Genomic DNA, 144,179 nt, shown 5'->3' with positions numbered 1-144,179 from the left:
GGTTAAGGGGAAATAGAATAAATCAACAAGATACCAATTTGAAAGTTTCAAATGAGACATAGGAAAAGGTTATAGAAATAACAAAGGCTTACAGTGGTCCAGGCTCTGTTCTATTTTAAAACTCATAATAAAGACGTGAGGCAGGAACTTCTATATACCCCATTCTTTAGATGAAGAAACTGAGGTACAAAAGGGCCACGTAGCTTGTTCAGTATCTCACTGCCATGGGTCTCAGATTCCAGTTTAAACCCAGGCATTCTGGTTTAGCATGCAGGCTAGAAATATTGCGTAAAATACTGGGGTAGTTCAAGAGACTGATTGTATGCAGAGATTTGTAGGAAACAGCCAGATAAAAGCTGGTTTTACAACACTAAAAACAAACTCTTATTTACAAAAAGATGATAAGAAGAGTTCAAGAGCACATAGGTGAAAAAGAAGATTTTGTGAGGAGGTTTCTTTAGCAAAATGCACCTTTTGAGCCCCAGGCCCTCTTCCTTTAAGAGTGACAGGTGGCTCCAGGCCCCTCGAAACAAGTCCAGGCATCAAGAGATGGTTAGGAAGAGGGGTTCAACAAGACCACTCAGAGAGCCTTTGCTATTAGGAATGGAGTAGACTGATATCTGACCTTTGTCTCTGGAAATCTGGAAGGCAGGAGAAATAGGCTCGGGAGCAGCTTTGATGGTGGGGCTAAGGCAAGTTTCTGCAGCTTATTGAAAGTTACTATACTCCTCTCTTAAGGTGGGTCAAAGAATGTGTGATTTTCTTCTCCTGAAACAGAATGGAGAGAGAGTTAAACTGGAAAATCTGGGTTTTTGTTCATGCTATTTTCCTGGTACCTAGCTAGAGTACTGCTTGTCTTAGTGGCTAGAACAGACTGTTCAGTGAATATTTACTAATTTTATAAATTACTATTAATTTATTATAAAATATTATTTTATAAATGACATGCATATTTATTAATTTGTGAAAAGCTAATATAAAATATTAATAGTACAAAATTAAACAGAAACCTCAGTTAAGTAGTACTGGGAGACCAGAAGAGGGAGCTCTCACACCCTGTGATAATAGCGGAAGCAGGGCTTCCCTGACAGCTCGGTTGGTAAAGAATCCACCTGCAATGCAGGGAACCCCGGTTTGATTCCTGGGTCAGGAAAATACTCTGGAGAAGGGACAGGCTACCCACTCCAGTACTTTTGGGCTTCCTTTGTGGCTCAGCTGGTAAAGAATCTGCCTGCGATGTGGGAGACCTGGGTTCGATCCCTGGGTTGGGAAGATTCCCTGGAGAAGGGAAAGGGAACCCACTCCAGTATTCTGGCCTAGAGAATTCCATGGACTGTATAGTCCATGGGGTCACAAAGAGTCGGACATGACTGAGTGACTTTCATTCATGGAAGAAGGGCTTCCCTGGTGGCTCAGGCTAAAGAATCTGCCTGAAATGCAAGCCACCCAGGTTCAATCCCTGAATCAGTAAGCTCCCCTGGAGAAGGGAATGGCTACCCACTCCACTAGTCTTGCCTAGAGAATTCCACTGACAGAGGAGCCTGGCAGGCTACAGTCCATGAGGTCACAAAGATTCAGACATGACTGAACAACTAACACTTCCCTCGGAAGTAAAGGGGCTTGCCTGGTGGCTGAATAGGAAGAATGATGGGAGAATTTACACCATGGAAATTGTCAGACACTACAGAGCAGCCACCCGACCTCTTACCCCAACCAGAAGCTCTTTGTTAAACATTCAGCAGAATCCTCCCTTGCACCACTAGTTTCACCGAGTTTCACAGGCAAGTGCAATAAAATTTCTAAGGTTCCAATCAATGTAATCTTCCTGAAACTCTTTTAGAGAATAGAAAGATGAAATACTCCTAAATTCATTCTGTGAATACAGTGAGTGGGAGCCAAACAAGAAAGGGAAAGCAAGCTCATTTTTCTCATATAAGCATCCTAAGCAAAATGTTAATAACTGTAATGATACAGAATATAAAAGTCAATGGTTAACTTGGATACATTCCAGGAATGCAAAGATGATTAGTGTTATAAACTTTATAAATGTAATTTGCCAAATTAACAGATTAAAGGAGAAAAAGTCGTAGGACCTTTTTTAAAGGCCCCGTAATAAGATGATAAAATTGAACATAAATTCAGGATAAACCCTCAATATCATATGATAATAATGGGTATCTAAACAACAACATACTCCACAGTAAACATCACCTAAATTGAGAAAAATAGGTGAAGACGCCCATTGTTATAACTTCTACTAGCACTTTATTGGAGGACTTAGAGCCAGAAAAATAGAAACTAAGATGATAAGAATTGAAAATAAAAAATAGATATTATTGAAGACACTATCATTTACATAGGAAACCCAAGAGTCTACAGATAGTTTACTAGAAATAGTGAAGGAAGTTACAAAGTTAGATATTCATTTCTCTATACCAGGAAAAATTTAGACAATTTAAAAGAAGTTTAAAACTTCTCTTTAAAATAGCAATCAAAACATCAAAGATATAGAGTTAAACCTAACAAAAGATGTAAAAACATCATAGGAACTTTATAGACATCATTGAAAGACATTGAAGAAGAATGAAATAGACAAAGAGATACACATATTCATGAGAGGAAGGGAAAAGTAAAGGGTCCAAACTATCCAGCCTCATTTTGGAGCTGTGGTAACTATGTCTTAGTAGAGAAATAGAAAAGCTGATCAATATATAGATTGAGACACACCCACAATATGTGGAACTTCGATACATATATGAAAAAGATAGTATGCCAGATCATTTGGAAAGAAAGTCTTTTCAAAACGGAGCGATCATTAAGGGGACATATGAAATTGAATTCCTCCTTATACTATACCCAATATCAGCTGCAAATGCTTCAGTACTTTGGGAAATCAGTGCAGCTGATTTTGTAAAGCTGAACATAGTCCTAGACCCAGCAATTCTCCTCCTAGGTATGAGCCTAAAAGAAACTTCTGCACATGTGCACCAAGAACCCTGTACAGAAATGTTCATAGCAACCCTGTTGTATACGGGTAAAAATCTAGAAACAATAAAATTGAAAGGGGGATGGATAAATTGTGTTCTTGTGGTATGCTTATATAATAAAATTAAAAGATCCAAACAAATGAGCTCCACCTGGACACAAGTTTACTAATAAATATTGGCAATAAAATTTTAAGTGAAAAAATAAATCATGGAAGGTTATGTACATTTTCATATTTTTTTTCATAAATTTTAAAATGGTTAAAAAATTTTGATGAACAGATATGATAGAAATATGCCACAAGAGGGAGGGAGGTTCAAGAGACAAGGATATATGTATACTTGTGGTTGCGTCCCATTTTTGTATGGCAGAAACAAACACAACATGTAAAGCAGTTATCCTCCAAGTAAAAATAAATTAAAAAAAAGAAATATACTAAAAAAAAAAAAAATAAAAAAATAAAAAATATACTACAAGTAAAGGAGAATGATAAATTTGGGATAGTAGTTGTCTTAGATAAGAAAGAAGAGGTATGAGATGGGAAAGACACATATTAGCTATTTTCAATGCTGTAGTCTTATATTTCTTGTCATGACTACATGAGTGTTCCTCCTAGGGAAATGGTTCAAAACGACCTTGGAAAGTGACCTTGAGTGAAGTAGTAATGAGAGTGGGTCATAAATAAATGATCAAAATTAATCAAATTCTATGATTCTAAAATTAAAATAAGAACCTTTTAAAATAAGAATCCCATTAAATGTGTTATAGAAGGGGGCCACCAAGGCACAGAGAAGTCTAGTAACTTAATATAAGTGGTGGAACTGAGAGGGTAACAGGCAAGAAGGCCAGGGGCCTCCAAATGGAGGAAAGAGGCTGTAAGTGCCAGACGTTTTTATCTCTCTTAAGCGGCAGGAAGAAACAAACCAGCGATCTGTTTTTCCTTCTCTATACAAATTTAAAAGGAGGTTTCTCTTAACATTCTGTGTTGCCATGACACCTGGTCTCACCTAAAGCTAACTACTCTCAAACTTTGAGTTAACCAATACATTCCTTTTTCGTATGGAAATGTTGTCTTAAGCTATGTTAATGAACCCCAGACTCTATCTTCAAGTTGGTTCCGCCAAACGGCCTAACTTACTTACTCAGGTATTGTTCCCCTAATCTATGTAAACGGAACTATTTGTTGGTATTCTGCCCTTCTACAAGATTCAAGTCAATCGTTTTATGGCCTGGGATGAATTATCTGATGCCATTCTAAATTTTATGACATTCCTTTCATTTCATTAACAGACTGTGAGTGACTATGTAACATACAGCTAAACACTAGGAGGGGGGTACTCTTTTGCCCCCTTCTGATGCCTATGTCAGAAGCTTTCTCTATACTTTAATAAAACTTTATTACACAAAAGCTCTGAGTGATCCAGCCTCGTCTCTGGCCCCGAATTGAATTTGTCTCCTCCGGAGGCCAAGAATCCCGCGTCTTATCGTTCAGCAACAACCTTTCAGAACCAAGACTTTTAATCCAGATGATCTGACCCAAAAGCCCATGATCTTAGTCATTTTGCCCCTAAAAGGGCAGAATTACATCCTGTTCGCATCACTATTAGCACCATGTGGAATGTACAGATATGAAAGAGAAAATTAAAGTAAAAAGAATATGAATCGTAGCAGCAATAGATGAATCAGACAGTATCTTTTGATGAACTTAGAAAGCCCATGTACCATAACTACTAGACTGCAGGTAGACACAAGTGGCAGCAAAGAACCTATATAATCTGCAAGAACCAGGGAGCCTGAAGATATGAGGAGCACAGAATTTGGAATGAGCAGAGTGACAGGAGAAGATATTGGGAAGCGAGACTGAGACCGTGTCTGACAACCAAGATGTTAGCAATCCTTAGAAAGAATTGGTGGTTAAAATAGAAGCTACCACTGCATAATGTAAGTTATCCATTCTGGGTACATGGGATCCAAATATCAGCTGGAACTATGCTGTTTTCTAATATTTAGTTAAATCTTCATAAAATGTTACATTCCCTTTCCCCCATACATACCAAATTCAAAGGGATCCTTGAGAGCTCACCTTTCCTCTCGTGCCTACATTTGAATTTCTGCACCTATGAGTTCTCAGACTCACTCACATCTTACTTCCAATGACTGTTCTCTTCTCTCTTGTCCATAAAATCCCAGACACAGAACATACCTCTTTTTATACTATTTCTCCCAAAACTATTCTCAGAAGGCATTCCGTACACTACTTTAGTACAACAACCAATTTTAATTTTATTTATTTTTTATTTTTTCCAATTTTAATTTTAATATTACACATCCCTGTTCAGATGTCCTTTTATTGTCCTTTTAATGTCCACCAGGCATTCTTCAATGACCACCCTTGCCCGCGGATTTCAGCCAATGACTGTGATCATTCTCTTTTTTCTTCACCTGCCCTCTAATTTCTTCCTTGGCTCAAATTCAGTTTCATGCTGATTTCTCATACAGCATAGTTTAGCTATCTCTTCCTCCCTTACTTAACAAGAGCACCCAAACTCTGTCAAAACATTACACCAAGGTATTTTTCAAAACAGTAAGCAATAAACAGCTGCTACTAGAATCTCCTAATGCCTCCCTACCACTTTCTTGGATCTTTTGCTGAGACCTCAGACCTCCTTCCAACAATCCAGCCATTGATAAGATAGAGATCTTAGAAGGCTTTGCAAGCTAAGTTGCTTCAGGCGTGTCTGACTGTGACCCTATGGACTGTAGCCTGCCAGGCTCCTCTCCTTGGGATTCTCCAGGCAAGAATACTGGAGTGGGTTGCTATTCCCTTCTCCAGTGGATCTTCCCCACCCAGGGATCAAACCCAAGTCTCTTACATCTCCTGCATTGGCAGGCAGGTTCTTTACCCTTTAAACTGAATTTATTGCCACTAGGATCTAAGGTCGGAGAAGGCAATGGCACCCCACTCCAGTACTCTTGCCTGGAAAATCCCATGGATGGAGGAGCCTGGTAGGCTGCAGTCCATGGGGTCGCGAAGAGTCAGACACGACTGAGCGACTTCACTTTCATTTTTCACTTTCATGCATTGGAGAAGGAAATGGCAACCCACTCCAGTATTCTTGCCTGGAGAATCCCAGGGACGGGGGAGCCTGGTGGGCTGCCGTCTATGGGATCGCACAGAGCCGGACACGACTGAAGTGACTTAGCAGTAGCAGCAGCAGTAGGACCTAAGGTAGGAATGATTATATTAAAAAATGGAGACTTCTGGTTTCTCCAAAACCTCCAGTATGGCAATAATTGCTGTACTCCCACGTGGCAACAATCTGGATGGGAATAGTCATTCCCCTTAGACAGAACCCGTACTGGTTTATTTATATTATCTGTCAGGCCCGAGGCTATTTGAGTATGTGACCCACAGTATATAGAGTGCTTTCATGTTCCCTAAATTTTTTATTGCTTGCCTGATTCAATTCAGTTTAACTCAATAAATTTTTTAAAACCTAAATTAGTTGGCACTAAGAAGAATGAAATAAGTTATAGTTTAGACTATCAAAGAACCTCTTAATCTAGTGAGGGCTACAGACACTTCTAAGGAGAATTTCATAAGTAATAAGATGAAAGAAACAATAGAAGTAGGTACAGGATAGTACGGGAACTGATAAAGAGCATTTCATTCAACCCAGGTTACCAGGGAAGGCTTCCCTGGTGGCTCAGATGGTAAAGCATCTGCCTACAACTTGGGAGACCCAGGTTCAATCCCTGGGTCAGGAAGATCCCCTGGAGAAAGAAATGGCAACCCACTCCTGTATTCTTGCTTGGAAAATCCCATGGATGGAGGAACCTGGTAGACAGTCCATGGGGTTGCAAAGAGTCGGACGCAACTGAGCGACTTCACTCACTTCACTCACTACCAGGGAAGGTTCTGATATGAGATGAGTTTACAAGATGATGAGTTTAGAAGGATAGGGAGAAGACAATTACAGACAGAAGAGCAGGTTGAAAAAAGGGAAGAAGACATAAAACAGCAGACGGAGTAGGAATAAGTGCAAGGGTTTGGTTTGGTTTGGTTTTTTAACAGTCTGCAATTTCTGACACGACAGCCCTATTTTAACCTCTGGCAAATTTCTTGTTGACTAGACTTTAACCCCAAGTTTTATCTTTATTCCTTCTTATAGGTGTTTCCTCAACCTTGATCCACTCCAGGATGTACTGGTTTCTACCAGTGTTAATTTTCCATTCTGCCTTCACAGTCACCCTCTAGAGAAGTGTGAACCCCCCCCCCATACACACACACTTAAAGAAAAATGTCACGACACCACTTCCAGGCCTATGACTTTTCAAAAGGAATTCAAGCCAATATGAGTCAACTTCATCTTCTTGATCTCCCAGACTCTATCTTCAAAACTAGATGAGTGTTCTATGATTTCTCTCCTGGTAGGTAACAAATCTCTTTTAAAATACTATACATATTTAGTATTAAAGCTCATGGATCAAACTCAATAAGATAGTGTTACTATAAATTTGTTCCATTTGTTGCTTAGCTCATAGAGCCCCTACTATAATACAGTGTTCTTAAAAGCATCATGGGGGAAGAGTTTTGTCTTGTTCACTGCTGCATCCACAATTCTGCAAACAGTATTTGACATGTAGTGCTCAACACATTACCTATTTAATTAATGAATAAGATTTGTCAAGGATTTTAAAAATATATTTTTGCAGTTTCACTTGCATAACTTTTTAAAGTGCAACCAAGTCTCACCATCTTTATAAAGCAAATAAAATTAGTGTGAATGAATGGTTAAAGTATAGACCATAAATGTTTCTTCTTGTTGATATTTAAAAGAAAATTTGGTATTTAAATCACAGGCTTACTTTAGAAAAGACAGATGATCAGTTGCAGAATTATTTCAATCTCTTTGTATGTTGTAGGGATCCAAGCAACTAAGATAACTAAATCTTTCTCTTCAAATTATAGGATATATCAAGTGGCAAGCTGGGAGTTACTTTGTTGTGTTATTTATAAGGTATTTCAAGGAGAGAACCAAATGGACATATTAGCACTTTAGGGAAATAACCTGCCCACTTACTTCCTGATTACCTATCTATTTATACACAATCTTGTTCCAGAAAAGATGGACTGTGGCTTGCAAAGTTACATAAAATACTTAGATAGCATAGATTAAAGCAGAGCAAAAGGAAGAAACAAAGGACATAAAATGCTACTAGAAAGAGTGCTAAAATGCAAAATATACATCATAAAAGCTCATACGATTGCCATAGCTGAATCAAACTTGGCCCTGAGCAGTCTGTCAAGTCCATGGGAGAATGGAAACCTGGTAGTTCCTCAGTGCATAGGGTTCATAACTTAGAAATAGTAATTTATCAGGATGAGTGCAATGATTATTGTTGTAAGATCAGACAGGATGTGTTCATCCTGTGGAAAAACATGCAAGAAGATAAATTGTCAAGGTCAAAATTTATTCATTTTAATCTATGAGAACATATTTTAACTGTAAAATTTTTTTAATGGCTCAGCCTTAATTCATACTAGCCAGGACCTTAACTCTGCCAGGTCTGGGCTTGTGTGGGAATATTTCCTGATTAACTCTTAAGAAGCAAATAAAAATCAGAGGGTTTGGCTAGACTGGTAGTCATGCAAGTAGTACTAGAATCAAAGTCTATTTGAATGAAACCTATAATGCAAAACATTTTCTTTTGCAAATTAGAATCTGTCCAAGGATGGAACAGCGCATTCTAATTAATGGTCTGTGTAGCAGACAGATTTAAGTTCGGAGGCACAGGAAACTTTGACAGACTTCTCCCTACTAATAATACAAATCAGTTTTGCTCTATTTTGAGGCCATAAAAAAGTCTAAGGTTTTTAGGAAATTTCATGAGAGGCCTATGGAATGAATATATGCCTACTATCTATGAGATTTTTTTTAGTTTCATGATTTTAGTTTAACTCTCAAACTTCTTTGAGTTAGATAGGTTGGTTCCATCACCCTTATTTTGCTGATAAAGAAAATGAAGGCAAAAACTTAACCAATGACACAACCAGGAGCAACCAGAATTTGAATCCAAGTCTGTCCAACTTCAAAACTTCTGTTTTGTCTTACAAACCCACAGAGTTCAAGTCCTATATAAGCATTTAAAAGCATGAAGTTAGTGGCTTGAAATATGTAGCAACTTTAATCCTAGTTGGGTCTGCCCTGGTGGCTCAGATGATAAAAAATCTGCCTGCAATGAAGAAGACCTCGGTTTGATCCCTGGGTTGGGAAGACCCCTATAGAAGGAAATGGCAACCCACTCCAGTATTTTAGCCTGGAGAATTCCATGGACAGAGGAGCCTGGTGAGCTACAATCCTTGGGGTTGCAAAGAGTCAGACACAACTGAGTGACTAACATTTTCACTTTATTTCTAGTACTCATACGTAAGTATTATTCTTTCCTTCAGAATAAAGAGGATACTTCATTGTCATGGGGAAAAGTCTTGCATTATCCATTTATGTAGAAAAGTCTACATAAAGTACTCTGAACAGAAGAGATCAAAATGAATATACTTGCTCTGTTTATAATGGTTCATTTTTTTTCCATTTATTTTTATTTGTTGGAGGCTAATTACTTTATAATATTGTAGTGGTTTTTGCCATACACTGACATGAATCAGCCATGGATTTACTGTTCATTTTTAAATATCATTTTATAGAAAAAATGGCACCGATAGCTCTTAATATAATCACAAAGGCAGAGAACATTTTCTCACTTCATCTTGAATATCAAATATCATAAGGAACCTTTCTATAGGAATGTAGCTATTGCTATAATAAATTCACCTTTAGCCTCTCCCTTTTTCCAATTATTGAAAGACATCAATTCTTCAGCACTCAGCCTTCTTTATGGTCCAACTCTACATCCATACTCGACTCCTGGAAAAATCTTTGAAACTACTGAAAAACCGTATAGTCAAAAAGCTTTGACTATATGAAAAATCTACCTCAACAAAATTCCTTTCAAAAAAGAATAAGGTATGGAATAAATTATAGATTTTTTTTTTTTTTTCCAAGAAAACGGGTGAGGAGGTAGAACTGCCACATGGATTTGTCCTCTGAACAATATGTCAGATCTCACTGGTCACTAACTTCCCTCTACTCAAAGCTTTTCCATGCCCCTACATTTATGATTATGTGTTTTGAATGAGTTGAAAGAGGAGCATTCACACTTTGCCACATGTTTTTCTCCCAGCTTTTAATGTGGATAATATTCTCATTTATTTATTAATTCACTTTTAGTCACAGCCCACCTAATGGTATGCTAATCTTTCCATGGCTTTTTTTCCCCTAGAAATACACATGGCCATTAAAGCAGCAACCGTTCTTTCAGTTTCTTCTGAATTATATAAACCACTAGATTTACAGAAGGTAACCCAGTAGTTCCAGTTTTTCAGAGACTTTCTAGATTTAAGCACTGGAAGGCCCATGTCCACAGAACTCCTTGATCCCAGACAAATTGGGACAGTTGGTATTTCTGCATCATTCATATTGAACAAATGTATTGCAATTGTCTTTAAAATATTCCAAACCATTAGAAAATGAAGTGCCGTGAAAATGGTATTGGACTCAGAATCGCAGCTTTCCGATAACATCCTGTTTTGCCTTCCATTCTGTGATTTCAGCAAGTTAATCAAACATGCAAGGTTGTCATTTATGAAAACAAATTGAAATATTGGTCTTCATTATATTAGGGCTGTTATGAAGGTCAAATGTAGTAATGGTCATGCAGACAGAGTCTTGATGAAGAAAATTCTATGTATGTTATCGTTTCTGATCTTAAAATTTAGTTCTAAATGGTACTCCTATGAATTCATGATGGTTACTAAAATTCAGAAGTAAAAATGAAGTTATAAACATGAAATTTTTGTTCTTTCATAGACATATTTCATATCCAACCATATCTATAAGCAACTTTATGTTTAATCAATACAGTAGTAAGAATTCACATCTCTTCTGATATTAGAATACTCTGTCATAAGAGACCCCAAACCATCCTTTTAACATTTGGACTACAAATATCTTCTCAGCTCAAAAAGGATAAGTTAGAAGAGATTGTTTTAAGTACTGCTCTTGCCAGTGAGAATTTCACATATACTTATAAAAGACATTTTTCTAGGACGATCATTTTTCCATAAGCTGAATGATATGCTGGTAAGGCACCAAGCTTCTGAAAACTGATTTCTGACCGTCCCTTTATGAGTTATATGACCTTAAGCCAGTTATGTAGCCTCACCATGCCTATAACCCTGCATATGTAAAATGGGAATAGTAATCGCACCTCCCACATAGGACTGTTATGAGGACCACATGGTTGGCAACGGGAGAAGAGTGTAGAACAATACCTGGCACAATGCAAGTATTCTAAAAATTGTCAATATTTTACCATCCTTATGACTGTCAGTAAATCACAGCACTAGGCACTAAGAACGAGCTATTGAATACAGGTAGTTACTGCCCTCAAGGAGGGTATTGGGTATGATAAGTGCTTTTGGTAGGGACCCAGAGTCATAGTGTCAGGCAAGGCTATTCTAAAGAATACTATGCTTAGTCTCTCCATTTAACTCAAGGAAAGGTTCTAATCTAAGCTTAGTAGGTTTGCCTGTTGAAAACCTTAATCCCAAGTCATTTCCAGGTTTTTAATGTGTTTCGTCTTCAATAACTTCTCCTCCCAATTTGAACATCAGGACTTCTGACATTTCAACTACATACCAGGGTCAGTGAAAATAGCTTCTGCTCCATGTCAGTGCCTTCTATTCTGACTATTTGAGTTAATAATTTGATTCCTCAGTGCTTCAGACCCTTTCCACAGCTTGTCTTCTTCAAGGATGTTACCAGAACATCAATAGTTTCTCCATTAGAAAGCTGAAGAATTGGTTTCCACATAATTCAGTAAAAACGTGAGTATAACTGAGGATGTCTCACTCAGACCCCTGACAATATCACCTGTGGTCGTGGTGACAACTTGGGACAGCAGCCCCCAGCTCCACTCAGTCTCCGCCATCGCTGCTTTCCCACCCTCCCCTCATCCCCTCTCTAGTTCTGCAGTGAGAGTCAACTTTTACCACACAAGGGGAAATGATCAGTGACTTCTTGCTCTGTACAATTATTGAAAGTGCAATCATTATTATATCTCCTGCTGAAATGAAGCCCATCATATCTCATTTGGTTTTATTAATTGCTGAACATTTTCTTTAATTCTCTTAACAACACAGCACCTACCACTGAGTTTTCTTTATTGGAAAAATAAGTGTGTTAAAGACAGTAATTAGATCTTTTCCCTTTCTTCTACCTTATTTATTTATTTATTAAGGGCAAATAAGGACAACTACTTAGGAGGCTGCAGTTGCTTCAGGGAAGCCTACAAGGCAAATACGAAGCTTGGTGCCCATGTCCAGTCTCACACACTATTCCATTGCCCCAGGGCTGTGATTCAGCTGAGCCCCACCACACCCAGGCTGCCTCCCTGATTTCCTTCATGGCCCAATCTAGACACCAGTAGAAGCATCATCCAAGAATCAGAAGATCATGAAGTTATACAGGCTTAGAGTTGAGTCTCTCCAAACAAAAGTGATTCAATCAGTTTTCACCTTGTTTAAATTTCTTGTTAGGGCTATCGAGTGATCCATGTTTGGCAATGTACCCTGGGTTTACCTTATGGAGGTTCTCACATTCTCCCTTTGCTCATATACACTCTTCTTGCCACATTCCAGACAGCTTTATCATGTTTGGTTCTCTTAATTAATGAAGTTTTTCTTTTGCTATCTTACCAATAGGAGAACTGTTTCTTTATTTTGTTTAAATTCCTCATATTCTGGAGGCCAAAATTCAAATCCCTTCACTCTGTCCTCCTTTAAACAACAAGAGTAATCAGTTACTACTGAGTTCTAATGACTCCCCTTCCATGGATTTTTATCACATCTTCCCCCTTCTTTTTTAAAACATTTTTTTAATTAAAGTATAGGTGCTATACAATATTATTTGTTATAGGTGTATAATACAGTGTTTCACAGCTTTTAAAGGTTATACTCCATTTATAGTCATTATGAAATATTGACTATATTCCTGGTTGTACAGTACATCCTTGTAGCTTGTTTTATACCTAGTAGTTTGTACCTCTTACTTCCCTGGCCCGTCTGCCCCTCCGTCTTCCTTTCTCCCCACGGTCACCACTAGTTTGTTCTTTGTATCTGTAAGTCTGCTTCCTTTTTGTTATATTCACTCACTAGTTTGTTGTATTTTTTAGATTACATATATATATATATATATGTATGTATGTATGAAATGCCACAATTCTAATAAGGCCAACAACGATAACTATAGTTTATAAAAGCTCTACCATGGGTCAGGCACTTTGCCCATATTATCTCTAAATCCTTGCTACTTCCCACCATGCAATGAAGGGCTTATTATCTCTACTTGGTTTTTTTGTTTCACTTAATATGATACAACATATGCATATTTAGTTAATTTATTTATATGTTTATTGGTTGCCTCAACCAACTTGAATGTAAGCGTCATGAGGACAGGGATATTTGTCAGGCTCATTGCTGTATCACTAGTTCCCAGAACAGGTATCAGGTTGGCAAGGACCAAATATGTTGCCCATTGTTTTAATTTAGAACACTTATCTGTCACCTAATAAATATTTGTTGAATCAATTAATGAAATCAAGAATGGCATTCAGGACTCCTTTTCTACTTCTGTCTAGTTATATTCTATATTTCATATTTCATCCCTAATTGGTCCACCTTTCATTATTTATTCTTCTTAAATTTCAGGCTCTTTTGGAAATGTACTGATACCAATTATATTGATGTCACTGCATCAGTTGAAATTCAATCAGATAAACAGAACCACTGCTACTGCTAAGTCACTTCAGTCGTGTCCGACTCTGTGCGACCCCATCCCTGGGATTCTCCAGGCAAGAACACTGGAGTGGGTTGCCATTTCCTTCTCCAATGCATAAAAGTGAAAAGTGAAAGTGAAGTCATTCAGTCATGTCTGACTCTTCGAGACCCCATGGACTCCAGCCTACCAGGCTCCTCTGTCCATGGGATTTTCCAGGCAAGAATACTGGAGTGGGGTGCTATTGCCTTCTCCAAAACAGAACCACTAGAGGAACCCATAATATGAAGGCGTTTGTCAGAGGAAATTGACCTTCTACATTTGTGAGAGCAAATTAAGTGGTTCCTGTAAGGTTTTCTGTCTTTGCATCTGATATTAGAGCTCAAAGTCCACTCACTGGCCAACCAGGAAGATGGAGATAAAGTGGGAGAGCCAAAAAAGTTGGAATCTATAAATATAACCTGGAATCCACAAAGAAGAACTGAAACCTATATCATTTCCTATTGCCTGTGACCTTGATGGAATGGGTATCTGCAAAAATCTAGGCCTTTCATCATGGAGTTGAATACACAAGCCTGGTTCAGGATTCAGAGACACTGAAAAAGAATTCAGAGGTAGCAGGTGTAGCTGTAGGTCTGGCGGCTGCCTCACAATAATAAAGTGAACTAGCAGGTGTGTGACACATTGTATAAGTTACAGAATAGCTATGGCTTCAATTCTGTCCTCCACTTGAGGAACAATGTTTCCTTCTTTTATAAAGACAGTGACAGTACTACTGAATTCCTATTAACTTCTCGCTGTACCACACCACTTAAAATTTAATTAGATATTCACTTAACTTCTCTCTTGGTTAGAAATGCATTTGTCAGCAAATTTTAACCAAAACAAACAAACAAAATCATGCCTTAAATAAAATAAAAATTTATTTCTTTCTCACAAAAAAAGCAAAAAGTCTAGAGCTGGTCTGTCCATGGTCATCAGAAACCCAGGCTTTTTCTATCAATAAGTCTTGGCATCTTCCAAGTTACTTTATGACCCATGAAAGCTTCTAGATCTCCAACCATCACACTTACTTTTCAGGAAGAAATAAAACCCAAAGGGTTTATCTCCTAGATCCCTTACACCTTCCTTGAAACTTTCCTAGAAATTCTGAGAAGTCATTTCCACTTGTATCTCAGAGCTTCAACAGAAGTTGAGAATCATAGCCCAGAGCTAAGCATGTTGTTCAAGGGAAAATGAATATTGGGAAGCAAAGAGCATTGTCTGCCACAATTTCTAAGAAATTCTCCTTACACAAAGCATAGTGACCAAGACTAGATATAGCTTTCCTCCCTAGGGATGAGAATATTATCAAATATAATGGTGGGCTTTACAACAGCTAATTTTGTGGGTGACTTGATTCAAAGTTTTTGACAAAGACATTTGAAGCTCTACCCTTACAATATGGTTATTACAAAGAAACTTCTCAAACTCTTAAGCTGAAACAGTGGAGATAATGCACAAACCCAAATATTTCCATCAAACTCATGGAATGTTAATTACTTGAAAGTTGTGCAAAGTGTTAGACTCATTGGAAATATAGGTGCCTGGCACCATGGAAACTGGAGGCTGATTCAAACAGGACTGTGGATGGGCTGGCATATCGAGATCCAATGAAAACCATATGAACCAGACTGTGGAGAGTTTTGTTGCTGTTGTTTAGTCACTAAGTCATGTCTGATTCTTTGTGACCTCAAGGACTGTAGCTTGCCAGGCTCCTCTGTCCATGGGATTTCCCAGGCAAGAATGCTGGAGTGGATTGCCATTTCCTTCTCCAGGGGATCTTCCCAACCCAGGAATCAAATCCACGTCTCTGCATCTCCTGTGTTAACAGGTGGATTCTCTCCACAGCTTTCCCTCCATGGAAGTTGTAGGAGAGTAGAGGAGTTCATTAGTTTACCAGAGGGCATTTTTCTAGTTAATAGAAGGAAGGGGCTCTGAGAAGAAAAATTTGGTAAGAATTCTGAGGACCTGCAGAAATAGAGGAAGCTATGCAAGCTTGACTTTGGTCACAGAATTAGTGTCTATTTAATATCACAGCATGCGAGCTTGAACTACCCACCCACAAAAGATAATTATTCACCCACCTGATCAAAAACACTTCATCAAACATTTTTTGTCTTCATTATTAAAGTTTTACCAGACAAAGCATAGCCTTAATGAAACCAATATAATGTTCTATCTTTGCTTTTACTGCCATCCTCCTCAGGCATTTTAAAGAGAGAGAGAGAGAGAAAGTTGGCTTGTCAAAATTTACATGTCACTTAGCCCTGCTAACTACTATATATGAAGTGTGACTACAGTGTCGTAGACTAATGTCTCACAGATGTGGTGGCATTTATGCAACCCAGGGAATGCCATATCCCTTCAAAGTGCCTTGGGGTCAGAAGGCAGGCATGATGGCTGCTACAGTTCCAAACATTTTGGGAGTTCATGTTTTAGAATTTAACAGAGACCGTACCACTTTTTTTTCATTCCTTGATTTTTGTGGGTTTTTTTTTTTTTTTTTTTTTTTGCCACTTTCATGTGTGCTTCTTTTTTCCCATCCTGCTTTGTTAAAGAAGGACCCAAAGAATGAGTCTGTTTTCCACTTTAGGCCTTGGAAAGACCCAGAGAATATGGTTAAGAGCCCAGGCTCTGAGGACAGAGCCCTCAAGTTCAAATCCAAACCCTGCTCCACATGTGCTAGACAATCCTAGGTGAGTTTCTTACCATCCTCTTGTCTGAGTTTTCTCACCAGCAAAGGGAGGAACTAAATATAGCTCTACATCACAGGGCCTAAGTCAGGACTGAAGCTTCAGTTGGAGTTTAAGTAATTTTAACTGTGGGAGTAAGATCTGTGGGAGCAACCAGACCAGGACTATGGTAATGGTAAACAAATAAGCACAAACATTAAACTTCTGTTTTTACCTCACAAAATAATCTTAAGCAATTCACTTCAATCTGAACAACCAAGTACTTCCTGTTTTTATAAAAATAAAAATGTAGCACATTTGTAATTAATGTCTTACATCTTTTAAAAATAACAGAGTCTCAATAATGTAAAGAAAGAGCAGAACAAGGCATTTCTAAATTAGCATTCCTGTTTTAAAGACAAATCAAAAGTTTGTTGCTATTGTTGTTGTTTAGTTGCTAAATTGTGTCTGACTCTTTGTGACCCCACAGACTGTAGCAACCGTGATTACTGAGAAATTAAAGGCAGTCTCTAGTTTCTCATTAGCTTGCCTTATGCTTTGGAATGATTTTATTTCTTCCCTTCAATAATCCAATATACATAAAGTTGAGTCGGCTTGACAGGTTAAATTTAGTTTGAGGGAACAAATTGAAAAAGTAGAATCAGTTATTGGATAGTTTTAAAGATCTTCAAATTATTTAATTACAGCCTTTACTGAATTTATTAAATCTCTTTTTATTCTCCATTAAGAATAGAGTGGTTATCCCCAAACCGCCATTTAGATACAAGTCTGCCATCTGCTCTAGCCACAAAGCCCTGGTGTAGCTGGGTCCCTTGGGCTCCAGGACTCACGAGAGCCCAGGACAGCAGACCGATCAAGCATGCCGGCCAGGAAACTACCATGTGCTCTCGAAATGTTCATTTGCATTTGGGGTTTTGCACGAGTATGTGAATTCAGACTTGTGAATAGCTATGGAAAAACATAGGATTGACCAAAAATATTTTTCTTTATTTTCAAGTAGCCCAGGATTTGAAGAGTTCATGTGGGCTCTTGGTTGCCTGTTTAGGCACTTGGCAACACATGATCACAGGTAGGATGTGCTGGCGTGGCTGGCCTTGGCCACGGCTGTTCCCTTCATTCTTCTTCAAAAGGATATGTTTGCTTTCAGGCAGGACATTCCTGCATCTGCCTCATGTATAACACTTCTTTCTGATTATGAGCATTGTACAAGCAGTACCCGAAAGTCATTCATATCATGAGATTGAATCAGACTGAAGGGAAACCTTTATTGCACAAAACAGAATTCTTTCAAATCCGAGATGAAAAACTATTTTTGGGTGTATTTTTGCAATGGATTTCAACTGTCACTTTTCCTTGTTTCCTACTATTTGCTTTCTTTCTCCTGTTTCAAAGTGTTAATCTGATACATTGAGAAAATTTCCTTAAAAAAATTTTTGAGATGCTCAGTATGAACTCACTGTAGGGAGTTCAAGGGAAAATCTCTAGGAGTCCTGCAAGTTGCACAAGATGTGAAGAGCACTTTTGTGTCTGGCATAATATTATATTTTGACTTTCAGAACATGAATAGAAGCATAAAATTACAAATATGATAATACATAATATGGCTAAATTTCTATAGCTCAGTTGGTAAATAATCTACTTGCAATGCAGGAGACCCCAGTTTGATTCTTGGGTTGGGAAGATCCACTGGAAAAGGAATAGGCTACCCACTGCAGCCTTCTTGGGCTTCCCTTGTGGCTCAGCTGGTAAAGAATCTGCCTGCAATGCAGGGGACCTGGGTTTTATCCCTGGGTTTGGAAGGTCCCCTGGAGAAGGGAGTGGCTACCCACTCCAGTATTCTGGCCTGGAGAATTCCATGGAAAGAGTCGGACACAACTGAGCGACTTTTCACTTAAATTCAACACTGTTAAACAGTTCCTTTGTGTCAGATCTTGATTTAGATGCTTTAGATATATTAACTCATTTCCTCTTCACACCAACAGTGTGAGGTAATTACTTATATCTCTGTGTTACAGATGAGCTGTCTGAGACTCAGAGAAGTACAGCAAATTGCCCAAGGTCACACAGATAGGTAAGTAAAGGGGGCTATAAAAAACTAATAAACAGAAACCTCTGTAAAATAGAGTTAAGAGACCAGAAGAGGGAGCTCCCACACCCTGTGAGGATAGCAGAGCCCTAGAGGAAGAAGACTTCTTTCCTGGCAACAACTCAGTCAATGAACACCCATGGATTCTATGTTTACTATAGCCCTCCCAAACTCTTTTTCCCCTCTATAAAAACATGCTCTTTCCCTTGCCCTGTGGGTACTTGGCTTGTGTCTTGCCACGCTTGCAGACCCTGAATTGCAATTCTCTGCTGATCTTGAATAAGCTCATCTTTGCTGGAAAAATATGTGACACTCTATTTCTTTCAGGTCAACAGAGCCAAGGTCTGAGTGTAACAGGGACAAATGAACTCCCTAATGTCTAATTAAAGAGTAAAAAGAGCTAACACTTCTTGAACTCTTATTTTGTGCTAGGCAACATTCTAAGAACTTTTTATGAATTATGACTTTTATTCTTTACAATTCTGTGAGATAGGCATGACTATTACCATTTTTAATGACATTTTTTACAGAGAAGAAAGTTGAGCAAAGGGAGCATAAATAACTCATTTAGAGTCACAAAGTAGTAAATTATGGGGCCAGGATTAGAACTGACTCCAGAACCCAAGTTTTTATTATTTGAATGAATAATTTTTTTTGAAACAGAACAAATTACAACACAACTCAGTAGACTCCCCCAAAGAAAATTTTCATTTGAATCACACACATGAAAACATTAACTGTAGAAAACATCTGACACCATTTTTAAGAAACAATAAAATGTGTTGTCAGTGGTCTCCATTATGAAATTCTCCAAATTGACACCTGGATTTTCCTAAGTTAGAATATTAAGGTACATCATTTCTTCCATTGCTTGTGTCTTTAAAATAAAGTTAATTCAGAAAGACTGAAGGCAAAAGGAGAAGAGGGTGGCAGAGGATGAGATGGTTGGATAGCATCACCAATTCAATAGATATGAACTTGGGCAAACCTCCAGGAGATAGTGAAGGCCTGGTGTACTGCAGTCCATGAAGTTGCAAAGAGTCAGACACCATTCAGTGACTGAAAAATTAACAGTATGGTTTGGCCTCTGGGGAAAACTGACATTCACAATTTGAAAACCATCATCAAAAAAAGAAAAATCATCGAAAGGATAACTTCTAGATATTAAAAAAAAAATTCCTTCCTCTCAAAACAAAAATTCCTCAGCTCTAAGCTCGCCTAAAGGATCAGGAACCAGAAATAAATGGAAATAGTTAAATGAGGAGAGACACAGCAAACATCGTAAAAACGACTCTGTATTGTCATGGACACCTCTGGGAGGGCACTCTCTGCCACCCAACAGCTGTGTGATGTTCAGCAAAATCTGCCTCTCTGGATTTATGAGGTATAAAAAATGGCCATCATAATATTTGAAAATGATGAGACCAGTCCTGAAATGACCGTGTCAACACTTAGAAAGTGCTGTGGAAGGCAAATAAAAATGATTAAATTTTATGTGACAGAAGGTGCCAGGATGCAAAACACCAACAGCTGTTTCCACAGGGAAGTGTTTATCATAAATGGGTCATAGATGGTGGCCAGGCAGGTGAGTGAAAGGCAGCCTTCTCACTTTGGTGACTGCAGAAGAGAGGAGGGACGATTGTACTCTCACTGGAAGTCATGCTGGCTCTTTCCATGGATATCATATCTTACAACTGACTGTGTTCCTGTCCCACCAGGTTAGAGCATCTCCCCCAGTTCCCCGGGATCCTATGTGGATGCTAATTACTCCTATCAGTGAGCTCCTAGTGTGTTAAGAACCATTCTGATCATTCTCTATCTATCCCCTTATTTAAACCTCAAGAACTTCACCAGTAGGTACTATTACCAACTTCAGTGTACACATGAAGAAACCAAGACAGGGAGGAATTAAAAACTTAAGGTAAAACAGGTAAAATGGAAGAGTCTAGAATTCAAAGACAATCTCACCCCAGATTCCACCGTCTTAACATTCCATGCTAGGGGATGGCAAACAGTAGCCTGCTGGCTAGATCAGCCCACAGCCTCTTATTTTAGTGGCCATAAGCTAAGTATAGTTTTTACATTTTTAAATGTTTGGGAAAAAAATCAAAAGGAGTATAATGTTTTGTGACACGTGAAATTCAGGTTTGATTGTTCATAAACAAAAGTTTGATTGGAACACAGCCATGAATATTCACTTATATATTGCCTATGATTGCTTTCATGCTATGACAGCACAAGTGAGCAGTTACAAAAGAGCTTGTATGGCCCACAAAGCCAAAAACATCTATGTGAGACGGAGCAAGGGGCTGGGGAAGAATTTCCAAATTTGCCACACCCAAGTGACAACCTGCTGTCCAAGCAAACCTTCCAAGCCACCTACTGCCGTCTGTTTCATTCTCCAGTCTTTGCTCCTGTGTGTGAAGTTGACCCAGGACCACATTTCTGACCTACCACCAATAGGTTCACTTATTCTGTCCTGAAATATATGGCTAGAAACATTAGAATGGCACAATCAGCAAAGCTTGATGGGGGCATGGAACTAGAAACAAAACCAAGTTTCCAAAGTTTAGTTATAGTGACTTCAAATCTGTTTGAACCAGTGTTTAAGTGGGTTCCCCTATAGCTCAGCTGGTAAAGAATTTGCCTACAGTACAGGAGACTGGGGTTCGATCCCTGGTTTGGGAAGATCCCCTGGAGAAGGAAATGGCAAACCACTCCAGTGTTCTCGCCAGGGAAATCCTGTGGACAGAGGAGCCTCGTGAGCTGCAGTCCATGGAGTCACAAAGAGTCAGGCACAACAGAGAGACTAACTCAGTGGGAAGGGAAAGAAGCATTTTAAAATATTTAAAATTAATTATATGGCCCCCATCACTAGTGCAAAATGAAAAAGAAAAAAAGATAGTCCCTTCTGCTGATCCAGTCACTCAACTGCCTTCACTGTGGCTCAAGTGGTTCTCGCCTGAGAATAAGAAAATGCAAGGGAGTCACTCTCTGCAAGCACCCGTGTGCGTGAACTAGCAATCATGGAGGAAAAGGCAGAGGTAATTGGGAAAATAGTGCTTCAGCCTCTGTGTTCACTGAATTTTAAATATTTTAATAAATAAATTAAAATCCATGTTTAATTTAAACATTAGTTTGATAAAAATTGCACCTGAATACTTAATGCCTGGCTTTTATCTCTCATAATCACTATAGCAACAGGACAGGAGCAGGATTTGGCATTTCCTTAACCACAGTCAAGGAGGTAAACTATAAAAGAGGTGAACTTTCAACAAAAGATCCCTAAAATATACATTATTAGATCAGCAGAGCTCTGGTTTTCTCTTGTATTAATATGCATGCCACAAGAAGAGAAAGCAAAGAAAGTAAATATAATGATTATCGATTATCTCCAAAGAGGGGATAGTACACTGTACTCTCAAGGGGATTCATCTGCATGTGTATAGTGGGTTTACAGATCCCCAAGGGCTTGAATCTTTGACATCATGTGGGTTTTTCCTCTCTGTTCCCTTATGCAGCTCTTAGCCTCTGCAGTCTCCGCAGGCAAGTGGCCTTGTGTGTGATGCACAAGAACCTAGACATTTTCCACGCTGAGGTAAGCCAGATAGAGCAGCCTTGTAGGCTGCCAGTAAATGCAGTTTTACTGATGGGATAAAATATCAGGGGCACAAGCAGAGGGTCTCACTTCCCAGCCTTGGTCCAGAGGACAGCTTTGTCCAACTGCAGAGAGAAAAGCCACTTTTTCCGTATTGGTTCCCTTTGGATGTCAGGATAGGAGAGACGCTGTAATAAGACTCTGGGCTACCTGAACCTTAAACATCATTTGATTCTCAAGAAGAGTCTAAAGTACCCTCAAAATCAAACATTTAAAATCAGAATATGTCAATTATTCCCACACCTTCATTTTACAGATGAGGAAACTGAGCCTCAGAGAATTGAATTGTCCAGGATCATCCAGCTGATTTATGGGACACTCCAGGCTTTCCTTTCCATTACACACACAACTTGCCTCTCTGCTCCTCTGAGCATGAAACTAATTATTTTTAAAAATGACACTGGATCACTACATATTAAGCTGAACCTGGTTTGCCAGAAGCTAATGTTGCTTGTTGAAACAAGCTGTTAAAACCGTCTGTCTAGGATGAGGAGAAGATAACCCCAGGGCTTATTCTGCCCTGGAGAGGAGGCAAACACTTGCCCTAATCTAACTGAGACAAAACCAAGGAAAGTTGCTGCCTATAGCATCTCCCACAGAAGGCAAAAGATCAATCAATCCAAGGTTCGATCTTTGAGGTACATTAAGCCCTTAGGTAAGCCGATTCAGCCAGAATTTTTTAGGGATAAGCATAATATTGTAGAAATCTTCTTTTTCCAGCTGCATTGGTATTCAATTACATATACACAATACAGCCTAGGAGAATACAGCTATTTTGGCAAGGTTCAGCATGTCTTCAGTTGTTAGGATGTTGTAGGAAAAAAAAATAGAATGCTGATTCCCAAAGGCATTCTTATTACTAGGAAATGTGGTAGCAAGTAAGGTGGAACAACCCATAGTTCTGTATACATGCTCCACCCTCCCACCCCTTCACTTCATTAGACACAGTCTTGCCTCAGCTGAAATCCTGTCTCTTCCTGCTCTCAAGTTTCAGGTCCAGGATTGACTCCTCTGTGAACTGTCTTCATCTTCCAGGCCAAGCTGATGGCCACTCTTATGTACAACTGAGAAGCTCTCTGTGTTTCTCCACATTTCTGTTGTTGAACTTACAAGGTCATATTGTAACTCATAAATTGTGTTTGCTTATCTCACCCATTGGACTATAAACTTGAGAACATGGGACCCTGTTTTCTTTATCTTTGCTCCCCACAATGCTTAGAATAAGGAGGTGCACAGTAAAGATTTAGTTTCTGTGTTTTGTGCATATGATACTAACTGAACTTTTTGTAATCTGCACATCTCATCTCATTTTCTCTCCCTAAAAGCTTGCCCTTGAAGACTGACATCTTGCTCTTTTGCATACACTTACCTTCCTCTTTCATTCTTAAATTGACTAAATCATTTGGCTAAAACTCAGAAGTAACCTGAACATTAACACTGGCTGTGATTGCCAAGAGGCTGGAAGGTCTACAAAGCTAGTGCCTTTGCCCAGGGATGCTAGGATGGAGTTGCACAGCTTCTCTTCATCAGAGTGGCTTTCAAACTCACAGTAAGATATGAATTTTACATTATCTCCATGTACCTCATACCTTCTAGAGTCAAGCACAGCATGGGTGTGTAATAGAGTAGTATTCACCTTGGGACAACCTCAGAGAGAAACGTGGCACCTACTGCTATCCACTGACAACTTTTCATGCTTGGTACCTTCCCTGTATCCCAGCTTGTTGGTCAGGGGCTATTTATCCAACAGTTTATAGCTTTTTTTTTTTTCTCCTGGATCTGAATCCTGTTGAATTTCTCCTTGGTCTTATGAGTTTACTCCATACCATTTCACATAGAATTAGTCACACCTAACACTGTTCACCTTTTTAAATGCATGCATAGCTCAATTATAGCAGCTGACACAGTGATGCTGGAAAAGACTGAAGGCAAAAAGAGATGGGGGCAACAGAGGATGAGATGGTTAGATAGCATCATCAACTCAATGGGCATGAGTTTGAGCAAACTCCGGGAGATAGTGAAGGTCAGGGAAGCCTGGCATGCTGCAGTCCATGGGGTCGCAAAGAGTCAGACACGACTTAGTGACTGAGCAGCAACAACAAACACACTGCATTATAATTGGCAGTTTGCATGAGTCACCCCTACCAGGCTGGGAGCTCCTCTGTGCTTTTCATGTTCACATTTCTGTCCATAGTGTCTGGCAGAGAGCCTGTCAAATAACTGGCACTCAGTAAGGGAACATTTAACAAGTGTGAACGGATGAACAGGTGGATGGACAAATGCACCTCTTCAGTGAAGGTGAGAAATCGCTCTGTAATGTTGCCTTTTAATTCATTCACCACACTTCTTTCTTGCCATTCTTCTTTGAAAAGGATTTCCCAGAAGACTGGAAAGTTTAAAAAAAATTATAATAAAATACTTCAGAAATGTCTCACCTTAGAGGAAATTGCTATGATGACATCACAAACTGAAAATTTGTTCCACTTTAATGCCTCTCTTTAAAAAAAAAAAATCAGTTCCTGTATTGAGGTGGCCTTTGATTCTCTAAAATGCTATACTTTTGATTTTTGGCAAGTCTCATTTATCTCCTTCAAACAAACCCCTATTTCCTATCTCCATCACTCCCAACAAGCCCCAGCACGTCTCCGGAGGTTGGGGCCACCTGTGGAAGTGTCAGGAAACATCTCCACAGGGAGATGTGGCCCCTTCTGCACACCACTGCTCTCAGATAATGACATCAGTAACAACAAATAGCTAACTGCCACTGCAACCTAGTAATTAAGCGACTAGATTTTATTAACTACTTACTGTCTTCCTTTCTTTAGAAAAAATTATTATATATACAGTTTGAGTATCCCGTGCCCTCCTTTGCATCTTGGCATACTATGTAAAGCCAACAATTCCTGCAACTAAAACAAATCATTTTTTTTTCAAGGTTCTTTATCACTGTCATTATAATTTCAAAAGCATCGGTAAGAATTTTGATTCTATAAATTCTCTCATTTGTTATAGACATAATTATGGTAATTGAGCAAATGCTTGCATTTTGTTAATTCATTAATAAAAGTACAGAGGCATGAAAGCATTTACTATTGTATTTCACATTTACTCAGTTTTAGAAGAATAAAAGTGATATGGTACTAGGAGCCTCCATGGAAATATATCTTAACCACTAAAAAATCCCATTGGATACAGTAAGACATATTTTACAACTTAGAAATTTTAAAGGTGGTGTGTGGTGGTCTAGCAAATTTGATGATACCAGTTTTATTTTCCATGGCACATTGTGTTTATAGAATAATAAATATACTAAACTTCTAGTATGTGCCAAGTACTGGATTGAGTGCTTGATATATATTAGGTCATTTATTCATCATATCTGTTCTATGAATTATATTTTAAGTCAATCATTTGGGGAAATTAATTCACTCATTTATATGCCAAATTTGTATTGTACATGAACTGCCTTTTCTTCATAGTCTGTATATTTTCTCTGCTGCATACTGAGGAAACGCACAAATGCATGAAGCAGAGTTCACCCTAAATGTATACACTTACTTTCTTGAAGCTTTGAATTTTTTACAGGTGGCCATTATGTAGGTTTGTATGAAAATAAAATATGCAAATTCACATGCAAATGATACAATCATTTTGGAAGACATTTTGGTGATTTCTTAGAAATGTAAACATCTATTACATTTATGTCCCAACAGTTTCACTCTTGGAATTTGGTAATTCTTATCCAAGAAAAATGACAAAATGTTTTCACAGACCTTGTATTTGCATGCTATTTATAGAAGTTTTGCTCATAATTATCAAAATTTGAAAACAACTTAAATATCCACAGGTGATTGGATAAAATATGATATATTCATATAGCCATACAATGGAATACTGTAGCAATGAAAGGGAACAAACTACTGATTCATGCAACAAAATGGGTAAGTATAAAAAACATTATGCTGATTTATGTGTATATAAGAGTATATACTGTATAATTCCACCTATATAAAGCTCTTCGAAAGTTAAATATTGTCTAGAACTAGAAAGCCGAGCAACATTTACCTGAACTTAGGATTATTCAGAGGATACAGAATTGAATGGGAAGGAACATAGGAAACATTTTGTGGTGATGATGTTTTCTGTATCTCAATTATGATGGTTGCTACAAAGTTTTATGTATTTGTTATAATTCATAAAACTCTACAGCTGAAGTGAATTATTTTATGTAAACTGTATCTCAATGAAATTGATTTTTTAAACGGTATATACATAGCTAGGAAGCAGTGTTATATGTCTGTATCTGTTTGTCTGACATAATAAATAAGAGCAGAAGAGGAACTGAAAGTCAAATACAAAGTTGACAGCCTTAGTTAGCAAAAAAAAGCATTTTATTGGTAAAGTCTTACACAACTATTTATGTAAGGATACAGACTTGGACTTGAAATTCCTAGCAGCCAGAGTAAGCCATATTCAGCTTACAAAATGGAATTTTATAAAAACTTAATTGCAATAACTTTTTTATATTATATGAACTTTTAAATTTATTTCTATTGAAGTGTAGTTGATTTACAAGCTTAGAAGTTTAGATTAAAATTCTTACTCTTCGATCTTTTGTGTAGGCCATGATGCTTTGGGAAATTTTAGTAACCTACATTAACTCTCCCTGAACATGTTTCACTCAACCAGGTAACAGATGGTAGACTGCAGAAGGTAAGAAGCTCAGTGTATGTATGTGTTTCTACTTTTTAAAAAAGAATATTTTTAGGTTGACTTCTACTGTACTTCATTTTTAAATCTAAGGTCTTGTTTTCTCCACAAATGTGGACACTAGGGAACAGAAAAATAAGAGGATATATGGTTGAGAAATAGAAAGGCAGTGCACCTGTGCCTGAAATACACATTGTTGTTGTGATGGTGGTTTAGTCACTCAGTCGTGTCCAGTTCTTTTGTGACCCCATGGACTGTAGCTCACGAGGCTCCTCTGTCCATGGGATTTCCCAGGCAAGAATACTGGAGCGGGTTGCTGTTTCCTTCTCCAGAGAATTTCCCCGACCCAGGGATCAAGCCTACATCTCCTGCATTGCAGGAGGATTCTTCACTGCTGAGCCAACAAGGCTCAGCAAAAAAAAAAAAAAAAAAAAAACCACATTATTATTGTGTAACTTACTTTTACCTTTCAGATTCTGTGCCTTTTTCAATGAGCACAAACACAACTCATAATCCCATTTCATAAAGTATTTTTCTTTGTTGGTCAAAAGTTAACAGTCTTCTCTAGCTAATATATAAATTTCAGCCAAAATAAATTTTGACATCTTCTCTATCAAGTTTGCCAAATGCCCTCTTCTACTCCAGGCTCTGTGATAAAGCTTATTCCTGAATAGAGGCAATTTTGAAGGATGCTTAGCTCAGCATCTGGATGACTCCGCGTCAAATCCTGAGTTGACCTTTTTTGCTACTTCCTGAGCCCAGGTCTTCTACCCCAATCCCAGTGACCAGGTCTTTCTATGTCTGTCATCTCGATAGCCTGCACCTCGCTCTGTTCTTCTAAACCAAGAAACCTGCACGGTTATACAGTTTCTCTCAGGAACCAGAGTCTGTGCCAGTGTTGTGTTGCCAGCATTTTCTGATGTCGTCAACCTTTCCGCAGCTTGGCGGGTTATCTGCATCTAGCTGACTTCACCTCCCTGGCGCTCCCACAGCTTGGACCCCCATGGACCCCTACTCCCACCTCTCCAGAGACCAGCGGTTTTTTGGTGTAGCTCAGTGGTTCTTAATCATCACCATACCTACCAAATTTAGGCTTCACTTCCTGCCTAATTAAATAAGAATATCTGGGAAAGGGACCTGAGTATCTATACTTTTCAAAACTCTCCAGATGATTCTGAAATTCAACCAGGGATGAATAGACAGAAGCAAGGGAGGGTACAAAGTTTCAGGGGGCTCCAAAAAAACAATAATCAGGATATAAATTTAATGCAATATTTTTTAAAACTCAAAATAAATGCAAAAAATAATCCAGAGTAAACAAAAGATCAAAATTGAAGTAAAGAATCCATACTTGGAACCTGAGGTGAAAGGGACAGTTCATAATAATAATGATGATTCTGTCTCTGTTTAAAATGTTGATATTTTATTCATCATAGACTTTTTGTATAAACTTTAATTTTTAAAATATTACATTAAAATATTAATGGTATTAATTAGTGAGGTTGTTGGCAACCCCTTAAATTTTACCCTCCCCTCACCCTGGCCAGGGTCCTGCAAACCATGGACCTAGCTGGATGCTCGGTAGTATCTCTGACCCCAGGGCCACTTGCCACGTGACCACAGTGAACACAGATATTCTCTTTCCCAACAATCCCCCATCTGCTGAACCAAGCTCCAGGTATGACGATAGAGATGAGAGAGAATGATAGCTACAGAGGATTAGAACAAGTCAGTTGCTTTTGTCCAGAACCCCAGTCTCTTTCTCAGGCCCTCGTCCAATTTGAGGAAATATACCAAACCTCAAAATAATTAGGAGAGCTAAGCTGACATGTACATATTTAAAACTCTCTCCAGGTGATTCAGATTCATCATTGTTCCCACCTCCCGCACGAGAATCACTGACCTAGATTGTACTGTACAGTGTTTCTCAAACTGTGGTACATGGACAAGCAGCACCACCATCACTTGGAGTTTATAGTAAATGCATGTGCTCAGGTGCCACCCTCAAGTTACTGAAACAGCAACTTGGGGATGGTGTTACCCAGATTTTAACACACGGCCCTGGAGATCCAGATGCATGCTAACATTTAAGAAATGTTGATGGCATAACTAATCATCTTTCTACTAATGGGTTCATGACAACCAAAGATCAGCCACCTACTACCTAGACAGCTGAGATCACTATCAGAGGCCAGCACAGGATTTTCCTAAATTCCACTTGAGTAGAATTCTTGTAGAATTCCCTTTGTGTAGAACGAAGCATATATGGAACCGTGTCAGCCACTGTGTCCCAGGGACAGAGACTTGGCCAAGCCGATGGTTTCCTGGGGTAGCCAGGAGAGGGAACGCCAGACACTGAGAGCAAGCTGTCCGGTTGGGAATGCCAGGGGTGGGAGGCGGAAGTGCTAAATCTTTCCTCAAGCTCAAGGGTCAAGTCTGTGTCCAAGCAAAAAAAAAAAAGGCCCAGCTTAGAGTCCAAGGACATTCTTACAAAGAAGCCTGTGAGTGTGATGCTAATTTTTACTGATGCTAGCCAAGTGAGTGAGAAGGCCTCCCTGACTAAAGCTCAGAGAACACAGGCAAGACTGAAAGTGGGTGATGAGAAGTGTGTGCGCCAGTCTACTTGCTGTAGCCATGACTTACCCTTGTTTCAAAACAGATGCCACTGGACAATTTTCAAAGGATACATTTTTCTCTAGTCAGAATTACTCAAAAGATGTGAAAGGAAATAAAGAGAGAAGAACCAAATTAACAAAATTAGAAATGAAAATGGAGAGATCACAACAGACAACACTGAAATACAAAGGATCATAAGAGACTACTACCAGCAGCTCTATGCCAATAAAATGGAAAACTTGGAAGAAATGGACAAATTCTTAGAAAAGTATAACTTTCCAAAACTGAACCAGGAAGAAATAGAAGATCTTAACAGACCCATCACAAGCAAGGAAATCGAAACTGTCATCAAAAATCTTCCAGCAAACAAAAGCCCAGGACCAGATGGCTTCACAGCTGAATTCCACCAAAAATTTAGAGAAGAGCTAACACCTATCTTACTCAAACTCTTCCAGAAAATTGCACATGAAGGTAAGCTTCCAAACTCATTCTATGAGGCCACCATCACCCTAATTCCAAAACCAGACAAAGATGCCACAAAAAAAGAAAACTACAGGCCAATATCACTGATGAACATAGATGCAAAAATCCTTAACAAAATTCTAGCAAACAGAATCCAACAACATATTAAAAAAATCATACACCATGACCAAGTGGGCTTTATCCCAGGAATGCAAGGATTCTTTAATATCCGCAAATCAATCAATGTAATACACCACATTAACAAATTGAAAGATAAAAACCATATGATTATCTCAATAGATGCAGAGAAAGCCTTTGACAAAATTCAACACTCATTTATGATTAAAACTCTCCAAAAAGCAGGAATAGAAGGAACATACCTCAACATAATAAAAGCTATATATGACAAACCCACAGCAAGCATCACCCTCAATGGTGAAAAATTGAAAGCATTTCCCCTGAAATCAGGAACAAGACAAGGGTGCCCACTCTCACCACTACTATTCAACATAGTGTTGGAAGTTCTGGCCACAGCAATCAGAGCAGAAAAAGAAGTAAAAGGAATCCAGATAGGAAAAGAAGAAGTAAAACTCTCACTGTTTGCAGATGACATGATCCTCTATATAGAAAACCCTAAAGACTCTACCAGAAAATTACTAGAACTAATCAATGAATATAGTAAAGTTGCAGGATATAAAATTAACACACAGAAATCCCTTGCATTCCTATACACTAACAATGAAAAAACAGAAAGAGAAATTAAGGAAACAATACCATTCACCATTGCAACAAAAAGAATAAAATACTTAGGAGTATATCTACCTAAAGAAACAAAAGACCTATACATAGAAAACTATAAAACACTGATGAAAGAAATCAAAGAGGACACAAACAGATGGAGAAACATACCGTGTTCCTGGATTGGAAGAATCAATATTGTCAAAATGGCTATTCTACCCAAAGCAATCTATAGATTCAATGCAATCCCTATCAAGCTACCAACGGTATTTTTCACAGAACTAGACCAAAGAATTTCACAATTTGTATGGAAATACAAAAAACCTCGAATAGCCAAAATAATCTTGAGAAAGAAGAATGGAACTGGAGGAATCAACCTGCCTGACTTCAGACTCTACTACAAAGCCACAGTCATCAAGACAGTATGGTACTGGCACAAAGACAGAAATATAGACCAATGGAACAGAATAGAAAGCCCAGAGATAAATCCACGGACCTATGGACACCTTATCTTTGACAAAGGAGGCAAGGATATACAATGGAAAAAAGACAACCTCTTTAACAAGTGGTGCTGGGAAAACTGGTCAACCACTTGTAAAAGAATGAAACTAGAACACTTTCTAACACCATACACAAAAATAAACTCAAAATGGATTAAAGATCTAAATGTAAGACCAGAAACTATAAAACTCCTAGAGGAGAACATAGGCAAAACACTCTCCGACATAAATCACAGCAAGATCCTCTATGACCCACCTCCCAGAATATTGGAAATAAAAGCAAAACTAAACAAATGGGACCTAATGAAGCTTAAAAGCTTTTGCACTACAAAGGAAACTATAAGCAAGGTGAAAAGACAGCCCTCAGATTGGGAGAAAATAATAGCAAATGAAGAAACAGACAAAGGACTAATCTCAAAAATATACAAGCAACTCCTGCAGCTCAATTCCAGAAAAATAAATGACCCAATCAAAAAATGGGCCAAAGAACTAAACAGACATTTCTCCAAAGAAGACATACAGATGGCTAACAAACACATGAAAAGATGCTCAACATCACTCATTATTAGAGAAATGCAAATCAAAACCACAATGAGGTACCATTACACGCCAGTCAGGATGGCTGCTATCCAAAAGTCTACAAGCAATAAATGCTGGAGAGGGTGTGGAGAAAAGGGAACCCTCTTACACTGTTGGTGGGAATGCAAACTAGTACAGCCGCTATGGAAAACAGTGTGGAGATTTCTTAAAAAACTGGAAATAGAACTGCCATATGACCCAGCAATCCCACTTCTGGGCATACACACTGAGGAAACCAGATCTGAAAGAGACACATGCACCCCAATGTTCATCGCAGCACTGTTTATAATAGCCAGGACATGGAAGCAACCTAGATGCCCATCAGCAGATGAATGGATAAGGAAGCTGTGGTACATATACACCATGGAATATTACTCAGCCATTAAAAAGAATTCATTTGAACCAGTCCTAATGAGATGGATGAAGCTGGAGCCCATTATACAGAGTGAAGTAAGCCAGAAAGATAAAGAACATTACAGCATACTAACACATATATATGGAATTTAGAAAGGTGATAACGATAACCCTATATGCAAAACAGAAAAAGAGACACAGAAATACAGAACAGACTATTGAACTATGTGGGAGAATGTGAGGGTGGGATATTTCAAAAGAACAGCATGTATACTATCTATGGTGAAACAGATCCCCAGCCCAGGTGGGATGCATGAGACAAGTGCTCTGGCCTGGTGCACTGGGAAGACCCAGAGGAATCGGGTGGAGAGGGAGGTGGGAGGGGGGATCGGGATTGGGAATACATGTAAATCCATGGCTGATTCATATCAATGTATGACAAAACCCACTGGAAAAATAAATAAATAAAGAAAGAAAGAAAGAAAGAAAAAAGAAAAAACCTAAAAAAAAAAAGAAGAAAAAAAAAAAAAAAGATGTGAAAGGACAGAGCTGGTTAGAATTTAAGATAGCATAGGGAAAATCTCAACCCAACTGTGTAATCTAGTTGTACACTATTTTGTGCCATTCTTTACACATGGGAACATTTATTAGATATTATCTAACTGAGGTTCACAAATAAAAAACCTCCATTATAAAATCACGGATTCTTTGAAAATACAATTTTGCAAAGGGAATGAATTAGACTGAAAACAGACAGGACTGTAATGGATGGCAAGTGTGGTATGGGGAAGGCGGAAGTCTGGCCTCTGCAGAGGAGAAAGAGCTAGTTATGAGGGAGGGAAGGACGAGCTGAGGATGGTCCAAGTTAGAGGAGATGGGAGCCTCCTTAGTACAAAAGCTGCCTGTTGGTCATCAGTGGTTGTCTCACACCAGCTCATACTCCTCACAGCCAAAGCAGAATTATAAAGTTACTTTTCCACACCACCCTCCCCCCCCCACACACAATCCTTGCCATCTTACACAGCTGGGCCTTATATATTCTATCTCCTCCAGTCAGAATATCTTCACTCAGCCCACCTTTCGAAAAGAAGCTGTACTTCTCTTTTCAGACTGTGTTCAGATGTTACTTGGCCTCAGAAGCCCACTCTGGCCCCTCAACCCATTGCCCCCACCACCTATGAATGCTTTCCCTTCACAACCTAAACCCTCTCGACAGATCTGTGCCTGTCTGTAACTGTTCGTGAGTCAGCTTCTCCCAGTAGACCACAACATATCTGAAGGTAAAACAAGATGTTGTATACTAGGTGCCTGGTGCATCAGTCAGCCAGTCAGTTCAGTCACTCAGTCATGTCTGACTCTGCGACCCCATGGACTGCAGCATGCCAGGCCTCCCTGTCCATCACCAACTCCCGGAGTTTACTCAAACTCATGTCCAGTGAGCCGGTGATGCCATCTAACGCCTGGTGGTAGTAAGTGCTTAACAATTAAGCGCTAAAAAATGAACAGAGGCAAAATGGAGACTCAGAATGGCGTCCTTGCATAGAAATGCTGAAGAATGTGATCAGATTTACCAGGAGATGGAGTTGCCAAGGCAGATAACTTGTAGATGGACATCCTCTCCCTTTGTCTTTACTACCCACATGTAAGACTTGAAGTGAAGTTTCACAGTTTTAAGGAGGCCTGAAAGCTGACTAAAATCTTGGGGACAGGGAGAGGGGAAGAAATGCTTTACAAAGTGTGACTTTTCAAGAGGTCTTTCAGATTGGAGGTCGTGGGGTTGGGATGAGGTAGGGAGGCAGTGCTTTCACCTTAGAAGGCATTTTTTTATTCCAAAATGGAGAGGACTCCACCAGGAGCAAGGTGGTCAGAGTAATCTCTGTCCCCCAAGGCAGGGAGAGAAGTAAAGAGGGAGTCCTTTTTCCAGTCTGCTAAATCAGCTGGTCGAACAAACTAGAATGTGGACAGAAATCCTATCCCAGGTAAAGGAATGTGCATTTGGCTGGTACCCTCCAGTGTCTCAGGAACTGCAAGTGATACAAAGACTACAGAGGCCAGGTGTGTGTGATACCGAGTGAAGCTGGCATGTGACAGAAAAGAGGAAGGAAATTAGGAAAGGACACATCCTATACCTCACAAGCTGCTACCTACAACCACTACTCATGGTTATTATTTCTAGCAGGAATATGGACTCTTGGTTGCCAGATGTTTCCATGTTTATGAGAGGTAGAAATCTAGATTTAGTATGCAATATCTCCATTTCTTTATAATCCTACTCTCACATCCATACAGACGAATTGATGCTTTTGAACTGTGGTTTTGGAGAAGACTCTTGAGAGTCCCTTGGACCGCATGGAGATCCAACCAGTCCATCCTAAAGGAAATCAGTCCTGGGTGTTCATTGGAAGGACTGATGTTGAAGCTGAAACTCCAATACTTTGGCCACTTGATGCGAAGAGCTGACTCATTGGAAAAGCCCCTGATGCTGGGAAAGATTGAGGGCAGGAGGAGAAGGGGACAACAGAGGATGAGATGGTTGGATGGCATCACCAACTCAATGGACATGAGTTTGGGTGGACTCCGGGAGTTGGTGATGGACAGGGAGGCCTGGCGTGCTGCAGTTCTTGGGGTCACAAAGAGTAGAACACAACTGAGTGACTGAACTGAACTATCTCCATTTCAATATTGAGAAATTGTCTAAATAGTCTACCTTTGAGCCTACATTGTATAGGCCAAATCATACCTTTCTGAAACCTGAATCTGGGTCATGCATCACTAATTTGTAACTCTGGATGATTTGGAAGGAGAAGTTAGATACTCAAGGAGCCCTCAGTGGTTCAGAGGGTGGAATTCATTCAGCGCCATCCAAGCTTAACCTTCATCCCATTATTACCTAGCCTTGCACATGGTTCTGGTACCTCCATGATCCTGTCTACTCCAAATCTATTCTTCCATTGACATCTTCTAGGAAAAAGAGTATCTATACTTCTCAAAATAAAGAATCAACCTGTTCACTATATGGGAAATTAAGTTAAGGGCTGTTTTTCATTGTCAGTATGAAATAAAAGTGGACCAACATTAACATTTGATGCGTTCAGCTCGTTCTGAAAGAAGAAAGACATATTTTCTGAGATTCCATTAAGAAGTATAAAGATTTGCCCATGGGCTACTTTCAGTTCCCTTCGGTTCAGTTCAGTTGCTCATTCGTGTCCAAGTCTTTGTGACCCCATGGACTGCAGCACACCAGGCCTCCCTGTCCATCACCAACTCCCGGAGTTTGCTCAAACTCATGCCCATTGAGTCAATGATACCATCCAACCATCTCATGCTCTATCATCTCCTTCTCCTCCCATCTTCAGTCTTTCCCAGCATCAGGGTCTTTTCAAATGAGTCAGCTCTTCGCATCAGGTGGCCAAAGTATTGGAGTTTCAACTTCAGCATCAGTCCTTCCAATAAATATTCAGGGCTGATTTCCTTTAGGATCGACTGATTGGATCTCCTTGCAGTCCAAGGGATTCTCAAGAGTCTTCTCCAACACCACAGTTCAAAAGCATCAATTCTTCGGCACTAAGCTTTCTTTATAGTCCAACTTTCACATCCAAATATGACCACTGGAAAAACCATAGCTTTGACTAGACAGACTTTTGTTGGAGAAGTAATGTCTCTGCTTTTTAATAAGCTGTCTAGGTTGGTCATAACTTTTCTTCCAAGGAGCAAGCATCTTTTAATTTCATGGCTGCAGTCACCATCTGCAGTGGTTTTGGAACCCAAAAAAAATAGTCTGTCACTGTTTCCACTGTTTCCCAGGCTACTTTAGAGAAATAAAAATCAAGGTGAAGTACACTTTTCTAAAAAAGATGGCTTATATAGTTCTGTTTCAGAGGTGTGTTATCAGAGTGGCCCCGGTTCATATTTCCACTGGGTATGTTTTCCACCTAGAAATAAATTGACACAGAACCTTGCTGGGTAGTACATGTGGTTGGTAGTCCAGAGGGCGCATGAAGAGGGGAGAGGTTTCCAGGGCAGTTAGAAAGATTCTAGTAAGTGATGCAAAAACAGAGTTGAAAAACAAATTTCACAGATCATATGTAGGTTTAAATCAATGTTCTTATCTCAAATGGGTTAAAAAAAATTAATCTGTATAAGCCTCCGAAGATTGCAGCTGAAATGGCTTGAAATCAATTTTAACTCATTTTCCATTCATATGCCATGAGAGAAGGGAGCCGACTTCACTGGTTCACCAGAGAAATAGTCGTCAGGTTTCCATCGTAGAGAAAAAAGTGTGCTCTCAGCCCAGACAGATATTTCAAGCTTCAAGGACTGTGTCTGGACTGAGATGGATTCGCTCTCCCCAAGTCCTATCCCACCGGGGAGTGAGACTTTACCCAGGACTTTACCCAGGTGCCTGAGTTCCTCTAGAACTTAGACTATAAACAACTATAAGACCAGCTTCTTCAAACCCCCTGGCTGGCGCCGTCAGCCTTCCAGATTACAACTGTATCGTTAGCACATTTATAAGAAAATCCTCAGAGGGGAGATCATGAATCAGTGAGGACTGACTGGCATTTGTGAGTGTGAGTGTGGGGCGTGTGCGTGAGAGGGGAGGGGGAGACAGAGAGCCGAGCGTGTTCTCATTCGGGGATGCTCTGTGATTTGCCAGGCTCTCTGCTGCTGCCTCTGCTGCGGCCGTATGGTCTGTCATCAGCTGGAGAGGCTGAGAGGGTTTAGAGGAACCGCAGTTCTGAAGACGGAGCCCTGCTAAGTGGTCTCCCGGCCAGACAAAGTGGAGGAGGCTTTCTGCAGGGTTGGAAACTCACACTTATTACCGCTCCATCTACCTGGAAGAAGAGGCAGCCCTACAGAGGAAAAGGTAAGAGGAGAAATTGTTCTCTGTTGGGTCTGCAGGGCAGGGGGCCGGGGGAGGCTTGCTATTTTGTAGCAGAGGGATCTCACCCTCTGAGAGCCAAGGAGGCAGATGCTAATTTTCTTCAAGCTTTTTGGCTCCCCCCCACTGTCCCCCCTACCTGGTATCTTTTTCTTCTTTATTTTACTTTCCCCAAGCATCTCAGAGATTTCTTTGTATTTATTTTTCAGGTAGCGGATATTGTTTCTCCCCCCGCCCCCGCCCCCATTGAGGATTCTTTCTAAACAGGGAGCATTTTCTGTGTCTCTTTTCTTGAGCATTTCTGTCCATTAAGAAAAACCAGTCCCTCTTATTGTGAGCTGGTCAAAACTGTTACTCCATCCTACTCTAGATTGCAATAAGAGGAGTTTTCAGGAGTACATATGAGCCCTATTACTGGAGAAAAATGGAAGGTGAAAGGGGAGAACGTAAGAATTACCTGTAAGTGACTGTGACTCTGTGAATGAATATGGGCTATAACTCTTCACAGGGGGAGAGAACCACTGTGGTAAAGGCCAGAAGGAAGATGTGTTGAGAAGTGTCCCAGAGAAACCTCAAGCCACTGAAGATGGAAAACGAGACAGGAAGTGAACTGAACCAAACTCAGCTTCAGCCGCGAGCTGTGGTGGCCCTCGAATACCAAGTGGTCACCATCTTACTTGTGCTCATTATTTGTGGTCTGGGCATCGTGGGCAACATCATGGTAGTTCTGGTGGTCATGAGGACAAAGCACATGAGGACCCCCACAAACTGCTACCTGGTGAGTCTAGCAGTAGCTGATCTCATGGTCCTGGTGGCCGCAGGCCTCCCCAACATAACGGACAGCATCTACGGTTCCTGGGTCTATGGCTACGCTGGATGCCTCTGCATTACTTACCTCCAGTACTTGGGCATTAATGCATCCTCTTGTTCAATCACAGCCTTCACCATTGAGCGGTACATAGCGATCTGTCACCCCATCAAAGCCCAATTTCTGTGCACATTTTCCAGAGCCAAAAAGATAATCATCTTTGTCTGGGCTTTCACATCCATTTACTGTATGCTCTGGTTCTTCCTACTGGATCTCAATATTAGCACCTATAAAGATGCTATTGTAGTGTCCTGTGGCTATAAGATCTCCAGGAATTACTACTCACCTATTTACCTAATGGACTTTGGTGTCTTTTATGTTGTGCCAATGATCCTAGCCACTGTCCTCTACGGATTCATAGCTAGGATCCTCTTCTTAAATCCCATTCCTTCAGATCCTAAAGAAAACTCTAACACGTGGAAAAACGACTCGACCCATCAGAATAAGAATTTGAATTCAAAGACCTCTAATAGATATTTCAACAGCACAGTATCTTCAAGGAAGCAGGTAAGCAAATCTGAGCCTCCAAGTTCACAGAGGAAATGTGGGAGAGAGTTCCTTGTGAGATAGGATCAACTTTGCCCTACTTAGCTGAAGGCAAAACTAAAACACAGTCATACAAACGTTTCAGTGGTGTAAGCCTCTGCTTTACATATTAAATCCATCTCTAAAACAACTGAGGATCTAAAAATAGATGGGGAAATGTTGACAGCACACCAGCAGGTACCAGTTTGTGTGCTGTTAAAATATAAGGAAATATAAACTGAAACCCTAGAATTCTAACTTTAAAATGTTTGTGCTTCTTTGAGAAATGTTATCAGTATATTTAGGCCATTTCTGCCTCCTATAGGGAGCAGCTGGATATTTTGAAGAACTCTATCGTCTGACAAATGTTTGACAAGATAGTTTGAGAAAAGATGAGTCAAAACAATACTGAAACTGAGAGGGGTTCCTGGACTGTTTATTGTTTTTTTTTTTTTTTCTTCAGTCTTAGTGGAGAAAGATTCTATCACTTTCTCCTTCAGCTCCCTACAAAATGTCCCAGCGTATAGAGGCTCACAGTGCGCTCTGCTCAGGAAGTGTACTGATAAAAAGGCTAACACCAAGCTTAATTTGTTACAAAGAATGATTGCATTTTTCACACGTCTTTTTCCTATTAAGCATAGCTATGTTTCAGATCACCTGAATGCTCAGGTTGAATAGTGGTTTTATATGAGTGAAGTGTAACTGTGTTTCAGTAGATATAGTTTATAAGACCATGCAGGAATACTTTTATATCATGTGCACGTTTACCTATAGTTAACACACCTAAGTTATCTAGAGACTTGACTTTCAGATCCTTTTCTTTCTTTGCTAAACAGAAAAAAGAAGAGGTGATCAGCATGACTTGCTCATTCAAATAGGTTGAATTTTTTTTGTTTTTTGTTTTTTTTGATCCTGTAGGAATTTAGTTCTTCCTATGTACATAAACAGAAACTGAGTGTACTTTTTAAAGTATGCAGGTGAATCATCCATACTATCACTTCCTAATCTCTGGATTTGCTAAAATATGAAGAATTGTATTGAACATTGGGCACATAGTAAAATAAGTTACTAATAAATAGTGGTGTTTTAGGCATGCATGAAATGAATAATGAACTATCACTAAAAAGAAATATATACAACATTTTAAATGATATCATGACATTTGATTTATATAACATTTATTATTAAAGGTGCCTAGATGATAGGAAAGACTTGAGAAACTATTGCCAGCTCTTAGATTTCTGCTGCTTTGGATCTAGCAGTGCTACCTAATACAAGGCATATTTGGCCATCTATTACCCAAAACTTGATTAAGGGAAACTTAGAGAGGTCTGTTGGCCATCTGCCAAGGCAAACATTAACAAATACAATAAGAGAGTAAAGAATATGTACATCTCAATTAGAGACTAAACATGGGTTAACGTCTGTAGCAAAGAAGGTCAGGAAGTAAATTCATTCATTAGACTCATTTATATTCTTGCTATAAATTCTAAAAAATTGTTTGTCTGGTCTAATGTCTTCCCTTTCAATTACAGTCATTAGTACCTATCAGCATTAATAATGTGCTTTAAATTGCTAATTGTGTTACATGTTCACATTCATATTTCAAAGCTGTTACAGATAGGCTGTCCTCATAGAGGCCGAGTGGTAAAACAAAAAGCCGAAGATTTGGCTCCAAAAAACCCTGGGCTTTAAAATTCTAGGGTCCTAATAAGCTTGGATGTATGACCCTGAGTAAGCAGAACTCTTCGAGCTTCAGTTTTCTCATCTTTAAGCATGAGGATAAATAGCAACCAGGATTGGTGTGAGGGTTCAATGAAATACCTGATGAAGGACACCTAAAGTAGGTTCATCTGAGTATTTAATTAGCCTCATTCTGAGTCTGTTAATATGTTGGCAACTGTAAGAGAAATAGATTTATTGTTTATACATGCACCATTTAAACAAAGATCATTGGTTGAACAGGTGTGTATAGGATTTGGCAGCTTCTCGAACTTTTAATAATTAGGGCTTTTGGAATTGTGTTCAGAGCATTCGGGGTTGTCATGAGGATATGGCTGGATTTGGAAAGGGGACCAGGACAGGGCACTATGGGGGAGTTTTTATAGTTTGTGATGATTTGGTTCCCTGGTGGCTCAAATGGTAAAGAATCTGCCTACAATGCGGGAGTCCTGAGTTCAGTCCCTCGATTGGGAAGATCCCTTGGAGAAGGGCATGGCAACCCACTCCAGTATTCTTGCCTGGAAAATGCCCATGGACAGAGGAGCCTGGCGTTTGCAGTCCACAGGGCTGCAAAGGGTCAGACATGACTGGGCCACTAAGCAAGCAGCAGTGATTTGCTTGAGTAAAATGAAGTCTTTGGAGGAACAGCAAACAGTTAGATTGGATCGCTGGTGCGTGTGTATCTGTGAGAGAGAAAGGGAGAGAGCAGAATGAGAGAAAGGGTTGTGGGGGATCCCAACTATCAGGCAAAGGAAGAAGTTTGAACTTAGTGCAGTAGCACCAAGAGTGTGAGTGGTGAGCAGGAGGCAGCAGTGAGGAAAGTGGTGTTCGGGGACAATAAATCTGACAGCTGTGGAAGAGGCGGTTTGGAGGCTGAGAGACGGGTAGCAGAAGGCCCACTTTTGAAGCTGTTGGTAGTAATTTATGCATGAAGTATTGTGGCAAGATTCTCTATCAGGAGAATTTAAAGTAAGCTGTGAACCAGAGAGGGGTTTCAAAGAAAGAGGAGGTGAGATGTGAACATGTCAGATACAAAGGATGAAGAGAGGAAAAATAAATAAATAAATAAAACAAAGGATGAAGAGGGGACAATTCGATGGTTCTGAGTCTGGAAGAACAGAGGTGTCTCCCGATGAATGGAATGAGAGCCATGAAGGGGAGTCAGTTTTGTCCAAAATCAGTGACCCTCTGGTCTGGCTTTTTCCTTTTCTGAAATGGTTCTTTTCTTAAATCTTCAAAAGATTCTAACCTCCACCTCCTCTAGCCCCAGGATTTGATTCTACTATTTTCTCTGAACGTTTTTTTTCTTTTGGGCAAGTTTAATTTACATTTTAATAAATATTCTGTCTGGACCAGGTCTTTCTAACCAAGCAATTACAGTCAAACGTGCATAGCTTAGAAGAACTACATTTTAGAGGACATAGAATATTTACATGTGAGGGACAAGTGTGAAGTTTGTGTTTGCTGATTTGTTTACCTTTAACTTATATTTCTGATGCAGAAAACTCAGGCCAGAATCTTCTTTCTTTCTGTTATTCAGATTCAACTAAATATTTGGTCACGTTGATAAAACAAATTTCTCTAAATAATAGCTTGGAATTGTGTAGACAAAAGAATTATCTGATTGACTAAATCTTTTGCTTTACAGTTGGTTGTTTTGATGCTGGAGCTATAGTTTAAATGATCACATTTGTCACATTTCAGCTCCATCTACACAATACAAAAAAATCTCTCTCTGTTCAGTCAATTCAAGTGTTCAACATTGTATAGATAAAATGTCTTTATCATTGCCTGAGGAATTGATTGGATCTTTTGGCATTTTGGAGACACAGGAGTATCTTGCTAAAGGACAACACTGTGAATAAACACATTCAATTCAAATATTTGCTTTCCATGGGACGCAGGGGTCCGCAAACTATTTTACAGATCAGGCTGCCTGTTTAATTTTCAGTTGAGTCACTCTAATGTTCTTTTTTTTTTTTTAACAGTATAGCTAGTGCGGAACTGTGTAACATAGTCTCAATAGAAACTCCAAGAGTTTGTGGCAAATTTTTCATTATGGGTTTTGTTTGACTGAACAAGTTTTTAAAAGGCCAAACGATCTTTGTTTTTATAAATTTCTTAAAAGCCTTCTACCGTCCCAAGGGGAATGTTGGTCACCCAAGAGACAAAAGCAGTTTTCCTTTCAAAGAAATACATGCCCTTTATTTGTTGCTGTTGTTGCTATTATTGCTGCTGATGATAGAAAAGTAATCATGTATTATGGGAAACATAGGCATAAAAAAGCATCCTGTATCCTACCTCTCAAAACCATAATATATTAGCATTTAGTAATATTTTCTCATGTTTTTACTTGATTTTCTTTTATATCATTATAGTCAATATATATATGTGTGTATATATATACTGAGCAACTTCACTCACTCACTCACATATATATATATGTGTATATATATATATATATATATATAGCTGATGTATGATATATATAGAGATATGTATACTGCTGATTCCCTGATAGCTCAGTTGGTAAAGAATCTCCCTACAATGCAGGAGACCTGGGTTCAATTCCTGGGCAGGGAAAACCCCCTGGAGAAGAGATAGGCTACCCACTCCAGTATTCTTGGGCTTCCCTTGTGGCTCAGCTGGTAAAGAATCTGCCTACAATGTGGGAGACCCAAGTTCAATCCCTGGGTTAGGAAGAGCCCCTGGAGAAGAAAATGACAACCCACACCAGTATTCTTGCCTGGAAAATCCCACAGATAGGGAAGCCTGGCAGACTACAGTCCATGAGGTCGCAAAAAGTTGGACATGACTGAGCAACTTCACTTCACTTTGTAGATATATAGTCTTACATGCTGCTTTTACACAAAATGTTGAAATTAATATTCCCAAGAATAGCACAGAGTAAAAGAAAATGGATAAGATTGTGGGTCAGTTTTTCTCAGCCTCACTCTTCTCATTAATAAAATGAAACTAACAGTTCCTCATAGAGTGACTTGAATCAAATGAGATGCATCAGACAAAATCCATGGTTTTGTCTCTCCTCATGTGTACCATCGGCTACCCTTCCCTCAGCCCTGTCCTTCTCAGTGACCTCCATCCCCTCTGCAGCCTCCTGACCCGAACTCTGACTGAGCCATCTGAGTAGGATGTACTCGTGGAAAATGATGGACTTGGACAGAAAAGGGGCTCTAATGTGTCTCTTCTCACCTGCCTCCCTCCAACTCTTACCTTTTTAAAGAAGAAACCCTGAACAAGGAAAACAGAACACAAAGGAAGAGAGGCATAATAGTGGCAATAGGGCTGACATTTGCAAACATGAAATTCCTTAAGTTGTGTGGGTAGCCTAATCAATGATTAATCTCAAAAGGCAAGTTAATGATACCAAACTCTCCGACATTAGGCCTCAATCAGAGGCTTCTCAAGTTTACTGGGACTGTTCTCATACTATTCTCACAGGTCCATCTTTTGCTTTTAATTGTCTTATTTGCTTCATTTGTCTGGGCCCAACTATATTCTTAACAATATAAAGATCTCTAAGATGGGGGGAGGGCAGTTTTTGTCACTTAGCACACAGATATCTAAGTGTGCCACCTTATTTTTTATTATTAAAGAGAAGTGTTCCATTTTCTAATTCACAGAGTATATAAGGAAAAACTCCATCTGCCGTAAATTGCCTCAGTGAAAGTGCCCTGCAGTTTCATGTTTTGTGTCCTTTGGTTAGATGAACACACATTGTTTATTGCCAATTTTATACTTGCAGCTTTGAGTTATAATTTCACTGGTAGAGAAAAATAAATTTTTCTATATGCCTACAAAAAATAAAAACCTACACTCCTACAGAATTCTTAATTTGACCACACACCAAAAAGCCCCTTAAAATCAGCTAACCTTGAAAATGAAAAATTATATTTCTTTATGCATTCTCTTGTGAATTCTTCAAATTGCAGATAGTCCAAGTTCCAGACAGATGAAGGCTGGGCTATAACCATGTTCTTAGTCTCCTTTACTTTTGTTATGAGTTAGGGGAAGGTGAAAGGTGTAAAGTTAAAGCTCCGTCAACATTAAGCAGAATTTCATGGTAGATCATTTTATATTCAAAGAAAAGTGAAAACAGTGAAAGTGTTAGTTGCTCAATCGTGTCCGACTCTGAAACCCCATGGACTGTAGCCCACCAGGCTCCGTCCATGGAATTCTCCAGGCAAGAACAGTGGAGTGGGTTGCCATTCCCTTCTCCAGGGGATCTTCCCCACCCAGGGATTGAACCTGGGCCTCCTGCATATCAGGCAGATTCTTTACTGTCTGAGCCACCATGGAAGTCCAATATTGAGGAAGATTCAATATCCTCCCCAGTTTAATGAAACATTCATTCATAACCCCAAAGCACCTAACACTCCTAGATATAGAGGCCACCAGGACATTTAAAAGCAAACTCTTCACCTTCGAGGGGCTCACTATTGGCCGTGTGCACAATAATCCTGAGTACACTATTATGCTTCACAATAGAGGACGCAGCGTCCATGAGGAGGAAAGCCAACTGGGAAAGAGTGGAGGAAGCCTCAGTGGAGCGTGTGGCATTGACCTGGGCCTGTGAAGATGGGTGGAAGGTCTAAAAGCAGCAATAAGGAGAACAGAGAGGAAAGGAAGAAAGTTCAGCTGAGAGAGGAGTAAACAGGGGAAGACAGGGCACGTTCAGGGAGAAAATAGTCTAGTATCATTGAAGTGGGACAATGGAAGTGCATTGTCTACGGAAGCCTGAACGGACTGTGGTTGCTCTTTGCCAGCCCTGACCTTTGTCACTCTGCCTACTTACATCCACACCCAAGGTTACAACTCCCGCTATGAGAGCCCAGGACACAGCTCTTGCAAAGACATCTGACCCATACACCTAACTGGTTTTTGGACATCATGTAAGTACATCAAATCCAGTATGACTAAATCTAAATCCATTTATTTCCTTCATAAATCCATATCACTTTTCTTCTTTCCTATTTTAGATTCCCAAACCACAAATCTAGGAGGCCTTATGGTACTTTTCTGTCCTATCTACCCACCCCAAGTGATAACCAGATGCTAGGGATTCTAGCTCCTAAACTCTCATGTTTGATCTACTCCATCACACGACCATTGCCCTAGTTCACCATTTCTCATCTGCTCCATTTCAGGACATACCTCACCAAGCCTCTCCCGTTCCACCATCTCCTAGGTCATCCTGCACACTGCTCACCAGGAGGTTTCTCTAATACACAAATATGTTATCAAAATGCTTTTGTAGTTCCCTGAAGCCTAGAGTTTAAACCTCTTAGCATAACAAATATGATCCTGACTCCTTTATATGTTTTTAACTTCATCGCTTATGGCTCTGCTATGCCCCAGCAGTCCTGAATTATTTGTAGTTCTCTGAACTTGCTACATTCTCTCAGCTGGAAAACATTTCATCTGGCAAGCTCCCAATTATCTTCCAAGTCTCAGATCAAATGGTGCCCCCCATGCACCCCATCAAGCCTTCCCTGCATTTCTCAGGCAGATCTATATAACTGAATGCCTAGCTATAATCATTATGTTAGGTATTCTACCTGTTTCCACAGTACTTTGTATTTACTTCTGGTTTAGTCATTCTTATGTGTCATAATTGTTACCTGTTGGTCTTCCCATTGCCACTAACATCTCTAAGGGTAGGGCCCCTACTCCCAGTGCCCTCAGCACTGAACTTGGTCTGCAGCAGCTCCCCAAAGAATATATGGCAGGTCATGTGTTGCAGCCAGGAAATACAGGCTTTGCAAGAGTGGATGGCTAGCATTTCTTCGCAAATCTACATTCAGTGACTTCACACTGGTTGCTTAAAATTGGTCATGACTGGAGTATTAATATTGTAGAAATCAGCAAATATGACGTTTCAGGGCCCCTCCCTTTTTTGTGGAGAGCCAATTGTTAAATATTGATCAACACACTTCTGTGAATGTGTGTGCATGTTTATCATACATAATAAATGAATTGTAAAAGAGTACATACATGCAGAGTTGGGACTAAGTCAAATCCAGCACTCTGTTTTGCTCCCTGAAAAAGTATTGCTTGCCATTCCATATCCTTCTCTGGTTTTAATTAAAATTTATTTTCTTTTATTGACTGTCTTTTGAATTATAAAATAGCAAAACTAGAAACCAGCTAGTATAATAATGAGTTTGTTGCCAGATAAGAATTTTGAGGAAGATTTCCCCACTTTCAGACAGGACAGGCTGACTTAGAAACATGGCATACTCAAATCATAATTTACTTTTATACAAAATCCTGTTGGCTTTCCAACAAGCCTTTCAAATATCCTTCCCAATAAGAGAATTACACTGGACAGAATATGCAGAGATGCAGAGGGATGGCAACTTAGGGAAGGAAACAATGTGAGTAGAAGTACTAAGATGAGAATAAATCTATCTGAGTGCTCCTCTGTGACTAATTTTCCAAAAACAATTTGCACACATCATCTTATTTCAAAGAGAACTATCCCCAATTTCCCCTGACTGGCTTTCAAAGCCCTCTAAAATCTGACCTTTTCATCTTTTTTCTGGCTTTGTTCAGCCATTATTTCTTTAATTCAATGAACAGTTACTGAGCACCAATCTCATGCCAGGCATTACTCTGGAGAATAAATAATAGTCGCTGTCTTATGGAACTTTCTGTATCATAATTCAAAAGCAGTTTGGTATTTTTGATTTTTCAGATATATAACCAGAAGTGGGTCATATAATAACTCTATTTTTAGTTCATTGAGAAACCTCCATACTGTTTTCCACTGTGGCTGTACCAACATACATTCCCACCAACAGTGCACAAGGGTTTCCTTTTCTTTCCATCCTTGCCAACATTTGTTATTTGTGATCTTTTTGATGATAGCCATTCTGACAGGTGTGAAAAAATAAAAACACTAATTTGAAAAGATGCGTGTACCCTAATGTTCATAGAAGCATTATTTACAATTGCTAATATATGGAAGCCACCTAAGCATCTATCAACAGTTGAATAGATAAAGAGGATATGGTACATCTATACAATGGACTACTGCTCGGCCATGAAAAAGAATGAAATTTTGCAGTTTGCAACAACATGGATAGACTTGGAAAGTATTATGCTGAGTAAAATAAGTCAGAGAAAGACAGATACTGTATGATACCACTTGTATGTGGAATCTAAAAAATAAAACAAACTAGTGAATATAACAAAGAAAGAAACAGACACAGAAAACAAACTAGCAGTTACCAGTGGTGGGAGGAAAGGAAGGGGGGCTAGTTAGGCTTAGGGGATTAAGAGGCACAAACTACTATGTATAAAATAATCTACAAAGGTATTGTACAGCACAGGAGTATAGATGATACTTTATAACAACTGCTGTTGTCCAGCTGCTTAGCTGTGTCCAACTCTATGTGACTCCGTGGACTGCAGCACACCAGGCTTCCCTGTCCTTCACCATCTCCCAGAGTTTCCCCAAACTCATGTCAACTGAGTCGATGATTCCAACCAACCATCTCATCCTCCATTGCCCCCTTCTCTTCTTACCTTCAATCCTTCCCAGTGTCAGGATATTTTCCAATGAGTCAGCTCTTCACATCAGATGGCCAAAGTACTGGAGCTTCAGCTTCAGAATCAGTCCTCCCAATGAATATTCAGGGTTGATTTCCTTTAGGAATGATTGGTTTGATCTCCGAGCTGTCCAAGGGACTCTCAAGAGTCTTCTGCAGCACCACAGTTCAAAAGCATCAATTCTTCAGTGCTCAGCCTTCTTTATGGTCCAACTCTCACATCTATACATAGCTTTGGAAAAACCATAGCTTTGATTTGCAGACCTTTGTTGGAAAAGTGATGTCTCTGCTACCTTTAAAATTGTGAATCACTATACGGTACTCCTGTAGCTTATATAATATTATGCATCAACTATAACTTTTTAAAAAGTTGAACAAAACAGTAGGAAAATACAAAGTTAGGCTGTACAATGTTCAGAAGAGACACAAGGAGTGGCGAACACCGCACATAATGCCGGACAGCAGCACCCCCAACAGGGAAGAGTCACTTCACTTTTGAAAAACAAGTAGGCGTTCACCAGGCTGACATGAAACCAGCAGAATCCGTCACTTATGTAGCCAAACAGCCCAGGGTAAGAACTTGGAAGTCCCTTGTGTCACTGAAAGTATCTAAATTTGGTTCTAAGGCACCAGGGAACCACTGAAGGACCCTAACAAGGACAGCGGCAAACTGGATTTGACTTTTGGAAACTTTACTCATTAAATTTTATAATGAATTCAACCCATAACCTGGGAAACAAAAATGACAGTGGGATTTAACTACTAATTTGTCAAATGACAAAGGGAGAAGTTCCTAAATCGAGTCCCAGATTTTCAGCTGGAATGAGTGGACAGGCAGTGCTGTTAGGAAGCATGACATAGAATACAAGAGGAAGAATGGTCTTTACCTATATTTATTCCTTCTTCATAGATGCAGGTATGTCCACTAGATTCTCCCATGTATACCAAGCTCATTTAACTTTGCAACCTTGCTGGTGTAATTTTTCCCACCTGTAAAGCCCTCCCCACTCTCAATACCTCCCACATCTCTGAAAATCTCAAGATCCCAGTTCAGGCTGCAGTCAGAGCAAGGACTCCCATAGGTTGAACATCTACCCAAAGGCAGAGTCCAGCATGACCTCTGGAGTCAGAAAAATGTAAGTTCAATTCTACTTCCTGTCTCTCTAACTTTGGATAAGTTATTTTACTTCGTAATACTCGTTTGTTCAAGGGTAACATGGGATACTAATGATACCCACTCATAGGGTTGCTCTGAGGAAATACCTAGTACATAATAAGCATTCCATAATTCTTGTTTACTATGCTGAAATTACATGTCATAATTAGAATATTGCTTATCCCCACCTTATTCATGAAATAGCAAAAATTTTAGACTAGTAATTCATTCCTGAAGAAGACAATGTTTAGAAGTTATAGTAGATGGATCTTCCAGGCTCACCTAACAGCATATTCATAAGATCAAATTAGTAAGTATTTCTCAGTCTTCTGCTCTATTCCCAGAGAGAAATACAGTAAGCACATTAAGTTTATATGAACTAATTCAATATATCTTCACCAGAATCCTGAGTGGGAACTAACTGTAAAAGAGGATTTGGAGGCATAGGAATACAAAGTGATGTGCCAGTTGTGGCGAAGCCAAGACTTTAACCCAGCTCACCTGCTCCATTTCAGCCATAGAGTAAGAGAAAAATCAAAGGAGAGATCAGTAAGGGTTTCCTGGAGCTGGAGAGACTGAGCAGAAAGAGGTCATTCCAGATAAAGGAGGGAGATAGGAAGGATCTATTGGTATTATCAATGGGAGAAAAAGCCCAGAATTTTATTATAAAGCATGCTCTGTCTGAGGAGTAGTAATGCAATTAGCTAGATGTGAGCCAAAAGTTTATGGGAAATAAATGTGGAGGACCTGCAGGCTGGGGCTGGATCAGTGAGGCCAGAAAGCCAAGCACAGGGCCCCCACCGCCACCTGCCTTCCCAAGTCCCCCATCAGGCTGGTGAAGAGCGCCAGGGAAGTCACATTCCACAGGGTGCAGCTTCGGAGTTTCCCTTCCAATGGGCCCTTGTGAACCTCTGCCTATCCATGTCACTGATAGCTCAGTTGGTAAAGAATCCACCTGCAATGCGGGAGACCTGGGTTCGATCCCTGGGTTGGCGAGACCCCCTGGAGATGGGAAAGGCTACCCACTCCAGTATTCTGACCTGGAGAATTCCATGGACTGTATAGTCCCTGGGGGCGCAAAGAGTCGGACACGACTGAGCGACCTTCACTTTCATCCCTGTACAGGGTCATCACCAGTTCTTCTGGGTCATAACTGCCTGTTTCAAAACCTTCTGCTCTCCTCAAGGCGTCACACCTGGAATTTTTTTCCTCTGAAATCCCCCCAGCACCCACCCTCTCCTCTCTAATGCTGCTTCCCTAATTCCAGCCTCATCATGTCCTCTCTGCCAGTCTCTCTGCCTGGCCAAACCATTGCATAAGCTTCTTTCCTAAACATTCCCCTGCCTCTTAGTTGCCCTCTTCCAATTCAGCCCCTAGTGTGCTGCCAGAATCAACTAAAACACACACTAGATAGCATCGCTATGCTGCCCAAGCCTTCCAATACCCTCATTTCCTGTAGGTTTACATCCAAAGGGTTATCACAGCACACTGGGACAGTTAAGTTCTGCTCCCTGCTTACTTCCTCAAGCTCATCTCCTTTCTGTCCCCAGCATACCCTTGCACAAGCAGTGTTCTTATCTGGCCACACTCTCTCCTGCCCCCACACCAGTGTGCATACTCCCCCTGCAGCAAGCATTCCAAACAGGTGCAAGAACAGAGTGCTAAGACAGAAGGGAGAAGCAACAATCCCTGCCCCTGGAGAGAAGGAAAGCCTGCTCTGAAAGCTGGTCTGTGAGAGGGTGGATTGGAAGTAACAGGTCTGATGAGGACCTGCACGCTCCACATTGCTGGAGTCATTTGTTCACATGTCTCTCCCACCAGATTGTGTGCCCCACGATGGCAGAAACTACCCGGCTCATGTCTGTGTCCACAATGCTTGGCATGGTACCTAGGGACATGCTGATAAATGACTGAACTAGTAAAGACTGAATATAAAGTATGTTGCAGATAGAAGGATCAAATGTGACTGCATAGCTTTTCCAGGAGACCAAAAATTGGTAACATTGTTGAAAGAAATGTTAAAGGAAAGATGTTAAAAAACATTGTCAGAAATCTTTAGCTTACAATAAGGATATGGAAATTTTAGATTGTAAGTATTTAGGATTTAGAAAAAGTTAGACTCTAAGTGAGTAGTCAGGAACAGACATATGCATTTACGAACCAGTAGAATAATAGAAAGAAAGTATGCCTAGGATTTAATTTATTTATATATTTGCCTGGCGGCTCAGATGGTAAAACAGCTGCCTACCCAGAAAGATCCCCTGGAGAAGGAAATGGCAACCCACTCCAGTATTCTTGCCTTGAAAATCCCATGGACAGAGGAACCTGGTAGGCTACAGTCCATGGGGTCACAAAGAGTCAGACATGAATGAGCGACTTCTCTTTCTTTCTTTCTTTCTTTCTATTTTTTTTATTGAACTACAGTTAACATTATATTCATTTCGTTTACAACATAATTGATTCAACATTTATATACATTATGAATTGATCCCCACAACAAGTCTAGTAATCTTCTGTCACCATACAAAGTTATTATTGTAATTATCTCCATGACTTATTTATTTTTATAACTAGAAATTTATACTTCTTAATCCTCTTTACTTATTTCACCCAATACCCCATCACCCTACCCCTTGCTAACCACCAATTTGTTCTCTTTTATCTATGAGTTTGTTTTTTATTTTTATTATTTGGTTTTTTAGATCTCACATGCAAACACAGTTCATTTTATCACACTTCATAGATACTGCAATTTTTGCAAATTGAAATTTTATGGCAACCCTGTATTGTTGGATGATAGGACTTTTTAGCAGTAAAGAATTAATTAAGGCATGTATATTGGTTTGTTTTAGACAAAATGCTATTATGCACTTAATATACCACAGTATAGTGTGAACATAACTTTTATATGCCCTGGGAAACCAAAGAATACATGTAACTCACTTTATTGTGATACTCCCTTTTTGCCACGGTCTAGAACCAAGCTCACGGTTACTCTGAGGTGTGCCTGCATACGGGAAGTCATACGGTATTTGTCTCTCGGTCCCACTTACTTCACTTGGTATATATTTACCCTCTGGTCTATCCACATATCACAAGTGACAAGGTATCCTTCTTTCTTAAGGCTGAGTAACAGGTTGGGGGGGACAAGAGCCACTTTGGAGGGGCCAGTTGGGACAGGTGGGTTGAGTGAGATGGGTCCCAGGGGACACCAGGATGGGGTACACGGTTTTAGCTCAGTTGATGGAGTGGGACAGACATGGCACATGCCAGCCCTTAGTCAGCTAGGTGAAAGAAAGTGAAAGAAATTTGGGGCCCACCAGTGCTTCTGTCCCCAGAGAAAGTGCCACCAGATCCCGGTGCCTCCGGCACCTGTCTTTATGCCAGCGATCTCCTCTGTGTATGGCCCAGGTTCTTTTCAAGCTGCTACCTGTGTGCTGGGACTCGGAGGGAGTAGTTTTATGTGCAAGCCCTGTAAGAGTGAAATCTCAGTTTCCCCACAGCCCTCCAGCTCTCCTGGACATAAGCCCCTCTGGGTTTCAAAGCTAAATGTTATAGGGGGAATCATCTTCCTGGTGCAGGAGCCCTGGGTCTGGGGAGCCCAAGGGAAAGGTCAGACCCCTCTCTCCTCAGGTTGGGAAGGGGATCCTCCATGAATGTGCTATCCCTCCCACTGTGGATCACTGCCCCGAGGGTCGGGGTTCTGACAAGACTGCATCTCGGCCCCTCCTACCCATCTCAGCGTGGCCCTATCTTTATGTCCTGAGTTGTAGAGAAGCTTTTCTGCTCATCTTCAAGTTGTCTTCAGAGACGGTTGCTGTGTATGTAGTTGTGGAACATCCCTGGGAAGGGGTGAGCTCAGAATCTTCCTACTCCACCGTCTTGATTCCGACTCTGACTAGAGGTAAATTTTTTTGAAGGGGAGGACAGACGGACAAAATCCAAGTTCTGGACAATGACTGCACTTAAGAGGCTAGAAGAGGGTTGGGTTCTTTGCTAGAGATTCAAAAAACACACAATTCCCCCCTCTTGGAACAGCCAGAGGGCCAAAGGCATATTTGTAGTGGGTGATTCCAGTTATAAGGGAAAGAAAAGAAAGACGAACGAGCCAAGGAGAGTGAGAAGTTTCAGTTAAATAAATCAGTGGATTTATCTAAAACTGGGAAGTCATGGCCTTGACGCTAGAGTCAGACACGGCTCTCCAGAGCTGCATGGGAGGCACCTAAAAAGAATTTGAATAAGCTAAAAATTAAATTAGCTCTGAAGATTAAATAAAGCTAAATACATGTGCTTATGGGATAGGATGAATAATGTAAAGCGCCTGACATCCATATTTAGTTGCAATAAAAATAGATAATATTATTTTGGAAAAGAAAATAGTGCAACCTTTTATAAACAACACAGGTGACTTTTAGCCAAAATCTATATCCCTCAGATAGATTGCCTGAGCATAATTATAAATTAGCTGCAAGTAAGTAAAGCATCCTATGCCTTTCCATTCTGTGCCTTTGTTGTTTGAGTTTTATGGGGATTTATGACTGTGGGAGAACTCAGCGTCCTTTCTGCAGGCAGCAGCTCTTAGCTGGGAAAATAAGGAGAGTGGCGGCACCACTGGGAGAGTGAGAAAGAGGCAGAGTAAAGGCAGCGCGCCCCATGGGTCTGTGAAGATCGTTTGTAAAGTCAAGTGACTGAAGCCCCCACGTGCAGGACTGACATCCTGCCGTGTTTCCTCTGATCAGAGTTCTGCTTTGTGACTGATTCTGCCTGACAAACATTTGAAACACTACGCATGTAGAAAAATCTGAGGGAAGAGTGTGGGAAGAGTGCACTGAGCCAGTTTCTGTTCTACGGGGGAAGATAGAAAGGGGCTCGGATTCGGGATGAATTTACAGGAGAAATATTTAACTAGATATTATAAAGTGCTAGAGTGGACCACCAGGAGTTTCTTTACAAATCCATTAGGCCTGTCTCTGAAGACGTTAAAAGCAATCGAGTCAATACTTTTGTATAAGCCAACTGCAGTACACAGTGGAGATATTATCCTGGAATTAAGGATGGCTTTGTTCAATTTTTATAATCCCTTCAAGTTCATTATTATATGGAATGGGAAAATAGTGGGATTAAGGTTCAGTCCCTGGGTCAGGAAGATCCCCTGGAGAAGAAACTGGCAATCCACTCCAGTATTCTTGCCTGGAAAATCCCACGGACAGAGGAGCCTGGCGGACTACAGTCCATGGGGTCATAAGGAGTCAGACATGACTAACTGACTAACACAAGGACAGATTTTCATCTACTCATTTATGATTCAGTTGAAAACCTACTGTATGTCAATTACTGAGTTAGGCACTAGGATATAAAAATGAAGAGGAGTTCCTACTCACAAAAATATCATAGTCTAATAGGACAAACATGGAAGTAAACTGATCACTAATGCCATAAAGGCACAAGTGTTATCATAGGGAAAAGCACAGATTAGTGTTACCTGATCTGGATAGTTTTGGGGAAAGGTGAGCATCAGAAAGGCTTTCTGGAAAAGAAAACTCCTAAACTGAATGGATGATGGAAATTAATGAAAGCTGTCTAGGTGAAGAAGGGAAAGAAGGTGACTTATGCAAAGGTAACCATAGAGGTGAAGGCCAGGAGTCCAGAAAGAACAGGATCAGTCCAAAGAACTGAAGTAGCTCATTAAGGCCGAGCAGCAAAAGGGGAAACAACCAAGAATGAAGTCTTAGCCTAGGATACTGAGAGGGCTTCCCTGGCGGTTCAGATTGTAAAGAATCTGCCTGCAATGCGGGAGACCCAGGTTCTATCTCTGGGTCAGGGAGATCCCCTGGAGAATGGAATGGCAACCCACTCCAGTATTCTTGCTGGGAGAATTCCGAGGATAGAAGAGCCTGGCAGGCTGCAGTTCATGGGGTCGCAAAGAGCCAAACCCAAGATTGAGCGGCTAATACTTTCACAGGATAATGAGAATTTGGACAATATTCTAAAGGCTATGAAAAGTCATTGGAAGACTGCAAGGCAAGGTGTATTTTAGTTAGATTTATGCTTGAGGATGATCACAGTTTTCAATTGGCAAAAGATTAGACCAAAGTCAAAGACATTAGTTGGGAGAATACTGAATGATATGAATGAGATAATATGAGTAATTCTGCAAAGGCCTAATACATTGAGGGAAATAGCAGTGAAAATAGAAAGAGATTTATTTGAAATAGAATCCATAGATTTGATAGATCTAGTTATGTAGAAAGGGAGAGAAAAATGACTCCAACACTTGAACCACTGAGATAAAAAGTGGTGTGACATTTGAGAGTCTGCATTCTGGATCTCATGCCCATGTAAGTGCCTGGACCATGAACATAATAAATGTTATTATTAATTGAATAGTGTAATTTGTCTAAATGAAGACAATTAGTGGAGGAACATATTTCAAGGAGGGTGAGCATGTTAAATTCAGTTGTGCCTTCATTGTGTGTGAAGTGCCGATAGGATACACAGGTACAGTCAGAAACACAGAATTAGAGCTAGAATAAACATCTGACCCAAAGATATAGATTTGAGAACAAATCAGGTTTTTGAAGACTCTGGAGTAAGTGTAATTACAGGAGGAAATTTTGTGGAATTGAAAGGAAACCTTGGAGTAGCTTGAATTATAGGGAGACTAGGATGAACAGCTCACGAAATTAACAGAAGAAATTTCCAAAGAGGAAGAAGGAAGAATAGGAGAAGAGTCACAGAAGCCAAAGGAGAGAACTTTCAATAGCGGATCAATAAAAGAGGCAAAGATAAGAACTGAAAAAACACCTAAAATAGGTATTGGTAATCTTTGTGAGTAGCATTTCCATAAAAGTGTAGGGAAGAAAAATAAATCAGATCTCATGCAGTTGGTGAATGAATTGATGAGATGAAGAAAACTGGAAAGAGAATAAACAGCTATCTTAAGCTTGGCTGTGACAGAAAATAATAATGACAGGGAGAAACAAGGCAGGGGGTTTTTCTTCTTTTTTTTTGTTTTTTTGGGTTTTTTTTGTATTTTATTTCTTAAGATGAAGAACGCTGACCCTGTTTAAATCACAATGGGAAAGAGGTAGTTGAATGGGAGGATTTATTTGTAGATACACAAGCCAGACCAAGTATTGGTAGAGCCCAGTTTCTAAGGATGCAAGAAGGGAAACCATAAAGAGTGTAGGCAAAGCTGTCAACCTTGGAGGGAAAGGGGGCATCCTTGTTTTCCTTGTCAGCAGGGTTTGTGTCTAATTCACTGACCCATTTACAGCACCTAGCACTATGTCTGGCACATAGAAGTATCCAATAGGTCTTCATTAAATAAATAAGTGGATAAATGAATGAATGAAAGAAGGAGTGAATAAGAAACAAAAAAAAAAGAGATGAGGATGACCATGTTGCATTAGTTTTAAGTGCAGGGGCAGGAAGTGGTGAGCTCTCACAAGCAGTGAGTTCTCACAAGACCAGCTTGTGAGAGCTCTCTTTTCTCAGTAATGGGATGGACAGTATCAACTAGGAATGAAGAAGCAATGGCAGAGAGAGGGAACATGGGAAAGTTCCCACAAAGTTCATTGTGGAAAATGGGAAAGGTCAGTGACAGGGAGAACGGGAACAGGATTCAGTCCCATTCTTGTTTAGAAAAGGTGAACCAGAACACTAGTAAATTGTTCCTGCTGCTTAGTCATTAAGTCGTGTCTGACTCTTTTGAGACTCCATGGACTGTAGCCCACCAGGCTCCTCTGTCCATGGGATTTCCCAGTTAAGAATACTGGAGTGGGTTGTCATTTCCTTCTCCAAAGAATCTACCAGGGACTGAACCCGTGTCGGCTGCATTGGCAGGCGGATTCTTTACCACTGAGCCACAGGGAAGCACAATAGTAAATTACAGGCGGTCTGATTTCTTCATGACATCTGAATACTTGCAGTGGACCTCGTCTAAGACTTATTCCCAATAAACATCTCCAGCAAATTAGGAAAACCCATCCCTTTGTTTGGACAATCAGAGGCCTTTACACACGGTGCCATTTAGAGGAGCCATTTCATTGTCCTCAAGGCTTGTTTCCTCTTTAGCTGCAGCAAGTGGGCACACCCACACTGGCACAATTTCACAGGTAGCACTTCGTTCCCTTTCACTGAGGCAAAGGTCTGAAGACAGAGGGTCAGATCAGACCACATGTGGTGCATTGCCACAGGGCAGGGATTTTCACATTTACCAAAATTGCCATGGGAAGCTCTGCCTCAAAATCAATAGGAGCCAGGTGCCTCGATAAACCCCTTCATCAAAAACGTTGTGGACAGGATGAGTTCATGGGCTGTAACTCCTTCCTCGCCTCTCCTTTATCAGCATCCTCCGCTGACATGCCTAGCGTTCAGTCTTTTCTTCTCTCCCCTCAAACATCTTGGCTCTTTCCACTTTATATACTTCTGAGTTTTTATTGAAGTATGGTTGATTACAACATTGTGTTAGTGTCAGGTGTACAAAAAAGCGAATCCGTTGTACATATACATATGCCCACCCTTTTTCTTATTTTCTTTTCTCATATAAATCATCAAAGAATGTAAAGTAGAGTTCCCTGTGCCACACAAAAGTTCTTATTAGTTATCTATTTTACATATAGTAATGTGCATGGACTTCCCAGGTGGTGCTAGTGGTAAAGAATCTGCCTACCAGTGCAGGAAACATAAGAGATGCAGGTTCGATCCCTGGGTCTGGAAGATCCCCTGGAGAAGGGCATGGCAACCCACTCCAGTATTCTTTCCTGGGAAGTCCCATGAACAGAGGAGCCTGGCGGGCTGCAGTCCCTGGGGTCGTAGAGTTGAACATGGCTGAGCGCTTTACAGAGCTCCTCGGCGTCTATATGTCAATCACAATCTCCCGAATTCTCACTGCCCCCATCCCCTGGTAACCATTGGTTTGTTTTCAACACGTGTGACTTCTGTTTTGTAAACAAGTTCGTTTGTACCTTTTTTTTCCCTCTTCTTTAGATCCCATATATAAGCAATATCACATGACATTTGTCCACTTTATCTTTGGAGGATTTTGGAAACACACTTAAAGGTGATTAGCCTTGGGACAAGACCAACACACTCCATTTTGCACACAGTCCTTGACTTTATCTCAAAGAAAGAGGGTATAATGAAGTGCAGATACCCTTAATAAACAGGGATCCACATGATCAAGGGTGCTTGACCCTTCTTGTTCAAATGCAAGTATCCTGGGTTCTTGTGCCTCACTGAGACCCTTGAGATGCTAAAGGCAAAACCAGAGAGGCTTCACATAATGACACTTTTTAATATCAGTGCTACACTTCACACTTTAGCATCACGCAGAAAGTTTGTTTATTTCTCAGAGGAGCTCTCCCATCTCAAGAAGCCTGTTCCAGCCACTCAAAATCCAATGCAGACCCAAATTCAGACAGGTGGGAACTGCTGTTATTCACCATGGCTTTTAAGCTAATGAATAAAAGCTTCTGTTGCTGGCTCCACCCCAACTCCACCCAAATCCTCAGAAAAATTAATTAAAAGAGGTTGTTAAATCACATCAGACTTATGGTCCCCTTCTAAACATGCTTTAAAATAGATAATTATCCATGCATAAACCACAAATAGAAAAAGCACTCTGGAATTTTTTTAAAAATCATGAAGACTAAGGCATACACAAAGAAAAAACCTCACAATCCTATTAAACTCACTCAAAAGAGAGACATTTCTAAGCTGAGATGGTATGAATTAATTTTCAAATAATTTTTAATGGCCATTATGAAACTCTTGGTTGCCCTTAAAGTTTTGCAAATACAGACCTGCTTTCAGATGCTGCTGCTATCTTTTTTTGAAGACTTACAGAGTAAAGCTATTAGGATTCTATTCAATAAGGCCACCTTCCTGCCTTAGCTAAACTGACCCAGTACAATCCCATTATTAAGGATAGTTGTTATTTTTTAGTCTCTAAGTCATATCTGACTGTTTTGCAACCCTGTGGACTGTCGCCTGGCACGCTTCTCTGTCCATGGGATTTCCCAGGCAAGAATACTGGAGTGGGTTGCCATTTCCTTCTCCAGGGGATCTTCCTGACCCAGGGATTGAGCCTGTGTCTCCTGCTTTGGCAGGTGGATTCTTTACAGCTGAGATGCCAGGGAAGCCCCAAATATTAGGGATAGAGTCAAGTTATTTAGTAACATGGAGGAATATAAAGTATTCTTTCAAAAACACCAGTAATTTTATCATGAAAATGAATCATGGTGATTAGCAAGGCTAAAATTCACAAAACCATTTTCCCTAAAGAGAAATAGAAGTTTCTGCTTTTAGAAGTAAAGCATCTTGGTAAACAGTTATGTAGTAGTGCTAGGGGAAGTAGTGTGCACATAAGCCTCTGTAATAAGGAGTGATTACCCTATGTACTAACTAGCCTATATTTCATATATGTTCCATGTTTACCATCATCATCATAAAGATTTTAACATATTATATCTTAATGTGTGTGCTCAGTCACTTCAGTTGTGTCCAACTCTTTGCAACCCAATGGACTGTAGCCCACCAGGCTCCTCTGTCCATGGGATTTTCCAGGCAAGAATACTGGACTGGGTTGCCCTGCCCTCCTCCAGGGGATCTTCCCAACCCAGGGATCGAACCCACATCTCCTATGTCTCCTGCAATGACTTTTGGGTGAGGTGGTGCTAATGGTAAAGAACCTGCCTGCTAATGCAGGATGTAAGAGAAGCTGGTTTACTCCCTGGGTTGGGAAGATCTCCTAGAGAAGGGAATGGCAACCCACTCCAGTATTCTTGCTTGGAGAATCCCGTGGACAGAGGAGCCTGGTGGGCTCTGATCTATAGCGTTGCAAAGAGTCGGATACAACTGAAGCAACTTCACACACAGAAAAAAAAATAGCTTTATTTTTTTGGGGGAGTTTGGGTGGGTTCCAACTGGTCAGGGGTCTGTGTGCTTGTGGGCAGCATACAGTTAACTTCTTTCACCTGGTAGGAGTTTTAATATCTGCAAAACAGCTCAAAGATATTGTTCTGTGCATCCCTTGAGGGGGGACCAAGACCCTGCCCCAGGCTGCATTACTGTTTCTTGTGTGCCCCTGTCTGTCTCTGCATCTCCTCCCTTCCCTGATTAGCACCTGTTTGAACCTGCCTCTAGGAACTCAAGGACGATCACAGAGGCTAGATGAAGCCCCTTTCCTGAAAACAAGGAATGGGGACCCAGAAAGACTTTTGTGCCCAGGAGCCTCATAGCATCCCGCTGGGTTTCAAAACCCCTAAAAAGCAGGATATTTTCCCTTCAATAGCAGAAGCACATCCCAACACAAATTCTAAAGGGAAGGCAACTTTACCAGCTCTCCAGGAGACTTGGGGATTCTAAAAATTCCAAGAGATTCTTACAGCCCTCCTCAAAGCCTCTCCACTTGAGGTCCAGAGTCACTGTGTGTATAATGCTACCTTCAGTTCAGTTCAGTTCAGTCACTCAGTCATGTCCGACTCTTTGCAACCCCGTGGACTGTAGCCCACCAGGCTCCTCCATCTGTGGGATTCTTCAATGCTACCTTAGATTCTTCAATTAGTATCATGCCCCCAGGCCACTTATGTTATCTTCCTCCCACCAATGTAACCAGGCAAGTAGTCTATCCCACTTGCCTAGGTAGTGGTTTATTAACCTTTCTGATAAGTAATATTATTGATAGGTAAAATTTGTTGAATACCTGATTGAGTGTTCTAGACACTGTTTAGACCTTCAGAATCAAGGTGAAAAAACTTTGAGAAAGATGATGAGTAAATAAGACAAGTAATTTACTAAGGTCAAAGACTTCTCTTTCACAGCAGACCCATAGACTTTACATCTAAGGAGCGGGGTTAGAATCAGGGAATAAATACATACAGCAATATAAATAGGGCTTCCCTGGTGGCTCAGATGGTAAAAAGTCTGCCTGCAATGTGGGAAACCCAGGTTCAATCCCTGGGTTGGAAATATCCCCTGGAGAAAGAAATGGCAACCCACTCTAGTACTCTTGCCTGGAAAATTCCATGGATGGAGGAGCCTGGTAAGTTACAGTCCATGGGATTGCAAAGAGTTGGACACAACTGAGCGACTTCACTTACTTAGTATATAAATAAATGTACATAATATATAAGATTGTGATATATCAGAATGCAGAGAAAAATTAAGCAGATAAGGAGAATATGAAATGCTGAAATAGGAGGGGTATGATTTTAAATAGGACTATCAGAGGAATCAAATGAATAGACCATTTTTAGAGTATAGTGTTATTTTGATTCTATATGCAGGCATTAGTCACTGTCATTTGTAAATCAATGTCTGAAACAACAGGGTTTTTTCCAAGTGATGAAATATTAAAACAGGCTGGCCTACATTAGTCATTTGGCTTTTATGCACATGAATTATAGCATTAGTGATACTATTTAATTATATTTCATAAACTTGTATAACACTTATTCCAAAAGGAAATGTATTCTATGTTCTAATTCAGAATTGAAATATTTCTCAATGGTGGAAATAAAGACCTCTAGGTAGGTCATTGATTGAGGGAGGTTTGTGATAAACATTTCTGTGTCCAAATAGTGTTAGGCCTCTTCACTTTTTTAAAAGAAAGTATGACAATCTCTACTTGTCCTTCTCAATTGGGGAAGAAGAAACAGTCACCTTTTATTAGGGACAGAATATGAGACTTCCATTTTTTTCGTGGCAGCCAGAGTGGTTAAAAGGAAGATTGGGACAAACTGCCTGGATCAAATCCCAGTTTTCCACTGGTAAGTGGTATATGAGAGAAAGAAAATGTTAGTCGCTTAGTCATGCCCGACTCTTTGTGATCCCATGGTCTGTAGCCACCAGGCTCCTCTGTCCATGGGATTCTCCAGGCAAGAATACTGGAGTGGGGTGCCATTCCCTTCCCCAAGGGATCTTCCTGATATAGGGATCAAACCCAGGTCTCCCGCATTATAGGCAGATTCTTTATCTTCTGACCCACAAGGGAGATGAGAGTACCTTCCTCATAATGCTATTGTCAAGATCAAAGGAGCTAATATGTAAATGAAGTGCTTAGAACAGGACTTGATGCATAGTAAGGAATGTTTGCTGTATTAGTTTTAAAAACAGCTTTTGCTTTTCTAGCATTTGCTATGTCCCAGTCACTAGCATTAGCACTTGACATACATTGTCTCACGTATTCACACAAAAACCCTGGGAGTTAGGTAAAAATTTCTTTCATCATTTCACTAAAGAGAAAACTGAGACTCATAAATAGTATCACTAGGGCCCAAAGTCTAACAGTTGGTAAGCAGAGGGGCCAAGACACCAACACAGAGAAACTTCTGTAAAAGAGGAGTCTTTGGCATTAGTAAATTAGGAGTTTTGTATAAAAACCAAAGGTCTGGCTTGCTTAGGGACAGGAAGGCCAACTACTAATCAATGTGTAAATGCACCTCCTCCAACTGGCTCCTGTGATGGTTTCTACACCACTCCTGACTTAATCACCCATGAGAGTGTATATCTTCCGGAAAAGCAACTCCCAGGATTATTGAAAGTACAATGTTGTTTTTTTGGGGGGGGTGGGGGGGGGGAGTTAATGCTTATTTTTATTTATTTATTTGGCTGCACCAGGTCTTAGCTGCAGCAAGTAGGATCTTCTAACTTCCTTCAGGCATGTGGGATCTAGTTCCCTAACCAGGGAACAAACCCGGAACCGCTGTATTGGGAGCGTGGAGTCTTAGCCACTGGACTAACAGGGAAGACCCAAAAATACAGTGTTACGTTACATTTTCCAGGTGATATTTTTTTAGAGAGGTAATGCTAACCATGATTCTGTTGTTGTTGTCCTGTTGCTAAGCCATGCATTACTCTTTAAGACTCCATGAACAGTAGCACACCATGCTTCCCTGTCCTTCACCATCTCCTCAAGTTAGCTCAGACTCATGTCCATTGAATCACTGATGCCATCCAACCATCTCATCCTCTGTCACCCCCTCCTCCTCCTGCCCTCAGTGTTTCCCAGCATCAGGGTCTTTTCTAATAAGTTAGCTCTTCACATCAGGTGCCTAAAGTATTGGAGCTTTAGCTTCAGCATCATTTCCAATGAATGAATATTCAGGGTTGAATTCCTCCAGGATTGACTGGTTGGATCTCCTTGCAGTCCAAGAGACTCTCAAGAGTCTTCTCCAACACCACAATTCAAAAGCATCAATTCTTTGGCACTCAACCTTCTTTATGGTCCAACTCTCACATCCATACATGACTATTGGAAAAATCATAGCTTTGACTATATGGACCTTTGTCATAAGAGACATCAAATTTTAAATTAGATCTTTGGTTCATGAGCTGAGAGCCAGCATTATTTGGTTAATATTTCTCATAAGTTCATCAATAATTAGATGAAGAACTTTAAAAAATTAGTCATAAATTACAATAATAATTTGAAATAGGCCATATGCCATTTGTTGTTTTATTTCAAGTGTTCAACTCTTCAGTTGCTAGGCAAACTACAGTCAAGTGCCAAATCTAGTTCTGCTGCTTGATTTTCTAAATAAAGTTTTAATGAAACACAGCAGTGCTGGTCATTTAGGTGCTGTTTATGGCTGCTTTTGTGTTACAATAGTAAGGTTAAGCAGCTGAGACTATATGGCCCACTCTCTTGCCCTTTATAGTAAAAGATTGCTGACCCCTAAACTATTCCTACTTAAAAGTTTATCTTTAAAACTATATTATACTTAGTAATCATGCTAAGTCATGTCAGTCATGTCTGGCTCTTTGCGACCCTATGGACTGTAGCCCGCCAGGCTCTTCTGTCTATGGGATTCTCCAGGCAAGAATACTGGAGTGGGGTGCCGTGCCCTACTCCAGGGGATCTTCCCAACCCAGGGATCGAACCTGTGTCTCATGCATCTCCTGCATTGCAAGTGGATTTTTTTCCACTAAGCCACCGGGAAAGCCCCAATATACCTAGTATAGGCACTGGTAAATGGCAGATGTTGAAAAATAAGTGATAAATACTTAGTAAATAAGTATGTTTGAATTCCACAAAATTACTCAAAGCAGAAAAGTTCAAGCTTATCACAGACAGGCTAAGTTAGCAGTAGCATATTTCCTCCTTCATCTTGACTCTGTATCCCCTTAAAGAACATGCTGATCGCTTCTCAGCCTTTTGGCTAAGATCACATGCTGAGCCTGTTCCATGGGAGAATCCTTGATTTCAATAGGCTCTAAACATGCAAAGTTAAGATGCAGAATGACATCTAAAGAAACAGTTTTCTACAGTTTCATAAGTGACAGAGAAACCACAGATGACTAACTTTGACAGCAGGAGATAAGACAGAACAAGAATGGCTGTCAAAATGAGATTTATGTCTTTTGGAGGCGACCTTCACCTTACTTTGGTGAACATTAGCAGAGTATCAATCAACATCCAGTAATGGGAAATGAACTCAGCATGAATCATACTGAGTTAGCATCTCTTTAGCTCTTTACATTTCCTAAGTTCTTCATAACCACATATCCAACATTTCTTTAATTCTACAGACTATTCCCCAGAAATTTTTCTTCAGCATAATTCCAGTCTGATCTATCATTGATCTCTTGGACACTAAATTTTTACACACTGATTTTAGTTTTTAATTTCAAGTGTTTTTTTAATGCCAAACCTTGCCTGAGGAGCTAGAGATAAAAATAAGTACTCACATTATTCCCACCATCAAGACCTTGTGGACCAGGAAAGAAAAAAGATCCAAAATAAGAATGACGTTTGCGATTAGGGCTAGAAGTATCAAACAACCACGTGGAACTCCATGGATTCCATGTGGAATAGCATTAGTAAATTTTTTCTTTCTTTATAGAGTCATTTCTTTTCTGAACATTTATTGCACCTACCAGGTGGAGACCTTCGTGTTGTTCCTTGCATGTAAGGTAGAACTGCAATGCTCAAGGAGCCATTATCATTCTAAGGAGGTTTGTTATTTGTTTAGTTTATAATAAACAACCAAATGAAGCAACAGAATCCTTTCAGAATGTGATTATTAGTACAGAGAAAATAAACAGGGAGAGATGGAAGTGACTTAGGGAAGGGTTAGTACTAACCACTCTCTCTAAAAATATTAACTTCTCTGGATCTCTGTCTCTTCATCTGTAAAGGGAATACCTACCTCATAAATACTATAAAATTATTCAATAAAGTCCCCCGTATTATGCTTAAGACGTGGGAAATCTCGCCACTCCAATTGTAAAATTGGCTGTTATTTATTGAGGACTGCTGGTCCCTTATGTAAATTATTTCATTCATTCTTTGTACTTACTTCCATTTCACAGTTGAGTAAACTGAGGCTTAGAAGCCTGGGGTGTCTTGCTCAGTGACCCACAGTTAGAAAGAGGCAGAACTGGAATCAGAATCCAGCTATATCTGGCTTCATAACCTGTTCTCTTAACCACTATACCAGCACTTCCTGGGCAATATCATTGAAAAAGGATCTAAAGATGTAATAATCTGTGGTGAAAGCATGGGCCTCATAGTACAGGGCCAGTATGCCATGGTTTGCCTCATATACTTTGTAGATTCATTTGGGTTTCTAGTCAAATGACAAAAAGCAGATAAATGTAAAGTGGCTCCATTCAGTTAGGTTAGCTGCTGTTATTGTTAAGTTGCTAAGTCATGTCCAACTCTTTGTGACCCCATGGACTATAGTCTGCCAGGCGCCTCTGTCCATGAGATTCTGCAAGCAAGAATATTGCAGTGGGTTGCTATTTCCTCCTCCAGGGGATCTTCCCGACCCAGGGATCAAAGTGTCTCCTGCTTGGCAGGCAAGTTCTTTACCACTTGGCCACCTGGAAAGGTCAAGTTAGGTTAACACCTGGTGATAAAACTAGCAACCCTTACCAAGGATGCAGATTTCAAGTTAGGACAAGGAATACAACATCCCCTTATGTTAGGAAGGTATAGTATATGTTACAACATGTTTCCATGACCTCCTTGCAATTAATCTTCAAACATACATTTTCCTATATTACATGCAGACACCAAGGCTCAGAAAGCTTTGAATGGTAATGACTAGTGAAGCTAAAATTTCAAACCATATCTTCTGATTCTCACTCTAAGTCCCATGTTTAACATATCAGAAAGTTAAGAGTCAATGAAAATGCTGGATCTATGGCTATGCCTCCCCCATTTTGGCTGTCACTATGGGCTCTTCTGGGATGACTCTGTAACTCCGGAGGGGCCCAAGCCTGGTGCAGGCTGTCTCTCCAGGGAGAACAGGTAGAGAAGGACTTGGCTGCCTTACAGGTGCTGTCCGCCCTGTAATCAGGGACTTTGTCCAAGACCTGTAGAACAAGACAACGAAATGCCCACTCAAAGTTTGGCAGCCCTGAGAGCTTAATTGCTGTTTAGAGACCACCTCTCTTCCCCTCCATCACTCACTTTACATTTTAAGACATTCTCATTGATTTCCCATCCCTGCCGGGTGAGCAGCCGAGGGATCACTTGTCTGTATTACAGTCTACAGTGTCAGCCGTATGGGGCCAGAGAAGCATGAGGGAAATAAGATTGCGAATCTCTTCTTCAGAAAGGATAAATATCTTCATAGAAGTGAGATAGCCCATAACTGGATTCCCAGCTTAGACCCAGCCAAGATGCCTCATGCAGAATTTCTAAGGTCTCATAAACACACCCTCGGCACAAAGGTAAGGAAACCAAAGTAAGACTTATTAAGATAAGCTTTTCCACATGCTTAGCCATTCACCAGTAATTTACCTGGAAGAGAAAACACTCAGAAAAGACCAAACAGGACACTCAACCCCTGGCAGATGAACTGGTGCATTGTTCAAGCATGGCTCATAAAAGAATTCACTGACATTTTATTCTCTAAATTGAGATGTCATTATAATTTGAATCCCAATTGTGCCAGCTGAGTTTTTCCCTTCCCAGCATGTTTCCAAATACCCACCTCCTGTGAGCAAGGGAACATACAAGCAACAGGAGGGAAGCCTGCTTTTCCTCATGTACGGTTATCAGTACCCAAACTTCCCCCTACAATGGTTGCTAGGACTGTGGCAAGCTTTGCAGCTAATCCTCAGGTCTAGCTGCAAAGGTTACCTAGCACACAGCTGCTTTCTACTCTTAGCAGAAGAGCCTGAAATCAGAAACATTCCAAAAATATGTTCCATCAAGACTTGGTATCACAGTATGAATAGGAATATCTTTGTTAAGTTCTGATAAACCCTGGATAGCACTAAGGATTAGTTTGGGGTTTTTTGGGTTTTTTTTAACCTTATCTGGGCTCTTTTCTTAAATTGAAGTATAGTTGATTTACAATGTTGTGTTAGTTTCTGCTGTACAACAAAGTGATTCTGATATATAAAGAACATATATTGAAGAACATATACATTCTTTTTCATATTCTATCCCATTATGGCTCATTATCAGACATAGAATACAGTTCTCTGTACTGTGCAGTAGGATCTTACTTTTTATCTATTTTATATATAATAGTTTATATCTGCTAATCCCAAACTACTAATTTACTCCTCCCCAGCATTTGGTTACTGTAAATTTGTTCTTTATATCTGTGAGTCTATTTCTGTTTCATGAATAAGTTCATTTGTATCATATTTTAGATTCTACATAATATAGAAGTGATATAATATGGTATTTGTCTCTGTCTATTTGGCTTATTTTGCCTAGTATGATAATCTCTAAGTCTATCCATGTTGCTGCAAATGGCATTATTTCATTCTTTTTCATGGCTGGGTCATATTCCATTGTGTTATTATATACCACATTTTCTTTATCTGTTCACCTGTTATTAGACATTTAGTTTGCTTCCATGTCTTGGCTATTGTAAATAGTGCAGCTATGAAGATTGGAGGGCATGTATCTTTTAGAAATAGAGTTTTCATCTTTTCTGGATGTATGCCCCCAAATTGCTGGGATTGCTGGATCATATGGTAACTATTTTCAGTTTTTTGAGGAACCGCCATTCTGTTTTCCACAGTGGCTGCACCAGTCTGCAATCCTGCCAACAGTGGAGGAGGGTTCCCTTAAGAATTAGTTTTTCATTCTCCCTACTCTTCTACACATAGAGCCTTCATCAGTTCTAACCTTTAAGCACACGTTTTGGGTTTTTTGTTTGTTTAATTTGACTTCCTTTATAGCTCAGTTGGTAAAGAATCCACCTTCAATGCAGGAGATCCTGGTTCAATTCCTGGATTTGGCGGATCTGCTGGAGAAGGGATAGGCTACCCACTCCAGTATTTTTGGGCTTCCCTTGTGGCTCAGTTGGTAAAGAATCCACCTGCAATGCAGGAGACCTGGGTTTGATCCCTGGGCTGGGAAGATCCCCTGGAGAAGGGAAAGGCTACCCCCTCCAGTATTCTGGCCTGGAGAATTCCATGGACTGTATAGTCCATGGGGTCTCAAAGAGTCGGACATGACTAAGCAACTTTCACTCATTCATTCATTTGGATTTTTTTCTTTTTTTTTTTGCAAACTTTAGGGAAAAAAATATTTCTTCTCCAAATTCTAGGCATTATATTAAAGAGGATAAGGAGATTTTCAAGTCAAACATACATCTCCTTAAAGTGTGGCTTTATTCTTTAGTGTATGACTTTTCTCAGCGTCAGTCTTATCCTTTGTAAAATGCAGATAAAGTAAGGCAGTTGTGAAGAAAGTGCCAAGCACATTTCCTGCCACACAGTAGGCACTTCATACGTCTTCATTCTCTTCCTCTCTTTCATCTGCCAATTCCTTTTGCTAGACTGGAATACCTTTCATTTTCATCCAGTTTTCTTCATTCCAGATTGAGACATGTGAAGAAATACTACACAGTTCCCTTCTCACACAGCCTCGCAGAGTTTCTCAGAAAGTGAGGCTTACAACCTCTCAGGTCTCTCTCACCCTGAGAGGCATTGGTATAGTTTTGCCTTGAGCCCTGGCTCTACCAACTGGAACAGCTCAACCTCCCGCCATTTTTCCCCACTCTTCATGTGTCCATGCCTCTCCCTATCTTTGCTCTTGAGAGAAAGTACAAGCTTTGAGGGTTCATCCCACATCAAAGCTGGGTGCAGTGTGTTGAGTATTCTCCACAAGAGGTGACTCACACTTGGTATTTGGAGATGCTCAGTGATTATTCTGGAGAACTGGAGGAGTCACAGCAGAAAGGCCACATCATGTTATACACAGAGGTGTGCCATCCTGTAACACCAACTGTCACCGCTGCTCTTGAATCTCCCCCACAGAGGGCCAACTCGAGGCTCTGCTGGCACACACAGCACCCCTGGGATGTAGAGTCTGGTTTTCTGTCCCCACAATCATCTCACTCAGGAAATAGCTCTGCTTAAAAGAGCTGAGGAAGTCCTCAACACCTATAGAACACTGAAGAAGAAAACTTTTCTTCAATTTCACTGGATATACCACACTTACAGATTTACACTTGAAAACTCTTGTATCACCATTTTTTTCACTTAATTTCTCCTTCTCCACCCTCAGCCATCACCAAAGACAACCACAGTGTCTCTACTGGGAACCCCTGCTGATACTTTCATGGACCTTTAAAATCAGAGGAGAGACCAAAAACGCTTCAAAATTCTTACCAGAATGGCTATTCTGGGGGGAACATTTAGATACAGTACTTGACAGGTGGAGTCAAGAAGCCTATGCCTTAGCATCCCTGTGTGGCTTCTTGTCAAGAAATCTGCAAGTAATCCACAACACAGGTTATGGCCGTCCACAACCTCTCCACCATGAATCACCACTCAGACTTTATTCACTTTTATTACACTTTTGCTGACTTTGAGTTGATTCCAACCCCTTCTCCGGCCCCATCATTCAATTTTTAAATTCCATTAATGATCTCACTCCAAGAAACATCCACATTGAGGATAACTGTCTTTTTTAAACTGTCTATGAAGACAGTAAGTCAAAACAAAGCAGAACAGGCCGAAAGTGGAAAATTCCAGGGGCCCCCAATCAATATTGAGGCTTGGCTAAATTCAGATTTGCATAATTGTCTAGTCAAGTTTTTCCTTCCATTGTGCCAATTAATGTCACGAAACGCAAAGCATCATCAATCACATTGATCATAGGTCGTCTGGGAGGAAAAATATTCCCAGTAACAGAACATTTTGTTAATATGCAGCTATACAGGAGAATGTGGATAAGTTCCAAACACAGAACATATTGCTACCCTTCAAACAATGGCATTAGAAGATTAAAGGCTAACTTTTATATCCATTAACCAACAAATGTGTCAGAGGAAGTACACTTCTGAAAATAAAAGTATTCCAGCCAGAAGTGCAAGAACTAGAGCACTTTGCTAATTTAAAGAGCCCTACCCCCACACAGACCTCCACAATTATATTTTAACATTTGCAAAAAATATTTACTCAGTAATAATTCAGCTGTGCATGAACACATTACATCAAAGGCATGTGTACCAAGGACTTCTCCCAACCTGTTGTACAATCCTACGGAAGTTAGTTGTTGATTTACTTTGTTCATAAAGCCTAAAACAGAGCTTTAGCATTATAGAATGTGGGATCCAACCTGATGAAGAGCCTGTTTAAAAGTTAAAGTTACCTGTTATGACACTCTTGATAATCATTCATTATAAAAGAAAAGTGGTAAATATTCTTCAAATACATTTGCTGATGTGGTTGTCATCTCCTGTTATATGACTTTGCCTTTTCAATTCTAAGAAAGATTTTTCAAATTGCCATGCAATTTAGATATCCTGCCACTAAATGACAGCAAGTGTTTCAGTGGGCCTTTTATTGAGTAATTTTTGTCTAACCATTCTTTTTAAAACTTCTATAGATTCGGTTTTTAACTTGACAGTACTCCTGAAAAAGGATTCAATTATTTGCTTTCTTCTCCAAGTGACACCTGTATATCTTTCTATAATGCCATGTCTTCAACAATATTTCAGTTATAATGAACTTTCGAAGAGAAACAGTAGTAGGTCCAAAAGCCAGAGTCCTGAGTCTAGAGAAGCACTGCGTTCTTAGTTAGCTACAGGATATTAAAATAAATTCTAGTCATTTCTTCAACACTTCAAGAAACTGCATCACCTCTCGGAATGCAGCGATTAAGATGATTATCAACAATCACTGTGGTTAGGAGCTGAATGGAGGGATACATATGCCCCAGGAGCTATTTCCCTTTGCCTGGCTGCAGAACCCCCAATAACAAAACCCAGTCACGTGAAAATGATCACAAACATGTTTGAATATTGTCTCATCATTAGTAACATCAGTTAGATTTGTGTGGAATGTTCAAATCGGAGAGATTTTTGAGAGAAAGCCAGATTGTCTATTTACTGGCTCAGAATATGAGGTTCAAACATGTCACGTGACCTGTCCAGTCTCCTCAGAACTCGGAGGTGGACTCTGAAACCAAGATGGCAGATCCCACTGAACTTTGTCCGTCACTCACATGCAGAAGGACCATGTCATAGCCTTTATCTCCCAGGAGGGAATGTCTGGATAATAGCAAGACCCATGACCAAGCACAGGATTTTTTTTCTGAATCATACATAGAATCAAAAATCAGAAAAAAATTTTTCTTTATCAATACAAGAGTTTCAACTAAATCTCCCAGAGTACTCTGAGATATCGATCAATTGCCCATGACTTCCTAGATGGACTAATAAACTAATCTTTGATTAATCAAAATTTCCTTAGATTTTACATAACCAGATCCTCATAAGTGATATAGTACTAATTGGGCTATAACCCCAAAAGACAGAAGTTTCCATTTTATTTTTTTCTGCAATTTTATTACTTTTGTGTTTTAAATTTTCTTATTTGTTTTTTCCCTAGGAAATTCATTAGTATGAAGAATTATTGTCTGCCTTGTTATGACAATTTTTCCCTAATCAGTACTTCCTAAATGTAACACTCCAATTTGGGGCAAAAATCATATGTAATTCCAGGGCTACCACTGATTCCTGCTGATATTATTGTTCAGTAGCTGAGTTGTATCCAATTCTTTGTGACCCCACGGACTGCCTCACACCAGGCTTCCCTGTCCTTCACGATATTATCCTTTCAAACACTTCATAAACATTATTTACAGCAATTAGAAGGCTTCAGCTTACCATATATGTTGATTTTTGTAATTATCTGAAAGAAAGTGAGACTTAGAGTCAACAGACCTTAGTTTAATAACTAGCTTTGCTTTTGTATGTGAGCTGTATGACCTTATTACTTTGCTTCTCTGAGCTCAGTTACCATTCATCAATGAAATGGGAATAATAACACTTGTTCCATAGATCTCACTGGGACATGAACAGAAAATGGTTTAAGGGGAATGAAAGTATTTTGTTAAATCCAAGGAATTAAGCAATTAACTGCTATCAGGACTCCACTCAGGATTCAGGGTGTTGACAAGAAAGTGGCATTTTTTTCCCTTGATTATCTTGATTGTTTAGATCAAGTACAGCTAAGAACAACAACAACAAAAAACAGATATTGAAAAAGTAATTTTGTGTCTACACTTGTGAAGAGGCCAACCACACCACTTCTGCACTAGACTCTGTTCCCTATTCAAGAACATAGCTCTTCCAATTGTCTTCTTTCTCCATCTGGATCATAAAATTTCCACTCTCCTAGAGGATTGTTCCCTAAGCAAACAAAAATGCTGTAGTCTCTCATCTTTAAAAAAAAATTGATTCTTCATCCTCCTCTGATAGCTCTTCTGCTTTTCTATTCCTTTTCCCAGAAAAACTCTTAAAAGGTATGCTTATAACCTCTGTCCATTTTTTCCATCTTCTCTTGAACCCACTCCAAACAGGCTTGCCTGATAAACGAAAGTTTTTGTTTGTATAAATAAACAATGTTTTTCTCCAAAAATCCTCATTTCCTCTTACTCATGCTTTTCTCTCTTGTAGTTGGTCTCCAAGTTTACAGGAGTGGTCTAAGAGGGTTGTTTTAACTGTTTATATTTTGTCTTTACTCTTTCTCTTTCTTGAGTCCTGATCTGTAAAATCAGTTGGTACTTTTTACTAGGCATTATAGTAATAACCATCAGAAGTGGATAAATAAAATGTGGTATATACATAGGATGGAATATTATTCAGCAATAAAAGAAATGAAGTACTAATACATGCCACAACATGGATGAACCTTAAAAAACATTATGCTAAATGGAAGACATCAGTCAGACACAAAAGACTACATGATCCCAACGGTATGAGATGTTCAAATAGGCAAATCTATGGAAATATAAAGGATATTAGTGGCTGGGAAGGGTAGGGGGAAGGTAGAGAGTGACTGTTAATAGGTATAGGGTTTCTTTCTGGGATGATAAAAATGTTCTAAAATTAGATTGTGATAATGGTTGCAAAACCCTTGAATTGTACACTTTAAGTGGGTGAACTTAATTATATGTAAATTATATCTCTATAAAGCAATGTACAAGTTAATGTCATCAGTCATAAGTCAAGTTGGTAGCCTATTCCTCTGATATGTTGTGTTGAGAATGGCAGTTCATCTCTGTGGCCTTCCTCTAAAAACTCCATAACTTCACTTCAACCATGAGGAAAACATCATCCAAACTCAAGCTGAAAGATATTCTATAAAATGCCTCTCCAGTAATACTCCTCAAAACTATCAAGACCATCAAACGAAGGAAAGTTAGAAAAATGGTCACAGCCCAGAGGAACCTGAGGAGACGTAATGACTAAATATAATGTATCCTGCATGGGATCCTGGAACAGAAAAAAGGGCATGAAATCTGTATAAAGTATGGAGTTAGCTAATTCTGTGTAAGAATTGTCATTAATTGTGACAAATAAATGCACTATACTAGTGTAAGGTCTTAGTAATAGTGGAACTTTGGTGTTGAGTATTTGGACATTCTGTGATTTTTCTATAAATCTAACACTGTTCACCTAAAGGCAAGATACAAATGTTAGCTAATAGTTTTAGAACTTGCAGTAAGAGTTCATAGTACTAGTACTAAAGATGGTAGTTAGGAAAACCAGTTTCCTCAGCAGCCTAGCATAGAGAACCTAGAGAGCCTCTGGTTTTCACAGGCAGCACACATAGGCAAAGTTAAGCTTGAATCCATTCAAGGAGCTGTACTCTCAACCTTAACAATCAGATAGACACCTATCCAGTTCACATCTTTGTTTAAAAAATTTTAAAGGAAGAAAAGAAATATCTGAATAAGTTTTTATCTAGAGATTTTTATAAAGATAACAAAATGAGGTTTTGAGGCTTGAGTTAAAACTTCCTGTGAGAACTATATGCCACTTATTCCATATAATTAAATATATTGAAAGAGTAAAATATCTATTGGGTTAGTTGGGGAGGTTTCATGCATATGTGCTTAGTCGCTCAGTCATGTCTGACTCTTTGTGACACCATAGACTGTAGCCCACCAGGTTCCTCTCTCCATGGAATTCTCCAGGCAAGAATACTAGAATGGGTAGTCATTCCCTTCCCCAGGGGATCTTCCTGACCCAGGGATCAAACCCCTGTCTCAGGCATTATCTAATGGATTCTTTACCATCTGAGCAACCAGGGAAGCCCAAAATATCTATAGCCAGGGCCTGATTTTAAAGTTTCAAGCTGGTCCACATGAAAAAGTCAGCCCTTCATCATGGTGGCCAAGGACAGAGGCCTGCCCAACTTAGACCCTCCTGTTCCCACCCTCCTCTCCCCAACCATCTCTGTAGGCAGCTTCTCAAGCTAAACACTAAGTTCCCTGGTGGTCTAGTGGTTAGGATTCGGCGCTCTCTCAAGCACTATGTTAAACACTAAGTTAAACACTATGTTTTACTTAACTGATTCTTATGACCTCTTCCTGGTCCTCAATATACTCTGTAAAAATGGCTGCCTGTTTCTTCATTGACTTCTTAGCTCCATGAAGCTGATGTTTTTAGAACTCAGCACTCCGCATCTCCTTTGGCAGCTGTCCTAGCAGAGGGAATACAAAGTACCCCACAGAAAATGATGGCTTTGTAATGGTTTCCTCAAGCTTCCTAGAGAAAGAGGTCACTCCACTTCTTCCCGTGGTCTGCAGTTGAAACTTGCACACGGAATTACTTCTGGTCCTCCTGCCCTGCCTCCCTATCTCATGCCTCCAGCTTGTCACACACACCCAATCTCTGCAGCAACACTTGTCCTGTCTTCTTTACCTTAAGATTTTGGCTTAACTATCACTGACACCAAACCCTCACTCACCAATCCTCAACCCCAAATCCAGATCAGGGGCTCTCACAGAACCAAAATTTTCCTCTCATTTAGCATTGATCACATTGTATCAGATTGCAAAATACATGAAGCCACTGGCAATGTGTCTCTGGGTCACTGTCAAATCCTTAAGAGCCAGAAGATTAACTGGTACCCAGCAGGAATGCAAATGAATCTCCTGAATAAATGGATAAATAAATTCCTTCCCAATCAAAAATATATGATAAGATCATTTCCCCTTGAAAACTGTCTCATGCTATTTCTCAAAGACCAGTAGGTCCTGGGGAAGAGGCTTCTGTAAAGAAGTAATCTTTCAACTCATTGCATATCCCATGCATTTCCCCAGCAAAATGTCAATGCTTAAAGACAATGGCCCACTACAATATTGTAAAGGAATCAGCCTCCAATTAAAATAAATAAATTAATTAAAAATTAAAACATAACAAACACACACACACACAAAACAATGGCCCAAAGATATTTTCATATTTGCATTTTTGTCACTTATTTAGAATCACAACAGAAGTAAAGCTTGAACAACCAACAGTGAAATTAATTGGGTATGAAAGATAGTCTCCAGGACATTTCCTTTCTAGGTGTTTGCTCCTATATTAAGAAACTGTTAAAATCCAAGTTATGGCTACACTAAACACTTGTGAGCATTTTAGAAAGTGATTAAATGCAACTAGAGATATTTGGAATTGACTAAAATAGTTCCGATTGAAATTAATTGTATTCTCTATCAGCCCACTGGGGATGTTTTTTCCTCTGGGTCAATCATAGAAACATCTTTGTATTTGTTTCATTCCACATGCCTTAAAATTTTTAAAAATATATTTCAAACAAAAACCTGAAATGTATTAAGGATTCATTTTACTAATTAACTAATCTCTATTTAAAAGGGATTTTTAATGTTAAAAAAATTAAATGTTTACAAAAATTCTCTACCAATACTTTGGAGTGTTGAAACACAGAAAAGGATCATGTTTACATATTTTGAAATAATTATTTCTATATCTGAATTTATTCAGCATTTATTGAGGGCTATCTTATGTCACGTGTGTGTGTGTGTGTGTGTGTGTGTGTGTGTTCAGTCGTGCTATTTGTGATCCCATGGACCATAGCCCACCAGGCTCTTCTGTCCTTGGGATTTCTCAGGCAAGAATATTGCAGTATTCTTGGAGTATTCTGGAGTTGTCATTTCCTTCTCCAGTGGATCTTCCTGACCCAGGGATTGAACCCACATCTACTGGCATCTCCTGCATTGCCCAAGGGTTCTTTACCTACTGAGCCACCTAAGAAGCCCTCTCTTATGTCACATACTGAATTAAATCCCCAAGGAAAGAGAAATGAACAAACTTTACTCATGTCCTGAAGAAAGTTCACCATCTATTGGACAGGTGGACAAATATAACTCACTGAAATAAGAAGTGTGGGGAGTGATGCCAAAGTATACATGGGGAGCACATGGCAGAGATGCTAACCAAAAAACTCACTGCTTTCCTCTAAGACAATGAAAGTTGCTCCCTCACTCACACTAAGTAAAAACATGTAGGTAGATATTAAATGTGGATTTAGTGTTTTACTTGAAAATTTTGTAGGGAAAAAATAAACAGATAAAATTCAATCTTAAAGTTCAGAAATTTAACAGCAATAAGTAAGTTGGAATTATACTTAGAAGAAGTTGAATGTTTTTGGCACCATATGGGGATAACATAGTAGAAATCTCACTAATGAAAATGAGTTTCACAGCGAGAGCAAACTATAAAGAAAAGAGCATGGGCTTTGGCTTAAGCAGACTTAGGTTGAATCATGGCTGTCCTTTACTAGCTATGTGTCTTTAGACAAATCACATAGACTCTCTAAACCTCAATTTCTTCATATGCAAAATACTAGCTTACACATTAATAAAGATTAAATAAGATCATGTTTACATATCTTTATGACAGACCATTATAAAGACTCAAATGTAACGCTGGCATTCCAACTGTAGGTTAAGCCAGGGGCTCAAATATAGGATGCTCAGTCCTTGGCAAGGAGTGGGAGGATGTTGGCAAGTGTGAAGCAGTGGCCTGATGTCAGAGAACCTGAAGTACCAGGCAGTGGACAAAACAGAGATGTGAGTGATGACGATGATGACAAAGATGATAATTACTATGGCTCCTTCCAAGGCTCAGAATACTTATCACTGAATTAAGCTTTTAATTTCCTAGGATCAATTAAAGTATTTACTCCTAACCTTCAATGTCAGCTTAAGAAAAAGCAAGCTTCCATTAACCTCTTGTCTGAATAGATCCTCCTTATCTCTGAAAGAAGGCAGGATCTCTGGAATGTTTTACTTGGTATTATATTAGTCAATGGGAATATCACTTTCTACTGAACAACTTCTGTGCCCCAGTAAGCCAAATATAAAATGTAATTATTCTACCTGCACCGAGTCAGTAGAACAGTGAACAGTGATCACCCAGGGTGTGAGGAAAGCAGGAGGGCTTGGGGGACATTCTTCAAGGGCAGGGAGAGCTTCAAGAAAGTGATCAAATGGCCCTGGGAGCCATGGAAACAGAGTAACTTGAGACTGGGTGGATAGATAGTACTTAGGTACCATTGCGGAGAAGTTGTAGGAGCTATTAAAAAAAAAAAAAAGATATTAGTAGCTCAAAAAGCTATAAAGGCTTTGTGTGTCCATAAGTGAGCTTCCCTGGTGGTTCAGATGGTAAAGAATCTGCCTGCAATGTGGGAAACCTGGGTTCGATCCCTGGGTTGGGAAGATCCCTTGGAGAAGGGAACGGCTACCCGCTCCAGTATACTGGCCTGGAGAATTCCATGGACAGAGGAGCCTGACAGGCTACAGTCAATGGGGTAGCACAGAGTCAGATAAAAATTAGAAGTTTTACAGAAAATGGTATTTGGAAAGCTCAGAAAGGAGACAACTGCTATAGAATAACAGCAAGAGGACAGAATTACCCCCACAATGCAGGATTTGTAGGAGTGCCTGGGGTGGACAAGATATGGTTAAAGGGTAACACAGAGTCCCAGAATCAGAAGGAGTACTAGTGGGGAAAAGGAAGGTACTCTAACAGAGAAGAGTAAGATGGATTCTGTCATCAGTATTAAGTACAAGGAGTTGAATTTATAGTGGATACTAATGACAGAGTAGATGTCTAGCTGTGGAATCCTTATTTCTACACAGCGGGATCTCTCTTGATGCCAGAACAAGCTAGAGGCTGGCAGTGGGGCTTCAGAAAAGCAGCTGGGAGGTTAAAGGAGGAAGCATCAGTCCCTCCTACTTTCAAGTATTTTCAAGTTCAGAACATCTAGAAAGTCTGGGCTGAGGAAGCTTAAATTTTTCAAACACTGCAAGGGACTAAAGATAACTGAAAACTGATTTTAAAATATGAAAAGTGTTGCTCTTGAAGAAAAGGTGAGTAAAGATAGGATTGGATCCAAAGTCTCCTAATGCTTACCACAGACACTTCTCATGCCTTGGGTTACATTCTGTTAGACTGGGATTTCAGCCATGACTTCATGGCTATCGTGGGTGGTCCCTGCTCGCAGAGAACATTGCACTCCAGGTATCCACTGTCCTCTGACTGTCTCTCCTCTTCTCTGCCTCAAGGCTCTCTCTAAAGCCCCCAGAAATTTCCAGGCAGGAGAATCCTGGAGGTACAGGGCAATTTAAATAAGGCATCTCTCAACAAAGGGCAGTTGGTGAATAAATGCCTCCCAAGCTGGACAAATGATCCAAATGTATCACTTGACTCAAAGTTTTCCCCAGTGAGAGCTGTCAAAAATACACCTTATTTTGGCTTTTCCTCCTCTGTCCCTCTATCCTCTGTGCCTTTAATCCTGCTCCCTGGGTTCATCTCCGAAATAAACTGCCCTCACCCAAGTCCTTGCCTTGGGACTAAAGTTTGGAAGAGGGCAGGGAAGGAGTCGTCTTATTTTCATACTTTGGTCCTGTTTTGTTTTAATTTGTGTTTGCACTGCATTTCTGTTTCTCCACAGGTCACCAAGATGCTGGCAGTGGTTGTCATCCTGTTTGCCCTTTTATGGATGCCCTACAGAACCCTTGTGGTTGTCAACTCATTTCTCTCCAGCCCTTTCCAAGAAAATTGGTTCTTGCTCTTTTGCAGAATTTGCATTTATCTCAACAGTGCCATCAACCCAGTGATTTACAATCTCATGTCCCAGAAATTTCGTGCGGCCTTCAGAAAGCTCTGCAACTGTAAGCAGAAGCCAATGGAGAAACCAGCTAACTACAGCGTGGCCCTAAATTACAGCGTCATCAAGGAGTCCGACCATTTCAGCACAGAGTTGGATGATATCACCGTCACTGACACTTACTTGTCTGCCACAAAGGTGTCTTTTGATGACACCTGCTTGGCTTCTGAAATAACCTTCAACCAAAGTTGATTGATGGAGTAGAGAAAATGGATGATAAAGAAAATGAAAATCTGTGCAGTTATCAACCCAAGAGAGGAAACAGCCAATACTCATATGTGATGACAGAGCAGACAAATTCTTTGCCGATGTTCTAATAAATCCCGGCCCAAGGTACTCTATCCCATGAGAATGATTCTGTTTCATTCTCATATCAAAAAATATACATCATAAAAAAAACTGAGCAGATCTGTGAAAGATCCAGATGGTGGAAACTTTCCATTTGAGACTTTTCACTGTATATTCTGGGGCTGTGAATTTTAGATAAAATCAAGGCATCTACTTACTCTATTCAACATAACTTTATCAAATGTATTTTTTCACCCCCTCCAGATTATTCATACATTTGAGAATTTGGCAACATGAAAAAGTTTAATGTTTTCATTTAGCATTTCATTTTAATAATGTACAGTGCTATCCTTATGAATATCTGAAACTACACTGAAATATAGGAAAAAACATTTTATTTGTTGAGTAAAAATGAGATTTCAGACAAATATATTCACTGTTTGAAAAATGTCATAATGCCTATAAAATTCTGAGTTGATTTTTTATATTTTACAAAGTAGATGGTCATCATTCAGCTTTAGTGTAAATAACCAAAACCTCAACATAACCAAAATTACTAATTGAAAAGACATGTAGATTTGATATTTAAATAAGTCCAGTTCTATACTCTTCAAGCCTTCAAATGATGGGTAAGACAGGAGAAACAACTAGATTAAATAATTGTGAAGATACAAACACATAAATAATATTTAAAAATATAACCAAGACAAGAGCAAGGTTTTACTTTTTCCTCTGAAACTTTTAAGGAAGAAAATCCTAGTTTTGAGCATTCCCGTGTATAAACTACTGAGCCATGTCAAGCAAATCCTTCTAGTTGAATCTAGCTTAGAAGTCTGAAACATTCTCAAAAGCTTAGTTGCTATTCTAAGTCGACCAAAGACTGACTATTACACTTCCAGATGAAGACCCCACTGAGCATTGTAGTCACTGGATTTTAACTTGTCTGCAAGTGTCTTTCCTGCCTGCCTGCTTGTCTTTTGTAGGTTCTTCTTTTTTTTTTCCAAATGCTTGTGATTGTGATATTTTGTTTACAGATTCTAAATCAAAGCAATGAAAAATTTTGTCAGCTTTATGTTCAAAAGAGCTAAAATTGATTTCATCTCACTGTTGATATATCTTCACAGTTACAACAGGCCTGCTCTTCTATTCCAGTGATTATTAGAGAGATGCAAATGTAAATCTCTCAGGTCCTGCTTTAATCCCTTTCTGCTGACTCATCTACTAAGATCTGGCTAATCAGTATCTCCCAGTGTCAAAATGGCCCTCGGTGTTGATTCAGTAATAGCTGAATTTTAATGATTGGGTTGAAAAGTACTGAATACTTTTAAGTGCCCGGAAAGACGCATTTTCCTTCTCCAGGGTATATCCCTACCTTGTGGCTTTTTTTCTGAAACCTATTGCTAATGATCATTACTCACACAAATACCTTGCTTATGAGGAATATGCTACTCAGTTTGGGAAACTTTAGCTTTTAAATGCCACTTCATGGAGATTCTGCCATCTAAAACCTCAATCCCAAATATGCTTTGGTGAAAATTGGCCTCATATACTCCATGAAAACATTCTTATGCTGTCACTGTGGCAGTAAAAAAATGCAAGCAAACATTTATAGGAAATGCCCTAAAAGTCTACATGCATGACACTAAGAAATCTATTTTAACTGACTTTTCATCCTGGATTAAAGATTGAATTTGGAATCATACAGATAGAGCACTAGAGTGACCCAACCCCAAATCACACATGCATGTGTGTGGGTGCATACAGACACATGCTTGTAGTTCCGTAAGTTACTTAACAAGGGGGATTGTAATATGCTAGATTTTTTTGATAACAGGAAAGAACTGATGTCTTTGAACATCTACTATGTCTCAGGCATGCTAGTAGATAATTAATCAACATTGTCTTCATCACAGTCTCACTCCAGCTGTGGTTTTCTTATGATAAGACCAGGGATCAGGGATTAATTCCCCAAATTGTGTAGATGTTAGGGAGAGAAAATGAAGAAATGTCTTTCTTTTTTCTTTTCCTTTTTTTCAAGCTAGCATGCTGATTAACATTCTTGTGACCTGATGGCATAATTAAAAATATATATATATACTTTGCAGAATGATAATATTAGATGTTGAAAACTGTTATGATTAGTTTTATATGTTATTCACAGAACATAATATACTCTTCCTATCTTTGGAAGCTTAATATATGGGCTCAGTTTTTGTTTTAATGCTTAAAAAGTTATTTGCTAATAATCTGTTAGTTTTAGACTACATGGGAAATTCAAAAGAACACAGTTCATAGTGTTTCAACTCTAAAGCAAATGCCATTATGAAAAACACAGTTAATAGTGTTTCCACTCTAAAACTAATGCCATTATGAAGTTAAATGTTCCCATGCAATATCCAATAGATATTTGGGTTTACACAGCACCGATCTAACTTTTTAAGGTATTCTTTATTACACTGTACTAAATCAAAAATACTGCCTTAAATAACCAAAAGTTAACAAATAATCAAATGAAAAATAAAAAGCTAGATTAAAAGTTGCTGAAGGAGTGAAGTAATGCTATTAAGGCCTCACCTAATAAAATTCCTTGAGTTATTTTATTACTTCCAATTTCATTAATTGCTGAGTGTCTTTGGTTAGATCTTGCACCTAAAGTAATTAGGTAAAGGGCACAGATGATTAATAAAACAGACATAAATTTCCACTTCAGACTTCTCCATCAGTATTATGAGTATATTTCTAGAACTTCTCTCCAGCAGAAATATTCCAAATAATGAAGAGAAATGAGAAAAATATAAACTCTGCAATTATTGTTAAACAACCCAAATGCATAAAACAATGTAACTTGACAATAAACCAAAACAAATGGCTGCTTTGAGCTAAACAATTAATTAAATCAAAGGAAACTACAGTCATAAAACTTAAGTGTAACTAAACACTAAATGGATACTTGAATTGTTTCATTTTTATGATGAAATAACAATGAGGACATAGTAATGCTGAATCCACATGGTTTTGAACTACTCAAAAAATCAGAGTTACATCACTGTTGTTATTGTTGTTCAGTGTCTAAGTCATGTCTGGCTCTTTGTGACCCCATGGACTGTAGCATGCCAGGCTCCTCTGTCCACTATCTCCCAGAGCTTGCTCAAATGCATGTCCATTGACTTGGTATTGCCATCTAATTATCTCATCCTCTGCTGCCCCCTTCTCCTTTTGCCTTCAATCTTTCCCAGCATCAGGGTCTTTTCTAATGAGTTAGCTCTTCCCATCAGGTGGCCAAAGTATTGGAGAGTCAGCTTTAGCATCGGTCCTTCCAATGAATATTCAGGGTTGATTTCCTTTCGGATTGACTGGTTGGATATTGCAGTCCAAGGGACTCTCAAGAGTCTTCTCCAATACCACAGTTCAAAAGCATCAGTTCTTCAGCACTCAGCCTTCTTTATGTTCCAACTCTCACATCAGTACATGACTACTGGAAAAACCATAGCTTTGACTAGATGGACCTTCATCAGCAAAGTGATGTCTCTGCTTTTTTGATATGCTGTCTGGTTATGTCATAGCTTTCTTTCCAAGGAGCAAGTGTCTTTTAATTTCATGGCTGCAGTCACTGTTCATGGTAATTTTAGAGACCAAGAAAATAAAATGTGTCACTGCTTCCACTTTTTCCCCTTCTATTTGCCATAAGGTGATGGGATCGGATGCCATGATCTTAGGTTTTTTGATGTTGAGTTTCAAGCCAACTTTTTCACTCTCCTCTTTCACTCTCATCAAGAGGCTCTTTAGTTTCTCTTTGCTTTCTGCCATTAGAGTGGTATCATCTGCATATATGAGATTGCCGATATTTCTCCCAGCAATCTTGATTCCAGCCTGGGATTCATCTAGCCTGGCATTTCAAATGATGTACTCTGCATCAAAGTTAAATATAAGGGTGACAATATACAGCCTTGATGTACTCCTTTCACAAATTTTGAACCAGCCCGTTGTGTGGTTCTAACTGACCTGCATACAAGTTTCTCAAGAGGCAGATAACAGTGCTCTGATATTCCCATCTCTTGAATTTTGCACAGTTTGTTGTGATCCACATAGTCAAAGACTTTAGCATAGTCAGTGAAGCAGAAGTAGATGTTTCTCTGGAACTCACTTGCTTTCTCCATGATCCAACAAATGTTGAGAGTTTGATCTCTGGTTCCTATGCATTTTCAAAACCCAGCTTATATATCTGGAAGTTCTCAGTTCACACACTGCTGAAGCCTAGCATGAAGAATTTTGAAGATAACCTTGCTAGCAGGTAAAATGAGCACAATTATGTGGTACTTTAAACATTCATTGGCATTACCCTTCTTTAGGATTGGAATGAAAGCTGACCTTTTCCAGTCCTGTGGCCACTGCTGAGTTTTCCAAATTTGCTGACATATTGAGTGCAGCACTCTTAACAGCATCAGCTTTTAGGATTTTAAATAGATCTGCTGGAACTCTGTCACCTCCACTAGTTTTGCTCATAGTGAAGCTTCCTAAAGCCCACTGGACCTCACTCTCCAAAATGTCTGGCTCTAGGTGAATGACCACACCATCATGGTTATCCAGGTCATTAAGACCTTTTTTGTATACTTCTGTGTATTCATGCCACTTCTTAATGTCTTCTGCTTCTGTTAGGTCCTTACCATTTCTGTCCTTTATTGTGTCCATCCTTAAATGAAATGTTCCCATGATGTCTCCAATATTCTTGAAGAGATCTCTAGTCTATCCCATTCTATTTTTTCCTCTATTTCTTTGCATTGTTCATTTAAGAAGGCCTTCTTATCTCTCCTTGCTATTCTCTGGAATGCTGCACTCAGTTGGTTATATCTTTCCTTTTCTCCCTTGCCTTTCACTTTCCTTCTTTCCTCAGCCATTTATAATGTCTCTTCAGACAACCACATTTCCTTCTTGAATTTCTTTTTCTCTAGAATGGTTTTGATTCCTGCCTCCTGCACAGTGTTATTAAGTTGTGTCCATAGTTCTTCAGACACTCTGTCTACCAGATCTAATCCTTTGAATCTATGTATCACCTCCACTGTAGAATTGTAAGAGGTTTGGTTTAGGTCATACCTGAATGGCCTAGTAGTTTTTCTTACTTTCTTCAACTTAAGCCTGAATTTTGCAATATGGACCTCATGATTTGAGCCATAGTCAACTCCTGGTCTTGTTTTTGCTGACTCTATAGAGCTTCTCCATCTGTGGCTACAAAGAACATAATCAGTCTGATTTCAGTATTGACCCTCTGGTGGCGTCCATGTGTAGAATCATCCCTTGGGCTTTTGGAAGAGGCTGTTTGCTATGACCAGTGCGTTCTCTTGACAAAACTCTGTTTGCCTTTGCTCTGCTTCATTTTGCACTCCAAATCCAAATTTACCTGTTTTTATGAGTATATCTTGACTTCCTACTTTTGTATTCCAATCTCCTAAGATGAAAAGGACATCTTTTTTTGTTGTTCATCCTAGAAGGGGTTGTAGGTCTTCATGGAACCATTCGACTTCAGCTTCTTTGCATCAGTGGTTGGGCCATAGACTTGGATTACTGTGATGTTCAATGATTTGCCTTGTAAATGAACTGAAATAACTCGGTCATTTTTGAGATTGCACCCAAGCATTGCATTTTAGACTCTTTTGTTGACTATGAGGGCTACTCCCTTTCTTCTAAGGGATTCTTGCCCACAGTTATAGCTATAATGGTTATCTGAAGTAAATTTGTCCATTCCTGTCCATTTTAGTTCACTGACTCCTAAGCTGTCAGGGTTCAGTTTTACCGTTTCCTGCCTGACCGCATCCAATTTGCCTTGATTCATAGATCTAACATTCCAGGTTCCTATGCAATATTGTTCTTTACAGCATTGAACTTTACTTTTACCACCAGACCCATCCACAACTGAGCATCATTTTCACTTTGGCCCAGCCATTTCATTCTTTCTGGAGCTATTTGTGTTAATAATTGGCTCTGCTCATCCCCAGTAGCATATTGGACACCTTCTGATCTTGTGGCAGGAGGTGGGCGCTCATCTTCCAGTATCATATCTTTTTGTCTTTTCATAGTGTCATGTGCTTCTCATGGCAAGAATACTGGAGTGAGTTGCCATTTCCTCCTCCAATGGATCATGTTTTGTCAGAGCTCTTCACTATGACCCATCCATCTTTTGTGGCCCTGCATGGCATGGCTCATAGTTTCATTGAGCTACACATGGCCCTTCGCCACAACAAGGCTGTGGTCCATGAAGAGATACATCACTCTAAACTATATTAAATATATAAACATGAAAGAAGAGGGAAAAGATTAATTTTTGGAGAAAAATGAAATTTTAAATAGTTTGCCCATGGCTCTATGAATTCTGTAAATAATATATTCAACATTATTTACATCTCTCAACTGCAACTCACAAAGGAGTTGGAATGTTTTTTCATGGACTGAGAGAACTGGGTGTAAGTTATGGAGTCACCACAGACAATCAATCTATCCAGGTTCTACGAACATTTATTTCTAGCATTTGAATTACTTGTTCTTCTTGGAAGAAGCAGAGAATGAACGTCTTTAGCAATTTGTTTTCTGTTTATCTGTAGTTGTCCATAGTAAATAACCATCAGAACCAAGATCTGGCCAAGTGAGTATGTTTTGAGAGTAATACACATGAAGAAGTCTTACTGTACTCTGTAGTAATAAATATATTCTTCTCTCCTCCACCTCCCATATCAAACTCTTCTCTTTCCACAAATAATGGTTTTCCTCAGAGCAGTCAGTTATATCTGACTTCATTGAAGCCTAAACCTGGACATGAACTGTCTTAAGTAAAAGTGTATCAAAGATATATATTCAAATCTTTCTATTTGCTCTGAATACTTCTATGTTTCATAAAGTCATGTTCAAACTGTGAAAAAACTGAGGTTTCTAAAGTTTCTATTTAAGTTATGTCCTCATTTTCATGGTGAGGAGTCATGTGCAAAGTTGAGCTCTTTGATATAGATTTTTCCCTCACAGATTAAAGTAGAAGTCAGGCATTTCAGAGCTTCATTGAGAAACCAATAAAAGAATACTCCACATGTGATGAACTGCCACAGTAATTTAAGAAAATAAAGGGCTTTTCCCATTTCTAAGAATTTAACAACCCAATGAGGAAACTATATTGACTTCCATGACAAATCAATATATCATCTCAAGATAGAACAGTTTGGCAATATTTAGAATATGAATTAGAGACATCAGAAGTGTTTTAAAGAAGCAATTAAGATCATTTATGTTGTGATTCTATTTTATGAACTATAACTGGGGGTATTGATGAATGTAATTCTTCATTGATCATAAGGGGGAAAAGGTTAGATATGGCCCTGTAATATTTTTGTTTTTGTTTGGTCTATAATCTCAAATTATTCAGCAAAAAAGCTCATTTACAAGAGTGCCCGTTGGGGAATAGTTTTGTTATGGAGATGATTAGAACCAAATGGACTATTCTAATATAAACTAAATCATATTGTTCTGATTTTAATATTCAAGTAAACTCTTTGAAAAGACTTGCCAAGAATGTTTTCAGACCCATTTACATTCTTCTACACTGAGCACATTTATGGCAAATCCAATATGAGGTGATTGATTTATATTGTAGAAATTACGTCTGGAAAAATTAAAAAGCTGGATGAAATGGTTCACCTGGGACAACACATTGTGAGAGCTGTCAAATCTGGATCCTGCAAGAAAACAGAAAACAGTTTTATGGCCAATAAACAGCAAATTCGCAGCAAAATCACCTATATATCCTTGTGGGGAGCATCTGTGTCAAGTCCGTACTACACTTTCTCAACTGATACAATGGAAATAAAAGCACTTAGAAAATTATACAAGTTAAATGAATGGGATAAACAATTCAGTTGGCTAAAGCTCCTGCGACTTACTTGAGCCCCGAAGCAACACCCATACATGATTATTTCATTCCTCACAGAACAATGATCTTAGTTCTTGTCCATGTGGCTATTCTCTGACTTGCGAAAGAGAATGAACTTTCTCAAAAATATTATGGACTGATATTGATAAAGATGGAGACTTTCCAAAAAAGCAAAACAAATATAGCATGGCAGTAGAATAGGTTTCCTTTAACCACAGTTCTTAATTCAGAAGCCAGTAAGAACATCTGTGTTCCTGAGATGACACAAAATGCCCTAATAAGGAGGCTAAATGTTTATTCCTTAGCCAAGAATAAGAATCCACTCCCACTTTAATATACAGAAGGATTATCTGAAAGTTTATCTTAAAATGTGCTTTATTTGACCTTGCCCCCAAATTCTTATTTATTAGGTAATTTTGAAGCCTGTGGTCCTCTGACCACACCTGAAAACATTAAAAATAATAATAAAATACACTTAAAAAAAAGAAAGCCATTGAGTCATGTCCCCAGTGGAGATCTTCAAGACTCTTATTTAACATAATATTAAAAAACAAACTATATGAAAAACTCTTCGAGAATACATCTATCATTGTTGTATTCCATGAATCATCTAAACTTGGATAATGTCCCTAAGTGTTAAATGTAGGAATGAACCAATGAATTTCAAGCTATGTAATACATTTAAAATTTTTCTGCTGATGTCCAATTTGCCTCTAGATTTGTTTACACAATAAGAGAACTAGTTCTGTGTGGTTTTTATTTTTTAAACAACTCTTGGGGCTTCCCAGGTGGTGCCAGTGGTAAAGAATCTGCCTGCAATGCAGGAGATACAGGAGAGATGGGTTCCATCCCTGGGTCAAGAAGATTCCCTGGAGTAGGAAATGGCAACCCACTCCAGTATTCTGGCCTGGAAAATCCTATGGACAGAGAAGCCTGGTGGGCTATAGTCCATGGGGTCACAAAGAGTCGGACATGACTGAGCACCCAGGCCATCCATCCATTCCCGAGCTCAGTGAAAGGTACTACATTAAGTGTGCTAGATGAGAGTCGAACAATTTCTTACATATGCATAGTGCTTGGCAATTTCAATGGCACTTCCACATCCTAATTTGATAATTCAAGACTGACACATTGTCTCTGTCCTCAAGAAGATTACAGTCTAGTGATAACATATTAACATGGAAATGTAATAAATGCAGAATACATGTTTGGAAGCCAAATTGTGTGATTTCAGATTACAAACAATTGAACTCTTCAGAGGAAAAGTGGCATCTTTGGCACTTGGCGTCATTAAGGAAGACTTTGTAGAGAACACAGGACTTCTTTCAAGGACATGTTTGATTTAAGTAGTTAAAGGAAAGACAGTTCATGGGAGAGAAATAAGATAAATGAGCCCAGGAAGATACAAATTACTTTTAGAGCCAGGCTCTGGATGTTAAGGATATGCATCCAAAGTCCACTTCATGAGAGATGAAAGCAGCAGCCTGTCCTTTAATATCTTCCACCACCAATAAAGCTCCAAGGAAAGGAAAATAAAGGAAGTCAAGGACCTACATGTGCTTATATTTGAGGAAATAGTCAACTGTACACTAGAATATAGAGGTAAAACACATACAGGTCAGCTTTGTTTATTATGTATAGAAGCTATATTACACTATTTGTCTTGTAAGCATTATAATTCTAAAGGTATTCTTATAAGTCTTAATTTTTGAAGTGAAAAATATGTGTATATATATGTATATACCAATATAGCTTTGTTTCTAATCTATATCATATCATCACCATTCATTTTTAAATATTTATACCTGTGTATATTATTCAGAGGTCCTTAACAACTCTGGATCTATCCAATTATGCCAACCATAGACATCAGAGGTAGCTCAGGGACCTAGACCCTTCATGAACTTAAGCTTCAAGATTACATTTGTATTGACAAGCATGTAGTGATTAGCTTCAGATTACTTGTGACAACATCGTGGACTTGCATATTGCTTTTGATGTGCTCCTGAATGTGTTGGCCTCCTTCTATCAATTTTAGAATGTTGTATGCTGACTCATTTCATCACCCAGGAATTAATTTCTGTGTCCTTGTGGGACAAAGACTCTTCTTTAAGAAAGTACAGCATTATGTGCTCTGCTGTGAGAAACACTGTGTCTGTTCCAATCTGTGTGTTGTGAGCAATAAAGCATCAAACTGAAAGAACTGGCTCTTTAGTCTTCTTTGTCTTCCAAATATTTCGTTTTGGTGCAATTTGACTCTTAACCACCTGCTCAGAAAAACATTAGTGGCACCCAACATGTACAAGTGTGGTTTTATGGGATGATTGTAAGTAACACAGAGATAGATGTTTTCCATTTCAATAGTAAGTTTAATGTGTATTGGAGAAAATGTGACTAGCTCATCAAATTCACAATGCCATTGATGTCAGTGTATTGACTTGATGTCAATACTGTGCTTAGTCACTCAGTTGTGTCCTACCATTTGTGACCCCATGGACTGTAGCCCAGCAGGCTCCTCTGTCCATGGGGATTCTCCAGGCAAGAATACTGGAGTGGGTTGCCATGCCCTCCTCCAGGGGATCTTCCCAACCCAGGGTTGATATTAGATAAGACAAAAAACCATGCAGTTTAAACAAGTGGCTAAGGTGTGGACAGCACTGAACTAATTGATTCAGGTGTCTGTCCCCTTTTGAACAATAGCAAAATAAACTCAGATACTTGTGTACATAATTGCAAAGCAAATTTCTCCATTACCTTTGTTGGTCCAAGTGATGGCCAACTTTACCTGGAAGAGGCAGGGCAAAAACACACAGACTATAAAGTTCAACTCTTATAGAAGTGGATTTGAATCATTCCTGGGGCCACTGCTCTATCATACAGACTCCATTTGATAAAGCTTATCTTGCCATGTACAAGAAAATGCTTGCTTAAGTAAATCTCAAGCTTTGCTTTAATTATCTCAATCTTTCACACTTGGAGAATATGAGAAAAATAAAAAACACCACTTGAAGCACTGAACATTGAGTGAACAAGAGTAGGTTCTTTAAATCATCTTTATTCAAGAGTAAAACAACCTTGCCACCTCTACCCCTATCTACCTTCCAAAATGTCTGTTCTTATATTATGAGGTGCAGCACCTTCAGCAATGTAAATTTTCCTCAATCCCCCCAGGTAAATAGTTTAGTGGGATTTTACCAAATAGCCTAGTCCTCTTTCCCAAATCTCCTAAAAGATGCTGTGAAAATCAATGAAGACACATTTTTGCTCACCATGATCGAGTAAAGTGTAGTGACCAGCACACTAACTGGCACAAAATGGACCTTCCAAAAGTACCTGCTAAGGGATGTGAATAAATATGTTTACTGAATAATTAAATTTAATGGACAGAAAGCATTTTATACCACAGAGAATACCCTCTAAGAGTATAGATTGCATATTGACTCTAAGTCTTAGACCTCTTCAGTCTTATCACCCTTAGGAGGATACCACTTTGTACAATCTCCTATTGTGACACAAAACAAGTAGAAAAGTCCTCCTCATCAGATTTTAGAAAAAGACATTGAGTGCAAATATGCTGAAACAATGGAAATGAAGCAAAAAAGAATGATCTTGTCTGCCAGTAATGTGACATTAACTCAAAGAGCCTAAAGCAAGTACAGCCTCTCAGTTTCCAAACAAATTGAACCTGGTGTCCCAAATAGGCATTTGTGTCTAAAATAGAAGCAAATGTATTCTGGATTTTCCTGGGCTTCACCAGTCAAAGGATACAAAAGTCACAGTAACATTAGTACATAATTTCCCTGGCTGGTCAACTGTCCTAACACCAATGCCTCAGTTTCCCCTTCAGTTATTTCTTGCAGACCTGGGAGTATGTCACTTTGCCCAGGACCGGTCTTATGTGTCTTCCACTTAAGCCTCTTTAATGACGCAAAACAAAAAGATAGCATCTCCTAGCTGATGTGGCTGCCAGTTCACGTCATGACTATGTAGATTTGCCCAAGGAAACATCTCTTCTGACTTCAAAAGACATAAAGAATTAGAAAGTTGCCAAAAAACCAAAACAAAAAACCTCCACTTCTTTCCTGATCTATATAAAATCCCCATCTTTCCCCTAATTTATACCAAGTTTTTAAATAATCTTGGTTCTGTATACTACTGCTTATGTTCTGTGGGTAGCAATGATTCCTATAAAAATAAGCTCTCAGTATCCACCTGTGAGCATTCTCTCACAGGAAGATCAGATTCAGCCTGGAAACAAGTCCAAAACAAATCACCATAATCCTTTGCCTCTCCCCACCTCTCCTCTCAGACACTCATCACAAAGCTTTCCACCTCTGATGTCTTTTTGTCCTTTAATATGAATCCACTCATAAATGTAAATAATGAAAGGCATTGACCCACAAGAGTGGAGACAATCTGTTTGTTGTTTAGTTGCTCAGTCACATCTGACTCTTTTGCAATCCCATGGACTGTAGCCCACCAGGCTCCTCTGTCCATGGGATTCTCCAGGCCAGAATACGGGAGTGGGTTGCCAATCCCTTCTCCAGGGGAGGGACTGAACTCATGTCTCCTGCATTGCAGGCAGATTTTTTATCACTGAGTCCCCAGGGAAGCCAAATCCCAGTTTAGGGTCCATAATAATTACAGCCATATTGAAAACAGATTAGATTTGAGGAACAAAGTAGATATGCTACTTTATTTCTTCTTTCTGGAACTTTTATGAGCAAATGCTGAAGGAGAAAAACTCAAGGGATCCTTAGCTTACTTCAGATCTGAGTTCAATCCTACCCAAACAAAGAACACTAATAGCAGCTTCAGACATGATCAGTCTTGGCTTCATGATCATATCTCAACAGTAGCCTCAAGCATTCAGGGGGCATAAGTGGGGGGCAGAGCCAGAATGAAATGTATTTGTCTGTCATTAGACCGTACATGACTGGAAAGAAAACAAAAATCTGCTTAGTTTGACCAACTGACATCCAATACAAGTGGAATTTTTTGAAATAAAACAGGAGGATCTAGTTCTTAAGATGCCAAAAGCAAGTGTATTCGATGATATTTATTCTACTTCCCAGCTGTTGTTTTGAAAACCTATAGACTGCACGGAGATCACAAAGCATTCTACTCAACAAGTCTAGACCGGCTGGATTTGTTCAGTGCATGTGAAGGGAGGCCACACACTCTATTTCCCCACAATCTGTAAACATTAACTGACAGATTCACAAAATTCAGTTTTATGATGAAAGCCTGCAGCCTTTCTCTTCCCATGTTTTCGAGACCATCCAATTATTCATCCTCTTCTTTTGCAGTGATCTCCAGAGAGGGCAAAGTCTAAATCTTCACCTGCAGGTACAAAACAGAACTTTCATTAGCAGATGAAGAATGTAAACCAGAAGCTTAATTCTGGCTTTCACATTCAAATAACAAAGCAGCAGCTCAGCCAGGCCTCCTGAACCCAGTAAGACCAGAGTCAAAAAAGCACCCTTTAGATGGAATCCTGGAAGTCAATTTCCCTCCTTGCATAGGACTTCTCCGGGAGAAAGTTCCCCAGCGATTAAAGGTCTTGAATTCATGCAGAGAGCCTGTTATAGAGATGAAACCACACACAGAAAGTTGGGAGACACATTGCAGCATCAAGCACTGTAATTAAGCAAATTGCCTTTATGCTTTTCTATGAATATGAATGAATGACTAAATGACTGAGCAGCATGGGCCTCTTAATAACTGCGAGCAGGGGCAAGGGAAGCACCTGCGTCTCCAGGAGCTCCAAGCAGGGCTAGAAGGACTACAAGAATCAGAAGTCAATGCATTTCAAAATATAGGAACCCAGCTGCTTGCAAAAAGAAGATAAAAATGTAAGCAACTTGCAGTTCAGGTGCAGTCGCTGAAACATTAGCCTGGCTCAGAAAGGACATAAAGTAGAAAATTGAGTATCAGGGCTAAAATGTCCCTAGGGAAAGGAGGGGCTCTGTGTTCTGAAAGCGGGCATGTAGTCAGGCCACTCAAGATGGCTGCTCTCTTGCTCTCTGTCCATCCCCTGACTGAACAGTGCCTGCTTCCCCTACACCCTAACCCCTCTCCCCAGCTGACCTTCCGAGTACTTGCCCCAGGCCCCAGCTGGTGATTGTTCTCATCAGAGGGGCGGGGAGGGGCGTGCCCCTCTGCTGGTTTCCCTGGTAGCTAACGAACCCACCCGATATCGGTTCCCCTCATAACCTGCAGTCTCCACGGAGAGAGAAGACGGCCGCCATGGCCTGCTCGCCTTCTGCCGCACACGCTGGGCTGTTGCTCCAGGACCTTGCTTCAGACAAGTAAGCACCCCCCTCCATTAAGCCACTGATGTCTCTAACTGACTCTGGGCTCTTGTTTAAAGTGGGTCAAGTACAGGCATTGCAGGCCTGCAGGGCGCAGCCCGATGGTGGGTTTCCCTTGGGTTTTCCACTCCCTGGCCTCAGCACTGCTCTTCATCCTTCCCCTAGCTCCTGCCCCACTTGTAACGATTTAAAACCCTCCTGTGGTCACCTCCTCCTGCTTCACAGAGAGCAGAGCTGGTGCAAGCAGTCAGTTCTGGAAAAGGTGAGGAATAAAGCAGAGAGGCATGCAACTGGGGTCCCTGGAGCACCCAATGCCTAGCTGGCAGAAACAGAAGGAGGTCTCAGCCAAGGGTCTCCTGGGGGAAAGCAGAGACATTAAAGCTGAAGAAGTCGATGTGGGAGGCAAATGGGGCCCAACACCAGGAGGGAAAGAAACAGTCAAGGAAGAGGGACTAGGGTCCATTCCATGGGTAGTGTTTGCCCTGAAAAAGGAACACTTAAAATAAATTTGCCCTGCCTAAAAGGGTAGCTGTTTTGGCTTTTGACCAAGCCTTAACTCCAGAACCTAAGAGTTTGTGTGGAGGGGCTGATGTTGATACCATAGTTCAGAAGTTCCTCTGGAACGGGCTCCTTTGGGTATAGTGGTTGTACATTGGGAAAAACTGATTTTGCTAAGAGAACAGTAATCTTTGGGAATCCAAGTGTGCAGAATTTGGGTGAAGCAGAGGGAAGACGTGTACTCAATCTGCTCTTTCATTTCATTATAGGGAACCAGTTCTTAGTGACTCCACGTCTGCTGAGCTCAATAACTGCAGGACTCCAACTGTATACAAAGCGCCTGGGACACTGCTTGGCCTCCAGTAAGTACTCAATAAACAACAGCCCCTTTCCAATTGGGAGCTGATTATTGATCACAAATGTATATGTAGCTCCTTTTCTTAGAAGTGAGCGGGATAGAAGATTTCCATCCATAGTTCTGAACAAGGTAAGTTTTCTATTGCTCCATGTCCCATTCTCCAGCTATCTCCCTGGGAAAGTAGTCATTTGTGCACATTGTTTATAATTTACATTTAATTATGGAGAGTGACGATTATGTAAATCACTAAATGAGTCAGGCTAACTTTGTTTTGTTTGAGTACACCACAAAATTCTGAACTCACAATTTTGTAATTAGTTGTTTGTGTAATATATCCATTGGTACGGATTCAACTGCCATTAAGAGAAGCCATGACTCATCTGGACTTAAACAACAAGGAACTGGATTATTTCACACAGCACAGAGTACAGCAGTCGACTGCAGGGTGATTTGATTCATGGCTCAAGCTACGATGCCAGAGACCAGATTGTTCTATCTTTCTGCCCCACTCTAGAGTGTTTCCTTTATCCTAAGGGTGCTTCCTGTTTTGGTCCTGAGATGACTGGCAGCAGCACCTGTAGCCATGTAGTCTCTTGTTCTCATCTAGAAGGAGGGAGAGAGAAACCACTGCCCAAGGAAGGAATCTAAGTCTTTCACTTTAGGCTGCTGGAGCCAACTGAAGTCAGAAGTCCACTCCTGCATTAGTAACTGTTGCCAAGAGAATTCCGTATGATGGTTCTTTGAGACTAATTATTATCCACCCTTGGTACCAGGGATTGTGTCAGTCTCCTGTTAATTGTGTACACTGTGTGGTCCAGGGATAAATACCCGAGCAAAATCAGGATTTGAGCTGGAAGGAGGAAGGGGTGATGAATGGCAGGCAGCCAGCAGCCTTGGGCTTAGGAGGCATGTGGGGAGATTGTTTTTCTGAGGAAGTGGTTGTAGGAAAGAGAGGAGCTAGGGACCAAGAACTACCTGGGAGTAGCTTACACACTTAGGAAATTATAGGGAAATTATATTTTGAGCAACTTGGAAAAGCATCTCTCTAAAAGTCTGTGGTAATTTCTGTCATCAGATGCAAGTAGCCCCAAAAAGGAAAATGGTTGTGGTCTGAGTTCACAGATAACTTGATTGATATCAGGAGGGTTGGGCCAGAAGTCACACTCCTACCCAATTCAAAATGCCCCAATGTTCTCACACCAAGATTTCATTCCTTAACTTTTCCTTCTTTGTGGGTGAGCTCCTCACAGTGAGGCTTTTCTAGATCACCTCCAGAAAGATCAATTGCCAGTGACTCTTCCCTGTCAGCTAGTCAGATGCAGCTGGACTTACCTGGTCCCAAAACCTTGCAGGTGCACAGTGTAGCTTTCCAGCTGGGACTTCACTGTGTGAGCAGCCTCCAGCATCAAAACAGATTGCAACCTGAATGACCAAATAGCCTGCATACATCTAAGTCTAAGCTGTCCTCTGTGGATGATTGAATAAATTATTGTTCAGGCTAAAATGCATTTCACCGAATGAAAGAATGAATGTGATCTGATTAAAGCAGAGCCCATTGAACTCCAAAGGCCAGTTTTTTTAAATCAAACTTTGTGATCTAAGGTAATGATTAGCGTTTATAAATCCTTCAGGTGTCAGCTGTCTGTGTGCAAGCATTATCTCCCGAGAGATGGCACATTCTCCAAGTTATCGACCCATGCCAGTTGCAGTCAGTGAATTATATGCATAATGAAAGCTCATTTATTAAGTAATAATTTGTTACTGAGCACTGACAGTGTGCCCTGAGAAAGGTCAAGGTAACCCCCATTCTCAACTGTGATTTGACGTATGTACAGCTACAATGAGAAACTTTTTAACCTAGAGATCTGCAAACTATTCTGGAATCACACAGAATAAGTGGTAAATTCTTTTTTTTTAATATAAATTTATTTATTTTAATTGGAGGCTAATTATTTTACAATATTGTAGTGATTTTGCCATACATTGACATGAATCCGCCACGGGTGTACATGTGTTCCCATCCTGAACCCCCCTCCCACCTCCCTCCCCATCCCATCCCTCAGGGTCATCCCAGTGCACCATCCCCGAGCACCCTGTATCATGCATCGAACCTGGACTGGTGATTTGTTTTACATATGATAATATACATGTTTCAGTGCCGTTTTCCCAATTCATCCCACCCTTGCCCTCTCCCAGAGTCCAAAAGACTGTTCTATACATCTGTGTCTCTTTTGCTGTCTCGCATACAGGGTTTTGGTTACCATCTTTCTAAATTCCATATATATGTGTTAGTATACTGTATTGGTGTTTTTCTTTCTGGCTTACTTCACTCTGTATAATAGGCTCCAGTTTCATCTACCTCATTAGAACTGATTCAAATGTATTCTTTCTAATGGCTGAGTAATATTCCATTGTGTATATGTACAACAGCTTTCTTATCCATTCATCTGCTAATGGACATCTAGGTTGCTTCCTTGTCCTGGCTATTATAAACAGTGCTGTGATGAACATTGGGGTGCAAGTGTCTCTTTCAATTCTGGTTTCCTTGGTGTGTATGCCCAGAAGTGGGATTGCTGGGTCATACGGCAGTTCTATTTCCAGTTTTTTAAGGAATCTCCACACTGTTCTCCATAGCGGCTGTACTAGTTTGCATTCCCACCAACAGTGTAAGAGGGTTCCCTTTTGTCCACACCCTCTCCAGCATTTATTGCTTGTAGACTTTTGGATAGCAGCCATCCTGAATGGCGTGTAATGGTACCTCGTTGTGGTTTTGATTTGCATTTCTCTGATACTGAGTGATGTTGAGCATCTTTTCATGTGTTTGTTAGCCATCTGTATGTCTTCTTTGGAGAAATATCTGTTTAGTTCTTTGGCCCATTTTTTGATTGGGTCATTTATTTTTCTAGAATTGAGCTTCAGGAGTTGCTTGTATATTTTTGAGATTAATCCTTTGTCAATTGCTTCATTTGCTATTATTTTCTCCCGTTCTGAAGGCTGTCTTTTCACCTTGCTTATAGTTTCTTTTGTTGTGCAAAAGCTTTTAGGTTTAATTAGGTGCCATTTATTTATTTTTGCTTTTATTTCCATTACTCTGGGAGGTGAGTCATAGAGGATCCTGCTGTGATTTATGTCGGAGAGTGTTTTGCCTATGTTCTCCTCTGAGAGTTTTATAGTTTCTGGTCTTACATTTAGATCTTTAATCCGTTTTGAGTTTATTTTTGTGTATGGTGTTAGAAAGTGTTCTAGTTTCATTCTTTTACAAGTGGTTGACCAGTTTTCCCAGCACCACTTGTTGAAGAGGTTGTCTTTTTTCCATTGTATATCCTTGCCTCCTTTGTCAAAGATAAGGTGTCCACAGGTGCATGGATTTATCTCTGGGCTTTCTATTCTGTTCCACTGATCTATATTTCTGTCTTTGTGCCAGTACCATACTGTCTTGATGACTGTGGCTTTGTAGTAGAGCCTGAAGTCAGGCTGGTTGATTCCTCCAGTTCCATTCTTCTTTCTCAAGATTGCTTTGGCTATTTGAGGTTTTTTGTATTTCCATACAAATTGTGAAATTATTTGTTCTAGTTCTGTGAAGAATACCATTGGTAGCTTGATAGGGATTGCATTGAATCTATAGAATGCTTTGGGTAGTATAGTCATTTTCATAATATTGATTCTTCCAATCCATGAACACGGTATATTTCTCCATCTATTTGTGTCCTCTTTGATTTCTTTCATCAGTGTTTTATAGTTTTCTATATATAGATCTTTTGTGTCTTTAGGTAGATATACTCCTGAGTATTTTATTCTATTCGTTGCAATGGTGAATGGAATTGTTTCCTTAATTTCTCTTTGTTTTCTCATTGTTAGCATATAGGAATGTAAGGAATTTCTGTGTGTTAATTTTATATCCTGCAACATTACTGTATTCATTGATTAGCTCTAGTAATTTTCTAGTAGAGTCTTTAGGGTTTTCTATGTAGAGGATCATATCGTCTGCAAACAGTGAGAGTTTCACTTCTTCTTTTCCTATCTGGATTCCTTTTATTTCTTCTTCTGCTCCAATTGCTGTGGCCAGCACTTCCAAAACTATGTTGAATAGTAGTGGTGAGAGTGGGCACCCTTGTCTCATTCCTGACTTTAAGGGAAATGCTTTCAATTTTTCACCATTGAGGATAATGTTAGCTGTGGGTTTGTCATATATAGCTTTTATTATGTTGAGGTATGTTCCTTCTGTTCCTGCTTTCTGGAGAGTTTTTATCATAAATGGATGTTGAATTTTGTCAAAGGCTTTTTCTGAATCTAATGAGATAATCATATGGTTTTTATCTTTCAATTTGTTAATGTGGTGTATTACATTGATTGATTTGCGAATATTAAAGAGTCCTTGCATTCCTGGGATAAAGCCCACTTGGTCATGGTGTATGATTTTTTTAATATGTTGTTGGATTCTGTTTGCTAGAATTTTGTTAAGGATTTTTGCATCTATGTTCATCAGTGATATTGGCCTGTAGTTTTCTTTTTTTGTGGCATCTTTATCTGGTTTTGGTATTAGGGTGATGGTGGCCTCAGAATGAGTTTGGAAGTTTGCTGCCTTCTGCAATTTTCTGGAAGAGTTTGAGTAAGATAGGTGTTAGCTCTTCTCTAAATTTTTGGTAGAATTCAGCTGTGAAGCCATCTGGTCTTGGCCTTTTGTTTGCTGGAAGATTTCTGATTACAGTTTCATTTCCATCTTGTGATAGGTCTGTTAAGATCTTCTGTTTCTTCCTGGTTCAGTTTTGGAAACATACTTTCCTAAGAATTTTTCCATTTCTTCCAAGTTGTCCATTTTATTGGCATAGAGCTGCTGGTAGTAGTCTCTTATGATCCTTTGTATTTCAGTGTTGTCTGTTGTGATCTCTCCGTTTTCATTTCTAATTTTATTGATTTGGTTCTTCTCCCTTTGTTTCTTGATGAGTCTGGCTAACGGCTTGTCAATTTTATTTACCTTTTCAAAAAAACCAGCTTTTAGCTTTGTTGATTTTTGCTATGGTCTCTTTTGTTTCTTTTGCATTTATTTCTGCCCTAATTTTTAATATTTCTTTCCTTCTACTAACCCTGGGGTTCTTCATTTCTTCCTTCTCTAATTGCTTTAGGTGTAGAGTTAGGTTATTTATTTGACTTTTTTCTTGTTTCTTGAGGTAAGCCTGTATTGCTATGAACCTTCCCCTTAGCACTGCCTTTACAGTGTCCCATAGGTTTTGGGTTGTTGTGTTTTCATTTTCATTCATTTCTATACATATTTTGATTTCTTTTTTGATTTCTTCTATGACTTGTTGGTTATTCAGAAGCGTGTTATTTAGCCTCCATATGTTGGAATTTTTAATGTTTTTTTTTTTTTTTCCTGTAATTGAGATCTAATCTTACTGCATTGTGGTCATAAAAGATGACTGGAATGATTTCAATTTTTTTTAATTTACCAAGGCTAGATTTATGGCCCAGGATTTGATCTATTCTGGAGAAGGTTCCGTGTGCACTTGAGAAAAAGGTGAAATTGATTATTTGGGGGTGAAATGTCCTATAGATATCAATTAGGGCTAGCTGGGCCATTGTGTCATTTAAAGTTTGTGTTTCCTTGTTAATTTTCTTTTAGTTGATCTATCCATAGTTGTGAGTGGGGTATTAAAGTCTCCCACTGTTATTGTGTTATTGTTAATTTCCCTTTTCATTCTTGTTAGCATTTGCCTTACATATTGCAGTGCTCCTATGTTGGGTGCATATATATTTATAATTGTTATATCTTCTTCTTGGATTGATCCTTTGAGCATTATGTAGTGTCCTTTTTTGTCTCTCTTCACAGCCTTTAAGTTTATTTTATCTGATAGGAGTATTGCGACTCCTGCTTTCTTTTGGTCTCTGCTTGCGTGAAATATTTTTTTCCAGCCCTTCACTTTCAGTCTGTATGTATCCCTTGTTTTGAGGTGGGTCTCTTGTAGACAGCATATATAGGGGTCTTGCTTTTGTATCCATTCAGCCAGTCTTTGTCTTTTGGTTGGGGCATTCAACCCATTAACATTTAAGGTAATTATTGATAGGTGTGGTCCCGTTGCCATTTGCTTTGTTGTTTTGGGTTCGTGTTCATACAACCTTTCTGCATTTCCTGTCTAGAGAAGATCCTTTAGCATTTGTTGAAGAGCTGGTTTGATGGTGCTGAATTCTCTCAACTTCTGCTTGTCTGTAAAGCTTTTGAATTCTCCTTCATATCTGAATGAGATCCTTGCTGGGGTTGTAGGTTATTCTCTTTCATTACTTTATGTCCTGCCATTCCCTTCTGGCCTGAAGAGTTTCTATTGAAAAATCAGCTGTTATCCTTATGGGAATCCCCTTGTGTGTTATTTGTTGTTTCTCCCTTGCTGCTTTTAATATTTGTTCTTTGTGTTTGATCTTTGTTAATTTGACTAATATGTGTCTTGGGGTGTTTCGCCTTGGGTTTATCCTGTTTGGTCTCTCTGGGTTTCTTGGACTTGAGTCACTATTTCCTTCCTAATTTTTGGTAAGTTTTCAGCTATTATCTCCTCGAGTATTTTCTCATGGCCTTTCTTTTTGTCTTCTTCTTCTGGGATTCCTGTGATTCGAATGTTGGGGCATTTCACATTGTCCCAGAGCACCCTGAAGTTGTTCTCATTTCTTTTGATCCTTTTTTCTTTTTTCCTCTCTGCTTCATTTATTCCCACCATTTTATCTTCTACCTCACTTATCCTATCTTCTGCCTCCGTTATTCTACTGTTGGTTCCCTCCAGAGTGTTTTTAATCTCATTTATTGCATTATTCATTTTTAATTGACTCTTTTATTTCTTCTAGGTCCTTGTTAAACATTTCTTGCATCTTCTCAATCCTTGTCTCCAGGTTATTTATCTGTAACTCTATTTTGTTTTCAAGATTTGGGATCATTTTTATTATCATTATTCTAAATTCTTTTTCAGGTAGATTCCCTATCTCCTCCTCTTTTGTTTGGCTTGGTGGGCATTTTTCATGTTCCTTTACCTGCTGGGTATTTCTCTGCCTTTTCATCTTATTTAGGTTGCTGTGTTTGGGGTGGCCTTTCTGTATTCTGGTAGTCTGTGGTTCCTTTTTATTGTGGAGGTTTCTCCCAGTGGGTGGGGCTGGATGTTTGGCTTGTCGAGGTTTGCTGGTTAGGGAAGCTTGTGTCAGTGTTCTGGTGGGTGGAGCTGGATTTCTTCTCTCTGGAGTGCAATGGAGTGTCCAGTAGTGAGTTTTGAGATGGGTCTATGGGTTTGGTGTGACTTTGGGCAGCCTGTGTATTGACGCTCAGGGCTATGTTCCTGCGTTGCTGGAGAATTTGCATGTTGTGTTTTGCTCTGGAATTTATTGGCTCTTGGGTGGTGGTTGGTTTCAGTGTAGGTACGGAGGCTTTTGGATGATCTCTTATTAATTAACGTTCCCTGTAATCAAGAGTTCTCTGGTGTTCTCAGGTTTTGGGCTTAAGCCTCTGCCTCTGGATTTCAGTCTTATTCTTCCAGTAGTTTCAAGACTTCTCCATCCATACAGCACTGATAATAAAACTTCTGGGTTAATGGTGAAAAGATTCTCCACAGTGAGGGACACCCGGAGAGGCTCACAGAGTTACATGAAGAAGAGGAGAGGGAGGAGGGAGATAGAGGTGAGCAGGGGGAGAAAAAGGGGGATTTAAGAGAGGAGAGACAAATCTAGGCAGTACTCTCTTCCCTAAGTGTTCTCCGAAGCCCAGAACACCCACAGAGATTCACAGAATTGGATTGAGAAGAGAAGGGGGAGGGAGGAAATAGAGGTGATCTAGGGGAGAAAAAGGAGAGTCAAAAGAGGGAGAGAGTGATCAAACCAGTAATCACACTCCTGAGTAAAAATGGGTACTGAAGGCTGGATTCTTAAATGTCCAAAATTGGTATCAAATACTGAAAAACAAAGATTAAAAATCTAGAGTAGAGGTTAGACTCTTAAAAATACAATATTAAAAAACAACAAAAACACAAAAATTTTAAGAAATATATATGAAGTTTGCTTTACAAATAGGGTCTTTTTTTTTTTTTTGGCCAGGTTATAGTGGGTTATAAAAATGAAAATTAAGGAGTAATAGAGGAGTAATAGAGGACTTTAAAAAAAAGAAGAGAAAAATTTTTTTTATTTTTTTTAATTAAAAAAAAATAGTAGAAATATTTCTAGGAATTTCTCTGGAGCTGTTGTGGGCAGTGTGGGTTCGGTTCAGTTTCAGATAGCTCCTTGTTCCAGCTTATACTTCTCGATATCTATAGGCCCCTTCCAGTGCAGTCGGTGTTACCTACAGGTATTTTAATCTGTTGCACTGGTCACTTCTGAAGCGGTTCCCTTTGTTTCTTTGGCTTCTGTTTGCTGGTCTCTTCAGTGTCTAATTTCCGCCCTGACGCAGGCTGGCGGAGGTGGTCTCTTGTTTAGGTTCACTTGTTCAGTCCTGCTGCAGGGAGGGAGGGGCGCTGCAGACAAACGTCACTGGCCTGTGTGGGGAACACTCGCAGTGTTCCAGCCACACTGGGTTTGCCCCCGCTCACGGGTGTGTGCTTCCCCCGTCTACAGTGCTCTGGCTCCAGGCTGCTCTATAGGGAGCGGGCCCTGAGTTGCGCGCAGTTCCCAGGCCTAAGCCGCTCAGATTCAGGTTTTCGGGTACTCCACAAAAGTGCAGACTTGGTTGGGCCTGCATTTTGTGTCTTCCCCGCCCGAATAGCTCAGGCAGCCAGGAGCTTGACGGGCGCACTCTCCCCGGGTGCAGTGCGCCTTCTCCCCTCTGCAGTCCCAGCCTCAGTTTCCGGGCGCGCTGGTCAGGTGCGCCTTGTGTCTGTTCTGGGGAGCTGATTTCTGGCTGCGACCCTCCCTACGGATGTCAACCATCCAGAATCTCAGGAAGTCTTTGGTTAGAGACTGGAAGCCTGTTTGCAGTGTGGTAGGGGATGCTATCTCTGGGGCCAACTTTGTCCCTTTCCCCTACCCCCTGCCTCCTGCCTTTGGCGGGGGATGGGCCGGGCCGCCCCCAGCTAGCACTTCTCTGGTATTCGCTCAGTCCTTTGTTCTGGGAATGGGGCGGGTAGTGCTTAAGTTTTCCCAGGTTAATTCTCTCTCTTGCTATCCCACAGTTTAAGTTGCTATCTCACATTAGCTCCCTCTGATTGCCCTCAGGGCATTCAGGCCCGGTCCTTACCCTAAGTAATGCTGCCCACTCCTCTCTGTTCCGCCCCCACTTGCTGGTGGCAGATGCAAGCATCTAGGGTACTTTTCTGCTGGGAGTTGTTTTTAGGCATGTAATCTGTGGGTTTTATTTATTTTTCATCCCAGTTAGGTTGCCCTCTGAGATTTGAAATCTTCCCCCAGACCCGCCGGTGAGCGAGTTTCCTGGTGTCTGGAAACTTCCTCTATTAAGACTCCCTTTCCCGGACGGATCTCCATCCCTAACTCTATTGTTTCTCTTTTTATCTTTTATATTTTGTCCTACCTCCTTTCGAAGACAATGGGTTGCTTTTCTGGGTGTCTGATGTCCTCTGCTAGCGATCAGAGGTTGTTTTGTGGAGTTTGCTCAGCCTTCAAATGATCTTTCGATGAATCTGTGGGGGAGAAAGTGGTCTCCCCGTCCTATTCCTCCGCCATCTTAGCTCCCTCCTTCAAAATGTCAGAGAATATTAACAGGCTGAAAAATTGCCAAGATGATTTCAGTTGAGAATGGATAAGTGATGTAAGAATCCACAAAGGACAGGACCGAAATTATAAGACACAGGTTTGACCCCTTATTTTGCCACTTAACCTTTAATTTTCTGTAGAATATGATTATTAATCTACCTTAACTGCTTTACCAGATGATCCCTGATCATGCCGTATCAGGGAGAACCCCCTGTTCTAGATCCACCAGACAGACCTCAAATCAAAATAAACTGTTACTTTGCAAAGGAGTTTAAGGTATCACACAATCCAATGAACCATTATTTCATTTGCCAGATCCACTTGGAGACAATGACAATACAAGTGACTCCAAGAGAATTTTTCAGAAAGGATGGGAGAAGACTCTTTGGGCAGGAAGATCTTTGGTTTCCCACCCGTCATAGCATGTCGATAGCTGCCCACCTCAGCACTACCAATGTTAACCATGCCTGCCCTGAAAAATTGATTGACTCCTTGATACAACCCTATTCTTACTATGTGAATCGTTATTCCATTAATTTCAACTGAATGTTTTTCAGACCAGCAAAAGCACTCTTTTTCAATACATTGCACTCCTTCCCTTGATTCCTGCTTTTTGGCACCAATAAGAAACCATAAACTAATATGTTACTTGGTGGGATAAGCAACTCACTTCATTAATGCACTAAAGTCCTCTAAATTTCAGTTTCAGCCATAAAATGGAGGTATTAATTCCTGCACTGCAAGTTAGGAATTTATATATACTTTGTGTTAAATTGAAGAAAGTAGGGAAAAACCACTAGACCATTCAGGTATGACCTAAATAAAATCCTTTACGATTATACAGTGGAAGTGACAAATAGATTCAAGGGATTAGATCTGATAGACTGCATGAATAACTATGGACAGAGGTTCCTGAAATTGTACAGGAGGCAGGATCAAGACCATCCCCAAGGAAAAGAAATGCAAAAAGGCAAAATGGTTGTCTGAGAAGGCCTTACAAATAGCTGTGAAAAGAAGAGAAGTGAAAGGCAAAGGAGAAAAGGAAAGATATACCCATTTGAATGCAGAGTTCCAAAGAATAGCAAGGAGAGATAATAAAGCCTTCCTCAGTGATCAATGCAAAGAAATAGAGGAAAACAATAGAATGGGAAAGACTAGAGATCTCTTCAAGAAAATTAGATACCAAGGGAACATTTCATGCAAAGATGGGCACAATAAAGGGCAGAAATGGTATGGACCTAACAGAAGCAGAAGATATTAAGAAGAGGTGGCAAGAATACACAGAAGAACTCTTAAAAAAAAGATCTTCATGACCCATAAAATCATGATGGTGTGATCACTCACCTAGAGCCAGACATCCTGGAATGTGAAGTTAAGTGGACCTTAGAAAGCATCACTAAGAACAAAGCTAGTGGATATGATGGAACTCCAGTTGAGCTATTTCAAATCCTAAAAGATGATGCTGTGAAAGTGCTGCACTCAATATGCCAGCAAATTTGGAAAACTCGGCAGTGGCCACAAGATTGGAAAAGGTCAGTTTTCATTCCAATCCCAAAGAAAGGCAATGCCAAAGAATGTTCAAACTATTGCACAGTTGCACTCATCTCACACACTAGCAAAGTAATGCTCAAAATTTTCCAAGCCAGGCTTCAGCAATACATGATCTGTGAAATTCCAAATGTTCAAGCTGGATTTAGAAAAGGCAGAGGAACCAGAGATGAAATTCCCAACGTCCATTGGATTATTGAAAAAGCAAGAGAGTTCCAGAAAAACATCTGCTTTATTGACTACACCAAAGCCTTTGACTGTGTGGATCACAACAAGTTGTGGAAAATTCTTAAAGAGATGAGAATACCAAACCTCCTGCCCTGCCTCTTGAGAAATCTGAATGCAGGTCAGGAAGCAACAGTTAGAACTGGACATGGAACAACAGAATGGTTCCAAATTAGGAAAGAAGTATGTGAAGGCTGTATACTATCACCCTGTTTATTTAACTTATATGCAGAGTGTATCATGAGAAATGCTGGATTGGATGAAGCACAAGCTGGAATCAAGATTGCTGAGAGAAATATCAACAACCTCAGATATGCACATGACACCACCCTTATGGCAGAAAGTGAAAAGGAACTAAAAAGCCTCTTGATGAAAGTGAAAGAGGAGAGTGAAAAAGTTGGCTTAAAGCTCAACATTCAGAAAACTAACATCATGGCATCTGGTCCCATCACTTCATGGGAAATAGATGGGGAAACAGTGAGAAACTTCACTTTTTTGGTCTCCAAAATCACTGTAGATTGTGACTGCAGCCATGAAATTAAAAGACACTTGCTCCTTGAAAGAAAAGTTATGATCAACCTAGACAGCATATTAAAAAGCAGAGACATTACTTTGCCAACAAAGGTCTGTCTAGTCAAAGCTATGGTTTTTCCAGTGGTCATGTATGGATGTGAGAGTTGGACCATAAAGAAAGTTGAGCACTGAAGAATTGATGCTTTTGAACTGTGGTGTTGGAGAAGACTCTTGAGAGTCTCTAGGAGTGCAAGGAGATCCAACTAGTCCATCCTAAAGGAAATCAGTCCTGGGTGTTCATTGGAAGGACTGATGCTGAAGCTGAAACTTCAATATTTTGGCCACCTGATGCGAAGAACTGACTCATTAGAAAAGACCTGGATGCTGGGAAAAATAGATGGCAGGAGGAGAAGGGGACAACAGAGGATGAGATGGTTGGATGGCATCACCAACTCAATGGACATGAGTTTGAATAAACTCCGGGAGTTGGTGATGGACAGGGAGGCCTGGCATGCTGCTGTCCATGGAGTCGCAAAGAGTCGGACACAACTGAGCAACTGAACTGAACCGAACCGAATTCCCTACCTCTGTCTTGCCCCTCCCTCTTTCTTTCTTCCCACTGGTAACTACTAGTTTGTTGTTAATATCTGTGAATCTGTTTCTATTTTTTTATATTTACTAGTTTGTTGTTGTTTTTTAGATTCCACATGTAAGAGATATCTTACAGTGTTTGTCTTCCTCTGACTTATTTAACTTAGCATAGTACCCTCCAAATCCATCCATGTTGTTGCAAATGGGAAATTTACAGTCTTTTTTATGACTAGTATTCCATTATATGAATGTGTGTGTGTGTGTATATGTATATCATGTCTTCTTTATTCACTCATCTATTGATGGACGCTTAGGTTGCTTCTGTGTCTTGGCAATTGTAAATAATGCTTCTGTGAACATTAGGGTGCATGTATCTTTTCCAATTAGTGTTTTCCCTCTTTACAAATATATATCCAAGTGTGAAATGTTTATATTAGAACAGAAGGTAGACTTATATGGAGTAACCCTTCTTGTCTTCTCTTTTGATTTGTTCCTGGTCCTTCAACTGTAGTGGATTTTGAGGTGCCTTGGCTCATACTATTAAACTCTCTCATGGAGCACTTTTCTTATGTGATAAAATGAATGTTAAATGTTTTCTGTCCACAGCAGGACAGGGGATAAGGCAGATTAGTACCTGAATATTTTAGGTAGAGTTACAAATAACACTTCAAAAAGCTAACAAGGAGTGTTTGACTTTTCTCATGAATGTAATGCTTTGACTACTTGGTTTCAGAAATCACTAATGAAAAATTCATTTTACATTGATATATTTGGATTAAGTATGGCTTAGTCTGCTTCTTAAATCTCATAACTCCCATCCCAGGGTAAATTTCTTAAGATTAAAGTAAGTCCTAGAATAATAGGGTTTTCTTCATTTTCTGTACTTAAAAAAAAAAAATAACACAATCTGATTGAAATATAAGCAAAACACAGCAGAATCATGTAGAGTTTTTAAAAATATTGCTAAATGCTTCTTCATCTTAATTCAAATCCTAAAAGTAACCAATATTAACAGTTTGGCATGTATTTTTCATCTTTTCTATGCATTCAGAGAGAGAACAAATATATAGCTTGAATTTATTTTCTTAAAAAGTGTTGTTTTAAACATATAATTGCATAAACTGGTTCTTTTCCATTTAAGATAATTTTATATATTTAAAGTCTGTACTTGTATTCCTCATGCTACCTTGAGAATTAATTTTTAAAAATCCCTTTAGGAAAAATCCATATATGATTCCAGTTGGAGAACACTGATGAGCTGCATATGATTGCTCTATATATCTGTACCATGATTTAATTACATCAGTCTATCAATGACATCTCAGTTGTTCCTAACATTTTTCTGTCACAAATAACACTTCACAGAGCACCATCATGAAGATGTTTTTACACATAGCTTCCAGAAGTATTCTAGGACATATGCCTTAAAAAGTAATTACTGACTCAAAGAGCATATATAACATATACTTGAAATATATTCCTAAATTGACCTTCAAAAAAGACTCAACCTAGTTACACTCCAATCAACAATACAGGAGATAATCAGTCCTCTACACTTTCACCCACATTAAATGCATCAGTCTTAAAGATTTCCCTAAACTGATGATCCCCCCCAAAAAATTTAAGAAAAAAATTTTGACTGCACGACCCGGCAGGGACTAGAGATTGAACTCACACACCCCCACCCCCTCATTAGAGGCTCAGAGTCCTAACCACTGGACATCCAGGGAAGTCCCCCCAAAACTCACACTATTTTAAATTGCAGTTTTCTTATTACTAATAAAGTTGAACATTCTCTTTCTGTGTCTGTTTCTATTATTTACTTCTATAAGTTGCTTTTCCATGGTCTTTGTCATTTTTTTAAATTTATTGACTTATTACTGTTTTATAAGAGTTCTTTGTATATTTTGAATGTTCTTTGTTACATTTATAACAAATATTTTCTCCCTTTTGGTCCTTTGTGTTTTATGGTATCTTCTATTGTACAATATATTTTATCTCATCTGTTGGAAATCTTGTTAACCTTTTCCTTTATAATTTCTGTGTTTTCTGCTTTGCTTAGGAAGGTCTTGCCGACGTGAAGGCAGTAAAAATACTTCTCTGTGTGTTTCTCTAGTGCTACTTTGAGGAAATCAGACAACGCCTCTCCCAGAGCAGTTTGAGGGAGAATTCATTGGATTGACACTCTCGTATCTAAAACATTCCTTGATATACAGGATGGGCTCTGGATTTGCCATCTTCATTCCTCTCTTTCTTGCCCTAACACCACTTTACCTTAATTACCGTACTTAGGTTTATGGCTTATTTTTAAATTTGTTACTACTTTTTCCTCTTGTTTTTATTTTACCAAATTTTCTATACATATTCTCCTATAGAAAAACTTTAGGATCTGGATCTCAAATTCCATGAAATTTTCTACTGTGATTTTAATTGAAAAGGAATCAAATCATGAATTTGTGAATTTTTCCAATGCTGAATCTCCCCGTGGTACTCCCCATGGTATTCTTTTGTGGTAGTGGTTTAGTCACTAAGTCGTGTCTGACTCTTGCGATCCCTGGACTGTGCCTTCTAGGCTCCTCTGACCATGGGACTCTCCAGGCAAGAGTACTGGAGTGGGTTGCCCTTTCCTTCTCCAGGGGATCTTCCCAACCTGGAAATCGAACCCAGGTCTCCTGCACTGTAAGCAGATGATTTACCAACTGAGCTATGAGGGAAGCCCTCATATTCTTTTACATTCATACAAGTCTCCCTTTCTGCCTTTCATTAAAGTAGTGTAGCTTAGTTCAGATAGGATTTAAATCAGTTCAGTTCAGTCACTCAGTTGTTTCCAACTCTTTTTGACCCCATGGACTGCAGCACACCAAGCCTCCCTGTCTATCACCAACTCCCGGAATTTCCTCAAACTCATGTTCATTGAGTTGGTGATGCTATCCAACCATCTCATCCTCTGTCCCATTCTCCTCCCGCCTTCAATCTTTCCCAACATCAAGGTCTTTTCCAGTGAGTCAGTTCTTCACATCAGGTGGCCAAAATATTGGTTTCAGCTTCAATATCAGTCCTTCCAATGAACACTCGGGGCTAAACTCCTTTAGGATGGACTGGTTGGATCTCCTTGCAGTCCAAGGGACTCTCAAGAGTCTTCTCCAACACCACAGTTCAAAAGCATCAATTCTTCAGTGCTCAACTTTCTTTATAGTCCAACTCTCACATCCATACATGACTATTGGAAAAACCATAGCCTTGACTAGATGGACCTTTGTTGGCAAAGTAATGTGTCTGCTTTTTAATATGCTGTCCAGGTTGGTCATACTTTCCTTCCAAGGAGTAAGCGTCTTTTAATTTTATGGCTGCAGTTACTATCTGCAGTGATTTTGGAGCCCGAAAAAATAAAGTCTGCTACTGTTTCCACTGTTTCCCCATTTATTTGCCATGAAGTGATGGGACCAGATGCTATGATCTTAATTTTCTGAATGTTGAGCTTTAATCCAACTTTTACATAGTGTTAATCTTTTTCTAAGAACTTTAAGATTTTTGTTACTGTGAATGAGATTCTTTTCTATTGACTTCTTAAATTGCCTATTCTGGATGTATAGAAATGATACCAATTTTGTATGTTGACATTGAATCTAGACAACTAACAGTTTGGTTGTTTTTGACTTTTCCAATCCTATCATTTTTAAATACAGAAATGCATTTTCTCTGTTAGGGTCTAGCACTCTGTGGTATGTATATGTATATGCCTATGTGCTGTATGGCCTTGATGTGACAGTTATACATAAATTATGTTTTCATTTGTCTTTGCTTATACCTTAAATTTTAATTTCTCTTTTGATTTCCTTTTCAAGCCAAAATTCAGAAAAGATTACATTTCTAAGTCATTAGTTTTCCTATAAATTTCTGTAATTTAATTTGATTATATTATGATCAATACTCCTTATTTCACTAATTTTAATATTTTTTATATTTAGTTAGTGGACTAGTATAATGGGCTGGTATTTCCTCAGACTCATTAGTGGGCTAGTGGATTAGTAGCCTGGCAGGCTGCAGTCCACAGGGTCACACAGAGTCAGACATGACTGAAGCAACTTAGCATGCAAGCATGCATACTAATACTAAAATAGTAGGCTAGCAATTCCTTAGTGAGACTTTCCACATCCATATATTTTAAAAAATGACTATATATTTTCAGTTCCTTGCTATAAAAGTTCTCTGTATGTTTATTAGATATAGTTTGTAATTATATTATTTAAATCTGCTTTATCCTTTATCACTTAATTTCTGAGAAATATGTGCTAATTTTTTACAACAATTGTAGATATGCATCTTTCTTCTTGTGTTTCTAATATTTTGCCTTATATATTTTATAGCTATGTACTTAGATGTATATAAGCCATATCTACTTGTCTACTATAAAGTATCTTTTACCTTTGAAATATGCAGTATCTCTTTGTCTCATCTAATACTCTCATCCCAGAAAGACACGGTATAGTAATTCATAGACATATAGTTTTTCTGTATTAGTACTGCCATACTTTCTTTTACTTTGTTATTATTTTCCTGGTACTTCTCGTCATCTTGTTATTTTCAGTTTTTCTGTGTCCTGATTTTCTTTCCTTTGGGTGAGTCCCTTGTAAATAAGAAATGGCTGGATTTTGTTGTGGTTTTTGTTTTAGCTCTTGTTTTATCCACGTGTGCTTTGGTATTATTTGCTAATCCAAACCTTGAGACATGACTTATAACATGTATGTGGTATCTGATATGGTAGCAGAATAGAAGAGATTGAGGACTATTTCTGAAATATGGGGCATTATTGTACATGTGTCATGGCATCTGAGGATTTTACTCTTAATAACATATATGACTACCATCATTTTTAGGATAAGTTGATGCTATGAATTAAAGCATTATCTTCATGAGGACCTATCCTTTATAATATTGTTTAATATTCACTTTGAGGTAAATACTTTTATAGCACACATATTCTTTCGTGTATCATTTTAGGAGATCTCTAACCAGATGCAAATGAAGAAGCTTTGGAAACAGTAAACCAACTAAATCACTTTAAGCAAAAATTCTCATGGAAAAGGGCAAGAGAAAATTCCTTTAACTAGCAATGTAATTTCTTCAAGTTTTTATTTTAAAGTTTCCTTTATTATGTATCATTATAATGGGTTGTTAGTTTCCTTTGTTCTAAAATATGTATATCTATCCATGGGAATCCATTTTTCATTGGAGTTTCATTTCATATCACTTCTGGACAATTAATTTGTATATATGTTGACTCTTCATTGTTTTCCGTTCCACAACTGTCTGCACCTCTGGGCCTTTATGGTGACCTAAGCCAGAGTGTTTTCCAAGTCTCGATGTGGTACATTATTGATAGATCAAAGGCTTTGGTTCAATGGTTAGTGAAACATTTCCAGATATAAGAAAATTAATTAATAATCTGCTTGCACAGAAAGAAAGGCAGTAAAGAGCTGCCCATCAATGTACTGGACAGCATTTCTTTCATTTAGAGTGTATATATCTAAAAATGAAGGAGTTTTTACTCCTAACCTAGACCAGACATACTTTAACCATGGGCAAGATGTGGAAGAAATATGGTCCAAGATCAGAGACACATGTCCATAGTTTACAAGTGACTGTGGAATGCCCAGAGCTAGTAACAGGTAAAACTGGGAAGGTGGCCATATTGGTTGTAGCATCATTTTCTGACTAGACGTCTGCAGTTCTTTGATATATTTCTATATGTGTATACTTGTACATGCATGTGTAATATTTAAATGAGTGACATGACAAAAGGAAGGAGAGGAAAAGGTGGGGAAGGGGTGAAGGAGAAAGGCAGGAATGCAGGGAGAAATACAATTTAGATGTGTAAGTTTGGGTTACTTAGGCTATCAGGTTGAAATCAAATTTTTAAAGTAATAAAATTTATAATTGTTAGAAATGAACATAGAAGGGAGCAAAGGAAAGCAAATTCTTAAAATTGTAATATGAATATGCTGAGCATAGTGCGTAAAGTAATACTGTACCTTCAACCACTAACACATTTCAAAAATGCTATGATTTGGGGAGGGGGGCAGAGTGATGAAATGAAAATGCCCAGTTTTTAGACTCAAACACTGAATTTGCCACTTTCAGTGAGTACAACTCTGCATCTCAGGGCTTCCCTCTGTTAATTAGGGGTGATCAAAATGCAAACTAAATCCAGTTGTTTTAAGGTTTAAATGAAATATTGTATAAGAAGTGCCAGTCATAGAAGTCAGTCAATAAGCAACTGGCATATTAGTGCTTGATTATCATTTGGTGTTCTATGAACCATCAAATGTCAAAGTGAAAGTCGCTCAGCCATGTCCAACTCTTTGCAACCCCAAGGACTCCATGAAATTCTCCAGGCCAGAATACGGGAGTAGGTAGCCTTTGCCTTCTCCAGGGGATCTTCCCAACCCAGGGATCGAGCCCAGGTCTCCTGCGTTGCAGGTGGTTTCTTTACCAGCTGAGCCACAGGGGAAGCCCATCAACTGTCAAACAAAGGGTTAATTAATCATCAAGTACACTAGATCTCTTCTGATACACCTTTCATCATAAAACAGAATTTGACAGTGTCTCTCTTGGAGTCCAAGGACTAATTAAAGTTCCGTTTCCATCAGTAACATGGTTTATCCCTGTGCAGCATTTTCGAATATTTATAAGGAGGCTGTATTAGAGTTAACCCACAGTCTGGGAAGCTAGAAGGGAAAACATTTAGCACTATTCTGTAATGAGCACATCGAATACTTATGTATTCTTTACAACAAATCTACAAGGAAGATATTATGTTTTCCATGTTACATATGAGGCAACTCCATTCAGTAGAAGGGAAGTAACTCCAGATTCCCACACCTCATCAGTGGCTGAGCCAGGATTCAAAATAGACCTGACGACAAAGCCTACTACTATATTTTCATCACGTAATAATGCCACTGAGACTCAATCTTGGACAGGTCGGTCTTCTAATTTTCAATGTAACTACATTTTAGAAGAACAAATATATGAGTACACCAAGTTTAGAGAACATTTATGGATGACACATAATCAAATGAGAATGACATTCAGAATTGCACTCTGTCTCAGGAGGATTTTAAAGATCAGCACTCATAATAGAACAAAAACAATAAAATTGGCATGATTCAACAGAATATTGGTTTGGTAGGCATGAGAGTTGAATCAAATTCTCTCTTTTATTTTTAGTCTTGGAAACTATTTGTTAAATTGCTTGCAACGTAGGTTCAAATTCTGTTTTCTAGTGAATGGTTTTGGTCCCAATAGTCCATTTCTAGATGCAACAGATGTCTTTTTTCTAAATCACTCCTTACTGGAAACTTAGAGAAAACCTTTTGGTAAGTCTGCTTCTTTGCTGTCTGCTGTTAAGATTCAGAAAATTTAACACCTACTTTATGTGGAGAATTTTGGTGGTTTTTTCCGCTTAGTTTTCTCAATAGGCTAAAAGTTCAGGATGGCATGTTGTATCCTGACACTCACACACATGTGTCCCCTGGTCAGTCCTCAATATTTGTCTTTTGAGGGAGTGTTCATAAAATATCTACCTTGCCCCCAAACAAGTCTGCATCTATGGCTTTTGTTAAAATAGCTGAAACTCCCACCATAATGTCTCCAATATTAAAATTTTAAATACTATTTCCATTAGAGATATCTCCTTAGAGTTTTCCTAGTTCTCTTTCCAGAATGCATAATCTTTGATTACTTTTGTATCATAAATTCTGTAGATTAGGGATATTGTAGGCCCATCCTTCACATTTGCCTCCTTAAATTACTAGACCTGACGTAGGTGGAATTATGACAGGTTAGGGATGATGAAAGGATGACTAGAGAGCTTCAGGGCAGAGTTGAGTCAAAGGATGAACTACTGCTCAATAGGAATTTGATTACTTGATGGGTGACTGGATTAACTTTAATAATACTTAGCAGTAATAATCAGATACAATTTCTAAAATAGTTTATGCTTGTTATATCAAGTGCTGTATACAGTATTTATCTCAATACATCATTTTAAAATTACATATTATCCCCATTTTATAATCTATTAAACTGAGACTTGGGAGATTAATTTATATTAGTTCCCAAATCTATGGATGACACATGAATGACGAGCTAAAACCACTATAACATTTCCTCCCTCAGAGTCAAGATGTGTGTGTGTGTGTATTGTTATTCCATGAACATCACATTCACACTTATCTTGCATGTCCCTTAAAAACAGTTCAAATATCTTAGAAAAATTTGGTAAAATTGGAAATGATTTGGTGGTTGGCATTGAGACCCTTTCTATGACAAGCAGGCGTGGTTCACATTAAAGCAACCAAAATTATTTGAATTTTTAAGTTCTCATTCTTGTCACTAAAGTGAAGTGAAACTATACAGTCCATGGAATTCTCCAGGCCAGAATACTGGAGTGGGTAGCCTTTCCCTTCCCCAGGGGATCTTCCCAACCCAGGGGTCGAACCCAGTTCTCCAGCATTGCAGGCAGATTCTTTACCAGCTGAGATACAAGGGAAGCCCAAGAATACTGGAGTGGGTAGCCTATCCCTTCTCTAGGGGATCTTCCCAACCCAGGGATCGAACCCAGTTCTCCAGCATTGCAGGCAGATTCTTTACCAGCTGAGACACAAGGGAAGCCCAAGAATACTGGAGTGGGTAGCCTATCTTTTCCCCAGGGGATTTTCCCGACCCAGGAATCAAACCGAGGTCTTCTGCATTGCAGGTGGATTCTTTACCAACTGAGCTATCCTGCCTTTTTACCAGAGTTGAGCTACAGTGTATTTTTTTTTAAATTCTGCTGCAATACTATATGCAACCTTCATTTTGCAAACATTTCCCGAGTGTTTTTTCATAAGATGCCAGGCGTAGTGTTAGGCCCCAGAGATACCTATGTGAGCCCTACACAGTGCATGCTGTTGTTTGGTCCCCAAGTCACATCAGACTCTCTGCAACCCCATGGACTACAGGACAGCAGGCTTCCCGGCCCCTCACCATCTCCAGGTGTTTCCCACCATCCATATTAAGACACTAACCATTGTGAAGATACAGGGCTTGCTCTAAATACTAGATGCTTAAACTTAACACAGTATGCTCTCTGGCCACCCCACACCCTAATCACTACACTGTCACAGGATTTAGCTGATCAAGAGACATTTGCTAAATCTCTGCTAAGTCATCCTAACCCAGGATGGCTTAGGCGCTGGTGACACAATGGGGAACGAGGGGGTACAAACGAGTGCACGTGTTTGAGGAGGTGCTTCAACCAAGATACATAATCCCCTCTTGAAGGGGGATGAAGACAGTCGTAGGAGTGAGTTGTATGGATGGAGAGAAGGGAATAAGGCTCTTCAGGCAGTGAGAACACAACCCGCCCCCCACCTTGGGCAGAGGTCCAGAGCTCAGAGAGGGCCCTGGGCCATTGTGTCTGGAATGTAGAGTCTGATTTGAAAGAGAAAAGCAAGGATCTGATCATGTACTCCATGGCAGTCATATTAAAGAGTTTGCACTGTATCTTGAGCACAATGTGAAATCATTAACAAGGTTTAAGCCTAAAACAAGAGACAAGTTCTATTTTAGCCTGTCAACTAAAGAATGAATTAGAGGAAATCTAGGTTAAGGATAGAAATATTAGGTAGGAAACTACTGTAATAATGCAAATGAGAGACTTACAAAGCCCAGAGTAATGGCCATAGGATTAGAGAGATCTATGGTATTTCATAGATGTAAATAGGATACAATCCACAAAGACTGACATGTGACTTGATGTGTGAGATGAAGAATGGGGAGATGTCAAGGCTGTCTCCCTGGTTTACGGCTAGGCTTGTGGGAGAGTGTTCAGTTCTGAACATTCATAAATACGCGTTGAGCACAGCCTGTAGCCCCACATTGTCTTGGGTGCTGGGGAGAAATTGCTGGACAAACAACAGAGTCCTTGTTGTGCTGTGGCTTACAGTTTTCTAACATGCTGAGATGTTCAGATGGAAATGTTGGACAGCTGTCCTTAGCATTCTGGAGAAAGACCTCTGCTAAGGGGTGTTATTGAAAGATCCCTCTTTTGACACATGCACCCTAATGTTCATTGCAGCACTGTTTATAATAACCAGGACATGGAAGCAACCTAGATGCCCATCAGCAGACAAATGGATAAGAAAGCTGTGGTACATATACACTATGGAATATTACTCAGCCATTAAAAAGAATTCATTTGAATCAGTTCTAATGAGATGGATGAAACTGGAGCCCATTATACAGAGTGAAGTAAGCCAGAAAGATAAAGATCAATATAGTATACTAATGCATATATATGGAGTTTTAAAAGATGGTAATGATAACCCTATTTGCAAGACAGAAAAAGAGACACAGATGGACAGAACAGACTTTTGGACTCTGTGAGAGAAGGCGAGGGTGGGATGTTCTGAGAGAACAGCAGTGAAACAAGTATACTATCAAGGGTGAAACAGATCACCAGTCCAGGTTGGATGAATGAGACAAGTGCTCAGGGCTGGTGCACTGGGAAGACCCAGAGGGATGGGATGGGGAGGGAGGCGGGAGGGGAGATCGGGATGGGGAATACATGTAAATCCATGGCTGATTCATGTCAGTGTATGGCAAAAACCACTACAATATTTTAAAGTAATTAGCCTCCAACTAATAAAAATAAATTAAAAAAAAAAAGAAAGATCCCTCTTTCAAATGTCAAGTACACTTTACTAGACACCAGTGCAGGTCTAACAATCACCAACCTCAGCACTGGGAATGCAGCAGTGGACAAGACAAAGACTCTGCCCTCAGGGAGGTTGCTTTCTAGTGGGAAAGTGAACGTGAACGTCGCTCATTCGTGTCTGACTCTTTGTGATCCCATGTGACCCCATGGACTGTCAGTCTTTGGAATTCTCCAGGTCAGAATAGTGGCGTGGGAAGCCTTTCCCTTTTCCAGGGGATCTTCCTAACCCAGGGATTGAACCCAGGTCTCCCGCATTGCAGGAGGATTCTTTTCCAGCTGAGCCACCAGAGAAGCCCAAGAATATTGGAGTGGGTAGCTTATCCCTTCTCCAGCAGATCTTCCTGACCCAGGAATCGAACTGGGGTCTCCTGCATTGCAGGCAGATTTTTTACCAACTGAGCTATCAGGGAAGCCCCCACATTCTAGTGGGAGAAGACAAACAATAAACAAAAACTCCATGGTGTGTCAAGTGGATATAAATAATGAGAAGGAATACAAAGCGCAGGGTAAGAGGAGAGAGAGTGACAGGTGGAGAGGGGTGGTGTCTTAAATAAAAGGGTCAGCTTATATCTCCCATAAGGAGGGGAGGGATCATGCCGACCTCCTGAGAAGAACCTAGTTGACCGAGAAAATAGCTATTACATGCTGAGGGGCTTGGTGCATCCTAAGAACAGCCAGGAGGCCCATGCAATGGAAGCTCTGAGCTACAGGAGGCAGGACTGCAGAGCCCAGTGGGGTGCAGACCCCATAGAGCCTTGTAGACCATGATAAGGACTTTGGACTTTCTTCTTAGTGAGTTGAGAGACCATGAGAGATTCCTAAGAGGGGTGATATGATCTGACTTGTATAACTAAGGATCACTGGCTCCTTGGTGAAGAAGAGACTTCACACAGCTTAATACAGATCATTTATATTGGGCAGCTCACTCTGGTTATCAGATAACTAAATGCTCTCTACTTCTATCCTTTCCCCTTCCCTCTGTCTCTTTGTAGAGTTCCTCTCTGTATAGAGTCAGCATAGAAGAGTGGCCTTTGTAGTTTAGGGGACCCTTTGGTTTCAGAATCAAACAGGAGTCAGGGCTCCAGAGGAGGCAGACGGGTCCTGGACTAATGTAGGCTTTTAGGCATTACAGCAAAGGGGCGTACCTGTGTGTGTGTCCAGTCGTGTCCGACTCTTTGAGACCCCATGGAGCATAGCCCACCAGGCTCCTCTGCCTGGTGGGGAATCCCCATGGGTGTCAGGGAATGTTTGACGGGAGGATTCCTACGTGCTGTCTCTCATGAGTCCTTTGTCCCTCTTCAAGCGGAACAGCACGCTGCTCCCAGGGACTGAGGTCATTGTGTGAGGCAGGCTTGGGTCTCCTTTAGTAAACATTCTCTTTAGGACAAAACTGCTTAGTCTCGTTCCCCTTTCTTGAGATATGGATTGTGTCCTGACCTTGTGACTAACATTACCCCTTGTTTCCTTGGTAACGGTTGCTGTACGTTTGGTTTTCTGATCTCTATCATTCCCGAAAGAAGTTTCTTGTACCACAGCCTATACATACTCATAGGAAAATCATTAAAGCACCTTTGCTCCACCAGAGCTTAGGTCCCCGGGTCTTTTTTGTCTCTTTCTCTCTCTCTCTTTCTCTCTTTCACTTTCTTATCGTCGACTCCGTACCACAAGGTTCCGGTCCATTAAAGGACCCCAACACATGGGGATCCTCCAGGCAAGAATACTGGATTGAGTTGCCATGTCCTCCTCTGGGAAATCTTCCCAACCCAGGGATCAAACCCAGGTATCCTGCATCGCAGGTGGATTCTCTACCATCTGAGCCACCAGGGAAGCCCCAGAGTAAAGGAGACCTTTTGTAATTCCTTCTGTATTATGTGGGAAGTTCTCTAAAGGCAGAAATTCAAGACAGAAGTCTTTCAGAAGTGGAATGGCATTCATTGTGGGGCACAGTATCTGGCCCCTGAGGAACCTGAACACAATAGTGAGGAGGGTGGGCTGTATTGCAGAGACCACAGTGAAAAACACTCCCTGTGCTCCGTTGGGTAATGTGGACAGCTCGTGTGGCTGCCTGTCAGGGAGGCTCGGGTCTAACTGCGGTGTGCCAGGGGAATGCCTGAGTTAAGTGTAGAAAACCTAAAAGTGAGAAGCAACTAAAGAGAAAAGCCACGCTGTGTTTTGCACTGATTTTATTCTGCTGCCATGATGCCCTCAGGGCCAGAGAACTACCAGCACTAAAGTTGCTTTTAGCGTGAAAAAATCCTTATTCCTACTTTGGTGAAGGTATGTTTGTGTGCACTTTTCTTTTTAAACGATACATCAACATTATTGTTTGCTTACAGGTACAGTCCAACCAGAATCAAATAGGGTGGTGGTGGTTTTTTGTTTTTTTGTTTTTCAACTGCTTTTGTGCCTTCTCAACTCCTAAAGCATGCAGCCCTTGAGGGTTCTATAAGGATCCCTCACATTTCTACTGGGGTTCCATGTTCTTAACTCTGCTACATAGTAGAATCACCAAAGGAGATTTTTTAAAAATGATGCTCCATCAAGAGAAAGAGAAGGCAAACCACAGACTGGGAGACAATATTTGCAAAAGACATATCTTATAAAGGACTATTATACAAAATATATAAAAAAAAAACCTCTTAAAACTCAGCAGTAAGAAAGTGAACAACCTTTCTCTTTAAAAATAGGCAAAATACCCAAGCAGGCTACTGGCTCAGTGGTAAAGAATCTGCCTGCAATGCAGGAAACCCGGGTTTGATCTCTGGGTCAGGAAGATTCCCCTGGAGAAGGGAATGGCAACCCACTCCAGTATTCTTGCCTGGAGAATCCCATGGACAGAGGAGCCTGGTGGACGACAGTCCATAGGGTCACAAAGAGTTGGACACAGACATCTCAACAAAGAAGATATACAAATGCAAATAAGCATCTAAAAAAGACGCTTCACACTGGATTTCATCAGGAAATACAAATTAAAAGAATAACAAGATACTGTGACACACCTATTAGAATGGCTAAAATCCAGAACACTGACAACTCCAAGTGATGGTAAGAACGTGGAGAAGCAGGAACTTTCACTCATTGCTGGTGGAAATGCAAAATGGTACAACCACTTTTCAAGACGGCCAGACAGCTACAAAACTCAACACACTCATCACACAATCCAGCGATCTGCACCTTGATACTTGCCCAAATGAATTGAAAATTTACATCCATACAAAAACCCATACACAGATGTTCACAGTAACTTTCTTCATAATTGCCAAAACTTGGAACAATTAAGACGCCCTTCAGGTGGTGAAAAGATAAGTACCCTGTAGTACATCTGGACAATGAAAACGGTATACAGTGCTAAAAAGAGTTATCAAGCTCTGAAAATACATAGAGGAAACTTAAATGCATATTACTCAGTGAAAGAAACCAATCTGAAAAGGCAATTTATAAAATGCTTCCAACTATATGACATTTGGAAAAGGCAAAACTATGGAGACAGGAAGCAGATCAGTGATTGCCAGGGGTTAGAGGGTGAGAAAGGGGTTACTAATCAGAGCACTGACTACACTTAGGACAGTGATGTATGATTCTGCAGTGTCGGATGCATGTCATTAGACATCTGTCCACATCACAGGATGTACAACACTGGGAGTGAGCTGTCATGTAAACTGTGGACCTCGGGTGATAATGATGTGTTAGTATAGGCTCATCAGTGAAAACACATGTCTGTCCCACGGTGGTACCGGATGTTGGTGTCGGGGGTGACTGTAGCAGGGCAGGGCTTTGCTGGGAACTCTGTACTTTCTACTCAGTTTTGCTGTGAACCTGAAACTGCTGGCTCAGATGGTAAAGAATCTGCCTGCAATGTGGGAGACCCAAGTTCAGGCCCTGGGTTGAGAAGATCGCCCGGAGGAGGGGATGGCAACCCATTCCAGTGTTCTTCCCTGGAGAACCCTATGGACAGAGGATCCTGGTGAGCTGCAGTCCGTGGGATTGCAAAGAGCTGGACATGACTAAGTAACTAACACATGCACCAAAAAAAAAAACATTGTCTACTTAAAAGGCAAAAAAATGATTCCCAGACCCCATCCCCAATGATTCGAATTTAACTGGTCAAAAATGGGGCCAGAGTTTTGGGGTGATTTCACTGAGGCTCACCAAGCGATCCTGAAGTACTGCCAGGTTGAGAACCACCATGCCAAGTAAGCATGTCAACCAGGTGTCGGGCAGATAAATAAGTTCTGGCTTTTGGCTTTCACGCTGAATTCTAATTAAATTAGTATTTACACAGTTCTTTGCAATTCTCTACCAAAAGGCAATCATAATTTTTGCCCTCTGTGATACTAGCAACATGCCAAGTAATCCCTCACAAGGAGGAAAATAGGAAATTAAAATTGCAAACTGCAAAATTAAGGCTGTAAGTGCATGGTTTGTTTATGCCTTCAAACATCATCTCTATTTCATTTTGTCCTCATTCCCCTCTAAGGCTTAAAACCTATCCATGTGCATCATTGCATACTTGGGGCTCTAAAAATGTATTGCAGCAGCCATTCTCTCATCTTCATACCAAAAATGAAAGCTATCAGAATAAACAGAAAATAATGATCAGTAATCAACAAACAAATATAAGTTCATTGATGATGGAGAGATTTTTGTTGGCTGGGGTGGTGACTAAGAGCGTAGGAGTGACAGATGGCATGTTTTGACGTGCTCAGGCCATGTGGGTTGTGAATGTTTTTTCTCTTCCAGTTAGCCATGTCTTCTTTAAGGTGCAGAGGTCTGAGATATTGGGTCAGATGGTGCTTTGGAAAAGTCTTCAGATTTGACAGCTTGGCAGGACAAGCTTGCCTTTATACACTGTGATGTGGTTTGCCTCAAGCCTCTGTACTTCCTCAGACTAAATGCCTTGTAAATATAACAAACCATGGACTTGGAAACAAGTACCTTAGGGATGTTCTCATGGCAGGAGTCTTTCAGGTCATCAAAGTTTCCTGTTAATGATCAAGCCAAAACAACCTGTAGGCATTGTAACATGAAGAATAGCTCACATATGTTGAATGCCTATTTTGTGTTAGGCTTTCTAGTAGGAACTTAATATGAATTATCTCACTTAATTCTCATAACAATTGCGTGATGTAAGTGTTGTTTTTTTTTTTTTAATTTATTTATTTGGCTGTACCAGGCCTTCAGCTGTGGCATAAGAGATCTTTAGTTGTAGTTGCAAATGTGAATTCTTAGTTGCAGCATGTGATATCCAGTTCCCTGAAGAAAGTGAAAGTGTTAGTATCTCAGTTGTGTTCAGCTCTGTGTGATCCCATCAACTGTAGCCCACGAGGCTCCTCTGTCCACGGAATTCTCCAGACAAGAATACTGGAGTGGGTAGCCATTCCCTTCTCCAGGGGATCTTTCTGACCCAGGGATCAAACCCAGGCCCAGGGATCAAACCTGGGAGCAGGTTTGCATTGGGAGCGTAGAGTCTTAGCCACTGGACCACCAGGGAAGTCCTGATGTGTTATTTTAGGCCCACTTGACAAATTAAAGTGAGTAAGTTTCCTGTGATCTGACTCCAGGGCCAGGCATCACTCAGCTATATGGATGGGTGTGTGCAATGTGATATAGATATGATTCAAAGATAAGGAATATATGTGAATTCTCTTGAATTAGAAATTTATACCTAAAACAGTTTTCCCCAGTATGGGGACATATGCCATGGAGGCAAAAACCGCCTTGGACTGCCAGCAATCAGCTAGAAAATCAAGGCACTGTTTCCTCAACTTTGCTACATAGAAGACTCCTCTGTGGAACTTTAAAAGATGAGAAGAATCTCTGATCCCAGCTTCTGAGATTCTGACTTAATTGATGTAGGGTAGAGCTCAGGCATTGGGATTTTTAAACGCTGCCCAGTGAGGACCAGCTATGTCATTTGCAGGGCCCATTTTCAAATTAAAATACAGGACTTATTTAAATTTGAGAGAATATGACAACAGCGGAGCACTACTCCAAGTTGGGGAGCCTCCTCTTTGGGAACAGCCTCATACAGGGACACATCCATGAAGCCTGCCCTACATGATGCTAATATGCTAAAAACTTTGACAACATTGGACCAAGGGGTTCCCCTGGCCAGACCCCACTCCTGTAACATGGGCGGCTTTTCATCGTCATTACTGTCATCACATGCATTAAGCCATTAGCAAGCATCACGTCATCCTCACAATAATACTATAAAGAGAAAAAAAAAATTGCATTTACGTCCCCATTGTTCAGATGAGCAAACTAAGGCTTTCCTGAGTTAAATATTGTACCTGGCATCTCTGAAGTGGTCAGTGGTCCTGGCTGGGTTAAGACCAGATCCTATAGATTTTGGACCCCTCCCTCTGAATCATCACCCTGCACTGCAGCTCTTTGAGAGAGTAGTTATTTCTTTTATAATTGCCCACATGCCCCCAGTCCTAAAGAAAAAGGAAATGCTGAGACTGAAAATAGACTCGTGCCCCAGAAGTCATATCACCTAACTTGTTTCCCTGAGACACCTGAATATGTCTTTGTTTATTTTGTTTGGCCTCTCACATTCTTGTTTTGCCTTTGTGTTACGTATACACTGGTCAGAATATACAGAGACATGAATATACACAGACAGGAGTATAACTTGTATAAAATTTCACTGATAACGCTCAAAAAGGGAGTCAAAAGCCCTCAAGCCTTCACTGACTTGATGCGCCCGGCTCTGAAAATGAAAGGAAGATCTCAGCCATATGCTCATCCCAGGGATCAATACATTCAACTTAGTCCTCAGGGAGACTCCTCAGCATGGCTCTTTTTCATCATTCTAAAGCACACACTTAAATGGATTTGTTGAGAGGGAGCTCGGTTCATACCACTCTCTCAGATGAAAACATATGCTCTCCCTCACTCTTCAGCACAGGCTGTATGTGTCACCACTATATCTTATTATAGCCTTTATCTCACAGCCCTGCAGCCATTTGATACACGAAGGCCACACCGTAGACCATCAATTACAGAAGAGCAGGCACCGAGTTCTATTTATTTTTGTATCTCCAGCTTTTGACAAGGTATCTGGCACATACTTCCTTGGTGGCTCAGATGGTAAAGAATCTGCCAGCAATGCTGGAGACCTGGGTTTGATCCCTGGGTTGGGAAGATCCCCTGGAGAAGGGAAAGGCTACCCACTCCAGTATTCTTGCCTGAAGAATCCCATGGACAGAGAAGCCTGGCGGGCTACAGTCCATAGAATCACAAAGAGTAGGACATGACTGAAGTGACTTAGCATGCAATGGGCTAACAGCAGAGGGGTAAATGCATAAATGATGCGTTCTTATTCAGCGAAGACCAGGATAAGTTATAAGTGCTATTTGGACAGAGGGTTAGCAGTAGTTTGAATAGAGAAATGTGCTAGAGCAAAGGATGAGAACAGGTGAACTGTTCCATGACACAAGAAAGAACACACGGGCCGAATGCAAAAGAACTTAATAACAGTCAGCATAGTAGTCCCTTCACAAAGGCTGCCTTAGCTTTAGGAAAATATCAGTTTTCACAGAAACACAATATTATTATCATTAATTACACTAGAGTAAGGTATTTGAATTCAGGTAAATGCATGAATATATCCCTTTTCATTGAGATGCTTTGACATAGCTTAGAAGCAGCCAGAACCCATAATCTTTTCAGTCTTAGCATAACCTTACCAGTCAACCAGAGGTCATCCTTTGTGAAACACAGGTAGATCAAAACCACTAACTCTACAAAGGAGACACTTATATTTCAATCTTAAATTCAAATACAAGGGAAACTTAATTTCTTAAATTCTCTGCGGTGACAAAAGTTAAGGAAAGGGAATGGATTTTAAAGAAAGACAAAAAGGAAATATGAATTACAAACAGATGAGGATGGAAATAGAAAAATGGAGAAGAAATTTCAAATTGACAAAAAGAAAGACAATAAAACAGAGAAAGTCAGCAGAAATGTATCTGGAAATAAATAATACATCTCTGGAAAGGTCAGAGCCATATTATGCTTTATATTCAATGAAAATATAAAATCTAATTATTATGACAAGTTTTGTACAAGAAACCCATGAATCTTTCTTCCTGCTATGTCAGAATCATTCATCAGAGTTAACTATGTATAAACTTTATTCAAACAAGCTTAAAAACCAACAGTGTCAAACTGAGTAAACAAAAAAACTTTATTTTAAAAGAGCAGATACATTTAAACAATTTAACAATTTGTAAACATTGGTGAGACCCCAGCAATGGTACCAGGTATCAGACATACAACAGTGAATAAAATATGTATAATTCCCATTTTAATGGAGTTCACAGTGTTGAGGGGCTTGCAGGCATTGCGTCAGAAGTCACTTAGATGGGAGAAACACAAGAAACTGTGAAAGCATTGATACACTTGTCCAGATGGAGAGGGTCGGAAACGCTTACATGAGGAAGTTGGAAAGGAGAGGACTAGCCCCAAGTCTGAAATCTCTGTTCCTCCTCAAGATGCCTAGCAACAGTTACCACTGTCAAATCCCTTTGTAAACAGGAGACCTCCTGGTATTTTCCAGGGGGAAGTAGAGGAGTCATTTCTAAGAGATGGTCTATCTAGTTTCCTTATTGTCACTAAACTTTACTAGAAAATGTCATGTAAGCTGGATATTAATGGGATGTATAAAGGAGCTGTTTCAGAACTGAAATGGCTCTTTTGTGCATATCCACCAAGCACCGTTGAGAATTTTGCATGGTCTAATATACATCCGAATTGGGAAGAACAGACTTGGGTAGTTTGGTTGATGGAGTCAGACTCTCGCATATTTCGCTTGAGTTTTTTGTGCTCTGAATGTGACAATTCAACCTTCAGTGTTGTCTTAGAAATGGTAGGTTGGGACTTCAGAAATAAGTGCCAGTTGGCCAGGTGAAATCACGGTCAGGGGTGGAAAGAGAGATGGACAAGGAATGCTTAAAGCAGAGGAAACAGCTCATGAAAGAGCACCATTAGGAAAGGTGGACAGGTTTGGCAAGAGCAGAGCTAAAGGTGCAGGACGCAGAACCACATGATAGGAGATCTTACAGACCGTGTAAAGAGTCTGTAATTTATCCCCAGAGCAATAGCTCACACGTGAAGTGGTTTAACAAGCTGAGTGACAGGAGCTTGTGAATTTTTAGACAGCATACAGAATAGAAAAGGCATTAAAGGAAGACAGGATAAGAAGCTGCTAAAATAATAATCATGTAGTTAGACTAAAAACTCCAGTTAAAAGGTAAAGACTGCTACTTCAAAGAATTTATGCAACAGACATGCAGACCACGTGCCACCTGAAATTTTCAAGCGTGATTTGAGAAGTGTTGTTTTCGATAGCCAAAAAAACTGGAAACAACCTAAATCTCCAACAGTCATGGAATGGATAAACATAGCATGGAATATACATGAGATGTGGAGTATTCAGCAGTGAGAGGGGACGAAGGGCTGCGCTTCAGAGCAATAGGATGGATTCTCACAAATATAAGTTTGAACTAAACAAGTCAGACATAATTTACACATCCTCCATGATTTCATTTCTATAAAATTTGAAAGCACACAAAATTAGCCTATAGTATTAGAAGTTGGATCAATGGTGACCTTTGAAGGTAGAATAGAATAGTCTCTCAGAAGGGCTGAGTTCCCAGGGTGCTGGCAATTCTTGGTATCTGGATATAGGTGGTGGTATCCACAGTAATCACTTTGTAGTAAACCAATAAGCTGTACATTGTTTTGTTTTGTTTTTTTGCACTCTTCTCTATGTTTGTTTCAAAATTACTTGAAACAGAAAACATAGACTGTAAAGCTGAGGTTTATTGTCCTAGAAGAAATAAGATAAAGCAATCGAGTGGGGGAAAAAAAAGGTGTCAATTTTGGAGCAAAAATCCCAAATTAGTCTTGAAAGTGACGATTTTCCATCACAAGAGCCAGAAAATTGAAAGAGAAAATAGTTTGTTGTGGCTTGGTTTTTTTGTGGGAAGTTGCTGGTGGATTGGGGGGAATTTTAAAAGCATGTTTTTATTGATTAAGAGCAAAACCTGGGAAAGTCAAAATATGGAGCAGGAAAGAATATACAATGAAAAGAGCAGATTTCCAAACACTCAGACAGGAGCTTAGAACCTGTTATGGGCTAAGGTGGAAGGGGAATTTGGCAAGAACTCAAAGAAGGAGAGCAAAAGAGTTAGAATGCCCTTGAAACACCCACGCCGCTGCCACACTCCACCTCATTCCAGTCCCAGATGGCAGACAGGTTAGAGGAACTCTGCAGTACAGGGGTATGGCCTTTCTGCCCAGGGCTCAGCCCCAGGAGACTGCCCGTCTCTGAGAGAAGCCCTGGATCCAAACAATACCAGGCAGTGGAGGAGCAATGGGTGTAGGATAGAAAGGGGGCCTGATACATCCCCCTGAGACTCTTCCAGATCTAAAGCCACAAGGCAAAGCATCGAACAGCCCCTAGGTCCGAGAAAGCATAAAAATTAATAGTAAACTGAAGAAAGCTCATGACTGACATAGGCTAACCCAGATGGTGGTGGCCAGATAACTGAGGCCTGTGGAGGAAATGACGCCATCAGCCGAGGCAGCGGGAACAGATATTGGACCCCCGTGGATCCTGCTGGGTCCAGAAACCCATCAGGACGGAAGAGCAAGGTCAGAAGATGACCGTGAAATCCCCACATCACCCTGCTTCCTGGCATTACACAGGCCCTAAGGAAATGGCAACCCACTCCAGTATTCTTGCCTGGAAAATCCCATGGACGGAGGAGCCTGGTAGGCTACAGTCCATGGGGTCACAAAGAGTTGGACACGACTGAGTGACTTTACTTAATCTCAGATAGGGGAGGAGGAGACAAGAGAGGCTGAGCATTAAGTGGGAATGACTGAATCTCTTTAGCCTGGAAAAGGATGCTTTTCACCACCAAGCAGAAATGAGGAATGCAGTTTCATTTCCTTCACCCCTTACTCTGTGACTATAAACTATTTAACTACGGCACATGAAAAGATGCCCAGTTTGAGGGCCCAGTTATTATTTCCTTCGCATGCAAAAAGATGCTTTTTCCAAGGTGTCAGAAAGAAAGGAGGAGAAGGAAGTGTCTGTTTCTCTAAAGCAGGAGTAATTATCCCAATTCATCGTATTATTGGAAGGATTAATGGACATCATGAAAGCAGCTGTCACCAAGCAAGAATCAATAGATATTAATCCCTTCTCTGGTGGAATGAAAGGGTTGGAAGAGACCTCCAGGGGCTTTCTGGTCCAACCACCTGTCTTTATGAAGGAAAATTCACAATACTTACGGCAAATCATTGTCTGACCTAGTTTTATAGATTTAGTCATGGAAAGTTTATAATTCATGCTAGTACATCTCACAGAGATAGTCAACAGTATTTCCTAGCCCCTTCCTTGCAATTTAAGCCACTTCTTCTCATTAAAATCCTTACAAAAGGAGAGAATAATTAGCTATGTCTTTTTCTGTAATGTTTCTTTCACTGGAAAATTGTCATCAAATCGCCACTGAATCTTCTTTGCGTAAGCTAAATTATTTCAGTTCATTTAACCTTTCCTCACTGGTCCTGTCTAAGATCTCATTGTTTTTTATTCTCAGCACTAAAAACTTCTCTTAAAATGTGAAAATCAAAACAGAACATGAAGCTTTAGTCAGTATGAAAATTACTCCTCAAATTTTTATGACGTAACCAACAATGTTATTTTCTGAAACAACAAACACTGATAATTTACAGAAATTTAATATTTTTAAGAGATAACTATGAATTTGATCCTGCTGTAAATATCACATCTTTAACAAGAGAGGAAGCAAGAGAGGAAATTAAGAGGCAGGAAATGTCGTGGCTTACTCACATCCAGACTGCCCTGTCATGCCTGTTAGTGTCAGAGCTGGAATTCCAACTCCATCTTCTTCTCTCACCTGCTCCCACCTTTAGGCTAAAACAGGTCATCCCTCATCTGGACCTCTTCACTGTTCTACCCCACATGCATTCTTTTTTTTTTTTTTTAAACTGAAGGATACTTGATTTACAACGTCATACCAATCTCTGTGCTCCAGGAAGTGACTCAGTTATACACATAGAGACATTCTTTTGTATATATATATTACATTCCATTATGGTTGATTATAAGGTATTGAATCTAGTTTCTTGTGTTACACAGTGGGACTTTGTTGTTTATCCAGTCTAAAATAGTTTACATCCTCTAATCCGAAACCCTCACTACATATCTTCTTGCTCTCCTTTAATTCACACTCCATACTTCAGCCTGTGGCCACTGCTGGGTTTTCCAAATTTGCTGGCATATTGAGTGCAGCACTTTTACAGCATCATCTTTTAGGATTTGAAATAGCTCAACTGGAATTCCATCACCTCCACTAACTTTGTTCGTAGTGATGCTTCCTAAGGCCCACTTGACTTCGCATTCCAGGATGTCTGGCTCTAGGTGAGTGATCACACCATCGTGATTATCTGGGTCTTGAAGATCTTTTTTGTACAGCTCTTCTGTGTAATCTTGCCACCTCTTAAATTCTTAAAGAGATGGGAATACCAGACCACCTGACCTGCCTCTTGAGAAACCTGTATGCAGGTCAGGAAGCAACAGTTAGAACTGGACGTGGAACAACAGTCTGGTTCCAAATAGGGAAAGGAGTATGTCAAGGTTGTATATTGTCACCCTGCTTATTTAACTTATATGCAGAGTACATCATGAGAAACGCTGGGCTGGATGAAGCACAAACTGGAATCAAGATTGCCAGGAGAAATATCACTAACCTCAGATATGCAGATGACACCACCCTTATGGGAGAAAGTGAAGAAGAACTAAAGAGCCTCTTGAGGAGAGTGAAAGAGGAGAGTGAAAAAGTTGGCTTAAAACTCAACACTCAAAAAACTAAGATCAAGGCATCTGGCCCCATCACTTCATGGCAAATAGGTGGGGAAACAATGGAAACAGTGAGAGACTTTATTTTGGGGGACCTCCAAAATCACTGAAGATGGTGACTGCAGCCATGAAATTAAAAGATGCTTACTTCTTAGAAGAAAAGTTATGACCAACATAGATAGTATATTAAAAAGCAGAGACGTTACTTTGCCAACAAAGGTCCATCTAGTCAAAGCTATGGTTTTTCCAGTAGTTGTATATGGACGTGAGAGTTGGATTATAAAGAAAGCTGAGCACCGAAAAATTGATGCTTTTGAACTGTGGTGTTGGAGAAGACTCTTGAGAGTCCCTTCGACTTCAAGCAGATCTAACCAGTCCATCCTAAAGGAAATCAGTTCTGAATATTCATTGGAAGGAGTGATGCCGAAGCTGAAACTCTGATACTTTGGCCACCTCATGTGAAGAACTGACTAATTAGAAAAGACCCTGATGCTGGGAAAGATTGAAGGCAGGAGGAGAAGGGGGTGACAGAGGATGAGATGGCTGGATGGCATCACCGACTCAATGGGCATGAGTTTGAGTAAACTCCGGGAGTTGGAGATGGACAGGGAAGCCTGGCATGCTGCAGCCTATGGGGTCACAAAGAGTCAGACATGACTGAGAGACTGAACTGAACTGATACTTCAGCCAGGGATATTTTCAAAAAGTGGATGTTAAAAAAAAAAAAAAAAGTGGATGTTATTGTCTTGGTTACAAACCTTCAATGATTTTCCAATGTGTGTTTGAGGGAAAGATAGGAGTTCTCAGAATTTCCCTATTTCTGACATCAAAAGAAATTTCAGGCTTACTATGTATATTTCCTGCCCTAGTTCAAGAGCCAGCCATTTCTCTAAGGAGTCCTTTTTATTGGAAATTTGTATTAGAAACCCAAGACTTGGATGCTAGATGTTCTTATGATATTGGGGTATCATTGCTTCTAGGCAATCTCAGTTGAAAGAATAAGAAAATATAAGTCAGTATACTTGCATATCTACTAGCCTATGTACACACACATGCGCGCGCACACACACACACATATAGCCATCTATATCTATATGCAACTAAACATGAGTTCATAGTGATGTTTCTAACTCTAATCCATTATCACATGGATCATTCTAGTCTGTTCTGCTTGCTCATCTATAAACTCCACTCTAACAGTGAGGAACCTGGATCCCCCCATCTGTCATCCATTTACCTAAGTGTTCAATTCCAATAGGCATGTATAGTGGTATCAAAATTATTAATTCAGGCCCCTGTGGGAAGCAACTTTATCAACTAGAGTACAGTGCTTATGTTCAGTTGTTTTTGCCTTCGATTTTTCAGATTGTACTCATTTTCCGTGCTGCTTAGATCAGCATTTCCCCCCAATCCTTTCAGTGAAATTGTTTCATATTATTACAAATTAGAGTTCGCATTCCATGCTGGGATCTGCTGACCTCCTAAATGATTTCTTTAGATTCTCATGCATCTTAATGTATTGTAAAAATCACCATTATAGACATTCACACCAGTTAACTTCTGCATCAGTAAGTAAATTTCAGCAGTGGCTCTCCAAATTCACCCGTCTCTCCATATTTCAGCATGACACCTAGCCCTGTGGCTTCGCTTCTCTGATGGATTCAAGAAACGTTATTCACGTTCAGTTTATTCAGCTTTTTCTTGTTGTAGTGATTGGAATGAAGACTGTCAAGTTCTTTTTTGTTGGAGCTAAAAATATATTTACTTTTTAAAAACTGTTTATTTATTTGACTGTGCCAGGTCTTAGTTGTGACTTGCAGGATCTTCTATCTTTGTTACATCATGCAGATCTTTAATCGTGGTATGTGGAATCTAGTTCCCTGACCAGGAATCAAACCCAGGCCCCCAGCATTGGGAGCAAGAAGTCATAGCCTCTGGGTCACCAGGGAAGTCCTTATTTTCACTTTTTAATGTCCACTTTCTGCATGTCTGAGAGAAAAAGATTGTGTCAGTGTTGCTCACCATTGTACTTAAGCACCAATTTCAACTTCTGATCCAAATGTGTGTTGTGTGTTAGTCACTCAGTCATGTCCAACTCTTTGCAACCCCATGGACTGTAGCCAACCAGGCTCCTCTGTCCATGAAATTCTCCAGGCAAGAGTACTGGAGTGGCTTGCTGTTCTCTTCTCCAAGGGATCTTCTCAACCCAGGGATCAAACCCAGGTCTCCTGCATTGCAATCAGATTCTTTACCATCTGAGCCACCAGGGAAGCCCAAATACTCAACAAATATTTGTTAAATGGATGGAAAATAATGAATAAAGTGTATCAAGTTCAAATATAAGTCCAGTTATCTTCTTCTACATCATATATACCTCTTAGATCTTGCTCTGTCATTAGACAGTCTTTTTACCAATTCATATTGATTGGTTCACAGTGCCCTTTTCACATACTTATAATATTGGAAGAAATAAACTGTATTAATGACAGTTCAAGTCATCATTCAATGCCTTTTTAGGAAAAGGAAATTTCACCTTCTCTCTCAGTAGCCTATCTATTATCAACGCTGTTAGTAATTGTTTTCAGGCAATAATAATTTATTGGATTCACTGGGAACCTTGGTGCTTTGACCTCATAATGATTTTAAACAAAGGATACAAACCAAGTTTTCCTCTGAAATGTGTAAATAGTTTGTCTTTATAAATCTGCTTTGCTACTTTCTGACATTCAAGTTGGTTGGTAGACTTCCTTCAAATAAGAAAATAAGCCAAACTTCAGGATTCGGCAGCTTGGGTAGCTAATCAAAGCCTCAGACAATCTAGACGCTGAGAACAAAACATGCCTTCATATGTGGTGGAATAATTATCTTGCCTGGTTTGCCACAAATCAGTAGATATTTAAAGCTCTGTTTATAAAGTCTGTGAATACAGGAGCCATGAAGAAACTACTAAGTAAGGCAGAAAAACCATAGGTCTCTATAATTTTCCATCTAGAGGAAGATTATTTACATGTACACGAATCAATATGTAATTTACACACTCTCTTAACTCTAACACAGACTCTTTACCAAAGCTTGCTGTGTTAGATTCCTCGAGTGAAGCACGTAATCTTGTAAGGAGACTCATATGTTGCTTGTGGGAGTGTATATTTATAGGACCTTTCTGGAGGTTATGTATAAAAGACTTAAATATTGACCCAGAACTATCTCTTCTAGGAGTAATTTCCAAGGAAGTAACTAACAAAGTAGGAGAATATTAAGCTACAAGGATGGTCATTACATACTTACTGTTTGTAATTGTGAAAAATTAGAAACAACTTGAATATCCAGCTATATGATATTGACTGATTAAATTGTGATTCAGTTGGACATTCTGCAGCCATTAAAGATTATGTTGTACAGGTCAATTTATTAAAGTGGAAAGGTGTTCTTAATGAGCTGGAAAGTTAAATCTTACATTCAAAAAATTTTGTATTACATAATTTCAAAGATTTATTTATTTGTTTCATTATATAGATAGGGATGATGATGTTTAGTTGCTAAGTCATGGCCGACTATTTGTGAGCCCACAGACTGTAGCCTGCCAGGCTCCTCTGTCCATGGGATTCTCCAGGCAAGACTACTGGAGTGGGTTGCCATTTCCTTCTCCAGGGGATTTTCTTGACCCAGGGATTGAACCCGTATCGCCTGTATTTGTAGGTGGGTGAGCTACCAGGAAAACCCAAATATTAAAAATATTCAGTTATTTCTGGGTAGCAGTATATATCCCTTCTTTTCATATTTTCTGGTTTTGCTAATATGTGTATTTTATGATTTTTTAAAACAAGAAGTACTCAATCTGTAGCCATTATTGTGGTACTCTGATTTGGTCCTATTGCAATTTCCAGTTGCTACTGTGGTGCTCTTGAGGGGCCAGCATGTTGCACAAATAGAAAGTTTTTCAAAGATGAAGCTAAAATATACAGAGCAAGATATAGGGGCAGGTTTGGAATATCATACCAAGAAGGCAAAGTCAAGATAACAAAATTTCGGTGGGACAGACAAAGGTGGGGTTGCATTTGTAACCCAGAGGAGAGACGTAAGATGCGATCTTCAATTGGGGTCTGATTTTGAGGGAATCTATTTTTAAATCATCAGTTTTCAGGGGCAGTTTTTCCTGTCATCAGGTAGACTCCCTTCCCCAACTTCCCTTTTTATAATAGCCCTTCTATCTCCCATGTTACATAAGACAGACATCCCCATGACTCATCCTGAATCTGTGTCATTGTTCTAGGGTGTAAAAACATCTGGGGTACCTGCCAAAGATAACTGAAATAGTGTAGAGAATGTCCTTTGTTGATTAATCAAGACACTATCTTCCTGTCTTCCTTTGAATGACGCACATCTGATAAGACTAAAGTACATGGCATTAGAAATAGAGTGCTATGCTGGCCCTTCCAGGAATGTTCCTCGATTCCTTGTATAAGAGCAGACAGTCTTCACTGCTTCCCTTTTGTAGACTCTTTTCAAAACATGCATCACTCCCTGAGACAGAGCTGAAAGCAATGTAAAGAGAGCATTGTTAAGAAACATTAAAAGCTAAAAATTGCCTTTATATTTTCAGATACCATAATATTTATAGAAGAAAAGCACCTTCTTGCCAAAGTAGTATAGCTCAGTGATGCTGTATTTTAAGAGTAACTGGAATACTTTCCAAGACTATTCATCGTTTTTAGTTATAATGGAAAGTACATCCACAAAAAAGGTTTTATAATTTCTTTTAATGTGCAATATTCAATGAGATACATTAAAGTACAGATTATCAAATCAGGCCATAAAATACTTATTCTAATTATACATTAGTTAATCTTATAAAGAGGTTAATATCTTTCTATCCCCTATTATATAATAAGAAATTATATATCAATTGCCAGGTATATTTAGCAATAAAAATATTCTTCTTCCATAAGGTACCTAGAAAAATGCTACCATAATATCCAAAAATTAAGAATTCTGAATATTTATATACAATTCTTGATTTAACACTGTATTGAAACTTACACAATATAGGCTTAAAAACCCATTTAATTTAAAAACACATTATGTTTGATTTATTATACTCCTCTTGACTACTTATCTTAGCTATCCATCACATTGCTTCCATGTTCAGTTTCTCAGTCATATCCGACTCTGCGACCCCACGGACTGTAGCCCACCAGACTCTTCTGTCCATGGGGACAGGCAAGAATACCAGAGTGGATTGCCATTCCCTCCTCCAGGGGATCTTCCCAACCCAGGAACTGAACCTAAAGTCTCTTGCACTGCTGAGTTGGTAGGCGGATTTTTTACCACTGTGCCACGTTGCATTAATAGAAATTAAATAATAAAAAAGTAACACATAGCTTCCAGTTTCTAGTTCGGCACGCAAGGAACTTAGAAATCACCACTCCTTTGTAACAAGTAAAAAATTGAACAGACTGAAAAATCAACAACTCTCCTTAGATCTGTAAGAAAAGTGAGATCACAGGACAAACTGCTGCCTCCAAAATCACTGAAGCCAACAGGCAAACACAGAGAATCACAACTTAGCAGAAATACAGGAGGTGTTTCACCTTCTTGGAGCCAATGCCAGGGTAGGAAAACCAGAACTGTGGGAATGGACAAGTCTGAGAGTTAAAATCTCCAGGGGGACACAGTCAAGTTCTTTGCCCATTTTTAAACTGGGTTATTTTAGTGTCTTTTGTTTATTGTTTTTTGTTGAATTATAATAGTTTCTGATTTTTTTTGAATATTAACCTCTTATGTTTTCTCCCATTCCATTCATTGTCTTTTTACTCTGTTGATCATTTCCTTTACTATGCTTTTTGGTTTGATATAATCCTACTTGTCTATTTTCAGTTTTATCGTCTGTATTTTTGGTGTCATATTGAATAAATTATTGCCAAGACCTGGAGGTGGTTTAATTTTAGAAATAAGGTGAACTTGCCTAAAACTGGAAGTAAAAAGTGAGAAGCATGTCACCCTACTTTCCTACTCTGTTCCTACTGTTGCTTTTGTTTTTTCTGTCAACAAAGATTGTAGAGTCATTTGTTTTTCTGTTGGCTATGTTAGAAAAGGTTCCAGTGTCCAGTCATTACCTTCCTGTTTGGTACATACTAGGTGTCCATTTCCCAGGTACAGGTACAGATTTTAAGAAGTGGCACTGGGGACTTCTCTGGTGGTCCAGTGGCTAAGACTCCATGCTTCCACTGCAGAGGGCTTGGGTTCTATCCCTGGTCAGGGAACTAAGATTCCACATGCTGTATGGTATGGCCAAAAAAGAAAAATTGAAGGATGTTGGTGGTGTTCTACCTTTGGCAGCAGTAGCCAGCACCTTCCTGATTGTAGGCTATCCTGACTGCAGAAATGGTGGCTGGACTGAAACCAACAGCTTACTGACCACAGACAAGTCAGCTGCATTTTTAAAAGCCCAGTTTTGCATGCGACTTTGGGATTCATTCCTGAAAGCCCAACATAGAATCTGTTGCTTCATCCCACCCAACAGTTGTGTAAGCCATTTGATACCCTAGAATAAATACTTTTCTACATAATCTTTTAGCCCGGGTAGATTCTAGATATATACCTGGGATAGAAATTTTTTTTCCCCACAAGTGAATTGGTGCTAGTGGTAAAGAACCCACCTGTCAATAGAGGAGACAGAAGAGACCAGGGTTCAATCCCTGGGTCAGGAAGATCCCCTGGAGGAGGAAATGGCAACCCACTCCAGTATTCCTTCCTGGAGAATCCCATAGACAGAGGAGCCTGCTGGGCTACGGTCCATGGGGTCGCAAAGAGTTGGATACACTGAAGTGACTCAGCACAGCACACAAATGAATGTCAAACAATACAGCCATTTCCATTGTTACCTGGGTTGTAAATATCTTTTTGCTTTTTTTTTTCCCCCCATGGAACAAAAGGGTCGGGGTAGGGAGAAAAGGATTCCTCTCTGGTCCATAGAAGCTCAAGTTGTGTGTGACCTTCACGCCTCTACCAGTCTTGCGTGACTCTTTCCATTCCCACATATATGAATATTACCCTCCTCAGGGTGCCCAAGGGAGACAGCTGGTAGCATGGCCTCAGGGAGATAAATCTACACTTAATAGCCGAGAAGTTATGGAGCAGATATGCTGACTCTATTTAGACCTCATAAAACACAGCAGGAGCATTTAAATTAAAGCTATGAAACCAAAATTGAAAGACTCTTAACTCTAACTTAGTCATTTCATCCAGATATACCACCTGCACACACCGAAGAGGTTCTTGCTGTGTTAGGTGGACATTGTTTGTGTGATGGGTGTGGGTGTAGACCAGCAGTGTGAGTGGAGTCATGGGAAGAAGAAGGGACCTGTTATCTGGTGTTCCTGTTCCTCCAGCTTCTTGGGTTGTTTTTACTCATGTCCTCATCTCTTCATCCAGTTTCCCTTTTCCCTTATCACTCTTCTCCCCTCTATTCCCTTCTTCACTGTAGATTATACCTCAAGCCCACTGCTCCTTTCTCTCTCTCCATGCCCATATTTTTCTGTTTTCTTCTCAGTCTAAAGAAAAAAGCAAAATAACAAAACCAAGATGTCCTGCCAAGGCTAAAAGAAGCTTCTGCTCCTCCGTCTAATATCTGACTCTCTTCTCTCCTGTTACATTTAATCATTTTGCATCTTACAAAATGACACAGATGAAAGCAAAGAAAAAGGAGAAAACATCAATGAGAATAAAAGAAAGTGGTGTTCAAATGGTCTCTCTTACTTGCCTCTATAACTGGAAAAGAGTACTTGTGTGTTGTTATTCAAAGTCAGCGCAGGATCATTTGACAGCACTTATTCCATTCCTACTGTGTCCACTCTGACAATGGGATAGCAACTGGATAGAAAATGATAAATAAGACCCAGTCTCTGCCCTTCATCAACTAGTAACACAAGCATACTAATACAATTATGATTAAATGTGATAAATCAATACTTGAGTTGCAGCCAGAAATCTTAATTCTTCTTGAACTGTTGAAATGTGAAACCCTTGAATCTCCCCTTTTCTCTATAAATGATGCCTTTATAGTTTCTTGAACCTTCCAAGTAGAGATCAGAAGGCTATAATGTTAATTCATATCATCTCCTTGTTTCTACTCTTAGCCCCCTTCAATCATTCTTCACACAGTAGCCCAAGTGGTCATTCTTAAAATACAAATGCAGTCACATCACAGCCCTCTTAAAGCCTCCCCAATGGTTTCCCATCACGCTTTAGAAAAACCTCCTCACCATGGTCCCCAAGCCATATTAATCCTGCCTTCCCCGCCCTTTCTCATTCCTCTGACCCTGGTACTCTATCTTTGCTTCCTCAAACTTGCTGGTTTCATTCCCCACCTTGAGGCCCTTGAGGCCACTTCCTCCATATGGAATTTTTTTCTTATAATCTTCACATGACTGGTTCCTTCTTATCCTTCAGATTTCCTCATAAGTGTCATCTCCACAGTGAGGTCTTCCCAGGACACCTGATGTAAAATAACCTCTCAGTAAACCTATTTCAGTCTCTGTATACAATTATAATTCTTTTGCTTACTTATTTATTGGCCCCACCCTTCAACCCACTAAAATGTAAAGTGTATCCAGAAACCTAGAAAAAATAATTGATTTATTGATTCCCATTTCAAAGGCATTTAGTGGCTCGGAGAATTGATAGAAAGCTGGAGGAGCAGGCTGGAGGAGCAGACTGGGGAGTTAGGTTGGATCCCAGAGGCCGTGAACACCAAGCATCAGGAATAAGGATCCAGGCCATCACCAACAGACAGCTACACACCAGGGCTGCCCGGATACCAGCACAGAACCTGACCATCGCTGCCACACCACTGCTTCTGGACAGTGACCCTGAGCCCCTCAGCTTCCACCCAAATCACTTGGGTCTCTTACCCTTCATCTGAGAATACAAAGGCATCTTCATGCAGATACAACCCTGTATGATATGGTGGATAAAAGGCTGGGTTTTGGACTCTGAAACTTACAACTGTGGCTGAGGATGTAACCCAGACAGGTCAACCTCTTAGGATATAGAACAGGGGCATAAAGGCGTAGATCTGGAAAAGCAAAACTGATGCTGCCCATCAAAGTGCTGGGTGCTGGGCATCAAAAGCTGCTCTTCAGCTTCTACTTTGGACATTCAGCTAGTTGAAAAGTTTGTTTATTCAGCCTAGGTGAGTAAACGTTCATTGTAAGTTGATATCAATTCAATTTTCCTACTACCTGAAATCTAAAACCCTAGTTTTCATGTAAGAGAGTAGAATGAAAAAGAGATCATAAAATTATTAACAAACATCAGACAGCTGCTTCAGTCCCCATTCCTAGAGTTGGTCAAGAGGCCTACATTGCCTTCTGCCCCCTCACAGTCCGTGTTTCTTTTACCCCTGAAAGCACTACAACTGCAAAGGGATTTTTATGTGGAAGGATAACCTTCAGGATCCTGAGTACTTGGTGGTTTTGTCATTTGGGGTTGTTGCTGTTTTCCACTGAGCAGAACTACTAACAAAGGAATGCTAATGGGCATTGCCAGGGTTCTAAACACAGTCCTTCTGATCGTGCAGATGAGAAATCATGGTAAGATCCTGGGAAAGGACACACCAGAAAGAGAAAGAAGCCCTTCCAAATGATCGATGTACAGAGATTTCCTTCTCTTCACTTTTCCAATTGGGTCTCCCAGTGCCTGATCCCCTGGCCAGCCCATTGGCTCCTGCCCATATATCAGTTTGGATCTATGATGTAGAGTCTCTTTCCAGACAAGGTGAGCAACCAGCTTCACCTACAGTTATGCCTATTGGTTTGATATCAATACACTTTCACCACTGTCTCTTGGAGCCTCCCATCGTTAAGTGCAGCTGTAGTGCAGTAATATCCAACCCTGCCTGGTGCTAATATCCCAAGTAGATATATCAGTGACTCAGGCCCACATTTTTTCCTCCTTCATGAATGAGTCCTGGGAATTCTCTCTGAGGCCAAAGATAGGAGCTCAAAGAGAGGCAGCAAACAATAGAAGCAGCTGAGTCTGACCTACCTGCTTGTGACCCCAGACCTCCTCAGAGCCAATATCTATTAGCAGTTCCTATTCTGCAATAGACTCTCACTGAGCCCCTTCCATTTTATGATTCAGCAACTCACGTAATACTAGTTAATAATGTAATAATGTGCAGTACTGGGCAACACAGTCACATCATGTCTTGCGGTCAGACTTCGGCTTCTACCTGAGCCCAGTGACAAGCCTGTGAAGTAGGAAATACTGTCAGCATTTGCATAGGTGCAGAAATTTGCAAAACTTATGTATCTAGTTTAGGTGGCAGAGCTAGGATGCAAATCTAGCGTCCACACTCTTAATCAACACAGTATATTATGTAGTAGCCTTTTGATTTGGACTTTGAAAGATGGGTGAAGATTGGGCATTAGTATCAGTTTGACATTTATTATTTACATCGTCACTAAGACCCAGGAAATATACTAAATGCTTTTCATTTATTGTCTCATTTAATGCATACAAACCCCCTATGAAGTAGGTCCTCTTATCATTATAGTTAACCCTTGAACAAAGCAAGGATTCCCTTAGTGGAAAATCTACATATGACCTATGATCAGCCTTCTATTTCCACAGTTCTGTGTCATTCTGCCCACCTCAGATTGTGTAGTATTGTAGTATGTATTTAGTGGGGGAAAAAAACCACATATAAGTGGACCTGTGCAGTTCAAATAGTGTTAACCCAGGGTCAATGAGGAAGTTACATTTCTTATACATGAGGAAATTACAACTTAGGCTAAGTGATTTTGTCATATCACACAGCAGATTCTTTACCAATTGAGCTATCAGGGAAGCCCATCACACAGCTAGATAATGGTAAAACAAACCATGCAGTCTGACTCCAGATCACCATGATAAGCTTTGACAGAAAGCAGAGTAGCAGAGAGTTTAGACATAAAGACTGATAGCAGGATGGAACTAGAGAATTAGGTTGGAGTCAGAGCGAATGAAAGGTGTCAGTTAGGAATTACCATGGAGAGGGTGATCTCTAGGTAAAACTAGTAAATTTAATCTGTTTAAGGTCAGAGTTCATGCCTAATTCTCTCACTACTCTGGTTATGGTTATCAGCAGTAGGTCCAGGGCATCCAGCAGCAGCTGGGAGAAGTGAACAGGGCTGAGACAAACACCTTCTGCCATGGGAAGACAGCCCTATATGTATATGAGTCATGCTCTAGATAAGAGAGGATGGTGTCAAGATCTTTAGCAAATAGTTCAAGCCATAAGGGAACTGGCCATCTACTAGGGATACAGCAGCTATTCTCCCTGGTCACCTGTACCATATTTTACTTTGAGACTCAAAATCCTCCTTTTCTTGACTTAACTGTACTTGACCACCTGATTCTTTCTCAGAAAACTCTTGAACTTCAACTTCTTTCCTGCTTAACCTATAAAACCCACAGGGCTTCCCTGGTAGCTCAGCTGGTAAAGAATCCACCTGCAATGAAGGAGACCTCAGTTTGATTCCTGGTTTGGGAAGATCCTTTGGAGAAGGGATAGGCTACCCACTCCAGTATTCTTGGGCTTCCCTGGTCTCAAACGGTAAAAAATCCACCTGCAGTGCAGGTTGGGAAGACCCCCTGGAGGAGGGCATGGCAACCCATTCCAGTATTCTTGCCTGGAGAATCCCCGTGGACAGAAGAGTCTATGGGGTATCAAAGAGTTGGACACAGCTGAGTGACTAAGCAGAGCATAAAACCCACTGATCTTTCTTTTTATTTGTTTTTATTAGTTGGAGGCTGATTACAATATTGTAGTGGTTTTTGCCATACATTGACATAAATCAGCCATGGATTTACAAGTATTCCCCATCCTGATCCCCCCTCCCACCTCCCTCCCCACCCCATCCCTTTGGGTCTTCCCAGTGAACCAGCCCCAAGCACTTGTCTCATGCATCCAACCTGGACTGGTGGTCTGTTTCACCCTTGATACATGTTTCGAAGCTGTTCTCTCAAAACATCCCACCCTCGCCTTCTCCCATAGAGTCCAAAAGTCTGTTCTGTACATCTGTGTGTCTTTTTCTGTTTTGCATATAGGGTTATCATTACCATCTTTCTAAATTCCATATATATGCATTAGTATACTGTACTGGTCTTTATCTTTCTGGCTTACTTCACTCTGTATAATGGGCTCCAGTTTCATCCATCTCATTAGAACTGATTCAAATGAATTCTTTTTAATGGCTGAGTAATATTCCATGGTGTATATGTACCACAGCTTCCTTATCCATTCGTCTGCTGATGGGCATCTAGGTTGCTTCCATGTCCTGGCTATTATAAACAGTGCTGCGATGAACATTGGGGTGCACGTGTCTCTTTCAGATCTGGTTTCCTTGGTGTGTATGCCCAGAAGTGGGATTGCTCGGTCATATGGCAGTTCTATTTCCAGTTTTTTAAGAAATCTCCACACTGTTCTCCATAGCGGCTATACTAGTTTGCATTCCCACCAACAGTGTAAGAGGGTTCCCTTTTGTCCACACCCTCTCCAGCATTTATTGCTTGTAGACTTTTGGATAGCAGCCATCCTGACTGGCGTGTAATGGTACCTCATTGTGGTTTTGATTTGCATTTCTCTGATAATGAGTGATGTTGAGCATCTTTTCATGTGTTTGTTAGCCATCTGTATGTCTTCTTTGGAGAAATGTGTGTTTAGTTCTTTGGCCCATTTTTGAATTGGGTCATTTATTTTTCTAGAATTGAGCTTCAGGAGTTGCTTGTATATTTTTGAGATTAATCCTTTGTCTGTTGCTTCGTTTGCTATTATTTTCTCCCATTCTGAGGGCTGTCTTTTCACCTTGCTTATAGTTTCCTTTGTTGTGCAAAAGCTTTTAGGTTTAATTAGGTCCCATTTGTTTATTTTTGCTTTTATTTTCAATATTCTGGGAGGTGGGTCATAGAGGATCTTGCTGTGATTTATGTTGGAAAGTGTTTTGCCTATGTTCTCCTCTAGGAGTTTTATAGTTTCTGGTCTTACATTTAGATCTTTAATCCATTTTGAGTTTATTTTTGTGTATGGTGTTAGAAAGTGTTCTAGTTTCATTTTTTTACAAGCGGTTGACCAGTTTTCCCAGCACCACTTGTTACAGAGGTTGTC

At 39.9% G+C, this 144,179-nt stretch overlaps 1 protein-coding gene across 2 annotated transcripts; it reads left to right on the top strand.

Annotated features, from left to right (window-relative positions):
* The first annotated feature begins 24,614 nt into the window (after positions 1–24,614).
* Positions 24,615–80,165, top strand: TRHR (thyrotropin releasing hormone receptor). 2 transcript variants are annotated; one of them, XM_043880002.1, is made up of 6 exons: positions 24,615–24,657; positions 26,207–26,300; positions 26,982–27,072; positions 36,976–37,185; positions 37,709–38,575; positions 79,247–80,165. In XM_043880002.1, the coding sequence occupies exons 5-6, from the start codon at positions 37,787–37,789 to the stop codon at positions 79,652–79,654; spliced, it is 1,197 nt and encodes a 398-aa protein (XP_043735937.1). In that variant the 5' UTR covers positions 24,615–24,657; positions 26,207–26,300; positions 26,982–27,072; positions 36,976–37,185; positions 37,709–37,786; the 3' UTR covers positions 79,655–80,165. The 2 variants fall into 2 exon arrangements, with proteins under 2 accessions (XP_043735937.1, XP_043735938.1); XM_043880003.1 differs by lacking the exon at positions 24,615–24,657 and having other exon boundaries at positions 26,184–26,300.
* Positions 80,166–144,179: the final 64,014 nt, after the last annotated feature.

This window comes from Cervus elaphus, chromosome 21 (genome assembly GCF_910594005.1).
Source record: "Cervus elaphus chromosome 21, mCerEla1.1, whole genome shotgun sequence".
NCBI classification, from domain to species: domain Eukaryota; kingdom Metazoa; phylum Chordata; class Mammalia; order Artiodactyla; family Cervidae; genus Cervus; species Cervus elaphus.
The sequence above is the reverse complement of the archived record's forward strand: the minus strand, read 5'-3'. Positions and strand labels throughout refer to the sequence as shown.

What these genes read in the sequence shown, in the direction of transcription:
- TRHR (XM_043880002.1), top strand. Translation starts at nt 37,787, where the DNA reads ATGGAAAACGAGACAGGAAGTGAACTGAACCAAACTCAGCTTCAGCCG. An exon ending in CAGTATCTTCAAGGAAGCAG is followed by an intron (nt 38,576 to 79,246) that starts GTAAGCAAATCT and finishes GTTTCTCCACAG; the next exon opens with GTCACCAAGATGCTGGCAGT.